Source organism: Ranitomeya variabilis, chromosome 3 (genome assembly GCF_051348905.1).
Source record: "Ranitomeya variabilis isolate aRanVar5 chromosome 3, aRanVar5.hap1, whole genome shotgun sequence".
Lineage (NCBI taxonomy): Eukaryota > Metazoa > Chordata > Amphibia > Anura > Dendrobatidae > Ranitomeya > Ranitomeya variabilis.
Genome location: NC_135234.1, coordinates 740,926,850 through 741,071,028, shown reverse-complemented (window position 1 = coordinate 741,071,028; position 144,179 = coordinate 740,926,850).

The window sequence follows — 144,179 nt, the reverse complement described above, 5'->3', positions numbered from 1 at the left end:
GCGTCGCTTAATGTGACGGTACCTTTACTCTATGCGAATGTCAAGAATGCTTATTCATCATCTACCCTGCCGCCCTTGGGGAAGTCTGATCACAATCTTATACTATTGTCACCAGTCTACCAACCTGTTGTTAGTAAACAGCCTGCTACAATTAAATCAGTTAGAATGTGGAGTCCAACAAATGAACAGGCTTTACAGGATTGCTTTCATCTTACAGACTGGGATGTGTTGCTTGGGACAATGGACGAGTATACAAATGTTAATGAAGTGTTTGGTAGAGTGACTGACTACATTAACTTCTGCATTGATATGCTGGTGCCGGCTAAAAAGATTAGGTGTTTTGCAAACAACAAGCCATGGATAACAAAGGAATTGAAGCATTTGCTCAACAGGAAAAAAAGGGCATTTAAATTAGGCGACAAAGAGGAAATTAAAATGATACAGCATGAATTGAAGCATAAAATAAAGGAGGCCCAGAAAGCCTTCAGAATTAAACTTGAAAAGAAACTGTCCCACAATAATACCAGGGAGGTCTGGTCAGGAATGAAATTACTGACTGGGCTTAAGGTAAGGTCTGAACATGGGGGAGGAAAACTGGACAAGGCTAATGAGATGAACGAGTATTTCAATAGATTTAGCAGTACATGTGTAATGCCAACTGGAAGTGGAGGGGAATTGGGTGCAAATTCTGCAACATCGATATTGGAGGAGGAGCAGACTAATTTTAGAGTATCCGAAAATGATGTGAGGAGGCAGTTTAAGTCACTTAACATTGGTAAAGCTGCTGGACCTGATGGACTCAGCTCACGTGTCCTTAAAGTGTGTGCAGACCAGCTGTGTACTGTCTTTACACTCCTATTTAATGGAAGTCTACAAACACAGAGGGTACCAGTGTTATGGAAAACTTCCTGTCTGGTGCCGGAACCCAAGACTTCTTCTCCGGCAACCCTAAATGACTATCGTCCGGTAGCCTTAACATCTCACGCTATGAAGGCCTTGGAAAGATTAGTGCTTGCCCACTTAAGACCAAGGGTCAATGCTTTTATCGATCCCCTTCAGTTTGCTTACCGACATAGATTGGGGGTGGATGATGCTATTCTTTCTCTGTTACATAGTGTACATTCATTTCTGGAGACTGACGGAACCATGGTGCGAGCGATGTTCTTTGATTTCTCGAGTGCATTTAATTCCCTGCAGCCACCTTTACTACACAAAAAGATGACTGATATGAAGGTGGAGGTGGGGATGAGAAATTGGATAACTGACTACCTATCAGATCGGCCACAGTTTGTACAGATGGGAGCAGTTGTGTCAAGCAGATTACTGAGCAGTGTAGGTGCCCCCCAGGGAACGGTGCTTGCACCCTTTCTATTCACACTGTATACATCGGACTTTCAGTATAAATCTGATCTTTGCCACCTTCAAAAATTTTCGGATGACTCCGTGGTTGTGGGATGTATTAGGGGAGATCGGGGGGATGAGGAATACAGAAGGGTGGTGTCGAATTTCGTGGATTGGTGCAATGGTAAATATCTACAACTAAATGTTAAGAAAACCAAGGAGTTGGTGGCCAACTATAGCAGGATAAAGATGGAATGCTTACCGATCACTATTGCTGGTCAGGAGGTAGAGCAGGTGGAGAGTTATAAATATTTGGGCGTCCATTTGGATAGCAAACTGGACTGGAGATGCCACTCAGAGACTGTCTACAAGAAGGGGATGAGCAGATTGTATTTCCTAAGGAAACTGAGGTCTTTTAATGTGTGTAGCAAAATGTTAGAAATGTTCTACCAATCTGTAGTGGCAAGTGCCATCTTTTTTGCAATCATATGCTGGGGTAATAGTGTGCGGGCCTCTGATGCTAATAAGCTGAATAAGATTATCAAGAAGGCAAGTTCTGCTGTGGGCTGCAATCTGGACTCTCTTGAGGAGGTAGTGGAGAGAAGAACTCTGAAAAAGTGTATGGCAATCATGAACAATAATGCACATCCACTATGTGAGCTATTCATGAGACAGAAGAGCACCTTCAGTAACCGGCTAATACTTCTGAGGTGTAAGAAGGAAAAATATAGGAAATCGTTTGTGCCAACTGCTATGGGGATGTACAACAATAACATTAGGGTTAAATCATAAAGGGGATTGTCTACTTTATTTCTTCTACTTTTCAGTTCACCCGCTGTGTATGTCCTATTCTAATGTATAATGTCCTTCTGTCAGCAAACTGTCATGTCAATTAAGTAATTCTTTTTATGATTCTTATGATGTAAGTTGTGCTGCTGTGATACCATAATTTCCCACGGGATCAATAAAGTGTATCCTATCGTATCGTATCTATCTATCTATCTATCTATCTATCTATCTATCTATCTATCTATCTATGTATCTATTATCTATCTATCTATCTATCTATCTATCTATCTATGTATCTATTATCTATCTATCTATCTATCTATCTATCTATCTATCTATCTATGTATCTATTATCTATCTATCTATCTATCTATCTATCTATCTATCTATCTATTATCTATCTATCTATCTATCTATCTATCTATCTATCTATCTATCTATCTATCTATCTATCTGTCTATCTATCTATTATCTATCCCATATCTATCTATCCATCTATCTATTATCTATCTATCTATCTATCTATCTATCTATCTATCTATCTATCTATCTATCTATCTATCTATGTATCTATTATCTATCTATCTATCTATCTATCTATCTATCTATGTATCTATTATCTATCTATCTATCTATCTATCTATCTATCTATGTATCTATTATCTATCTATCTATCTATCTATCTATCTATGTATCTATTATCTATCTATCTATCTATCTATCTATCTATCTATCTATCTATCTGTCTATCTATCTATTATCTATCCCATATCTATCTATCCATCTATCTATTATCTATCTATCTATCTATCTATCTATCTATCTATCTATCTATCTATCTATCTATCTATCTATCCATCTATCTGTGTGTAATGGAGTGTGGGTTGGACAAATGTAAAAGAGGAGGTTAGACAGAAATGACATCACAAATCTTTCTGAAGCTAGAGGAGGGAGAGGAGGGAGGGGTTGGGGTGTGTTTTGGAGTGGGTGTGCTAGGTTCGGGCTTAGTAGCAGTGCAATGCATCATGGAACTTGTAGTATTAGAGCACAATAACTCAGGAGAAAGGAAGTTGTCGATTAACCCCATGAGAGCTGAATCCAGCACTGAAAATGTGCTGCTACAGCATGATAAAAGGTAATATTGCTAAAATAAACACAGTAGATGTTTTCAGTGGCACATAATAGCAAGATTTATGAAAAAAAAAAAAAAGGTTATAGTAGTGGACAACTTCTTTAATTACAATGGTTGAGCCAAAATATCCTATGAAATACTTAGGAATTGCACCCATTTTTTACAAAGCCTTCTTATTTCAGAGGCTCAAAAGTAATTGGACAAATCAACTTTACCATTACTTAAAATGTATATTTTTAATATTTTTGCAGAAAATCCTTTGCAAGCAATGAAGTTTGGAAGCCATGGACATCACCAAATGCTGGTTACTCCTTTGTGATGCTTTGCCGGCCTTTACTGCAGCTCCCTTCAGTTGTTGCCTGTTTGTGGGTCAGCCTGCCTTTGTTTTTTTTCGTCACGTGGAATGCAGCTCGGTGGGGCTGAGATCTGGTGATTGACTCAACCATTGCAGAATATCCCAATTATTTGCATTAAAAACTCCTGGGTGCCTTTTTCTGAATGTTTTGGCTCATTCGGCTTTCAATCGGCATTTGGTTGAATCTGAGCAGAAGGTATAGCCCTGTAAACTTTAGAATTTTTTTCCGGATTCTGTCTTCAATGGCATTATCAATAAACACTAGTGATCCAGTGCTATTGGAAGCCATTCATGCCCGTGACATCACATCACCTCAACTATGTTTTACAAAGGATATAGTGCACTTTGGATAATGAGTAGAGATGAGCAAATATCTTCATCTCCCTCCTTATTCGGCAAGCTATAGCTCTTACTGAACAAGCTGCCGCGGGAACCCAGATACCTGGATCGCTCTTGCTGATCAACTGCTCAGCGCCGCAGTTGCATGTGTGGTGGCTGTGTGACAGTCACAACCCATCATGGAGAGCCTGTTTGTTGAGTTCATGAAAGACTAGTCAGACTGGTGGCATATCCCAAGTGAACACAGATTTAAGATGAAGTTACTGCAGCCGTAGCCCCGCCCTCTTCCAGACAGCCAATTATATAGATGAGTGGGTGGAGTTTCTGTAGAGTGGGCTAGGTTACAGCCTCAACACTAATTTTGCGCCCAGTGAAAACCATTCAAAGAATTTAGTCTAGTCGTTCCCAGCAAGGAGTGGGCTCTGTGTCTCTGTTGGGTTGCGAGTGACCCATCTCTATTCTGTGCAGCTATCCCCCCCATACTACATGTACTTCATGTACACATATGCTCCCCTAAGAAGAAACTAAACGCGAAACGCGCGTCGGGGTCCCTCTGCCACTCCAAAGTTATATGCCAGGTTACTCTACCTTATCTGCACCTTTTGTATTTCTATCTTACTGCTTGCCTTTCTTGCTGCTACATATATACTTCATTTAAGGGGATTTATTCAACATTTTATTTTTCTGTATTACATCTATATATTTAGCTATGTGGCACTATTTATTGTACTTTATTACTGAAAGTAGCTTGTTGTAAGGCACTATTGGAACACTTTTGCCTTATTGATCTTATGTAAACAATGCAGCTTATCTACTTTTTCGGGCTCCAATCCGGGCTTTATTACAGAAAGCAGCCCTTTAACGGCACTATCGGAACAATTTTGCCTTTTTGACGTTATGTAGACAGTGCAGCTTATTTACTCCTTCAGGGCTCAAATCTCGCTACTGGGTTTAATATGTCTCAGGCTTATTGCACTTTTTTTAGTCTGTGAAATTTTCACAGCCTTATATATACATTGATAGAATTTAATTACAAGCCTACTAAAGTAGCCTGAGTTTACTTAAGGTGATTTTCTTTTAACATTTGTTGTATTACTTATGGTGTACTCCTTATAAAAGTGGTATTTTTTTGCATTTATGTCCCTACATAAAATTTTGACTTTCTAGTATGTTTCAATAAACTATGTTATTTTATGGCATTTGCCTCCTCTTTTTTCTTGGTTTATACTTTAGATACTGCTGTGTACCTGTACCAGACTCTGTCAAAACTTCTGTCCTCAAACTAAAAAGTGATGTACTAGCTCCCAGCAGCTTTTTTACTTTTGTTTATGTAAGAATTTGTTTAATCTTTATTTAGTTTTATTTATTTCTTGTATTGGATGACTAATTTTCCAAGTTTATTCTCAAATCTCAATATTTTTAACTTACAAGGATGGCCTGAAACTTGTTAATATTGAAAGCACTGGTTAATGTTATTTTCTGTGATGTTTTTTTTCCAGGAAGTCTGATTATATATAACAGCTTTTGAAACTTACAGCATGTTCTTTCCAACCATTTTTTCCCAGAACTTCTTTTATAGTTTTATCAAGCCAAAACAGGGGTTTCAGATAACAAGATAACTCATATTTCTCAGTAATGTACCGTAATTCGTAGTTTCATAGTTTTTAAAGTTGAAGGTAGACATTGAGTTCAAACTATATCCTAACATGTTGATCCAGAGAAAGGCCAAATCTCCAGGAGGCAGCTGATACTTGCTCCATATTAGGGGAAAAATTCCTTCCTGGCTCCACATATGACAATCAGACTAGTTTCCTGGATCAAGGTCTCATCATAAAATCTAGTACCCATAACTTGAAATGTTATATTTCTCAAGAAAGGCATCCAGGCTTCTTTGTACCTTAGTAGTAAATCAAGCATTACAACAGCAAAGCGTTCCATTGTCTCACTACTCTAACATTAAAACATCACTATCTGTGATTATGGTTAAACAGATAAGGCAGCACTATGCAGGGCTGTAGCATGCAAACATAAAATATGAAAATTGAATTGCATTACTGCACTAGAAATATGAAAAATTCAGAATGCTTAGCACATAAATTGGCCAATTCATGTGTACCTAGCAGCCACGTTAAGGAGATTCTCGTTGCCAGGACCTAATGCCAATCCTTAGACAGTCTACATCTCTCTGAGAACCTAATGTGAATCCTCTCTTGGACTGAAGTCTATATCTCTGTGGAGGGGTAGAATCCTGCAATTAAAAACACCTAAGGCTAAGGGGCGGAGTGCTCAGACAGAATGCCAATACTGAACAGGTGCTTACTTAGTGTCACCAACTCTGTTATGATCTGGCGGCCTAGGAGCAGCATGGGACGTTCTCTGGAGAAGGTGGAACCTGTACTGACCGCAATCCTAATACTAACACCGCAACTAGAAGTGGCCATGGGATGTACCTATCCAGGCCTAGACACCTCGACACGGCCGGAGAACTAAATACCCCTAAAGATAGAAAAGGGAAAACTATCTTGCCTCAGAGAAAATCCCCAAAGGATAGACAGCCCCCCACAAATATTGACTGTGAGAGGAGAAGGAAATAACATACACAGACTGAAATCAGAATTTAGCAAAGGAGGCACTTCTAGCTAAATAGAAAGGATAGGACAGAGTACTATGCGGTCAGTATACAAACACTAGAAAATACCACCACAGAAAATACAAAATTTCCACATCTAACTAAAGATATGGAGGGTATATCTTCATCTCCAGAGATACCAGCTTGGCTAAACAAATCCTTATACAGACCAAGCTGGACAAGAAAAAACATGGAAATGAACTGAACAATAAGGCCCACAGCATGTGGACAGCAAAATCAAGGCCAGAACTTATCTTTGATGGAATGAACAGCTAAGCAGGAGAGACCAGTCAGGGAAGTGAATCCTCCAGGAACAATGGACAACTGGCACTGACTAAAGAGTAGAGCAAGACTAAATAGCCCAGTCAGAATTGCAAAAAGTGGAAACACCTGATAAATGCTGCGATCCAGAGACAGCAGCACTACCACTTATAACCACCGGAGGGAGCCCAAGAACAGAATTCACAACAGTACCCCCCCTTGAGGAGGGGTCACCGAACCCTCACCAGAGGCCCCAGGCCGATCCGGACGAGCCAAATGAAAGGCACGAACAAAATCCTCAGTATGAACATCGGAGGCAACAACCCAAGAATTATCCTCCTGGCCATAACCCTTCCATTTGACAAGATACTGAAGCTTCCGCCTCGAAAAACGAGAATCTAAAATCTTCTCAACCACACACTCCAACTCCCCATCAGTCAACACCGGGGCAGGAGGATCAACAGAGGGAACAACGGGCACCACATATTTCCGCAACAAAGATCTATGAAAAACATTATGGATGGAAAAAGAGGCCGGAAGGGCCAAACGAAAAGACACTGGATTGATAATCTCAGAAATCCTATAAGGGCCAATAAACCGAGGCTTAAACTTAGGGGAAGAAACCTTCATAGGAACATGACGGGAAGACAACCAAACCAAATCCCCAACCTGAAGCCGGGAACAAACACACCGATGACGGTTAGAAAAAACGCTGAGCCCCCTCCTGAGACAACACCAAATTGTCAACAACATGAGCCCAAATTTGCTGCAACCTGTCCACCACAGAGTCCACCCCAGGACAATCAGAAGGCTCAACCTGCCCTGAAGAAAAACGAGGATGAAAACCAGAGTTTCCAAAGTAGGGTGAAACCAAGGTAGCAGAACTAGCCCGATTATTAAGGGCAAACTCGGCCAATGGCAAGAAAGCCACCCAATCATCCTGATCAGCAGACACAAAGCATCTCAAATAAGTTTCCAAAGTCTGATTAGTTCGCTCAGTTTGGCCATTTGTCTGAGGATGAAATGCGGAAGAAAAAGACAAATCAATGCCCAGCCTAGCACAAAAGGACCGCCAAAACCTAGAAACAAACTGGGAACCTCTATCGGACACAATATTCTCCGGAATGCCATGCAAACGAACCACATGCTGAAAAAACAACGGAACCAAATCAGAAGAGGAAGGCAATTTAGGCAAAGGTACCAAATGAACCATCTTAGAAAACCGGTCACAAACCACCCAGATAACCGACATCCTCTGGGAAACCGGAAGATCCGAAATAAAATCTATAGAAATATGCGTCCAAGGCCTCTCAGGGACCGGCAAAGGCAAAAGCAACCCACTAGCGCAGGAACAGCAAGACTTGGCCCGCGCACAAGTCCCACAGGACTGCACAAAAGAACGCACATCCCGTGACAAAGAAGGCCACCAAAAGGACCTACCAACCAAATCTCTGGTACCAAAAATCCCAGGATGACCAGCCAACACAGAACAATGAACCTCAGAAATCACTTTACTAGTCCATCTGTCAGGAACAAACAGTTTCCCCACTGGACAGCGATCAGGTTTATCAGCCTGAAACTCCTGAAGAACCCGTCGTAAATCAGGGGAGATGGCAGAAAGAATCACCCCTTCCTTCAGAATGCCGACCGGCTCAAGGACCCCAGGAGAATCAGGCAAAAAGCTCCTAGAGAGGGCATCAGCCTTAACATTCTTAGAACCCGGAAGATACTAGACCACAAAATCAAAACGAGAGAAAAACAGGGACCATCGGGCCTGTCTAGGATTCAGCCGTTTGGCAGACTCGAGGTAAATCAGATTCTTATGATCGGTCAAGACCACAATACGGTGCTTGGCCCCCTCAAGCCAATGTCGCCACTCCTCAAATACCCACTTCATAGCCAACAACTCACGATTGCCGACATCATAATTGCGTTCCGCAGGCGAAAACTTTCGAGAAAAGAAGGCACACGGTTTCATCAAGGAACCATCAGAATTCCTCTGAGACAAAATGGCCCCTGCCCCAATCTCAGAAGCGTCAACCTCAACCTGAAAAGGAAGAGAAACATCCGGCTGACGCAACACAGGGGCAGAAGTAAATCGGCATTTAAGCTCCTGAAAGGCAGAAACAGCCGCAGAGGACCAATTCGTCACATCAGCGCCTTTCTTCGTCAAATCGGTCAGGGGTTTAACCACACTGGAGAAGTTGGCAATGAAACGGCGATAAAAATTAGCAAAGCCCAAAAATTTCTGAAGGCTCTTCACGGATGTGGGCTGGATCCAATCATGAATGGCCTGAACCTTAACCGGATCCATTTCTATAGATGAGGGAGAAAAAATGAAGCCCAAAAAAGAAATATTCTGTACTCCAAAGAGGCACTTAGACCCCTTCACAAACAAGGCATTATCACGAAGGATCTGAAATACCATCCTGACTTGTTTCACATGAGACTCCCAATCATCTGAAAAAATCAAAATATCATCCAAATATACAATCATGAATTTATCAAGATAATTCCGAAATATATCATGCATGAAGGACTGAAACACAGATGGAGCATTAGAGAGTCCAAATGGCATCACAAGGTATTCAAAATGGCCTTCGGGCGTATTAAACGCAGTTTTCCATTCGTCACCCTGCTTAATACGAAAAAGATTATATGCCCCTCGAAGGTCAATCTTAGTAAACCAACTAGCCCCCTTAATCCTAGCAACCAGATCAGAAAGCAAAGGCAAAGGGTATTGGAATTTGACCGTGATCTTATTCAAGAGGCGATAATCAATACAGGGTCTCAAGGAGCCATCCTTCTTGGCAACAAAAAAAAAACCTGCTCCCAATGGTGAAGAAGATGGCCGAATATGCCCCTTCTCCAAAGACTCCTTAACATAGCTCCGCATGGCGGTGTGTTCTGGCACAGACAGGTTGAAAAGTCGGCCCTTAGGGAACTTACAGCCTGGAATCAAGTCAATAGCACAATCACAGTCCCTATGCGGTAGAAGGGAACTGGACTTGGGCTCATTGAATACATCCTGGAAATCTGACAAAAACTCAGGAATTTCAGAAGAGGGGGAGGAGGCAATTGACATCAAAGGAACGTCACCATGAACCCCCTGACAACCCCAACTAGTCACAGACATAGATTTCCAATCTAATACCGGATTATGCACCTGTAACCATGGAAAACCCAGCACAATAGCATCATGCAAATTATGCAACACCAGAAAACAACAATCTTCCTGATGGGCTGGCGCCATGCACATGGTCAGCTGTGTTTAAAACTGAGGTTTATTTTTTGCCAACGGTGTAGCATCAATGCCCCTCAAAGGAATAGGACTCTGCAAAGGCTGCAAGGGGAAACCACAACGTCTGGCAAATTCTAAGTCCATTAAATTTAGAGCGGCTCTTGAATCCACAAATGCCATGACAGAAAATGACGACAATGAGCAGATCAGGGTCACAGATAACAGAAATTTAGGTTGTACAGTACTGATGGTAACAGAACTAGCGATTCTCTTACGTACGCTTAGGGCAATCAAAAATAACATGAGCAGAATCGCCGCAGTAAAAACACAACCTATTCTGACGTCTGAATCCTTGGCGTTCAGCTCTAGACACAATCCTATCACACTGCATAGGCTCAGGACTCCGCTCGGAAGACAATGCCATAGTGTGCACAACTCTGCGCTCGCGCAAGCGCCGATCAATCTGAATGGCCAGAGACATAGAATCACTCAGACCAGCAGGCGTGGGGAACCCCACCATAACATCTTTAATGGATTCAGAAAGACCCTTTCTGAAAATTGCTGCCAGGGCATCCTCATTCCATTTAGTCAGCACAGACCATTTTCTAAATTTCTGGCAATATGATTCTGCCGCTTCTTGACCTTGACACAGGGCCAACAAGGTTTTCTCAGCATGATCCACTGAATTTGGTTCATCATACAATAACCCAAGCGCCTGGAAAAAGGTGTCTACATTAAGCAAGGCTGGATTCCCAGATTCCAGGGCAAATGCCCAATCCTGGGGGTCACCACGCAGCAGAGATATAACAATTTTAACCTGCTGGATGGGATCACCAGAGGAACGGGGTTTCACAGCAAAAAACAGTTTACAGTTATTTTTGAAGCTCAAAAATTTAGACCTGTCCCCAAAAAACAAATCAGGAGTTGGAATTCTAGGCTCTAAATCCGGAGTCTGAACGATATAATCGGAAATACCCTGTACTCTAGCAGCAAGTTGATCCACACGAGAAGCCAATCCCTGAACATCCATACCAGCGCCAAACTCCTGAGCCACCCAGAGGTAAAGAGGGAAGGAAAAAAAAAAACACAACAGATTACAGAAAAAAAAAATGGCTCAGCACTTTCCTTCCCTTCTTCTGAGATGCGGTTAACTCATTGTTGGCCAGTTGTACTGTTATGATCTGGTGGCCTAGGAGCAGCATGGGATGTACTCTGGAGAAGGTGGAACCTGTACTGACCGCAATCCTAATACTAACAACTAGAAGTAGCCGTGGGATGTACCTATCCAGGTCTAGACACCTCGACACGGCCGGAGAACTAAATACCCCTAAAGATAGAAAGGGGAAAACTATCTTGCTTCAGAGAAAATCCCCAAAGGATAGACAGCCCCCCACAAATATTGACTGTGAGAGGAGAAGGAAATAACATACACAGACTGAAATCAGAATTTAGCAAAGGAGGCACTTCTAGCTAAATAGAAAGGATAGGACATAGTACTATGCGGTCAGTATAAAAACACTAGAAAATACCACCACAGAAAATACAAAATCTCCACATCTAACTAAAGATATGGAGGGTATATCTGCATCTCCAGAGATACCAGCTTGGCTAAACAAATCCTTATACAGACCAAGCTGGACAAGAAAAAACATGGAAATGAACTGAACAATAAGGCCCACAGCATGTGGACAGCAAAATCAAGGCCAGAACTTATCTTTGATGGAATGAACAGCTAAGCAGGAGAGACCAGGCAGGGAAGTGAATCCTCCAGGAACAATGAACAACTGGCACTGACTAAAGAGTAGAGCAAGACTAAATAGCCCAGTCAGAACTGCAAAAAGTGGAAACACCTGATAAATGCTGCGATCCAGAGACAGCAGCACTACCACTTATAACCACCGGAGGGAGCCCAAGAACAGAATTCACAACACAACTCCTATACAATCAAACAGATAAGGCAGCACTCTGTAGCGCTATAGCATGCAAACATGAAATATGAAAATTTAATTGCATTACTGCACTAGAAATATGAAAAATTGAGAAAGCTTAGCGCATAAATTGGCCAATTCATATGTACCTGGCAGCCGCATTAAGGCGATTCTCGTTGCCAGGACCTAATGACAATCCTTTCTTAGACATTCTCCATTTCTCTGGGAACCTAATGTGAATCCTTTCTTGGACTGAAGTCTATATCTCTGTGGAGGGGTAGAATCCTGCTGCAATTAAGAACATCTGAGGCCAAGGGGTGGAGTGCTCAGACAGAAGGCTACATACAGTACAGACCACAAGTTTGGACACACCTTCTCATGTAAAGATTTTTCTGTATTTTCACCACTATGAAAATTGTACATTCACACTGAAGGCATCAAAACTATGAATTAACACATGTGCAATTATATACAAAAAAGTGTCAAACAACTGAAAATATGTCTTTTAGTCTAGGTTCTTCAAAGTAGCCACCTTTTGCTTTGATGACTGCTTTGCACACTCTTGGCATTCTCTTGATGAGCTTCAAGAGATAGTCACCGGGAATGGTCTTCCAACAATCTTGAAGGAGTTCCCAGAGATGCTTAGCACTTGTTGATCCTTTTGCCTTCACTCTGCGGTCCAGCTCACCCCAAACCATCTCGATTGGGTTCAGGTCTGGTGACTGTGGAGGCCAGGTCATCTGATGTAGCACCCCATCTCTCTCCTTCTTGGTCAAATAGCCCTTACACAGCCTGGAGGTGTGTTTGGGGTCATTGTCCTGTTGAAAAATAAATGATGGTCCAACTAAATGCAAAACGGATGGAATAGCATGCCGCTGCAAGATGCTGTGGTAGCCATGTTGGTTCAGTATGCCTTCAATTTTGAATAAATCCCCAACAGTATCACCAGCAAAGCACCCCCACACCATCACACCTCCTCCTCCATGCTTCACGGTGGAAACCAGGCATGTAGAGTCCATCCGTTCACATTTTCTGCGTCGCACAAAGACATGGTGGTTGGAACCAAAGATTTCAAATTTGGACTCATCAGACCAAAGCACAGATTTCCACTGGTCTAATGTCCATTCCTTGTGTTCTTTAGCCCAAACAAGTCTCTTCTGCTTGTTGCCTGTCCTTAGCAGTGGTTTCCTAGCAGCTATTTTACCATGAAGGCCTGCTGCACAAAGTCTCCTCTTAACAGTTGTTGTAGAGATGTGTCTGCTGCTAGAACTCTGTGTGGCATTGACCTGGTCTCTAATCTGAGCTGCTGTTAACCTGCGATTTCTGAGGCTGTTGACTCCGATAAACTTATCCTCAGAAGCAGAGGTGACTCTTGGTCTTCCTTTCCTGGGGCGGTCCTCATGTGAGCCAGTTTCTTTGTAGCGCTTGATGGTTTTTGCCACTGCACTTGGGGACACTTTCAAAGTTTTCCCAATTTTTCGGACTGACTGACCTTCATTTCTTAAAGTAATGATGGCTAAGGTTGAGCGACCTTTACTTTTATAGGATCGGGTCGGGTTTCACGAAACCCGACTTTTTCAAAAGTCGGGTCGAGTGAAATCGGCCGATCCTATAAAAAAGTCGGGGTCGGGGTCGGGGTCGGCCGAAACTCGAAACCCAATGCAGTGCATTGGGTTTCCAATGGTTCCCAGGGTCTGAAGGAGCGGAAACTCTCCTTCAGGCCCTGGGATCCATATTTAAGTGTAAAATAAAGAATTAAAATAAAAAATATCGCTATACTTACCCTCTGACGGGCCCTGGTACTAACCGGGAACCTTCCTTCCTAAGAATCAGCCTTCCAGGACCTTGCGGTGACGTCGCGGTGACGTCGCGGCTTGTGATTGGTTGCGCGGCCGCCCATGTGACCGCTCGCGCGACCAATCACAAGCCGCGACGTCACCGTGACGTCACCGAAGGTCCTGGAAGGGCTGATTCTTAGGAAGGAAGGCTGCTGGAAAGAAGCAGGGCGTGTCCGAGGGTGAGTATATACCTAATAGGAATATACTCACCCTCGGCTTCGTTCCGGCAGCCTTCCTTCCTAAGAATCAGCCCTTCCAGGACCTTCGGTGACGTCACGGTGACGTCGCGGCTTGTGATTGGTCGCGCGAGCGGTCACATGGGCGGCCGCGCGACCAATCACAAGCCGCGACGTCACCGCGACGTCACCGCAAGGTCCTGGAAGGCTGATTCTAAGGAAGGAAGGTTCCCGGTTAGTACCAGGGCCCGTCAGAGGGTAAGTATAGCGATATTTTTTATATTAATTCTTTATTTTACACTTAAATCTGAATTCCGATACCAATTCCCGATATCTTAAACATATCGGGAATCGGTATCGGAATTCCGATTCCAGATTCAGAAGATCGCCGACTTCATGGCCGACCCCACACAGGGGTCGGGTCGGGTTTCATGAAACCCGACTTTGCCAAAAGTCGGCGACTTCTGAAAATTGCCGACCCGTTTCGCTCAACCCTAATGATGGCCACTCGTTTTTCTTTACTTAGCTGCTTTTTTCTTGCCATAATACAAATTCTAACAGTATATTCAGTAGAACTAGGGTTGAGCGACCTTTACTTTTATAGGATCGGGTCGGGTTTCACGAAACCCGACTTTTTCAAAAGTCGGGTCGAGTGAAATCGGCCGATCCTATAAAAAAGTCGGGGTCGGGGTCGGCCGAAACTCGAAACCCAATGCAGTGCATTGGGTGTTGTGAATTAGACTTTTTGGCTCCCTCTTGTGGTTACTAGTGATATGACTCTGGGATTTTCTTCCCTCAGTTTGCACCCAGCTGGGTCGTTAGTTCAGGGGTGTTTCTATATAAACCTCCTGGATCCTTAGTCCAGTGCCTGGCATCGTTGTAATCAGACACATTCTGTTTGCTCCTATCCGCTGGTCCTGGTTCGTGCAAAATTAAGCTAAGTCCTGCTTCTTGGTTTTTTGGTTTATTTGCTTGCTCTCATTTTTGTCCAGCTTGTACTAAATGTGATTCCTGACCTTGCTGGAAGCTCTAGGGGGCTGGTGTTCTCCCCCCGGGCCGTTAGACGGTTCGGGGGTTCTTGAATTTCCAGTGTGGATATTTTTGATAGGATTTTTTGCTGACCATATAAGTTATCTTTCTATATTCTGCTATTAGCTAGTGGGCCTCTCTTTGCTAAATACCTAGCTCATTCTTATGTTTGTCTTTTCCTCTTACCTCACCGTTATTATTTGTTGGGGGCTTGTATCCAACGTTTGGGGTCTATTCTCTGGAGGCAAGAAAGGTCTTTCTTTTCCCTTCTAGGGTTAGTTAGTTCTCCGGCTGGCGCGAGACGTCTAGGATCAACGTAGGCACGTTCCCTGGCTGCTGGTATTTGTGGTGCTAGGATTAGATATATGGTCAGCCCAGTTACCACTGCCCTATGAGCTGGTTTTTTGTGTTTGCAGACTTAGCAATTATTCCTGAGACCCTCTGCCATTGGGGTCATAACAGTATGCCAGGCCAACATTGAATGTTTAATGCATTGCAGAAGTGGGATAATAAGAAAGGAAATTCTGAGTTTTTTTTTTTTCTCCTCTCTTCCTCCCCTTTACCTTTGAGTGGCTTGTGCTTGCTGCAGACATGAATGTCCAGACCTTGATTACAAGTGTAAACCAGCTGGCAGCTCGTGTGCAGGGCATACAAGATTTTGTTACCAGTAGTCCTATGTCTGAACCTAAAATACCTATTCCGGAATTATTTTCTGGAGACCGATTTAGGTTTAGGAATTTCATGAATAATTGTAAATTGTTTCTTTCTCTGAGACCCCGTTCATCTGGAGATTCAGCTCAGCAAGTTAAAATTGTTATTTCTTTTTTACGGGGCGACCCTCAGGATTGGGCTTTCTCCCTAGCGCCAGGAGATCCGGCATTGGCAAATATTGATGCGTTTTTTCTGGCGCTCGGATTGCTTTACGAGGAACCCAATCTTGAAATTCAGGCAGAAAAAGCCTTGCTGGCTATTTCTCAGGGCCAGGATGAAGCTGAAGTGTATTGCCAAAAATTTCGGAAATGGTCCGTGCTTACTCAGTGGAATGAGTGTGCTCTGGCCGCAAATTTCAGAAATGGCCTTTCTGAAGCCATTAAGAATGTGATGGTGGGGTTCCCTGTTCCTACAAATCTGAATGATTCTATGGCGCTGGCTATTCAAATTGACCGGCGTTTGCGGGAGCGCAAAACCGCTAATCCTCTGGTGGTGTTGTCTGAACAAACACCTGATTTAATGCAATGTGATAGAATTCAGACTAGAAATGAGCGGAAAAATCATAGACGTCAGAATGGGTTATGTTTTTACTGTGGTGATTCTACACATGTTATATCAGCATGCTCTAGACGTCTAACAAGGGTTGTTAGTCCTGTCGCCATTGGTAATTTGCAACCTAAATTTATTCTGTCTGTGACTTTAATTTGCTCTTTGTCTTCTTACCCTGTTATGGCGTTTGTGGATTCAGGTGCTGCCCTGAGTCTTATGGATCTGTCATTTGCCAAGCGCTGTGGTTTTGTTCTTGAACCGTTGGTAAATCCTATTCCTCTTAGAGGTATTGATGCTACGCCATTGGCGGAAAATAAACCGCAGTTTTGGACGCAGGTAACCATGTGCATGACTCCTGAACATCGGGAGGTGATTCGTTTTCTTGTTCTGCATAAAATGCATGATTTGGTCGTTTTGGGTCTGCCATGGTTACAGACCCACAATCCAGTCTTGGATTGGAAGGCAATGTCTGTGTCAAGTTGGGGCTGTCAGGGAATTCATGGTGATTCCCCGCCGGTGTCTATTGCTTCCTCTACTCCTTCGGAAGTTCCTGAGTATTTGTCTGATTATCAGGATGTATTCAGCGAGTCCAGATCCAGTGCTCTGCCTCCTCATAGGGACTGTGACTGCGCCATAGATTTGATTCCAGGTAGTAAATTTCCTAAGGGAAGATTATTTAACCTGTCTGTACCTGAGCATGCCGCAATGCGTTCGTATATCAAAGAGTCTCTGGAGAAGGGGCATATCCGTCCTTCCTCTTCCCCTCTTGGTGCGGGATTCTTTTTTGTGGCCAAGAAGGACGGATCTTTGAGACCTTGTATTGACTATCGGCTTCTGAATAAAATCACTGTTAAATTTCAGTATCCTTTGCCTCTGTTGTCGGACTTGTTTGCCCGGATTAAAGGTGCCAAGTGGTTCACCAAGATTGATCTTCGTGGTGCGTACAACCTTGTGCGCATTAAGCAAGGAGATGAATGGAAGACTGCATTTAATACGCCCGAAGGTCATTTTGAGTACTTGGTGATGCCTTTTGGGCTCTCTAATGCTCCCTCAGTGTTTCAGTCCTTTATGCATGATATTTTCCGGAAGTATCTGGATAAATTTATGATTGTTTATCTGGATGATATTCTGGTTTTCTCTGAAGATTGGGACTCACTTGTGGAGCAGGTCAGGATGGTGTTTCAGGTTCTGCGTGAGAATGCTTTGTTTGTTAAAGGCTCAAAGTGTCTCTTTGGAGTACAGAAGGTTCCCTTTTTGGGGTTTATTTTTTCCCCTTCTGCTGTGGAGATGGACCCAGTCAAGGTCCGAGCTATTCATGAGTGGACTCAACCCACATCAGTTAAGAGTCTTCAGAAGTTCTTGGGTTTTGCTAACTTCTACCGTCGTTTTATCGCTAATTTTTCTAGCGTTGTTAAGCCTTTGACGGATATGACCAAGAAAGGTTCTGATGTTGCTAACTGGGCTTCTGAGATTGGGGCAGGGGCCGTTTTGTCACAGAGAGACCCTGGTTGCTCGGTAATGAGACCATGTGCTTTCTTCTCTAGGAAGTTTTCGCCTGCTGAGCGGAATTATGATGTTGGCAATCGGGAGTTACTGGCCATGAAGTGGGCATTTGAGGAGTGGCGTCATTGGCTCGAGGGTGCTATGCATCGTGTGGTGGTCTTGACTGATCACAAAAATTTGATGTATCTCGAGTCTGCTAAGTGCCTGAATCCTAGACAGGCCCGCTGGTCATTGTTTTTCTCCCGTTTTGACTTTGTGGTCTCGTATTTACCAGGTTCAAAGAATGTGAAGGCTGATGCTCTTTCAAGGAGCTTTGTGCCTGACTCTCCTGGAGTCACAGAACCTGTTGGTATTCTTAAAGAGGGAGTTATCTTGTCAGCCATTTCTCCTGATTTGCGACGCGTGTTGCAGAGATTTCAGGCTGGTAGACCTGACTCTTGTCCACCTGACAGACTGTTTGTTCCGGATAAGTGGACCAGCAGAGTCATTTCCGAGGTTCATTCCTCGGTGTTGGCAGGTCATCCGGGAATTTTTGGCACCAGAGATCTGGTGGCTAGGTCCTTTTGGTGGCCTTCCTTGTCACGGGATGTGCGGTCATTTGTGCAGTCCTGTGGGACTTGTGCTCGAGCTAAGCCTTGCTGTTCTCGTGCCAGCGGGTTGCTCTTGCCCTTGCCTGTCCCAAAGAGGCCTTGGACACACATTTCCATGGATTTCATTTCTGATCTTCCGGTGTCTCAGGGTATGTCTGTTATCTGGGTGGTATGTGATCGCTTCTCGAAAATGGTCCATTTGGTGCCTTTGCCTAAGCTGCCTTCCTCTTCCGATCTGGTTCCTGTGTTCCTTCAGAATGTGGTTCGTTTACACGGCATTCCTGAGAATATTGTGTCTGACAGAGGATCCCAGTTTGTTTCCAGGTTCTGGCGATCCTTTTGTGCTAGGATGGGCATTGATTTGTCGTTCTTGTCTGCCTTTCATCCTCAGACTAATGGACAAACGGAGCGAACTAATCAGACTCTGGAGGCTTATTTGAGGTGTTTTGTTTCGGCAGATCAGGATGATTGGGTGACCTTCTTGCCGTTGGCTGAGTTTGCCCTTAATAATCGGGCTAGTTCCGCTACTTTGGTTTCGCCATTTTTCTGCAACTCTGGTTTCCATCCTCGTTTTTCCTCGGGACATGTGGAGCCTTCTGACTGTCCTGGGGTAGATTCTGTGGTGGATAGGTTGCAGCAGATCTGGAATCATGTGGTGGACAACTTAAAATTGTCACAGGAGAAGGCTCAGCGTTTTGCCAACCGCCGCCGCGGTTTGGGTCCCCGACTTCGTGTTGGGGATTTGGTGTGGCTGTCTTCTCGATATGTTCCTATGAAGGTCTCCTCTCCTAAATTTAAGCCTCGCTTCATCGGTCCTTACAAGATATTGGAAATCCTTAATCCAGTGTCCTTTCGCTTGGATCTTCCGGTTTCGTTTGCCATTCACAACGTGTTCCATAGGTCTTTATTGCGACGCTACGTTGTGCCTGTGGTTCCTTCTGCTGAGCCTCCTGCTCCGGTGTTGGTTGAGGGCGAGTTGGAGTACGTGGTTGAGAAGATCTTGGATTCTCGTCTCTCCAGACGGAGGCTTCAGTATTTGGTCAAGTGGAAGGGCTATGGTCAGGAGGATAATTCCTGGGTGGTTGCCTCTGATGTGCATGCGGCCGATTTAGTTCGTGCCTTTCACGCTGCTCATCCTGATCGCCCTGGTGGTCTTGGTGAGGGTTCGGTGACCCCTCCTTAAGGGGGGGGTACTGTTGTGAATTAGACTTTTTGGCTCCCTCTTGTGGTTACTAGTGATATGACTCTGGGATTTTCTTCCCTCAGTTTGCACCCAGCTGGGTCGTTAGTTCAGGGGTGTTTCTATATAAACCTCCTGGATCCTTAGTCCAGTGCCTGGCATCGTTGTAATCAGACACATTCTGTTTGCTCCTATCCGCTGGTCCTGGTTCGTGCAAAATTAAGCTAAGTCCTGCTTCTTGGTTTTTTGGTTTATTTGCTTGCTCTCATTTTTGTCCAGCTTGTACTAAATGTGATTCCTGACCTTGCTGGAAGCTCTAGGGGGCTGGTGTTCTCCCCCCGGGCCGTTAGACGGTTCGGGGGTTCTTGAATTTCCAGTGTGGATATTTTTGATAGGATTTTTTGCTGACCATATAAGTTATCTTTCTATATTCTGCTATTAGCTAGTGGGCCTCTCTTTGCTAAATACCTAGCTCATTCTTATGTTTGTCTTTTCCTCTTACCTCACCGTTATTATTTGTTGGGGGCTTGTATCCAACTTTTGGGGTCTATTCTCTGGAGGCAAGAAAGGTCTTTCTTTTCCCTTCTAGGGTTAGTTAGTTCTCCGGCTGGCGCGAGACGTCTAGGATCAACGTAGGCACGTTCCCCGGCTGCTGGTATTTGTGGTGCTAGGATTAGATATATGGTCAGCCCAGTTACCACTGCCCTATGAGCTGGTTTTTTGTGTTTGCAGACTTAGCAATTATTCCTGAGACCCTCTGCCATTGGGGTCATAACAATTGGGTTTTCAATGGTTCCCAGGGTCTGAAGGAGCGTAAACTCTCCTTCAGGCCCTGGGATCCATATTTAAGTGTAAAATAAAGAATTAAAATAAAAAATATCGCTATACTTACACTCTGACGGGCCCTGGTACTAAGCGGGAACCTTCCTTCCTTAGAATCAGCCTTCCAAGACCTGCGGTGACGTCACGGTGACGTCGCGGCTTGTGATTGGTCGCGCGGCCCCCATGTGACCGCTCGCGCGACCAATCACAAGCCGCGACGTCACCGTGACGTCACCGAAGGCCCTGGAAGGGCTGATTCTTAGGAAGGAAGGCTGCCGGAACGAAGCCGAGGGTGAGTATATTCCTATTAGGTATATACTCACCCTCGGACACACCCTGCTTCTTTCCGACAGCCTTCCTTCCTAAGAATCAGCCCTTCCAGGGCCTTCGGTGACGTCACGGTGACGTCACGGCTTGTGATTGGTCGCGCGAGCGGTCACATGGGGGCCGCGCGACCAATCACAAGCCGCGACGTCACCGTGACGTCACCGCAGGTCTTGGAAAGCTGATTCTAAGGAAGGAAGGTTCCCGGTTAGTACCAGGGCCCGTCAGAGTGTAAGTATAGCGATATTTTTTATTTTAATTCTTTATTTTACACTTAAATCTGAATTCCGATACCAATTCCCGATATCTTAAACATATCGGGAATCGGTATCGGAATTCCGATTCCAGATTCAGAAGATCGCCGACCTCATGGCCGACCCCACACAGGGGTCGGGTCGGGTTTCATGAAACCCGACTTTGCCAAAAGTCGGCGACTTCTGAAAATTGCCGACCCGTTTCACTCAACCCTAAGTAGAACTATCAGCTGTGTATCCACCAGACTTCTGCACAACACAACTGATGGTCCCAACCCCATTTATAAGGCAAGAAATCCCGCATTTCAAAATGCGCGCGTGTCCAGCCTCCCGTGACGTCACGGCTTGTGATTGGTCGCGTCGCCCATGTGACCGCGACGCGACCAATCATAAGCCAGAACGTAATTTTAAAATCCTGAAGGACCTGAAATTACGTCACGGCTTGCTGTGATTGGTCGCGTCGCGGCCACATGGGCGGCACGCGACCAATCACAAGCCGGGACTTCACGTAAGGAAGTAAACACGCAAATTTTAAGCAAAGAACGCTCCCGGTTCCCTCGGTAAGGTGCAGGCTGCGTCAGAGAGGTGAGTATAGCAATATTTTTTATTTTAATTCTTTCTTTTACACATTAATATGGATCCCAGGGCCTGAAGGAGAGTTTCCTCCTGGGAACCATCAGGGATACCGTCCGATACTTGAGTCCCATTGACTTGTATTGGTATCGGGTATCGGTATCGGATTGGATCCGATACTTTGCCGGTATCGGCCGATACTTTCCGATACTGATACTTTCAAGTATCGGACGGTATCGCTCAACACTACTCAGGAACGCTTCAACAAATCCTAGCGATTCTGAGATTGTTTTTTCGTGACATATTGGGCTTCATGTTAGTGGTAAATTTAGGTCGATAATGTTAGAGTTTATTTGTGAAAAAATAGGAAATTTGCAAACATTTTGAAAATTTCACCACTTTAAAATTTTTATATTTTTATTCTGTTAAACCAGAGAGTTATGTGACTCAAAATAGTTAATAAATAACATTTCCCACATGTCTACTTTACATCAGCACAATTTTGGGAAAAACATTTTTTTTTCTTAGGAAGTTATAAGGGTTCAAAGTTTATCAGCAATTTCTAATTTTTCCAGCAAAATTTACAAAACCATTTTTGATAGTGATATCACATTTGAAGTCCCTTTGAGGGGCCCACATGACAAAAAACACCCAAAACTTACACCATTACAAAAACTGCAACCCTGAAGCTACTCAAAACTACATTCAAGAAGATTATTAACCCTTCAGCGGGGCGATCACCGGGGCAGGGGGCGATCACCGGGGCAGGGGGCGATCAACGAGGCAGGGGGAGATCAGGGGGGCGATCCGCTGGGCAGGAGGCGATCAGCGGGGCAGGGGGTGATCACCGGGGCAGGGGGGCAATCCGCGGGGCAGGAGGCGATCAGCGGGGCAGGGGGTGATCAGGGGGGCAGAGGGTGATCACCGGGGGCAGGAGGGGGCTGTCAGGTGCGGGGGGGCAGGAGGGGGCTGAGGAGATGCAGCAGCAGATGGAGGCGGAGCTGGCAGCAGCAGCAAGGGGGTGATCAGGGGGACAAAGGGTCATCACCGGGGCAGGGGGGAGGGAGCGGAGGTCGAGGGGGTGGAATCGGACGGCGGGAGGAGTGGAGGGCAGCAGAGGGGAGCACCTGATGGTGGCGGCAGCAGCTGCGGTGGCGGCAGTGATCGCTTTCAGTCAATGGCACGGCAGCAAGCAGGCATGTCGCTCTTCAGCTTCCAGGAATGGGATAAAGCTGAAGAGCGAGGCAAACATAGTTTACTCTGCCCCTCCACATCTGATTGGAGAGATAGCGTCACATGGACGATAGCTCCAATCAGATCTGGGGGGATGACAAAGAGGTCACCAGAAGCGATCGTAGCCACGGGGGGGGGGGGCTAAGCCACCCCCCTGGGGTCAAGTACAGGTCCTTCTGTACCTGCAAGTCAGGCGACATTTTAGTGACCCCGGTCACCCGACCCACAGGAACGCAATCCCTCCATGATGCCACATAGGCGTCACAGGTCGGATTGGCACCGACTTTCATGATGCCTACGTGGCGTCACAGGTAGGGAAGGCGGATTTTTTTTTTCATTACAGCATTTGCTGATTAGGTTAATTAATTTAATATACTGATAAATCAGACTTTTATGAATGCAGAGACTCCACATACCGTATATGTATTTTTTTATTTCTTTATTTTGAATAGGGTTTTTTCTTTATATTTTAAATTTCTTTTTTTTTTTTTTTTTTTTTTATACTTTTGTTCCCCTTTGGAGACTTGAACCTGCGAACATCCGATCATTTAGTGCCACAGTATTGCAGTGGAAAGCTTAATTCTCCCTTTCCTTTAAATTTCAGTGTATATTGTAGTTGAGCTCCAGAGAAGTATCAACATGAAAGCAACAAGGGTCTTCAGCAGGGCCCTGACTGCCATAGTAAACCTTCGGTGCATCACATGGCACCGATGGGAGCCAATAAGCGCAGTCAGAGATTAATAGTGGCATTTAAATGGTCAACAACCGTGGCAGGAGCTTCTCTCTGGCCATGTCTGTAATGGACAAATGCCAGCTATTTAATATAGCTGGTATATGCTGCATGTGGAAAGAGCTCAGTTCCTGAGCCACCTCCATATGCAATTACACCCACAATATAATACATTGCAATAGGGGGTTAAAGGCAATCTGTTATCTGATTTTTTTTTTAAATTTTTTAACCCCATGTGAGAGCAACAAAATGTAGAGAGAGAGACCTTGATTCCAGCGATGTGTCACTTACTGGGCTGCTTGATGCAGTTTTGATAAAATCCTTTTTATATCTGCCACAGATCTAGTTGTTACTCTGAATGCTGAGCTCTGTATAACCCCGCCCACACCACTGATTGGCAGCTTTCTGCCTATACAGAGAAAGCTGCCAATCAGCGGTGGGGGCGGGATTATACAGAGCTCATGAATATGGAGGACTACTTGGCAGCAGTTTTACTTGTCCTCTAGTGATAATCTCCGGCTGATAAAACTGTGATTTTATCAAAACTACAGCAAGCAGCCCAGTAAGTGACATCACTGGAATCATAGTATTTGAGTGGGAAAATTGCAGCTTTTGCTGACCGTTGGTCTGCAAAAAAAAAAATAATTTGCAGCTTCAAGTCAATGGGTCCCCAAAGTAAAAAAATAAAACAGCGCACAGATGCCATCTACGTTGCATCCATTTGCTGTCCATTTTTCACTGCCTGGCTACTTGGAGAGGGTTTTTTGTGCATACAAGAAAAATGGATGACATACTTATTATAAAGATGTGCATTCTGGCCAAAAAATGAGGAATAATGGATTTACCACACTGATAAAAAATGGTTTGGTTTTTGTGGACATAAAAAAATCACTGCCATGTCAATAAGGACTGATAATGTGATACAAAGTTTTTTTTTTTATTACAGAAAAATATTTAGAATTGAGAGTCCTCAGTGGTTGATACTTTTTAATGGCTAACTGAAAAGATGGTAACAAATTGCAAGCTTTCGAGACTACACAGGTCCCTTCATCAGGCACAGACTGATGAAGAGACCTGTGTAGTCTCGAAAGCTTGCAATTTGTTACCATCTTTTCAGTTAGCCATTTAAAAGTATCAACCACTGAGGACTCTCAATTCTAAATATTTTTTTATCTACTGGCTAACACGGTACCAAGATATATATCTTTCCTGTATTGTAATAGGCGAAAATAAAGAAAAAATGTTAAAAAGGGTGCCAGATTTCCTGACCTTTTTCCTATGTTAAAGAGGGGTTATGGATTAGATCAATAAAAATCCGATACCACTGAACACTTGTCGGCATCTCCTCCTTGAGTCATAATTAAATTAACAAGGAGACAACCAATCTACAGACCATAGGCTCTCTGCATGTTTTCTTGCTAGCATAGAGGTGCTAAAATATGCAGGGGGAGATAATTGCTCCTATGGTAGACTGGACTTTTGGCAAAGTCGGGTTTCGTGAAACCCGACCCGATCTCACTGTGGGATCGGGTCGGCGGTCGGCGATCTTCACTCCAAAGTCGGGTTTCGTTTTTTATATATATATATGTCATTGAGATATATATATATATATATATATATATATATATATATATATATATATATATATATATATATATATATATATATTTACTTCAGCGCGATATAGCACAAAGGCCGGTAATTCAATTGCCGGCTTTTCATCTCATATCCCCCTTTTTTTTGCATATTCCACACTACTAATGTTAGTAGTGTGTATGTGCAAAATTTCGCAGAAAAAATTGGCGTGGGCTCCCGTGCAATTTTCTCCGCCAGAGTGGTAAAGCCAGTGACTGAGGGCAGATATTAATAGCCTAGAGAGGGTCCATGGTTATTGGCCCCCCCTGGCTACAAACATCTGCCCCCAGCCACCCCAGAAAAGGCACATCTGGAAGATGCGTCTATTCTAGCACTTTGCCACTCTCTTCCCACTCCCATGTAGCGGTGGGATATGGGGTAATGAAGGGTTAATGTCACCTTGCTATTGTAAGGTGACATTAAGCCAGATTAATAATGGAGAGGCGTCAATTATGACACCTATCCATTATTAATCCAATTGTATGAAATGGTTAAAAAAACACACACACAATATTGCAAAGTATTTTAATGAAATAAAGACACAGGTTGTTGTAATATTTTATTACACTCTCAATCCACCTGAAGACCCTCGATCTGTAACAAATTAAAAATAATGAACCAACAATATCTCATACTGTACCTTCCGTCGATATGTCCCATGATGTAAATCCATCTGAAGGGGTTAAAATATTTTACAGGCAGGAGCTCTGCTATAATGCAGCTGTGCTCCTGCCTGTAAAACCCCGGGGAATGAAGTTAATGTAGGTCAATGACCTGTAGTTACCTTCATTCGCGGTGATGCGCCCTCTGCTGGATGTCCTCATATGACCTCGAGCGTGGGAACTTTTACCAGGCTGCAGTTCATGAGGACATCCAGCAGAGGGCGCCTCACCGCGACTGAAGGTAACTATATGTCATTGACCTACATTACCTTCATTCCCCGGGGTTTTACAGGCACGAGCACAGCTGCATTATAGCAGAGCTCCTGCCTGTAAAATATTTTAACCCCTTCAGATGGATTTACATCGTGGGACGTTACAGATCTACGGAAGGTATGTATATTGTCGGTTTATTATTTTTAATTTGTTACAGATCGAGGGTCTTCAGGTGGATTGAGAGAGCAATAAAATATTACATCAACCTGTGTGTTTATTTCATTAAAATACTTTGCAATATTGTGTGTGTTTTTTTTAACCATTTCATACAATTGGATTAATAATGGATAGGTGTCATAATTGACGCCTCTCCATTATTAATCAGGCTTAATGTCACCTTACAATAGCATGGTGACATTAACCATTCATTACCCCATATCCCACCGCTACACGGGAGTGGGAAGAGAGTGGCCAAGTGCCAGAATAGGCGCATCTTCCAGATGTGCCTTTTCTGGGGTGGCTGGGGGCAGATGTTTGTAGCCAGGGGGGGGGGGCAATAACCATGGACCCTCTCCTGGATATTAATATCTGCCCTCAGTCACTGGCTTTACCACTCTGGCGGAGAAAATTGCACGGGAGCCCACGCCAATTTTTTCCGCGATTTAACCCTTAAATTTAATAGCTACAGCGCCGAAATTTTGCACATACACACTACTAACATTAGTAGTGTGGAATATGCAAAAAAAAGGGGGATATGCCATGGTTTACTGTATGTAAACCATGTCTCATATCATGTCGGGTTTAGGCAGGAGAAATGAAAAGCTGGCAATTGAATTACCGGCTTTTGTGCTTTATCGCGCTGAAGTAAATATAAATATATGGAGATTTCCCATTGACTTGCATTGGGTTTCGTGTTTCGGCCGATCCCCCGACCCCGACTTTTCAAGAAGATCGGCCGATTTCACTCGACTCGACTTTTGAGAAAGTCGGGTTTCGTGACACCCGACTCGACCTCAAAAAAGGAAAAGTCGCTCAACCCTAGTGGTCGCTAGTCCATACCAGGGACATCACATGGCAATGGAAATACAATGTTTCCTGGCAATGGAAATACAATGTTTCCATGCTATACCTAGAATTGATACTAACACCATTCACAGATATATCTGGGATTGGGGGACGTACTCAACAAGATTTATGGTCTTGGGGAACCACAGAATTGCAACACCACCCCAAATTATGGATATATCATAATCAAGTTTAGTATGTGAAAGTATGCTTAGAAATTTGGCAATTATTTTACTATTTATTTATTTTACAATTTTACTAATAGGTTCCAGTGGGAAAATATGAATCTATTCCTTGCATACAATTAGCAATCCTCCTTTCACATGACCAGGAGGAAAGGGTGTGGATAAGACCCTTTATAACATTTCATCCAGAACGTTAAATGCCAGTAGAGATATTTTCTGTGGTAATCTCCTGTGAGAGCCTTCTTTATTTGTCCATTTTGTTTTACACTGTTTTTGCCTTTTGTGTATGTCTTTTTGTTATTTCATCTTTTTTGTAACTTTTTAAGCATTATGACGGTGCCTGGTGGCTGTACTGAAAGTGTGGCACCCAGGAAAAAATTAACTTTATTGCTTCAGGGAGCCGCCAGATCAGCTACAGTTACTGCTCACAGCACTGGGGATGGCGGCTGTATGCAAGTCCCAACCCTAATAATAATAATAATAATAATAATAATCTTTATTTATATAGCGCCAACATATTCCGCAGCGCTTTACAGTTTAACAGTTTCAAGCACAACAGTCATAGGTAACAATGTTAACAATACAGTAATAAAGCAAAATTAGACGACCCTGCTCGTGAGAGCTTACAATCTACAATGAGGTGGGGGGATACAAAGTACAGGTGTGTATTTACAATGATGTATTTACAATGATGGTCCAGCCATCTTCAGGGGGTGGGGGGTGGATGGAGATAGTGAATGGGCTACACACACACATAATCATAAAATGACTGATTAGGGAACGTGATAGGCCGCTCTGAACAAATGAGTTTTGAGCGAGCGCCTAAAACTATGCAAATTGTGGATGGTCCTAATATCTTGGGGTAGAGCATTCCAGAGGATTGGCGCAGCACGGGAGAAGTCTTGGAGTCGGGAGTGGGAGGTACGGATTAGTGCAGAGGTTAGTCGAAAGTCGTTTGCAGAGCGTAGTGGTCGGCTAGGCCGAAAGACAGAAATGAGGGAGGAGATGTAAGGGGTGCTGCACTGTGGAGAGCTTTGTGGGTGAGAACAAGTACTTTGAATTGTATCCTGTAATGAATGGGCAGCCAGTGTAATGACTGGCTGAGAGCATACACGTCCGAGTAACGATTAGCCAGATGGACGACCCTGGCTGCTGCATTAAGGATAGACTGGAGAGGGGAAAGTCGCGTGAGGGGGAGGCCAATTAATAGAGCATTGCAGTAGTCCAGACGGGAGTGGATTAGGGCGACAGTGAAAGTTTTTGTTGTCTCCATGGTGAGAAAAGGGCGGATTCTAGAGATGTTCTTTAGGTGTAAGCGGCACGAGCGGGCGAGAGATTGTATGTGGGAGGTGAAGGAGAGATCGGAGTCAAACATAACACCCAGATAGCGCGCCTGCTGCCTAGGTGTTATTATGGTGCCACCCACGGAGAGGGAAATGTCAGATTTAGGGAGGCTAGTAGAAGGCGGGAGCAGAAGAAGTTCAGTTTTGGAGAGGTTGAGTTTCAGATAAGCACTTAGTGCTTACAGCTACTGCTCTCTGAAAGCCGGCGGCTCCCAGAAGAAATAAAGTTTATTTTCTCCTGGGTGCCTCATTTTCAGTACTTTGGTTGGGCCACACTCAAGGTACCTTCACACGAAACGACTTTGTAGCGATATCGCTAGTGATCCGTGACGTTGCAGCGTCCTCGCTAGCGATATCGTTTAGTTTGACAGGCAGCAGCGATCAGGATCCTGCTGTGATGTCGCTGGTCACTGAATAAAGTCCAGAACTTTATTTGGTCGTCCGATCGCCGTGTATCGTTGTGTTTGAAAGCAAAAGCAACGATACCAGCGATGTTTTACACTGGTAACCAGGGTAAACATCGGGTTACTAAGCGCAGGGCCGCGCTTAGTAACCCGATGTTTACCCTGGTTACCAGCGTAAAAGTAAAAAAAACAAACACTACATACTCACCTGCGCGTCCCCCCAGCGTCTGCTTCCTGACACTTACTGAGCGCCGGCCCTAAAGTGAAAGTGAAAGCACAGCGGTGACGTCACCGCTGTGCTGTTAGGGCCGGAGCTCAGTCAGTATCAGGAAGCAGACGCTGGAGGACGAGCAGGTGAGTATGTACTGTTTGTTTTTTTTACTTTTACGCTGGTAACCAGGGTAAACATCGGGTTACTAAGCGCGGCCCTGCGCTTAGCAACCCGATGTTTACCCTGGTTACCAGGGGACTTCGGCATCGTTGGTCGCTGGAGAGCGGTCTGTGTGACAGCTCTCCAGCGATCAAACAGCGACGCTGCAGCGATCGGCGTCGTTGTCGCTATCGCTGCAGCGTCGCTTCGTGTGAAGGTACCTTCACTCTTCTTTGATTTGCAGCTCTGGCTTTACTGTATAGATCCAGAGAAGGGCAGATATACAGTAGATGGAAGCCAAGCAGGTGGGAAGTTACACCTAAATAATTGGCCCCATGATGCACTGCGCGTCTGTACTTGGTTTGAACTGTCATTCAGTGCTGGCGGACTCCCTTCTACTTGCAGATGAACCCTATAGCTGCAGTTTTATAGCATTATTGGTCCTGACATTTTCCTTTTTAATGGTTGTCTGATGACGAATGTTCTACCACAGTGATTGCAGTTGGGCAACTCATCAAGATCCACTGCTGGCAGCTACTGTGTAATCACCGAGCAATAACGTCCCAGATCCACTGCTGGCAGCTACTGTGTAATCACCGAGCAATAACGTCCCAGATCCACTGCTGGCAGCTACTGTGTAATCGCCAAGCAATAACGTCCAAGATCCACTGCTGGCAGCTACTGTGTAATCACCGAGCAATAACGTCCCAGATGTGCTTGATGAGAGACAAATCTGGAGATGCTGCAGGCCATGGTAGGAAGTTTAGACTACAGAGATTTCTCACAGCAACACCAGCAAAATGCGGTCTGGTCGTATTGAAAAATGGCTCCTGGGTCACTTTTGAGAAATACAGTGGAATAGGCGGCCATGAGAGGTGGTGAGTTCTCCTTCAATGGAAGTCTTCAAACAGAGGCTGGACAGACATCTGTCTGAAGTGGTTTAGTGATTCCGGCATTGGACATGATGACCCTGGAGGTCACTTCCAACATTGAATGATTCTATGAAATAGCCGTACCACTGGTTCCACGACTAAATCTATGTAACACCAAGCTGTTAGTGCACCTGGAATGAAGACTAGAGGAGTTCACCTACCATATAGTAAGTCGCCCCACAGCCTAATCCCAGGTGTAGGACCAGTGTAACCTTCCCTCGTGAAGGCCTAAATAAACTTGAGATTTTTTGAAAATATTGCTTCTGTTTTTTCGCCATTTGCAGATCAGGAACATGTCTCTCCATCCTGTGATTTCCATAGCTCCAGAACTCTTCCTTTTTGATGTTTCAGTTTCAATGTTGAGGAGTGTATAAATCATGTAAAGGGATTTTTTTTATTGCATCCATAGATAAAATGTAATCTTCGAGTCACTTGAATAACTGTAAAATATATGTATTTTCCTGATTAGCTGAGTTGTCATCAGTGCATATCTTATCTCATGCTTCAGGACGCCTCTTCTCTGCTGATGCTAAAGAATACATGTCCGGGCAATGACTATGCTCAGTATGTGTTTGTTATAGTATTGCAAAGTCTAAGGGTACTGTCACACATTGGCACTTTTGTCGCTACGACGGTACGATCCGTGACGTTCCAGCGATATCCATACGATATCACTGTGTCTGACACGCAGCAGCGATCAGGGACCCTGCTGAGAATCGTACGTCGTAGCAGATCGTTTGAAACTTTCTTTCGTCGCTGGATCTCCCGCTGTCATCGCTGGATCGTTGTGTGTGACAGCGATCCAGCGATGCGTTCGCTTGTAACCAGGGTAAACATCGGGTAACTAAGCGCAGGGCCGCGCTTAGTAACCCGATGTTTACCGTGGTTACCAGCGTAAAAGTAAAAAAAAACAAACAGTACATACTTACATTCCGGTGTCTGTCCCCCGGCGTTCTGCTTCTCTGCACTGTGAGCGCCGGCCGGCTGGAAAGCGAGCACAGCGGTGACGTCACCGCTGTGCTTTCCGGCTGGCAGACAGTGCGGAGAAGCAGAACGCCGGGGGACAGACACCGGAATGTAAGTATGTACTGTTTGTTTTTTTTACTTTTACGCTGGTAACCACGGTAAACATCGGGTTACTAAGTGCGGCCCTGCGCTTAGTAACCCGATGTTTACCCTGGTTACCCGGGGACTTCGGCATCGTTGGTCGCTGGAGAGCTGACTGTGTGACAGCTCCCCAGCGACCACACAACGACTTACCAACGATCACGGCCAGGTCGTATCGCTGGTCGTGATCGTTGATAAATCGTTTAGTGTGACAGTACCCTTAGGGTCTATTTAGCCTGGTCGTTTCCTAATTATTGTCTCAAAAGAATGTTTGTTCCCAATTATCAACCCGTGTAATCATGCCAGTGATCACCTGACAAACAAGCAAAACACTTCGAGTGGCCAGACTGTTTATCTGTGCATGTGATGCCCACATTACCACTTGTCCTTCTGCGACAGTGGCTGGTGTGGACAGACAATGCTGGAACATGGCACAGTGAGTATATTACAGTGTATTTTGATGTTTTCCTATTACATTTATGTTACAATAACAATTGATTAATGTGATGACATTTTGATATTTTTTTTTACTTTCTAGGGCATCAGACATCCCAAGATGGATCACAGGAAGTAGTGAGCATCTTTGCCTCTTTGCTCTTGCCCTTTTGCATAAGTTGGACTTTCAGTTCCCAGAAGGCAAGCCAATGTCCACAGGCACAATACCTGCTGAGAAGTGAGAGGGGAGAAAGTCCCAGCACTTATAGTGCTGGCAGAATGCTGAAGAAGAGCTGTCCAATCAAAAAGAGAGCATGGCAATTTGGATGGTGGAGCATGAGAATTGGGACAGTTCTTCAACATAGTAGAAATTTATGTGCACCTAAAGCAGTTTCTTTTTTCTTCCTGATGTAGAGGATGAGGACAGAACAGTTTTTTGGAAAAAAGACAGGGACACTTTACTGTACTTTTTAACTTTTTTACTATCACAGTGTAATGTTAAATACAATAACATTGGTAATTTACTTTGCAAGCCTGTGAAAAAAAATGCAGCCAGCACTGGTGTCTTCTGTATTATTAGATGAGACTCATCTATTCAAGGCTATGTGCATTTTTTTTCGCACGGATTCAGTGTGAAAAATAAACAGTATGAGCAAAGTAAATGAGAATCTCTTGAAATTTTCACGCACACGTTGCTTTTTTTTTTTCTTGCCGATTTGCAGCAGATTCAAATCTGCTACATGTCAATTTTTGCAGCCTTTTTGCAGACAATTTCACCCATAATAATGAGTGGGAAAAAATATACTACAAAAACGCATGTAAAAAAATGTTTATTTTATGCTGCGTTTTTCCTGCCAATATATCAGGATTTGTTCACATAGCCTAAGGGTGCATAAAAAGAAAAATCGGATCCGTACATATCATCTGTGTTGCATCTAATTTCTATGGATAAATGGCAATTCTTAACATGGGAATCTGTATTTAGTCTTGCGCATTTTTCATGCTGTTGATTTACAAAGACAGATTCCAAAGGGATGTAAAACACAGACATGCGGATGACACAGATAACAATACGGATGAAAATTATTTGGGGGGTTTTCTCAATGCAAATCGGGATTTGGATGTTTCGCCCCCAGCAGTTTGCCCCCAGCAGATTGCCCCCAGCAGTTTGCCCCTGGGTACATTTTGCCCCCGCACATTTCGCCCCCAGCAGTTCGCCCCCAGCAGTTCGCCCCTGGGTACATTTCGCCCCGCACATTTCGCCCCCAGCAGTTCGCCCCTGGGTACATTTCGCCCTCGCACATTTCGCCCCCAGCAGTTCGCCCCTGGGTACATTTCGCCCCTGCACATTTCGCCCCCAGCAGTTCGCCCCTGTTTACATTTCACCCCTGCACATTTCACTCCCGCACATTGGGCCCCCAGCAGTTCACCCCTGGGTACATTTCGCCCCCGCACATTTCGCCCCAGCAGTTCGCCCCTGGGTACATTTCGCCCCCGCACATTTCGTCCCCAGCATTTGTCCCCCAGGATGTTTGGCCCCCGCACATTTCACCCCCGCACATTTCACCCCCAGCAGTTCACCCATTTCACCCCCGGCAGTTCCCTGCACATTTCACCCTCGCACATTTTGCTCCCAGCAGTTCGCTCATTTTACCCCGGCAGTTCACCCCCGGATGTTTGTACCCTTGTGGTTCATGAATTCAAGTCCGTCATCAATGTTTCGCCCCCAGCAGTGCGCCCCCGGCAGTTCCCCACACATTTCACCCCCGCACATTTCGCCCCCAGCAGTTCGCCCCCGGCAGTTCGCCCCCGGATGTTTGTACCCTTGTGGTTCATGAATTCCTGTCCATCATCAATGTTTCGCCCCCAGCAGTTGGGCCCCAAATGTTTCTTCTACAGCATTTGGTCCCTGGATGTGTCGCCATCTGATGTTTTGCCCCTAACATTTTGACCCCAGATGTTTCACCCTCAACTTTTGGGGTCAACATGCAGGGAACAAAACATCTAGGGCTGAACATACCTGGGGGTAATATATACATGACCCCAATTGCTGGGGATTCATGTGGCTGCCTTTTTAGAAGCTCACTCAGTGTCTCTTCTAGCTGGCCTTAAAGGAGTATTATCACCCTAGAACAAAAAAACCCAACATACTTACCGGTCGCAGCTGCAGCTCCTTGGGTCACGGACTGCAGTCTAGCAGTTCCCCGTGATGTCTTCTCCTGCTTCTGGCTGTCTTTTCATCTTGCCTGGATCACTGATCCATGAAGCATGATGAATGCCGTGGCAGTGAGGCCGAATGTCTCCAGGCCGCTCACTGACATGACGTCACTCCTGCCCCATTCATCAGTAAATCCAGGGGGCAGGATGCCTCTCCTATCATCAAGGCACTGATGCGCATGCGCAGTGCCACGATGAGATCAGGCAGAAGAAGAGGACGCTGGGAAGAAGGAGAGGACTCGTGGTGGCCTGCGGATCCAGCATGGCGATCGCCAGCCTACACAGCCAGGAGAAGATCAGGCAAAGATGAGCCGAAGACCTCTAGGTAAGTACTAGGAGGGGAAGATCGGCAGCATGCTTACCGCAACATGATTGCTGAAAGCATGCTGCCTTATTTTGCTGTTTGGCATGAGAATACCCCTTTAATGCAGGCTATGTATGGAAGCAGGGGGATTGTTGACTGACTACAGGGTTAATCCCACCAACCATCTCTGAGATATTGGCTTTGCTGAACTAAGGTGTTGGTTAACCACCTTCTACAGAACCTCTATCAGGTCTTCAGAAGGGGGGTTTGGGGATTAGCCCTCACAGAACACTCTGCCAGTATACAAAAGAATGGAGCAGCAGATAAAAGTGGTATTCTCACTTCAGGAACCCTTTTTCTATTGATGCCCATTCCTCAGATTAGGCCAAGAATGTGGTCCAGTTGTATTCTGCATTGAACCAGCTGTTTATCAGCAACTTGTCAATGACAATGACAAGTGAGTGGAAGCTGCAGCCATAGCTCTCCATGATTTCAGTGAGATCCAGGGAAGATGTGACAGCACCTGGTAAAGAGCTAATCCACTGTGACATGCCTTATACAGGGGCATGCACTGCTCTGTGCAGAGAAATGCATGATCTGGACGGGACTCGGTTGTGTGCATCCGGTCTTTCAGTAACAAATGAGCCTTTGGGGACAACCATTATATTGGTGTGGCCCTTGGTGAATATGAGTTTGACACCCCTGATCTAAGACAAGTGACCATCCTTTTACTGTCATGTACTAGTGGTGTTACACTTAATGGCTTCTTTTTGTCATCCATTACATATCATACTGTATCTAGTGATGATCAAGCCCAATCTGGAAAGTTCAGGGTTTGTATCGAACATTGCCTGATCGGGTTCAACCACACCGACCCCAAACAGGCAATGTTCAGAGTTTGCTCATCAGAAAATAAAAATCACTTCTCTCCTCTTTGCTGAGGTCCTGACCTGTGTGGAGAGTCTTCTTTTATTATTTGAGAGACATCGCACACTCTAGTGGTTAATTATGCAAAATAGTGTGAGTTTAATCAACATAACTCAATATAAGTAACACATGGGAGCAATTTCTACAAACATAAGGAAAAGCGATCAAATCTAGTAACAGAATATCACTTTTCGACTCTCCCGAGTCTTAATCATACCATCGCTTGGTATGTAGATAAGAATGCCTAAATGAAGCAAATCCTTAGTTTTTTAGAAACATGGGTAGTGCTAGTTGGTGGTGAGGTAATGTAAAGCCCACGGTGGTTTGTTGCCATATGTGTGGGACCTGTGAAGTGCGTCTTGGTTAGCGGCACTCCCCCACCCTGCTGCAGCCGGAGAGTCTTCTTGACCAAGGGAATCCCTAGCTAGGAATCCTGAAAGGGATTCCCTCGGGTACTATGACATATTCACACAATGTGGAAGAGGACCCTCTGCGTCTGCCGGTACCTGAGCAAAGGGGTAAGTAGCAATATATATATTTTCATTTTACTATCTGGTCAGTGATGAGGATGTGGTGGACAGATCCTCCACTCCTCTGAGTCTCCATACCCATTGAGTTTAATGGAGATGATAGTTTGGGGGTGCTGAATCCAAACACGGATTTTCTTGTGTGTTTGGGACGGAACTGCCTGAATTGAACTGAACGGGTCTAAGATGTATAAACTGCCGGGGGCGGACTGCTGGGTGTGGACTGCTGGGGGCGAAACATTGATGACGGACGGGAATTCATGAACCACAAGGGTACAAACATCCGGGGGCGAACTGCTGGGTGCGAAACATCCAGGGGTGAAATAGGTGAACTGCTGGGGGCGAACTGCTGGGGGCAAAACATTGATGATGGACTGGAATTCATGAACCACAAGGGTACAAACATCTGGGGGCGAACTGCCGGGTTCGAAACATCCGGGGGTGAAATGGGCGAACTGCTGGGGGCAAACTGCTGGGGGCCAAACATTGATGACGGACGGGAATTCATGAACCACAAGGGTACACATCTGTGGGCGAAATGTTGGGGGCGAACTGCTGGGGGCCAAACATTGATGACGGATAGGAATTCATGAACCACAAGGGCACAAACATCCAGGGGCAAACTGCTGGGGGCGAACTGCTGGGGGCGAAACATTGATGACGGACGGGAATTCATGAACCACAAGGGTACAAACATCCGGGGCAAACTGCTGGGGGCGAACTGCTGGGGCAAAACATTGATGACTGATGGGAATTCATGAGCCACAAGGGTACAAACATCCGGGGGCAAACTGCCAGGGGTGAATTGCCTTGTGCGAAACATCCGGGGGTGAAATGGGCAAACTGCTGGGGGCGAAACGTGCGGGGTGAAATGTGCAGGAGTGAAACATCCTGGGGGCCAAATGCTGGGGACAAAATGTGCGTGGGCGAAATGTACCCAGGGGCGAACTGCTGGGGGCGAACTGCTGGAGGCGAAATGTGCGGGGGTGAAATATGTGGGGGCGAAACGTCCTGGGGGCCAAATGCTGGGGACGAAATGTGCGGAGGCGAAATGTACCAGGGGCGAACTGCTGGGGGCGAACTGCTGGGGGCGAAATGTGCGGGTGCGAAACATCCTGGGGGCCAAATGCTGGGGACAAAATGTGCGGGAGCGAAATGTACCCAGGGGTGAACTGCTGGGGGCGACCTGCTGGGGTCAAACTGCTGGGGGCGAACTGCTGGGGGCGAAACATTGATGACGGACGGGAATTCATGAACCACAAGGGTACAAACATCCGGGGCAAACTGCTGGGGGCGAACTGCTGGGGGCAAAACATTGATGACTGATGGGAATTCATGAGCCACAAGGGTACAAACATCCGGGGGCAAACTGCCAGGGGTGAATTGCCTTGTGCGAAACATCCGGGGGTGAAATGGGCAAACTGCTGGGGACAAAATGTGCGTGGGCGAAATGTACCCAGGGGCGAACTGCTGGGGGCGAACTGCTGGAGGCGAAATGTGCGGGGGTGAAATATGTGGGGGCGAAACGTCCTGGGGGCCAAATGCTGGGGACGAAATGTGCGGGGGCGAAATGTACCAGGGGCGAACTGCTGGGGGCGAAATGTGCGGGGGCGAAACATCCTGGGGGCCAAATGCTGGGGACAAAATGTGCGGGAGCGAAATGTACCCAGGGGTGAACTGCTGGGGGCGACCTGCTGGGGTCGAACTGCTGGGGACGAACTGCTGGGGGCGAAACATCCTATAACCCTCCCCATCCTGTTGCTTGTCCCTCTGTGCTTCCATGTCAGTCTCTTGTTATGGGCAGTGCTGCCAAAGTGAAAGAGCCGGGGTTGGGACTGCCGTATAGAAGCGCAGCTCCCAAGTTGGTCAGGAGCTCAATGTGGCAGCACCGCCACTGGATTGTTTCACTGTTGTGTAGAGAAAGAGAAAAAAAAAGTCTAGCAGAAGGAGTGCGGGGATGCATTAGTGAACATTACAGTTAATGGGATTCCTTCTATTTGCTTTGTTTCATCTGCACTTGCAGTGGATTTCCATAGGGGTGACCCCGCAATTAGCGGCACTCCATGTACAGTTACTGCAGCTCGGGCCCATCGTGCATGGCTCTCTAAAGCTGCTGACAGGTCAGGGGACATCATATTATATTATACGGATTGTCCGTATTCCATTGGAGAGTAAAAATGAAATCCCACAATTTATTGGGGGGAATTTTGTTTTTGGGCGTTCATTATGCAGTAAACATGACCTGGCAATATGATTCTCCAGGTAAAAAAAATTGTAGGGAAAAAAATATTGTTTGTACCGCCATCCTCTGAGATCTATAACTTGACATCATTATTATTAATTTTTTATTAATACAATTTTGTGGTAAATATGACATTTTAATAGTTTTTATTGATTTTTTTAGGGTGCAGTGCAGAGACCAAAACATGGCAATTCTGACTCTTCAATTTTTCTTCTCCTTTCTGGGTTTAACATGCGTTTTAAAAAATGTTGCATTTTGATAAATCTGACTTTTTTGGTCATGACTATCAAAAATGCTTATTTTACTATTTACTCATTTCTTTATTTTAGAGGAAGAAGTGGGGGAATCAAATGTTTATAGTTTTGAAAAAAAAATGTTTAAAATATTTTCTTTTTTTTTTTTTTTTTTTTTTTTAAAGTCTTTCCATCTGTAAGGAGTTTGTATGTTCTCTCCGTGTTTGCGTGGGTTTCCTCCGGGTTCTCCGGTTTCCACCCACATTCCAAAGACATACTGATAGGGAATTTAGATTGTCACCCTTATCAGGGATAACGATGAAAATGTGTGCAAACTGTAAAGTGCTGTGGAATATGTTAGCGCTATGTAAAAATAAAGATTATTGTTAATAAGAATACCCCCAGTACAGGGTTAGTTAGGGCCCCAGTTCCAGGGACAGTTTGAGGCCCCCTTCCTTACCGAACAATGACAGTTCAGCTCCTGGGCCAGCTTCATACTTTCTTTTGGAACCTGTGATGAACATGTACGCAGGCTTGGACTGATCCACAGGAGAATCCTCCGGAGTGGCCCACCGCCATCTTATATGAGCAGTACTTGGCACAATAGATTTGATTCACCATCAACCCAAATTATCGCTATATCATTTTGTAAATGAGGATAATGTCACATTTGCATGTAGCTGAAAAATGGGGCTCTGGAGTTGATTTTACCGGTGGGCTCTTGGCACCCCAGTCCAACCCTGCTTGTGCATCATAGATCATTACCAAAATAACAAGTTATGCCTTACCCACAGGAGATAATTTGATTTGTTTGGGTTCAGATCGCTGGGACCAGGGTCGAAACTATTAGAATTGGAGCAAATCTATTCGAATGACCTGATCCATTGGCCACATCAATAAATCTGTGGTCCCTGAGCAGGAGCGTTGAGAACGGCATCTTACCTTATCGGCATCCATGGCTTTTCTTTCAATTAGCCAGTCTAGAATGTTGTCATCATTACAGCATGATGCACATGTGACATTATGCTGGCCAATCAAAACAAAAGCTGTGGATACCATCAAATAAGAGGTGGTCCTCATGGCTCCTCTCCAGCATCCACAGAGTACTGACGTGACCTATTGACTGGGTCATGCAAATCAATTTGCACCAACGCTAGTAACAATATTCGGTGCAGGAATTACACTTACACCCAGGACCTGCATGGGTTCCGAAAAATCTCTTTTGACCATTTTAGAAGACTAATGCTATTAAAATCACTTGATAGTTGGGTGCACTCTTGAAGGTTTTGTATTGCAGCACACAAGCTTCAATTTACGCTTCTAGCTGAGACCCCAAGATCAGTGTTCTGGAACCCAAGAACGGGGCTTTGTAGCCCCATCTTGAATGGATTGGAGGTGCACATGCTCTACCTTCCCTCCATTAATTGACCTCAAGACTGCTGGAGAAAACAAAGCACTGTACTCCACTATCTCTGGACAATAAAAGGAGAAGAAGCAGAGTATGTGCACCTCCGCTCCATTCAAGATGGGGCAGCAGAGCCCCATTTTGGCTTTCTAGAGCCCAGATTTCAGGATTGATGGGGGTCCCAGTGGTCTTTTGTGAAAAGTTTTTTTTTTGTGAATAGCGCTTTAGCTGAAAGGAAACCCTGTCCTAATAAGTCTTGTACCTGAAGCAAAAATTACAGGCATAGCCGCGTACACACAGGTGTGATGCTGCTGAATCCACCGCCACCATGAAGGTGGGAGCATGTAAGGACTCATCTCAGGCTTGTAGGCTATTTGACATCTGGCATTTTAGAGTTATATAGGTGAAAAGTAATGAAAGGAGTGGCCTAAGTTATCATTTCTTATTTCCAAGGAAATGAGTCAGTCTTATGGATGTCATTAAAAATGTTTACTCAGATGCAGGCGTACTTCTTGTTAACCCCTTCACCACCTTGCGATTTTCCGCTTTCGCATTTTCTTTTTTTTGCTCCCCTTCTTCCAAAAGCCATAACGTTTTTATTATCCTGTTGATATAACCGTACGAGGGCTTATTTTTTTGCTGGACGATTTGTACCTTTGAATGATTTTACCCTATAGTGCAATGGAAAATGGGGGAAAAAAATTTAAGTGCGCTGAAATTGCAAAAAAGTGCAATTCCAGAATTATTATTTTATTTTTTTTATTTACAATGTTCACTATATGCTAAAACTGACCAAGCAGTATGATTCTCCAGGTCAGTACGAATACGCAGATACCAAACATATATAGTTTTTTTTTATTTAAGTCATGAAAAAAAAAATCCAAAGTTTGTAATAAAAAAAAAAAGGGCACCATTTTCCGAGACCCGTAAAGTCTCCACTTTTCAGACACTGGGGCTGGTTGAGTGCTTATATTTTCTGCGCGAACTGATTTTTATTGATACCATTTTCAGGTAGATATGATATTTTGGTCGCCTGTTATTGCATTTTATTGCAATGTTGCAGCAACCAAAAATATTTAATTCTGGCTTTTTTTCCCTCATTATGCCATTTACCAGTCAGATTAATTCACTTTATATTTTGATAGATCATGACCGGACATTTCTGAACGCAGCAATATCAAATATGTGTATTTTTTTATTGTTTTATTTTGAAGGGGGGATTTGGACTCTTATGTTTTTTAAAAAAAAATGGAAGCATTTTTTTTGTTTTTTACGTGCTTTAATAGTTTCCTTAGGAGACTTGAAACTGCAATCGTCATTACCTGTGCTGCACACAGCAGGGCTTCAGCAGGTGAGGCCGGCGTTCATAGGAGATTTACAATGACAGAGAAGGGGTCTTCTGCAGACAACCCATCGGTGCCCCGCGAACACATGACAGGGAACCAATGTGCGTGTCTTGTGAATCACACCTCCCTTACGCCAGTTAAATGATGTTGTCAGAGATTGGCTTATTCCATCCAAAGACCATACTAACGACCAAGGGGCACTCATTAAGGGTGGAAGAAAGGCGATTCCGGCACCTAAACAGGAAAGGGTTCTTTACAGTTAGAGCAGTCAGACCGCGGAATGCCGACCACAAGAGGTAGTAATGGCCGACACTACGACAGATTTAAAAAAAAAGGGGCACATAACATTGTGGGTTATAGTTAAATTAGTGACAAAATGTACAATTGGTGGAGAAAAGTTGAACTTGATGGACCTGGGTCTTTTTTCAACCTATGTAACAATAGTAAAAATGAATCATGATCCATGACCTTTATACATAGACTTTTTTTTAGTCATTTTTATTGTTACGTTCTGGAGTGAACATCGTGCTACCACCTATCAGCATATCCTGGAATGAGTCACAGGAAGCCATGAAATTTGGCACAACTGTTATTCTATGGACATGCTGCCCATGAGACATATATAATAGACAGTATGTACAGTGTATTGTATATCATTTATAATGTGTAGTACCGTAGAATAGCGACAAACTAAAACATGACTATACTCTTTCCCTGCTGAGAAATGGATACAATTATGTATATGCAGCGCCCCAGAGTCCTGGTCGTTGCAGTACTGTGGCTCCGCCACTATGGGGGGCCATGGTGCGTCCGATGGCACTGAAGGAGTTCATCTGATCAGGTATCACAGACACCAATACATTTCACAGCCGGGCCTCCGGGGGGAGCTAAGGGTTCTATTCATTAGGCCACTCCCCACCATAGTGGGTAAACTGGGGGTCAGGCAGGAAGTTAGATCAGAAAGCTGACTGGATTAGACGAAGAAACACTCAGTGGCAGAGGGTGTTGTGGAGGAAGAGACAGTAGGGTCTCTGTCAGGGGTGGGATCCTGACAGAGGCTTGGCATTGGAAAGAACGTAACGGGTCCGCGCCAGCTCCGGGAAGCGGCGGGATTCAAGAAAGGACTAGAAGCGAGATAGATTGTGCTGAGTGAGAAACGAGATCAAGCGATAGGAGAATTCCAGCAGGGGTCGTGCTGTAAGACCGAAGCAACACCCTACTGAGGCGCACTACCGGTGGCCGGAACGCCGAGGGAGTATTATAACATTCAGCTTCAAGCAATACTCTAAACAGCGGCAGGACAGTCAGTTTAAGGCGGGCTGTCTAACACATATCACCTATGAAGTCTTGGGAGGCAATTGCGGGAGAGGGGCGTCTCTAGGGTCCCGGAAGAACTCCAGGCCTACCCGACAAACGGGTGCCGTTCTAACCGTAACATCAGGGAGGGACGGACGATTAGAAGAACATCATTTAATCGAGTTGTGAGGGAACTTAAGAAACAGACACAACAGTTGTGGGGTACTTTCCGTAAGCACAGCAGGGGAGGACTACAACACATAGCGCTAAGAAGGAAGGCACCGATTTCCACCTGTGAAGTGAACTCTGGAGGTGTCATTGGACCGGCCGGACTTGCGCAGCCTGGTGAACCGTATTCTGGACTGAGGACCCAGAGATCTCCAGTAAAGAGGTAAAGAGACTGCAACCTGGTGTCCTCGTTATTTACCGCGACCTGCACCCCACAACTGCACCGTTACAACACCACTTATTGCACCGGACGTCCCCCACTGACAGACAGGGCCACGGACCGGGTCTAGCCACCGTGACAACCCCAGAACTGAGACTCAGAGGCCCGGCTCCGAGTACCCCTCGGCCCTGCGGCGGTGTGGGGGCGCTCCAACTTGGCGTCACGAACAGGATCTACTTAAGCCTGAAGAATCAGGTCATGTGTGCCTTGGAACTGTGATTTATCGTGCTTGGACTGTGCTTTATTACAAGGACTGTGTGTTGCCACTTGCCGCCAGAAGTTCCCGCCAAAACCGCCGCCATTACAGCGCTAAGGAGAGCGCAGGAGAAGAAGAAGGGCGTGGAAGTGGGCGTGAACAAGCTGAAGAGCGCGAAAGACAATGGCCGCCCAGTCTAAATATCTCGGCCCCTTGAGGACGTGTCCGTCAGCAGCCGAGATCCGCCTCTTGATCCTTAATGGTGGGCAGAGACAACGAAAACGAAACCGCCCACGAAGAAGAGAGCGGGAAAAGGACCAGGAAGAAGAAGCGAGCAACATGGAGGACGCCATGGCCAGCCGCCCGGAGCCGGAGCGTGGGGTCGGAGCCGAGGACTCCCCCAGCTACCCGGAGGGGCATCGCAGCCAGACCTCCACAGTTGACGCTGACCTCCTGCAGACCGGAGCGGACGAGCTGATCCACCAACCCCGGCGGATGCAGCTGAGCACTGAGGCCGGATGGAAGAAGACCATCATCGGGAGCCTCGCCAGACGTCTGTCGGCAGCCTCGTCTGGTCCGGAGCAAGAAAGAAGTTCCAGCGCTCCGAAGCCAGAAAGCAAGGCCCTGCCGGAAAGCGAGGTGCTGCAAGCAGAGATGACAACGTCGCAGCACAAGGCCCTGCAACCAGCGTTCCAGACCCCAGCGCAGACGGAGCAGACCGGCATCGGAGGGACCGCATCTGAAGCAGGTATGAAGGACGACCCTGCCCTGATGACTGACACCACTCCCGTGACTGCTGGTGCCACAGCTGCTGACTCCGTTCCAGTGACTGATCTTGCAGCAGCCGCTGCCTCTGCTGCCGCAAATGCCCCTACTCAAGCTGCGCAGACCTCCATCGCTGTGCATGACCTAACCGTACATGAGAGACGGATTAACGGCGTTTGTCCAGCACTGGGTGTAACCCTGGACCTCACTTTTCCCAGGCCGAGAAGGGTTAAGTGCCAGGTGCAGCCCTGGAAGCCGTCCAACTAAGCCTCGGAAACCTGAAACTGTAAATAGTTGACTGTTTATTTCCTTGCTGTTTTGCTGCTAAAACCCGTCCTGGGTTAACTCTTAAAGGGATCCCTTTGTTTACCCGGGATCCCTATTGCTTTTTATTTTTGCTTTCACTTTCATTTTTGCTTTTTTTGTTCCACAATGTTATAAAAACTGAGAAATCATGAACAGTGCATGATCGGAACTTCGTTGTACATAGTTTGCACCTTATTAAAGGCGCTCCCTACTGGTTTTACTTAAACAAAGACTCTTTGCGAAGATACCGCACTGGAACCTTTGCTGAGTATGGACTGGTAGTTTGAGAAGATGTGCTACCTTACAGAGACTTGGTCCTCTCTTAAAGGGGATGTTCATTTGATGCACGTAAATGGTGATATTGCTTTAAGATCGGTAGCAATAATGTCAATGAAAGAAAACGATGATAATGTTTACCTGAGAAAAGTTATATGTGTTTAACTGGTTAAATGTGAAGAAATATTGATAATGTTCTCTGAAAGAAAAAAAAGTAGAAGGAAGAAATGAGAAAGGTTAATGTTGTGAAAAGAAGATAGTTGATAATGTTGATAAGAAAAGGGGGGGGGGATAGAAGGTAAACCCTGCGTTCCCCATCGAAAGTTAGTAATGTGTTACTAAGGACAGAAAGTGAACCTGTAAGGGTTAGTGGGTGAGTCCTTATAGGAGCCAAGTAGAGCCGGCTCAGTGTTCTCGAACTGAAAGAAAAGTTATGTTCTATACTGTGTATAGTAGTTGAAAAGGCAGTAGGCCCTGGCTGAACGGGGCGGTCCTGTAACTGAAAGGAGAGGCAGTAGGTCTGGTGCCGATAGGACAGGCGGTCCTGCAGATTTAAAGAAGGAGAATGAAAAAGTTGAAATACCTTATAATGTGATTATAGGAAGGTCTTTAATGGACGAAGAGTGTATATCCTTAAGGGCAAAAGTTAAATTATTGTTCAATAATGTTTGCACTTAGTAGAATACCCGGTTGGGTAAGAAAAGTTAATTGTAGCATGTTGCTATGATATTTTACCATGTTTGTAACGTTCAAGTGTCCTTACCTCCCATAAAGGGAAGCCTGTTCAAATATGCTTATTGTTATTACACTCAACAAAAATTGTATGTCTTTTTGCTAACTTGTATTGTTGTTTTCTTCCCAGTCCCGGAGTACTGTGTTTAACCAGGGGGGAGTGCAGCGCCCCAGAGTCCTGGTCGTTGCAGTACTGTGGCTCCGCCACTATGGGGGGCCATGGTGCGTCCGATGGCACTGAAGGAGTTCATCTGATCAGGTATCACAGACACCAATACATTTCACAGCCGGGCCTCCGGGGGGAGCTAAGGGTTCTATTCATTAGGCCACTCCCCACCATAGTGGGTAAACTGGGGGTCAGGCAGGAAGTTAGATCAGAAAGCTGACTGGATTAGACGAAGCAACACTCAGTGGCAGAGGGTGTTGTGGAGGAAGAGACAGTAGGGTCTCTGTCAGGGGTGGGATCCTGACAGAGGCTTGGCATTGGAAAGAACGTAACGGGTCCGCGCCAGCTCCGGGAAGCGGCGGGATTCAAGAAAGGACTAGAAGCGAGATAGATTGTGCTGAGTGAGAAACGAGATCAAGCGATAGGAGAATTCCAGCAGGGGTCGTGCTGTAAGACCGAAGCAACACCCTACTGAGGCGCACTACCGGTGGCCGGAACGCCGAGGGAGTATTATAACATTCAGCTTCAAGCAATACTCTAAACAGCGGCAGGACAGTCAGTTTAAGGCGGGCTGTCTAACACATATCACCTATGAAGTCTTGGGAGGCAATTGCGGGAGAGGGGCGTCTCTAGGGTCCCGGAAGAACTCCAGGCCTACCCGACAAACGGGTGCCGTTCTAACCGTAACATCAGGGAGGGACGGACGATTAGAAGAACATCATTTAATCGAGTTGTGAGGGAACTTAAGAAACAGACACAACAGTTGTGGGGTACTTTCCGTAAGCACAGCAGGGGAGGACTACAACACATAGCGCTAAGAAGGAAGGCACCGATTTCCACCTGTGAAGTGAACTCTGGAGGTGTCATTGGACCGGCCGGACTTGCGCAGCCTGGTGAACCGTATTCTGGACTGAGGACCCAGAGATCTCCAGTAAAGAGGTAAAGAGACTGCAACCTGGTGTCCTCGTTATTTACCGCGACCTGCACCCCACAACTGCACCGTTACAACACCACTTATTGCACCGGACGTCCCCCACTGACAGGGCCACGGACCGGGTCTAGCCACCGTGACAACCCCAGAACTGAGACTCAGAGGCCCGGCTCCGGGTACCCCTCGGCCCTGCGGCGGTGTGGGGGCGCTCCATATACACTAAATGCAATCAATCTGATATTATGTTTGACAAGTGTGACCAACCTGTCAATCAGTTTTCCAAGCGATGCTACAGATCGCTTGGAAAACGCCAGCATTCTGCAAGCTAATTATGCTTGCAAAACGCTAGGAATATGCATGCCAATTCCGCATGCGATATACCCGCGGCAGGAGTTGCAGAATTGCCGCGGAAATTCTAAAAAGACATATCAGACAGAGATACTGAAGGTTAATGGGGAAAATGGTCAGGGTAAATCTCGTTTTGCCAGGCAGCAATACAGATGGACATGTCAAGTCCCTAGTCATCACTTTTACCTCTCCTTACCGGGCAGAGGAGTTTGGTGCCATAATTTTAGCAAAGTGGCTCCCCAGCTCAACGCCGATGTCCCTCGTAAACCTAATATACCCTATACAAATTCAAAAAGACAGTACAGATAGTAAAAGAATGGAAACAAGTACACATATGGATATCAGAATTCACATGACATAGTTGAAGACAGATGTTGTATAGCTATGCCAGTATTTTCAAATAAAGAGCATACACAGATAGAGTGTGACTGCAAAAGGGCTCTCTCACCTTGGTACAATCTCCAACGGACAGAACAAAACACCTATCCTGGGGCAGTTACTGTAAATAGAACAATGTCCATTGATAAATGCCGATTTACCAACATTTATCAGTCTTTCAAAATGATATTGCTGCAGAATACATCATTTCCCTCTGGACCAATCCTCAGGGGAAAACAAGAGATATTCTACATCTGCATATACATTATCAGTACTTAAGAAGTAGCCCTGTATATCTCAACAATTCAGAGCTATAATCCGCCTGTCCAAGTACAGACAGTGGCAGCTGATTCTCCATCAATAAGGAATAATACAAGTAGAAAAATGACAATTATCATTAGTAGACCCGACACATTTCCCCTTGTGTCATTCAAAGTTCATCAGGAGATGTCAATCTCTCTGCATGTGGCCAGAAAAGTGCAATGTGACTGCAGATTTCTGAATTCTCCCAGCACTGCTCGCTGTGTGCATTCTGCGGTATCGGCACAAGGAGCAGGTGGTTTTGTGACCAAAAGTATGTGATTTGCATACCCCCAGCCACATTCTGACTAGACTGTTTCTGGCCTCTCTCATTACACTTGTATTGAGAGATGCCACATTCGTCTAGTCGGCACGTCACCGCATGTACAGGGTGGGCAATTTATATGGATACACCTAAATAAAATGGGAATGGTTGGTGATATCAACTTCCTGTTTGTGGCACATTAGTATATGGGAGGAGAAAAACTTTTCAAGATGGGTGGTAACCATGGTGGCCATTTTGAAGTTGGCCATTTTGGATCCAATTTTATTTTTTTCAATGGGAAAAGGGTCATGTGACACATTCAATCTTAATGAGAATTTCACAAGAAAAACAATGGTGTGCTTGGTTTTAACATAACTTTATTCTTTCATGAGTTATTTACAAGTTTATGACCACTTATAAAATGTGTTCAAAGTGCTGCCCATTGTGTTGGATTGTCAATGCAACCCTCTTCTCCCACTCTTGACACACTGATAGCAACACCGCAGAAGAAATGCTAGCACAGGCTTCAAGTATCCATTGTTTCAGATGCTACACATCTCGTATCTTCACAGCATAGACAATTACCTTCAGATGACCCCAAAGATAAAAGTCTAAGGGGGTCAGATCGGGAGACCTTGGTGGCCATTCAACTGGCCCACGACAACCAATTTACTTTCCAGGAAACTGTTCATGTAGGAATGCTGGGACCTGACACCCATAATGTGGAGGTGCACCATCTTGGGTATCAGGTTCGAGCATTCCTACATGAACAGTTTCCAGGAAAGTGGATTGTTCGTCGTGGGCCAGTTGAATGGACACCAAGGTCTCTCAATTTGACCCCCTTACACTTTTATCTTTTGATCCTTCTGATGGCAAATTATGGTTCAGCAAAAAAACAGCAAGTGGCCGCCATCTTGCTTCATCTACTCAGAAGCAAATTACCAAAAATGTGCATGTTGGCAAATGCGGATTTTTGTAATATTCAGATTCACACAATTATATTTGTGTATCTCTTATATTAATTTATATACCAGGCATAAGATAACTTCCTACAAAGGGGCAACATTAGTTCTGATGGGAAATGCAAAAAGTTGATGATGATGCAGTGCATGCCCGGACAGCTCTATCCTTCGGGCATAGAACCTATAGTTGTTGCACTTTGCTTTTTTGCTCTATACTTTTCTTAACTGACTCCATAGAGTACAATAGATAAATATTGACCAATCCTGATGTAGAAATTGCTGTCCCTTTTTTTTCTAGCTTAAGTTTATGACCTTAAATTTTGTAGAAAAGTAGGTTAGTAATGTCATTTTTGGTATGCGAAGGGTTAAATAAAACCTTGGTTTCGATGAATAATGGCAATAAAATCATATAGAAAGTGCAGGGCCGATGACGGTATATAATACTGATAAGTAAAAATCATAAAAAACAATTATTGTGAAAAAAAATCTAAATGTGCTCAAGTTAGTATCCCCTTGTTACCCAAACTGAATTACTCAGATTAATTTACTGCACATTTCTTACAAAACAGGGCTTAAATAGGGTAAAATAATAAATACAATTCTGAACTGGAAAAGGATGACATTACATAGATGTATTTTGGGAACTGTCTCATGCTCTGGTGTGGGACTACATAGTGAGGATATTAGTGGATTTTGACCATAAGTTTCTGGAAGTTGCTATTGAAAGTAGACATTTCTAGTACAAGAGACATTTTTCGTGCTTTTCTCTAGTACTGTGCATCACAGTGGTTTTCAGGCTGTCAAGGCTATTACCAATACCTGTGCACATGCCCCCCTATCCACTACGAAAAGTTTTCAGAACACCTTCATCCAAGTCAGGAAGTTAATGGGGAGTGTAGCGATGCAGCTGACAGAGAAGAGGTATCTGAATTGCATTGTCCTGTAGTTGAGGGAGTGGTGAAGGGAGCTAGTCACATGTTTAACTGTGAATTATTAATATATAGAGCAGATTGCAATAAATCTGAAAACTTCTCCCATTTTAATAAATATTTACATCCAAACTCTAAAAGTTTGTTTTAGATTATGTTATAGTTATGTTTCAGGATATATGTGAGCAAATGACAATATATAAGCATATAATAACCATACTATATTCAGTGGGGGAAAACAAGTATTTAGTCAGCCACTAATTGTGCAAGTTCTCCCACTTAAAAAGATGAGAGAGGCCTGTGATTGACATCATAGGTAGACCACAACTATGAGAATCAAAATGAGAAAAAAAATCCAGAAAATCACCTTGTCTGATTTGGCAAGATTTATTTTGCAAATTGTGGTGGGAAAAAAAGAATTTGGTCACCTAGAAACATGCAAGATTTCTGGCTCTCACAGACCTGTAACTTCTTCTTTAAGAGGCTCCTCTGTCCTCCACTCATTACCTGTAATAATGGCACCTGTTTGAACTTGTTATCAATATTAAAGACACCTGTCCACAACCTCAAACAGTCACACTCCAAACTCCACTATGGAGAAGACCAAAGAGCTGTCGAAGGACACCAGAAACAAAATTGTAGCCCTGCACCAGGCTGGGAAGACTGAGTCTGCAATAGGCAAGCAGCTTGGTATGATGAAATCAACTGTGGGAGCAATAATAAGAAAATGGAAGACATATAAGACCACTGATAATCTCCCAGGATCTGGGGCTTCACGCAAGATCTCACCTTGTGGGGTCAAAATTATCACAAGAAGGGTGAGCAAAAATCCCAGAACCACACAGTGGGTGAATAACCTGCATAGAGCTGGGACCACCGTAACAAAGGCTACCATCAGTAATACACTACGCCGCCAAGGACTGAGATTTCTGCAGTGCCAGACGTGTCCCCCTGCTTAAGCCAGTATATGTCCGGGCCCATCTAAAATTTGCTAGAGAGCATTTGGATTATCCAGAAGAGAATTGGGAGAATGTCATATGGTCTTATGAAACCAAAGTAGAACTGTTTGGTAGAAACAGAATTTGTCATTTTTGGAGGAGACAAAATGCTGAGTTGCATCCAAAGAACACCATACCTACTGTGAAGCATGGGGGTGACAACATCATGTCATGCTTTGGGGCTGTTTCTCTGCAAAGGGACCAGGATGACTGGTCCATGTACATGAAAGAATGAATGGGGTCATGTATTGTGAGATTTTGAGTGCAAACCTCCTTCCATCAAGTAAGGACATTGAAGATGAAATGTGGATGGGCCTTTCGTCATGATAATGAATCCCATTCACACCTCCAGGGCAATGAAGGAGTGGCTTCGTAAGAAGCACATGAAGGTCCTGGAGTGGCCTAGCCAGTCTGCAGATCTCAGCCCCATAGAAAACCTTTGGAGGGAGTTGAAAGTCCGTGTTGCCCAGCGACAGGCCCAAACATCACTGCTCTAGAGCAGATCTGCATGGAGGCATGGGCCAACATACAACCAACAGTGTGTGCCAACCTTCTGAAGACTTACAGAAAACGTTTGACCTCTGTCATTGCCAAAAAAGGATATATAACAAAATATTGAGAAGAACTTTTGTTAACCCCTTTACCCCAAGGGTGGTTTGCACGTTAATGACCGGGCCAGTTTTTACAATTCTGACCACTGTCCTTTTATGAGGTCATAACTCTGGAACGCTTCAACGCATCCCAGTGATTCTGACATTGTTTTCTCGTGACATACCGTACTTCATGGTACTGGTAAAATTTCCTTGACATTACTTGAGTTTATTTGTGAAAAAAATGGAAATTTGGCGAAAATTTAGAAGATTTTGCAATTTTCCAACTTTGAATTTTGATGCCCTTAAATCACAGAGATATGTCACACAAAATACTTAATAAGTAACATTTCTCACATGTCTACTTTATATCAGCACAATTTTGGAATCCAATTTTTTTTTTTTAGGGAGTTATAAGGGTTAAAAGTTGACCAGCAATTTCTCATTTTTACAACACATCACATTTGAAGTCACTTTAAGGGGTCTATATGACTCTCAATGTGCTCAAAACCACATTCAAGAAGTTTATTAACCCTTTAGGTGCTTCACCGGAATTTTTGGATTTTTTTTTTTTAAATTAACATTTTAACTTTTTTTTCACAAAAAAATTACTTCTGATCCAATTTGTTTTATTTTACCAAGGGTAACAGGAGAAATTGGACCCCAAACGATGTTGTACAATTTGTCCTGAGTACGTTGATACCCCATATGTGGGGGTAAACCACTGTATGGGCGCATGGCAGAGCTCAGAAGGGAAGGAGCACCATTTGACTTTTCAATGCAAAATTGGCTGGAATTGAGATGGGACGCCATGTCTCGTTTGGAGAGCCCCTGATGTGCCTAAACAGTGGAAACCCCCCACAAGTGACACCATTTTGGAAAGTAGACCCCCTAAGGAACTTATGTAGATATGTGGTGAGCACTTTAAACCCCCAAGTGCTTCACTAAAGTTTATAACGCAGAGCCATGAAAATAAAAAATCCTTTTTTTTCCACAAAAATGATTTTTTAGCCCCCAGTTTTGTATTTTTCCAAGGGTAACAGGAGAAATTGGACCCCAAAAATTGTTGTCCAATTTGTCCTGAGTATGCTGATACCCCATATGTGGGGGTAAACCACTGTTTGGGCGCACAGCAGAGCTCGGAAGGGAAGGAGCACGTTTTACTTTTTCAACGCAGAATTGTATGGATTGAGATTGGACATCATGTTGCGTTTGCAGAGCCCCTGGTGTGCCTAAACAGTGGAAACCTCCCAATTCTAACTCCAACCCTAACCCCAACACACCCCTAAGCCTAATCCCAACCCTAACCACACCCCTAACCCCAACACACCTCTAACCCCAACACACCCCTAACCCTAACCACACCCCTAACCCGAACACACCCCTAACCCTAATACCAACCCCAACACACCCCTAACCCTAATCCCAACCCTAACCATACCCCTAACCCTGACACACCCCTAACCCAACCGTAAACGTAATCCTAACCCTAACTTTAGCTCCAACCCTAACTTTAGCCCCAACCCTAACCCTATCTTTAGCCCCAACCCTAACTTTAGCCCCAATCCTAACCTTAACCCTAATGGGAAAATGGAAATAAATACTTTTTTAATTTTATTATTTTTCCCTAACTAAGGCGGTGATAATAGGGGTTTGATTTACTATTTATAGTGGGTTTTTATAGTGGTTTTTATCACACATTAAAAGACGCTTTTTATTGCAAAAAATTATAGAGCTATAATTTTTCCAGATTTTGGTCCACAGAGTCATTTGAGGTCTTGTTTTTTGTGGGACGAGTTGACGTTTTTATTGCATCATACTAAAAAAAAAAATGGAGTACAAATCCAAAATAGTACAAAGATATATATAAATTTATTACAAAATACATCAACCAACAAAAATTACATAATATGTCAGCAGAAAGAAATGTTCAGCGAGGAAAAACAAGATGGATCAAAGCCATGTGGCCGCCTAACACTGCAAGATATCTAAAAAGTAAAGTGCCATGTACTATATAAGTAAATAGGATAAGGAGACACTCCAGGACATAGTGATTAATGTATCACGCATACTGTATAGATCCATGGAACAACCCACAATCACAAATGTCTCACCAGCCTAAGTACATGCCCAGTCCTGGGTCCCTTACCCATATCGCAGTGACAGGAGGTCCAGATAGTGCAGCCCCAACGCGCGTTTCGCGTCGGCTTCGTGCCGCCCCCTGACGAAGCCGACGCGAAACGCTCGTTGTGTGATACATTAATCACTGTGTCCTGGCTTTGGTCCATTTTGTTTTTCCTCACTGAACATGTTATTTCTTTCTGCTGACATATTATGTAATTTTTGCTGGTTGATGTATTTTGTAATAAATTTATATATATCTTTGTACTATTTTGGATTTGTACTCCATTTTTTCTGAGTATGATGTATTGCAATTTGGAGTGTCCTAGTCTTTTGATGTGGTCGCTCTATCATTAGCTCATACACGTGAGGTTGAGCATGAATAAGAGGGTTAATGTTTCCATAGTGGGATGTATTTATGACGTTTTTATTGGTATTATTTTCGGGCACGTGACATTTTTTTATCGCTTTTTATTCCGATTTTTGTTAAGCAGAATGAACAAAAACCAGCTATTCATGAATTTATTTTGGGGGGGCGTTTATACCGTTCCACGTTTGGTAAAATTGATAAAGCAGTTTTATTCTTCGGGTCAGTACGATTACAGCGATACCTCATTTATATCATTTTTTTTATGTTTTGGCGCTTTTATACGATAAAAACTATTTTATAGAAAAAATAATTATTTTTGCATCGCTTTATTCTGAGGACTATAAGTTTTTTATTTTTTCGCTGATGATGCTGTATGGCAGCTCGTTTTTTACGGGACAAGATGACGTTTTCGGCGGTGCCATGTATATTTATATCCGTCTTTTTGATTGCATGTTATTCCACTTTTTGTTTGGCAGTATGATAATAAAGCGTTGTATTTTGCCTAGTTTTTTTTTTTTACGGTGTTCACTGAAGGGGTTAACTAGTGGGACACTTTTATAGGTCGGGTCGTTACGGACGCGGCGATACTAAATATGTGTACTTTCGCACATAGTGCCGGTTGTCAGCTGTGGTAGTCAGCTGACACCCAGCCCCGATCGGCCACGCTCCCTCCGTGAGCGCGGCTGATCGCATATGACGTACTATCCCATCGGTGGTCATACGGGGCCCATACCACCTCGACGGGATAGTACGTCTAATGTGAGAAAGGGGTTAATGACCAAATACTTATTTTCCACCATAATTTGCAAAATAAATCTTGCCAAGTCAGTCAAGGTGATTTTCTGGATTTGTTTTCTCATTTTGATTCTCATAGTTGTGGTCTACCTATGATGTCAATTACAGGCCTCTCTCATCTTTTTAAGTGGGAGAACTTGCACAGTTGGTGGCTGACGGAATACTTTTTTCCCCACTGTACATGTGGGCCATTCACCATGATGCTTGAGTTTCAGCCCACAATGTTTCAACAAGTCTAACATTCTCCTCTTCTAAATAATCAAGATAAAGAAATCAAGATAAGAACAGAAACTCATAGACATTCCTTTTCATTTATATATTTCCGGACTGGGTCATGGATGTTTCATCTGAGTTCTTATGGTGAAGAATGATGAAAGATGTAAACCCTTCACCATCACCATAAGATTTTTATCATCATGTTTTATAGTTGATATCTGGGTTAATCTGAAGAACTGAAGCCTTTAGATTTCAATAAACATTTCTTCTAGTACGGTTGTAAAAAAAAAATACCTTTGCATTGTCATCCAGGGCACAATGTTTCAGAACTTCTGAACTATACTTTTGCCCTGGTTTTATTTTTTTGGGGAGAACGAAAGTTTTTTTCTGGCACCTTTCAAATAAATCCAAATTGTGGAGTCTCTTTCCAATATGTTTATGACATATTAACATTGTTCACCGTTTTACATCTAGAAATTTGTGCTATTAAAACCCACAGTTTAATATCTCTTGATAATCCAGAGAGTAGCATAATGGAACATTTTTATTTTTTTTTAACGCAAACCTGCAATACAAAAACAGACGATGACTCTAGTTATGAAAAAAACAAACAACTTTGTGGTCTCATTTATTTTTCAACATAATTTGTATAATAGTTCAGCTCAGGCCTGATGTGGAGAAACAGAGGGGGCGCTATTACTATGTGGTGGCAAAGAGGAAAGCGCTATTACTGAATTAAGTCACAGAGGAGACCAGTAGTATTTTATGGAGATACAGAGGGTCACTCTTACTATATGAAGGCAAAGGGGGGGCATTATTACTATATGGACACAGAGTGGGCACTATTACTATATGGACACAGAGTGGGCACTATTACTGTATGGAGGCACTGAGGGGGCAATATTGCTGAATTGAGGCACAGAGGAATTCCCCATTACTATATGGAGACAGAACAGGCACTAGAACTATATGGAGGCACAGAGTGGGCACTGTTACTGAATGGAGGCACAAATAAATGTGCCATTGCTATATGGAGACACAGAAGGGGCACTATTACTATATGGAGACACAGAGGGGGCACTATTACTGGATGGAGACACAGAGGGGGCACTATTACTGGATGGAGACACAGAGGGGGCACTATTACTATATGGAGACACAGAGGGGGCGCTATTACTGGATGGAGACACAGAGGGGGCACTATTACTATATGGAGACACAGAGGGGGCGCTATTACTATATGGAGACACTGAGGGGGCACTATTACTATATGGAGACACTGAGGGGGCACTATTACTATATGGAGACACAGAGGGGGCACTATTACTATATGGAGACACAGAGGGGGCACTATTACTGGATGGAGACACAGAGGGGGCACTATTACTATATGGAGACACAGAGGGGGCGCTATTACTATATGGAGACACTGAGGGGGCACTATTACTATATGGAGACACTGAGGGGGCACTATTACTATATGGAGACACTGAGGGGGCACTATTACTATATGGAGACAGAGGGGGCGCTATTACTATATGGAGACACAGAGGGGGCACTATTACTGTATGGAGACACAGAGGGGGCATTATTACTATATGGAGACACTGAGGGGGCACTATTACTCTATGGAGACACAGAGGGGGCACTATTACAATATGAAGACACTGAGGTGGCACTATTACTATATGAAGACACAGAGGGGGCACTATTACTATATGGAGACACAGAGGGGGCACTATTACTATATGAAGACACTGAGGGGGCACTATTACTATATGAAGACACTGAGGGGGCACTATTAATATAAGGAGACACTGAGGGGGCACTATTACTATATGAAGACACCGAGGGGGCACTATTACTATATGAAGACACTGAGGGGGCACTATTACTATATGGAAACACAGAGGGGGAGCTATTACTATATGAAGACACTGAGGGGGCACTATTACTATATGGAGACACTGAGGGGCACTATTACTATATGGAGACACTGAGGGGGCACTATTACTATATGGAGACACAGGGGGCACTATTACTATATGGAGACACAGAGGGGGCACTATTACTATATGGAGACACTGAGGGGGCACTATTACTATATGGAGACACAGAGGGGGCACTATTACTATATGGAGACACAGAGGGGGCACTATTACAATATGAAGACACTGAGGTGGCACTATTACTATATGAAGACACTGAGGGGGCACTATTACTATATGAAGACACTGAGGGGGCACTATTACTATATGAAGACACTGAGGGGGCACTATTACTATATGAAGACACTGAGGGGGCACTATTACTATATGGAGACACTGAGGGGCACTACAGTTATATGAAAAAGTTTGGGCACCCCTATTAATCTTAAGCTTAATGTTTTATAAAAATTGTTTTTTTTGCAACAGCTATTTCAGTTTCATATATCTAATAACTGTTGGACACAGTAATGTTTCTGCCTTGTAATGAGGTTTATTGTACCAACAGAAAATGTGCAATCTGCATTAAAACAAAATTTGACAGGTGCATAAGTATGGGCACCCTTATCATTTTCTTGTTTTAAAAACTCCTACCTACTTTTTACTGACTTACTAAAGCACTTTTTTTGGTTTTGTAACCTCATTGAGCTTTGAACTTCATAGCTAGGTGTATGCAATCATGAGAAAAGCTACTTAAAGTGGCCACTTGCAAGTTGTTCTCCTGTTTGAATCTCCTCCGAAGAGTGGCATCATGGGCTCCTCAAAACAACTGTCAAATGATCTGAAAACAAAGATTATTCAACATAGTTGTTCAGGGGAAGGATACAAAAAGCTGTCTCAGAGATTTAACCTGTCAATTTCCACTGTGAGGAACATAGTAAGGAAATGGAAGAACACAGGTACAGTTCTTGTTAAGGCCAGAAGTGGCAGGCCAAGAAAAAAATCACAAAGGCAGAGAAGAAGAATGGTGAGATCAGTCAAGGACAATCCTCAGACCACCTCCAGAGATCTGCAGCATCAACTTGCTGCAGATGGTGTCACTGTGCATCGGTCAACTATACAACGCACTGTGTTTTTTTGCCGCCATGCATAACGCCTTTTTGTATGACCAAACAACTCAATCTTGGTTTCATCAGTCCACAGGACCTTCTTCCAAAAAGAAATTGGCTTCTCCAAATGTGCTTTTGCATACCTCAGCTGTCTCTGTTTGTGGCGTGCTTGCAGAAATGGCTTCTTTCCCATCACTCTCCCATACAGCTTCTCCTTGTGCAAAGTGCGTTGTATAGGGCGACCTCCGAGTATTTATGACTGCTCTGAGATTTATTTTTCATCCTGGCAGCTGAATGATTTACAGCTATTAGCATGCTTGATTACATGTGGAAATTCCCTAGCAACCAGGCTCCCCCACATGTACTCAGGCTGGCTAGTAGCTGTAAATCATTCAGCTTCTGCGATGAAAACTAAATCTCCGAGCAGTCATAAATACTCGGAGGACACCCGAGCGTGCTCGGGAAAACCCAAGCAACGAGTACACTCGCTCATCACTAATAATGTGATCCAAATTGCGCATGCAATTGCAGCATGCTGGGTTTTTTTTCTATCCAATCGCAATCTGAACAGAGCAGGAAAGAAAACCGCCATTGATTTTTAATCAGATTGCATTCGTCCGATTTAATCACAAGTGGGAGCGATCCCTAACAGGCAGTAACTGTGTACACGATCAATTGTGCTGGTATAACAGTGCTGGACATTAGTGATGAGCGAATATACTCGTTACTCGAGATTTCCCGAGCATGCTCGGATGTCCTCCGAGTATTTTTTAGTGCTCGGAGATTTCGTTTTTATTGCCGCAGCTGAATGATTTACATCTGTTAGCCAGCATAAGTACATGTGGGGGTTGCCTGGTTGCTAGGGAATCCCCACATGTACTTATGCTGGCTAACAGATGTAAATCATTCAGCTGCGGCAATAAAAACTAAATCTTCGGAAATCTCGAGTAACGAGTATATTCTCATCATTACTGGACTTAGAACAGCAGCATCAATCCATGCAATAAGGGAAGGGTGATTGAGTTGGGTATGTAGAGAGGATTTTTTTAAGCAATAGTTCCGGTAAAGTACAATAAAATTAGAAAATATGTAAAGAATGAAGATTTCCATAGAGCGGAAGCGTGAATAATGAATATTTATTAAGTCAGTACAATATTTCAAGCCTGATGCAAAGTGTACTGTAGTTAGAGAAACTTCCAAACCAGGAAACAGGAAGTGAATGAATAGAAATCCTTGACGTTAAACTAGAATTTATCTTTAGATCTTGGCTTACAATAGCTTATAATAGGATATACTCTGGTAAACATCCATTATTCAGCTCTTACTCGACCAGGCAAATGGTTATTCTTGCTCTTTTGTATTTCCCCTCCTTTTTTCTGGATCTTATAATGTTTCCGGGACAAGTTGTCGTTATGAATGACACAATTGATTTTACCATACAATGCATGAAAACTGGAAAAGTTGAAGTGTGGTATGACGTTAAAAAAAAGCCAGTTAAAAAAAGCCAATTCCACCATTATTTTTAAACTTTTATTTTCATGGCATCATGGAAAAAAAACGACAATACAATTCTTCATGTTAGTATGATTGCACAGCTCCTTTTATATAGTTTTATATAGTTTTTTTATTTTTATAAACTATATATATAGTTTCTACTGTTGAAGCTGTGTGAAGGTTTGATTTTTTTGTGCAAGCTGATATTTTTATTGGAAATATTTTGGGGTATATACAAAGTTTTTGTCACGACTCCCGGGTAATACTGCTGTGGGGAGAGCTGCAAACAGCAGCAAGGGAGCTGAGCAAAACACCAGGTTCCTAACCAGGTACAACCAGGACCTGAACCATGTGACAGAGTGGGAGGTGGTCGGGGGCAGAGCCAGACGTCGGGGTGCAGAGAAGAGATAAACGCAAGTGAGTAGTTAAACAAGCTAAGATCGGAGTCAGGAGATCACGAGGTACCAAATGGGAGAGACAGGGGATTGTCAGAAGTGAAGCCAGAGGTCAGAAATCCAGAAGAACAAACAACAGAGTAACGCACAGAGAGCAAGGAAAACAATTGTCAACCAGGCAAACACTCCAGGAGTCAGGCACACAGACTAGAACAGAAAGTATAGCTGACAGCGAATCCTAGTCTGGAGTGAGTATAAATACTCCTCCCAGATCAAAAGGGAGGCCAGCAAAATTAACCCTGAGAGAACAGGACATTAACCATGTCCTAACCATGACAGTTTTGCTTGCCTTTACTTTATTTTAGGGTGAAGGTACTGTGACCAAAAACTACAATTCTGGTGTTTTGATTTTTTTTTTATGGTGACTACGCTATAGTTTGATTAATTTTACATTTTGCCAGATTGGATTCTTTCAGAAGCAGTGATAACAAATATGTTCAGTGCTTAGAGGTGGGAGGGACTATGGGCGTGGAGAGTAGTGAATATTAATTTCTTTTACAGTGTTAGCTGCAGCTGCCAGCTCCTGCCTCATGTGACCCTCTCCTTCACCACTGCCACTTAGTCCCACTCACCCCCTCAGCTACAGCCACACTATTAGGTCCATCCAGACTATAAGACGCACCCCTCACTTTCCTCCAAAATTTTAGAGGAAAAAAGTGTGTCTTGTAGTATGGTACAGTATTTGTACCTACTTTTTGTCTGCCTAGTGAACTTGAAGCTGTAATTATTTGATTGGTTGTGCTATATCCTGTAGTACTTTAATGTTGCAGTATAAATTAAAAATTATGAGCTTCTATCCCCAGATGACATTTACCATTTCCTGTGCCCGCTAAATAAAGCAGGGGTTAGGGATTAATTTTCCCAAGTGGCTACATGAGAGACCATGACTGTTGTGGAAGCCAAACTTATAGGCTGAAATTAATTTTGCTCAATATTAATATTAACATATCAATTATAATTTTTATATTAATTGTAAAACTTAATATTGAGCAGAATTAAGTGTGCTGACTTCTCCCTATATACAGTATGAGCCCACACATAGCCCCCTACATACAATATGAGACCCCACATAGTCTCCTCAATCAACAATCCTGTTCCAATTTTTTGTTTTTGCCCATTCTGCTAATTCAGCACACCAATCTGGGTCATCCTCATTGAGATGCTGCAGAAGCTGGATTTTGTAAGGCTGCCATTTGTGAGTAGCTAATATCTGCCGAAGGGAGATTCGACTGATGCCAGATCAGAGCGCTAAATTTGCAGAATGGGCAAAACAAAAATTGGAACAGGACCCTCAGTTTACACAGAACATTATGTTCAGTGATGAGGCAAACTTTTTTGGGTGGCCCATTTCTATCGATACACCTAAATAGCATGGGAATGGTGACAGTCTTCTTGCGTAGGGTGTTTTACATTGAAATCTGCTGCAATGACCCAGGTACTGCGTTCACCAGACATCAACACAATTTCTATCCGCTCCTCACGTGTAAACCTCTGGTGGGGTTTGAACCAAGGACTCCAGCGCTGCAAGGCTGCTGTGCTACCCACTGCACCACCTGTTGTGAAATTGGATTCTGGGCTCCCCCGGTGGCCACTTGTGGAATTGAACTTGTGTGCATCATCCCCTCTGTTCACCTGCTCCTATCAGGATGTGGGAGTCGCTATATAACCTTGCTCCTCTGTCAGTTTCATGCCGGTCAACAATGTAATCAGAAGCCTTTCTGTGCATGTTCCTGCTACTAGACAACTCCCAGCTAAGTTGGACTTTTGTCCTTGTGTATTTTTGCATTTTGTTCCTGTTCACAGCTGCTGTTTCGTTACTGTGTCTGGAAAGCTCTTGTGATCGGAAATTGCCACTCTGGTGTTATGAGTTAATGCTAGAGTCTTAAAGTAATTTCTGGATGGTGTTTTGATAGGGTTTTCTGCTGACCATGAAAGTGCCCTTTCTGTCTTCCTGCTATCTAGTAAGCGGACCTCGATTTTGCTAAACCTATTTTCATACTACGTTTGTCATTTCATCTAAAATCACCGCCAATATATGTGGGGGCCTCTGTCTGCCTTTTGGGAAAATTTCTCTAGAGGTGAGCCAGGACTGTCTTTTCCTCTGCTAGGATTAGGTAGTTCTCCGGCTGGCGCTGGGCATCTAGGAATAAAAAAACGTAGGCATGCTACCCGGCCACTTCTAGTTGTGCGGCAGGTTTAGTTCATGGTCAGTATAGTTTCCATCTTCCAAGAGCTAGTTCTCATATATGCTGGGCTATGTTCTCTCGCCATTGAGAATCATGATAGTTTGACCGGCCCAAAAAAGCGTTAAATTACTGGCTGAGAAAGGAGAGAAAAAAGAAGTCTGCTACATTTTTTTTTTTTTTTTTTTCCCCTCTAGTTCTGAGTGTGCTCTTAATTGAATCACTTGCTAGTCTGCCTATACTGCAGCCTTCCTCTCTTTCTCTCCTTCTAATCCTTGAATGGCTCTGTGTTCACCTGTTTCAAATGGATCTTCAGAGTGTAGCTACAGGTTTGAATAATCTCGCCACAAAGGTACAAAATTTGCAAGATTTTGTTGTTCATGCACCTATGTCTGAGCCTAGAATTCCTTTGCCTGAATTCTTCTCGGGGAATAGATCTCACTTTCAAAATTTTAAAAATAATTGCAAATTGTTTTTGTCCCTGAAGTCTCGCTCTGCCGGAGACCCTGCACAGCAGGTCAGGATTGTAATTTCCTTGCTCCGGGGCGACCCTCAAGACTGGGCTTTTGCATTGGCACCAGGGGATCCTGCGTTGCTCAATGTGGATGCGTTTTTTCTGGCCTTGGGGTTGCTTTATGAGGAACCTCATTTAGAGCTTCAGGCGGAAAAGGCCTTGATGTCCTTGTCTCAGGGGCAAGATGAAGCTGAAATATACTGCCAAAAATTCTGCAAATGGTCTGTGCTTACTCAGTGGAATGAGTGCGCCCTGGCGGCGATTTTCAGAGAAGGTCTCTCTGATGCCATTAAGGATGTTATGGTGGGGTTCCCTGTGCCTGCGAGTCTGAATGAGTCCATGACGATGGCTATTCAGATCGATAGGCGTCTGCGGGAGCGCAAACCTGTGCACCATTTGGCGGTGTCTACTGAGAAAACGCCAGAAAATATGCAATGTGATAGAATTCTGTCCAGAAGCGAGCGGCAGAATTTTAGACGAAAAAATGGGTTGTGCTTCTATTGTGGTGATTCAACTCATGTTATATCAGCATGCTTTAAGCGTACTAAGAAGCCTGACAAGTCTGTTTCAATTAGCACTTTACAGTCTAAGTTTATTCTATCTGTGACCCTGATTTGTTCTTTGTCATCTATTACCGCGGACGCCTATGTCGACTCTGGCGCTGCTTTGAGTCTTATGGATTGGTCCTTTGCCAAACGCTGTGGGTATGATTTGGAGCCATTGGAGGCTCCGATACCTCTGAAAGGGATTGACTCCACCCCATTGGCTAGTAATAAACCACAATACTGGACACAAGTGACTATGCGTGTTAATCCGGATCACCAGGAGGTTATTCGCTTTCTGGTGCTGTATAATCTACATGATGTTTTGGTGCTGGGATTGCCATGGCTGCAATCTCATAACCCAGTCCTCGACTGGAGAGCTATGTCTGTGTTAAGCTGGGGATGTAAAGGAACTCATGGGGACGTACCTTTGGTTTCCATTTCATCATCTATTCCCTCTGAGATTCCTGAATTCTTGTCTGACTTTCGTGACGTTTTTGAAGAACCCAAGGTTGGTTCACTACCTCCGCACCGGGAGTGCGATTGTGCCATAGACTTGATCCCGGGTAGTAAATACCCTAAGGGTCGTTTATTTAATCTGTCTGTGCCTGAACACGCTGCTATGCGAGAATATATAAAGGAGTCCTTGGAAAAGGGACATATTCGTCCTTCGTCATCTCCCTTAGGAGCCGTTTTTTTCTTTGTGTCTAAGAAAGACGGCTCTTTGAGGCCGTGTATTGATTATCGACTTTTGAATAAAATCACGGTTAAATATCAATATCCGTTACCACTGCTTACTGATTTGTTTGCTCGTATAAAGGGGGCCAAGTGGTTCTCTAAGATTGATCTCCGTGGGGCGTATAATTTGGTGCGAATCAAGCAGGGGGATGAGTGGAAAACCGCATTTAATACGCCCGAGGGCCATTTTGAGTATTTGGTGATGCCTTTTGGTCTTTCAAATGCCCCTTCAGTCTTCCAGTCCTTTATGCATGACATTTTCCGCGATTATTTGGATAAATTTATGATTGTGTATCTGGATGATATTCTGATTTTTTCGGATGACTGGGACTCTCATGTCCAGCAGGTCAGGAGGGTTTTTCAGGTTTTGCGGTCTAATTCCTTGTGTGTGAAGGGTTCTAAGTGTGTTTTTGGGGTTCAAAAGATTTCCTTCTTGGGATACATTTTTTCCCCCTCTTCCATCGAGATGGATCCTGTCAAGGTTCAGGCTATTGGTGATTGGACGCAACCCTCTTCTCTTAAGAGTCTTCAGAAGTTTTTGGGCTTTGCTAACTTTTATCGTCGATTTATTGCTGGTTTTTCTGATGTTGTGAAACCATTGACTGATTTGACTAAGAAGGGTGCTGATGTTGCTGATTGGTCCCCTGATGCTGTGGAGGCCTTTCGGGAGCTCAAGCGCCGCTTTTCTTCCGCCCCAGTGTTGCGTCAGCCTGAAGTTGCTCTTCCTTTTCAGGTGGAGGTCGACGCTTCTGAAATCGGAGCTGGGGCGGTGTTGTCGCAGAGAAGTTCCGACTGCTCCGTGATGAGACCTTGTGCTTTTTTTTCCCGTAAATTTTCGCCCGCCGAGCGGAATTATGATATTGGGAATCGGGAGCTTTTGGCCATGAAGTGGGCTTTTGAGGAGTGGCGTCACTGGCTTGAGGGGGCCAGACATCAGGTGGTGGTATTGACTGACCACAAAAATTTAATTTACCTTGAGTCTGCCAGGCGCCTGAATCCTAGACAGGCGCGCTGGTCGTTGTTTTTCTCTCGGTTTAATTTTGTGGTGTCTTACCTACCGGGTTCTAAGAATGTTAAGGCGGATGCCCTTTCTAGGAGTTTTGAGCCTGACTCCCCTGGTAATTCTGAGCCCACAGGTATCCTTAAAGATGGAGTGATATTGTCTGCCGTTTCTCCAGACCTGCGGCGGGCCTTGCAGGAGTTTCAGGCGGATAGACCTGATCGTTGCCCACCTGGTAGACTGTTTGTTCCTGATGATTGGACCAGTAGAGTCATCTCTGAGGTTCATTCTTCTGCGTTGGCAGGTCATCCTGGAATCTTTGGTACCAGGGATTTGGTGGCAAGGTCCTTCTGGTGGCCTTCCCTGTCACGAGATGTGCGAGGCTTTGTGCAGTCTTGTGACGTTTGTGCTCGGGCCAAGCCTTGTTGTTCTCGGGCTAGTGGATTGTTGTTACCCTTGCCTATCCCGAAGAGGCCTTGGACGCACATCTCGATGGATTTTATTTCGGATCTGCCTGTTTCTCAGAAGATGTCTGTCATCTGGGTGGTGTGTGACCGTTTCTCTAAGATGGTCCATCTGGTTCCCTTGCCTAAGTTGCCTTCTTCTTCCGAGTTGGTTCCTCTGTTTTTTCAAAATGTTGTTCGTTTGCATGGTATTCCGGAGAATATCGTTTCTGACAGAGGGACCCAATTCGTGTCTAGATTTTGGCGGGCATTCTGTGCTAGGATGGGCATAGATTTGTCTTTTTCGTCTGCTTTCCATCCTCAGACTAATGGCCAGACCGAGCGGACTAATCAGACCTTGGAGACATATTTGAGGTGTTTTGTGTCTGCGGATCAGGATGATTGGGTTGCTTTTTTGCCTTTGGCGGAGTTCGCCCTCAATAATCGGGCCAGCTCTGCCACCTTGGTGTCCCCGTTTTTCTGTAATTCGGGGTTTCATCCTCGATTTTCCTCCGGTCAAGTGGAATCTTCGGATTGTCCTGGAGTGGATGCTGTGGTGGAGAGGTTGCATCAGATTTGGGGGCAGGTGGTGGACAATTTGAAGTTGTCCCAGGAGAAGACTCAGCTTTTTGCCAACCGCCGTCGTCGTGTTGGTCCTCGGCTTTGTGTTGGGGACTTGGTGTGGTTGTCTTCTCGTTTTGTCCCTATGAGGGTTTCTTCTCCTAAGTTTAAGCCTCGGTTCATCGGCCCGTACAAGATATTGGAGATTCTTAACCCTGTGTCCTTCCGTTTGGACCTCCCTGCATCCTTTTCGATTCATAATGTTTTTCATCGGTCATTGTTGCGCAGGTATGAGGTACCGGCTGTGCCTTCCGTTGAGCCTCCTGCTCCGGTGTTGGTTGAGGGTGAGTTGGAGTACGTTGTGGAAAAGATCTTAGACTCTCGTGTTTCCAGACGGAAACTCCAGTATCTGGTCAAATGGAAGGGATACGGTCAGGAGGATAATTCTTGGGTCACTGCCTCTGATGTTCATGCCTCCGATCTTGTCCGTGCCTTTCATAGGGCTCATCCTGATCGCCCTGGTGGTTCTGGTGAGGGTTCGGTGCTCCCTCCTTGAGGGGGGGTACTGTTGTGAAATTGGATTCTGGGCTCCCCCGGTGGCCACTTGTGGAATTGAACTTGTGTGCATCATCCCCTCTGTTCACCTGCTCCTATCAGGATGTGGGAGTCGCTATATAACCTTGCTCCTCTGTCAGTTTCATGCCGGTCAACAATGTAATCAGAAGCCTTTCTGTGCATGTTCCTGCTACTAGACAACTCCCAGCTAAGTTGGACTTTTGTCCTTGTGTATTTTTGCATTTTGTTCCTGTTCACAGCTGCTGTTTCGTTACTGTGTCTGGAAAGCTCTTGTGATCGGAAATTGCCACTCTGGTGTTATGAGTTAATGCTAGAGTCTTAAAGTAATTTCTGGATGGTGTTTTGATAGGGTTTTCTGCTGACCATGAAAGTGCCCTTTCTGTCTTCCTGCTATCTAGTAAGCGGACCTCGATTTTGCTAAACCTATTTTCATACTACGTTTGTCATTTCATCTAAAATCACCGCCAATATATGTGGGGGCCTCTGTCTGCCTTTTGGGAAAATTTCTCTAGAGGTGAGCCAGGACTGTCTTTTCCTCTGCTAGGATTAGGTAGTTCTCCGGCTGGCGCTGGGCATCTAGGAATAAAAAAACGTAGGCATGCTACCCGGCCACTTCTAGTTGTGCGGCAGGTTTAGTTCATGGTCAGTATAGTTTCCATCTTCCAAGAGCTAGTTCTCATATATGCTGGGCTATGTTCTCTCGCCATTGAGAATCATGATAACCACCGTGCTGCCACTAAGTAAATATCCCCTTCTGCGTACATGAATAGGGGTGTGGTTGACCTTGACCCATGTCTCCCAGTTGATGGTGCAATGACTGACCGAGACACAGAAGAATATAGAACATCTTTGCTCATAGGAGACAGTCAAGCAAAAGCAGGCACAAACTTTATGGTTATTCAGCAATATGCAGGCAGTAATCTTGATAGTTATATGCCATGATTGAGGCACTGAGCTTTGCAGTTGGGATATAAAAACAATCTATACGCTTAACAGTTGCACTTGTACTTAGAGGTAGTAGACTTGGTGGTTTATTACCAAGAGGCACAAGGCTAGGCAGTTCACTGCAGAGAGACACACCTTGGCAGCTGAGATACGAGGCACACTGTAGGACTGGAGGTTACTCTTCTATTTAGAGGCACTAGGCTTGGTGGTTATTACTAAGAGGTGCAAGGAAGCTCTTGGACCAAGGGGCACTGACAGTAAATACAATTGTTTATTATGTTTTGAACTTTTTCTAGAGAGCAAATCATAACATAACAGAGAACCAGAAAGGGGGTAAAGATTTTATACTTCCTTCACGAAGGCCAGCTCTTCATTTTTCCTACTGCCACAGCTCTCCACTCACTTCGAATTGGTCTTTGGATCAGATTTCAGTCTTCTCACCTTTTGGCACAGACTAGACTTCACATGGCAGGTGGGAAGCGACACACATGTATGATGGGAATTTTCTTGATTTGTGCAAATTGAATGCAGAAAAATTCTGAATCAGAATCTAAATTATCCTGGAAATCCTTAACAAATTTGATTTAATCATCTCTGTATTTCATCCCTTTTTGACATGTGATATAATATATGAAGCTGGTTCAGAAGTGCTATAAATGTCAGGGGAGTTGACTGTAGGGGAATTAAGGATCTAGCATGTCCGATTTCGGACTGACAATTCATTTGTTGTCCTGGAAATAAGCCACTACCAGACTTGCCCCATATAGAAAATACAGGAATTCTCGGCACAGGGAGAGATGGCCAAGATGACTGCCAGTCCTGTCCTCAATAGCGAAATGTCTTAAGTTGGTCATCTTCTCTGTCATTTATAGACAGAGAAGCAAAGTGAAACTTCCGGGACGTAAATAGAAACTTAGTTTTCCTGAAATATATTAGTAAAGTCTTTGTTAATTCTTTTTTAATTATATATTTTGAGGAGGGAATTTACCTGAAAACCTGTCTAAATTAAATCAGCCCAACAATCTACGCCTTTATTTTCCATTGTTATCTAGCCAAATATTTGTGGGTAATTTATTTTGTATAATGGAGACTAAACAATAAGTAGACATTGCGTTCTCTTAATTGTTTTCTATGGCTCTCCTTTATGTAGGAAGTGGAGCTGTTCCAAAAGTACTACAGTATTACCACGGTTTAGCTGCAAATTCAGATGTTTCTTTATTTTGTATTTTTTATTATGTTGCTCCAAAGTCACTGTTCCTAATAACATGTAGAAAAGCCGCGGAGACACCATCACGTGTTTCTCAACGCAAGGAATGAATAGCCAGGTCTTTCACCGGGAAGGAACAACCACGGGAAGCATCCAATAAAGGGAAACCACCTATGCCAAAACATGGTATCCATCCACAGACAGCTGTTTCGGGGTATTTGACCCTCATCAGTGTGGAGTAGGAAACCTTACCGGTGAAAGACCTGGCTATTCATTGTTTGCGTTGAGAAACACGTGATGGTGTCTCCGCGGCTTTTCTACATGGATCTGGATCACTGCGTTGAGAAACACATGATGGTGTCTCCGCAGTGTTGGATGTTTTGATCTCCCCAAGGTCATTTATCCTTATGTTTATAGTCTTTTCACTAGGCACTGTTCCTAATAGCCAGTTTCCTACTCCACACTGATGAGGGGCAAATACCCCGAAACAGCTGTCTGTGGATGGATACCATGTTTTGCTATAGGTGGTTTTCCTTTATTGGATGCTGCCCTTCCATTGGTTGTTCCTTCCCGGTGAAAGACCTGGCTATTCATTGCTTGCGTTGAGAAACACGTGATGGTGTCTCCGCGGCTTTTCTACATGCATTTGCATATTTCCCATAAGGGATGGGGGCAGTGTTCTGGATCACTGCGTTGAGAAACACGTGATGGTGTCTCCGCGGTGTTGGATGTTTTGATCTCCCCGAAGTCATTCATCCTTATGTTTATAGACTGTTCCTAATAACGACACATATTTTTTTTAAAAGCACAGTATCTACATGAATATTATTAATATACAGACCAAGCCCAACAGAAAGTTTCTTTCTTGTACTTTTGTGTTTTTCATCTCCTTCTGCATCTCTTTGCAACCAGATTCACAGAGCTGTATTGGCAGTCCTACTCTTATCTGCTAAAGCTACATTTCCCGGCAGCACCCTGTTTCTCTTCAGTGCTGCATTTGTAATGTGGCGCAGGGCGGTAACCAGGGGTGAGGTAACTCATTGGCACACTACATTAAGTTGGGGGTCCTGACTAAGTTTGAGGACTCGTGCTGTGGGGGCGCTATGCCCTTGCAGGCCGCATGTAACCAATGACGTTGATTGGCCAGTTCCAGACGTTTGACATTTCAGAGAGGGAGACTACTAGTCAAAAATAAACTTTTTACTCAATGAAAACTTGGGGGAATATATATTAAAGATAGCTGGCAAACAAGTTTATTAACATTTACGTTACAAAACAAAGCATTTTCACACACAAATTGATTCCTCTTTTCTCACTTGTCCTATATCTCCACCTTTCCTCTTTACTTCACCACATGCCAGCTCAGTACTAAAGTCCAGTGTCCTATTCTCAACCCACGGTTCTGCGTCTTCATTCCCCTCTAGGGAACTATATTGCCTGTTTGGCCAGGACTTATCTTCTCTGTTTTTAACTCTCTAGAATTCCCGCCCAGGGCACTCTCTTTGTCTTACGTACTCTGTCCCTTCTAGGCCCTTTACCTCTGCAAGTTATAAACTCTAAGCTGTACTGCTAGGCATCCCGACCTGGGACCCCTCTCCAATCAATCATTCTGTTCTTTTGGTCAATTCTCTCTCACTTTCTGCTAGGATCTCACTATCCTCAGTCACTGTCTCCTCTTTTGTTAGGGACACACACACATCATACGGCACTGCTTACATAAGATCTTAGGTCTTCTCTCTACACACTCTGGACTCTTTCTAACCTCATGACAGGTAACTGTCTTTGTCTCTTCAGCTTGGCCCATCCCACTCTGGGCTAGTCCCAACAGTGGGTATTATCTCTGTACTGTGACATCACTGTCTGTATTATAGCTGTACTGTTACAACACTGTGTGTATTATCACTGTACTGTGACATCACTGTGGGTACTAGCCTTGTACAGTGACATCACTGTGTGTATTATCTCTGTACTGTGACATCACTTTGTGTATTATTCCTGTACTGTGACGTTGTTGTGTATTATCCCTGTACTGTGACATCACTGTGTGTATTATCCCTGTACTGTGACATCACTGTGTGTATTATCCCTGTACTGTGACATCACTGTGTGTATTATCCCTGTACTGTGACATCACTGTGTGTATTATCTGTGTACTGTGACATCATTATGTGTATTATCGGTGAACTGTGACATCACTTTTTCATTACCTGAATACTGTGTAAACATGTGCATTATCCTGGCACTGTGATATTACTGTGTGCATAGATTAGCTCTGTACTGACATACTGACATTAGAATTGGCACAGTTCATGTGCTGTAATTTAATTGAGATTTTTATTATTTTAATGTGTCATAACTGCATTTTTCTCATGAATTACAGAAAACATGTGGTGCAAAGTAAAGACCAACATAATCATGACTTTTTGGTGATTGTGGTGAACTGAGGTCTCATTCCAAGTTCTACTATGGGATCCATATTATTTGATTTTGAGGAATTAAATAGCATTTAAGTGAGAAAAAACAAATTGGGTAAAAAATAAAAACTTCAGTAGAGGTAACATTATGGCCAAAGGTTATCTAAGGGAAAGTTTTTTATGTTAACAATGGTTCCAGTAGACTTTGGGGCTTTCTGATGCTGTGAGGAAGTGCTTAAATAGAGAACAAATTCAGATCTTTGAAAATTCCAGAACCATAAACTAGGACAAAAATTTTTTAGGCCACAATTTAACCATTGTTTGTATAAAAAGGGACTTTTCATCATGTCCACATCATGAAATAGTGGCTGCAGAGCTGAATTACATGCAGTTTGTATCTTTTAATTTCTCATCTCTATCACTTAGATTATAATCTATGATAAATCCCAGAGGGAGTTACCAGAAATGTGTCACTGGTGGTGTGTACATTTTCCCCCTCCATGACATTGATGAATCATAAACAAGAGGTGTCATGCAGGTGGAAATAACAAGACTTAATTAATGTGATGCATATTATCAGTAGTATGCCCATTTGTGCACCTCATCAGAAATGCTACTCCAGTCGGGCACTAGAACAACACTTCTGGCATAGGAAAATCTGACACTTCTGCAGCATTCGATGAGGGAGTGTAACCCCACATCCTCAGTCCCACCTGGTTCCTCCCTAGTGTGATGACACAGCATTTATTCTTAATTATGCCAGACGTTGGCCTAGGGACATGAGCTATTATTCATGTGAGTCTGAACATTGACTCTTGTTGTAAATTTATTTGATGTTTGTGAATTGTTGAATAGCTGCTGTTTACCTATTATATCAGCTCCTACAGTTTATTGTGTTGCTATCTTTGGAGGACAGGACGCATGGTAATTGAACAATTGGTGTTCGCTAATATGTTGATTACCCATTGTATAAGTCCATGTAGCTTGGTGACCTGCAAAAAAGTGAAGGAAAAACTGTGCAGATTGAGTAAATACACAAGCAATGAAAGTTGACCTCATCTCACCGATCCCCTAACCTGTGGATGATGGCCTGAAGGACAGTTGTGAACTATGAAAGGGATATGCCTCTGTTCGAATGGAGATTCTACAGAACAAGAGCAAGGCACCATGACTCCAGCCAGAGGAATACAGATTTATTCACTGCCCATCACTAAGCCCATGGTGACGTTTGGAGCACCCAGGTTGAGACAATCAGATCACCTGGCCACATAGCTCAATGAACTGTCAGGTTTCTAACCTTGTAGTTACTGTTTATCTATGGGTGTCAGCCAACAGCAAAGTGCCACTGGTTGGGGTAATTGGCCCTGAAGTTCCAGCTGCCCTAATCCCGCCAGCAAAAGGATGAGACTTTGTAATTTGCACCATCTTGTGTATTTGCTTGGACTGTCATCTATTATTGTCTGCTGTTGGTTCAATAAAGTATTGCCATACTGTTTTACACTCATCTTGTGTTGTCTGTGTAGTAATCTGCCTGCGGGAAAGGAAAGTTCAGCGGAATGAGCCATGGTCCATGTGGTCTTTCTAAAGACAGCCAGGCCAATCGATGAGAGTACCCGCTGACCCCCGTGTCACCACACCTAGTTTTGCCCATTTTAACAGAATTGGTTCAAACTGGTGCATATATTTTGTTGTATTGACCCCATTGATTTCCAAAGTTCAAGAATGTGAGATGTCGGAATAATACAGGAGACAGTTATTTATTTCATCTTTTAAATCTCTCATCACAAGAAATAAGCATACGTTTTTACATGCACATGTAGCAGAGCTGTATGTGGTGTGCATGTAGCAGAACTGTGTGTGTGTCGGTGTGTGGCATGCATGTACTGTAGCAGAACTGTGTGTGTCAATATGTAAATGTAGAAGAGCTGTGTGTTTATATGTTCATATGTAGCAGAGCTGTGTGTGTCTATATGTGTATATGTAGCAGAGCTGTATGTGTATAATACACTTTGCAGAGAAACACTAACCATAGACCTATTAACTCCTTATCCTACCCTAGTGCATTAACATTAGTGATACCGACCTCTCCACTTTACACCACCAGGGAAGTTAAAAGTAATAGGAAATATTCTTTTCCTATTTTCTGCTGTATAAATCTGCGGTGCATCTTATGGTAAGGTGCAACTTTATGGTCTGAAAAATATGGTATATAAATCTGAGAAAGCTGTATTATCACTTATGCCGCACGGTGAGTGGCATAAAAAAAATAAAAGCAATTTTTGAACTGCTGTTTATTTGTTCCTTCTGCTTCCCCAAAACTGGGAGAGCACTAGGATCACATGGTACCTGTAACATGGTACCTGCTACATGGCACTTGCAAACTATTGCAGCAAAAACTGCATTCCAAAATTGTGCCACTGCCTTTCTGAGTCCTGCTTTGTGCCTGAACAGTAATGTCTGACCACATATTGGATTTTGGTAAACTCAGAAGACATTGAATTACAAATTGTGGGGGTTTTCATCTTCTTCTATTGCCCCTAGTAAAAAATGAAAAGTTTGGGTCTAAATCAACATTTTAGTGAGAACAATTTAATCTTTCATTTTCACGGCCCAATGTAATAAAATTGTTTGACTTAGCTATTTTTTCAAAATGCTTTTCACCTAATAATCTCAGAATCACTGGGATATGTAGAAGCATTACAAAGTTATTACCATATAAAGTGACACATCTGATTTTAAGGGTATGTGAACACATTCTGGATTATTCGTGGATTTTTCGCGTTTTTAGCGCGTTTTTTCGGCGCCTTTCCACTGCAAAAACACTTAAAAAACGCATACATTAAGCATCCCATCATTTGTAATGGTTTCCGAAATTTTTGTGCACATGTTGCCTTTTTTTCCGCAAAAAAAAAAACGCAAGGTGAAAAATACGCAGCATGTTCATTAATTTTGCAGATTTCCCACTATATTATTGCATTGGGAACCCCCGGAAAAAAACGCGAAAAATCTGCACAAAAAACGCGCAAAATACGCGATAAAAACGCAACAAAAACGCGTGCAGAATTCCTGCGGAAAACCTCAGGATTTTCTCAGGAAATTTCTGCATACTTTCCGGACGTGTGGACATAGCCTGAAAATGTGGTGTTAGAAACCTATCTTGACTTCATGGCCAAGCTCCACTACCTTCCCCTATGGCTTCTGTTGTGAATTCTGCTTTTGGGCTCCCTCCGGTGGTTGTAGGTGGTAATGCAGTTGTTCCTGAGTTGCAGTCCTGGTCAGGTGTATCTGCTGATTGCAGTTCTGACTGGGTTATTTAGGCGTGCAGGATTCATTAGTCCTTGCCAGTTGTCAATTGTTGTGGGGAGGTGTTGGACTTCTGCCTGGTTCCTCCTGCCTTTCTGCCAAATCAGCAAAGATAAGTGTCTGGTTTTGTTTCTTTGGCACACATGCTGTGTGCTTCATAATTCAGTGCTATTCTTTTGTGTTTTCTTGTCCAGCTTAGATTGTGTCAGTATTTTCTCAGTCTGTGTTGGATTCTCTGGGGTTGCAGATATTCACTCCACGTCTTTAGTTAGATTGTGGAAGTTTTTGTATTATCTGCTGTGGATATTTTGTGAAGGGTTTTAATACTGACCACCTAGTATTCTGTCCTATCCTTTCCTATTTAGCTAGAGTGGCCTCTTTTGCTAAATCTTGTTTTCTGCCTGCGTATGTCTTTTCTTCTCCTACTCACAGTCAATATTCGTGGGGGGCTGCCTATCCTTTGGGGGTCTGCTCTGAGGCAAGGTAGCATTCCTATTTCCATCTATAGGGGTATTTAGTCCTCCGGCTGTGTCGAGGTGTCTAGGGTTTGTTAGGCACACCCCACGGCTACTTCTAGTTGCGGTGTTAGTTCAGGATCTGCGGTCAGTACAGTCTCCACCCACTCCAGAGAAAGTTTCATGCGGCTCCAAGGTCACCGGATCATAACAGTACAACTGGCCAATAATGAGTTAAATGCATCTCAGAAGAAGGGAAGAAAGGTGTTGAGCCATTTTTTTTCTGCAGTCTGTTTTGTCTTTTTTCCCTCTTTATCTATGGGTGGCTGAGGAGTCTCGTGCTAGCATGGATGTTCAGGAATTAGCTTCTCGTGTAGACCAGCTTGCTGCTAGAGTACAGGGTATTTCTGATTATATTGTTCAGACTCCTGTTTCAGAGCCGAAGATTCCTACTCCTGATTTGTTTTTTGGTGACAGGTCCAAATTTTTGAGTTTTAAAAACAATTGTAAACTGCTTTTTGCTCTGAGACATCGATCCTCCGATGATTCCATTCAGCAGGTTAAAATCGTCATCTCCCTACTGCGTGGTGATCCACAGGATTGGGCATTTTCCCTGGAATCTGGGAATCCTGCTTTGCTTAATGTTGACTCCTTTTTTCAGGCTTTAGGATTATTATATGATGAACCGAATTCTGTGGATCAAGCGGAGAAGACCTTGTTGGCCCTGTCTCAGGGTCAAGAGGCGGCAGAATTGTATTGTCAGAAATTTAGAAAATGGTCTGTGTTGACTAAATGGAATGATGATGCTTTGGCGGCAATTTTCAGAAAGGGTCTTTCTGAATCCGTTAAAAATGTTAAAAACCTAGTTCATCTGGAGATTCAGCTCAGCAAGTTAAAATTGTTATCTCCTTTTTGCGTGGCGACCCTCAGGATTGGGCTTTCTCGTTAGCGCCAGGAGATCCGGCATTGGCGGATGTCGATGCGTTTTTTCTGGCGCTCGGATTGCTTTATGAGGAGCCTAATCTTGAAATTCAGGCAGAAAAAGCTCTACTGGCTATCTCTCAGGGCCAGGATGAAGCCGAAGTGTATTGCCAAAGATTTCGGAAATGGTCCGTGCTTACTCAATGGAATGAATGTGCTCTGGCCGCAAATTTCAGAAATGGTCTTTCTGAAGCCATTAAGAATGTGATGGTGGGTTTCACAATTCCTACAAGTCTGAATGATTCTATGGCGCTGGCTATTCAGATTGATCGGCGTTTGCGGGAGCGCAAATCCGCAAATCCTCTGGCGGTGTTGTCTGAACAGACACCTGTTTCAATGCAATGTGATAGAAACCCCGATCCAGCAATGCAATGTGATAGAATCCTGACTAGAAGCGAACGACAAAATCATAGACGACAGAATGGGCTGTGTTTTTACTGTGGTGATTCTACACATGTTATATCAGCATGCTCTAAACGCCTAACCAAGGTTGTTAGTCCTGTCTCCATTGGTAATTTGCAGCCTAAATTTATTTTGTCTGTGACTTTAATTTGTTCATTGTCTTCCTACCCTGTTATGGCGTTTGTGGATTCAGGTGCTGCCCTGAGTCTTATGGACTTGTCGTTTGCCAAGCGCTGTGGTTTTGTCCTGGAGCCTTTAAAAGTTCCTATTCCTCTCAGGGGAATTGATGCTACGCCACTGGCGGAAAATAAACCGCAGTATTGGACACAAGGGACCATGTGCATGACTCCTGAACATCGGGAGGTGATTCGTTTTCTTGTTCTGCATAAAATGAATGATTTGGTCGTGTTAGGTCTGCCATGGTTACAGACCCATAATCCTGTTTTGGATTGGAAGGCTATGTCGGTGTCGAGTTGGGGTTGTCAGGGAATTCATTGCGATTCTCCGCCGGTGTCTATTGCTACTTCTACTCCTTCAGAGGTTCCTGAGTATTTGTGTGACTATCAGGATGTATTCAGTGAGTCCAGGTCCAGTGCTCTTCCTCCTCATAGGGACTGTGACTGCGCTATAGATTTGATACCTGGCAGTAAATTTCCTAAGGGACGATTATTTAATTTGTCTGTACCCGAGCATGCCGCGATGCGTTCTTATGTCAAGGAGTCTTTGGAGAAGGGGCATATTCGTCCATCCTCTTCCCCTCTTGGTGCGGGATTCTTTTTTGTGGCCAAGAAGGACGGGTCTTTGAGACCTTGTATAGACTATCGGCTTCTGAATAAAATCACTGTTAAGTTTCAGTATCCTTTGCCACTATTGTCAGACTTGTTTGCTCGGATTAAGGGTGCCAAGTGGTTCACCAAGATAGATCTTCGTGGTGCGTACAACCTTGTGCACATTAGGCAGGGAGATGAATGGAAAACTGCATTCAATACGCCCGAAGGTCATTTTGAATACTTGGTGATGCCCTTTGGGCTCTCTAATGCTCCTTCGGTGTTTCAGTCCTTTATGCATGATATCTTCCGGAAGTATCTGGATAAATTTATGATTGTTTATCTGGATGATATTCTGGTATTCTCGGATGATTGGGATTCTCATGTGAAGCAGGTCAGGATGGTGTTTCAGGTTTTGCGTGATAAAGCTTTGTTTGTGAAGGGCTCAAAGTGTCTCTTTGGAGTGCAGAAGGTTTCCTTTTTGGGTTTTATTTTCTCCCCTTCTGCTGTGGAGATGGACCCAGTCAAGGTCCGAGCTATTCATGATTGGACTCAGCCCACGTCTGTTAAGAGTCTTCAGAAGTTCTTGGGGTTTGCTAATTTCTACCGTCGCTTTATCGCTAACTTTTCTAGCATTGTTAAGCCTTTGACGGATATGACCAAGAAAGGTTCTGATGTGACTAGTTGGGCCCCTGCAGCCGTGGAGGCCTTCCAGGAGCTGAAGCGCCGGTTTACTTCGGCGCCTGTTTTGTGCCAGCCTGATGTCTCACTTCCCTTTCAGGTTGAAGTGGATGCTTCTGAGATCGGTGCTGGGGCTGTTTTGTCGCAGAGAGGCTCTGGTTGCTCTGTGATGAGACCATGTGCTTTTTTCTCTAGGAAGTTTTCGCCTGCTGAGCGGAACTATGATGTTGGTAATCGGGAGTTGTTGGCCATGAAGTGGGCATTTGAGGAGTGGCGTCATTGGCTCGAGGGTGCTAAGCATCGTGTGGTGGTCTTGACTGATCACAAAAATCTGATGTATCTCGAGTCTGCTAAGCGCCTGAATCCTAGACAGGCTCGTTGGTCATTGTTTTTCTCTCGTTTTGACTTTGTGGTCTCGTACCTGCCTGGTTCGAAGAATGTTAAGGCTGATGCTCTTTCTAGGAGCTTTGTGCCTGACTCTCCTGGAGTCTCGGAGCCAGCTGGTATTCTTAAAGAGGGAGTAATCGTGTCAGCCATATCTCCTGATTTGCGACGTGTGTTGCAGAGATTTCAGGCTGGTAGACCTGACTCTTGTCCACCCGACAGACTGTTTGTTCCTGATAAATGGACCAGCAAAGTCATTTCCGAGGTTCATTCCTCGGTGTTGGCAGGGCATCCGTGAATTTTTGGTACCCGAGATTTGGTGGCTAGGTCCTTTTGGTGGCCTTCCTTTTCACGGGATGTGCGGTCATTTGTGCAGTCCTGTGGGACTTGTGCTCGGGCTAAGCCTTGGTGTTCTCGTGCTAGTGGGTTGCTTCTGCCCTTGCCCATCCCGAAGAGGCCTTGGACACACGTTTCCATGGATTTCATTTCTGATCTTCCGGTGTCTCAAGGAATGTCTGTCATCTGGGTGGTCCATTTGGTACCCTTGCCTAAGTTGCCTTCCTCTTCCGATCTGGTTCCTTTGTTTTTTCAGAATGTGGTTCGTTTACACGGCATTCCGGAGAATATCGTGTCCGACAGAGGATCCCAGTTTGTGTCCAGATTCTGGCGATCTTTTTGTGCTAAAATGGGCATTGATTTGTCGTTGTCATCTGCCTTCCATCCTCAGACTAATGGTCAAACGGAGCAAACTAATCAGACACTGGAGGCTTATTTGAGATGTTTTGTTTCTGCGGACCAGGATGATTGGGTGACCTTCTTGCCATTGGCGGAGTTTGCCCTTAATAATCGGGCTAGTTCCGCTACTTTGGTTTCGCCATTCTTCTGCAACTCTGGTTTTCATCCTCATTTCTCCTCGGGTCATGTTGAGTCTTCTGACTGTCCTGGGGTGGATTCCGTGGTGGATAGGTTGCAGCGGATTTGGAATCTTGTGGTGGACAACTTGAAGTTGTCACAGGAGAAGGCTCAGCGTTTTGCCAACCGCCGCCGCGGTGTGGGCCCCCGACTTCGTGTTGGGGATTTGGTTTGGTTGTCTTCTCGGTATGTCCCTCTGAAGGTTTCCTCTCCTAAGTTTAAGCCTCGCTTTATTGGTCCTTATAAAATTTTGGAAGTTCTTAACCTGGTTTCTTTTCGTTTGGATCTTCCGGTGTCGTTTGCCATTCACAACGTGTTCCATAGGTCTTTGTTGCGGCGGTACGTTGTGCCTGTGGTTCCTGCTGTTGAGCCTCCTGCTCCGGTGTTGGTTGAGGGCGAGTTGGAGTACGTGGTGGAGAAGATCTTGGATTCTCGTCTCTCTAGACGGAGGCTTCAGTATTTGGTCAAATGGAAGGGCTATGGTCAGGAGGATAATTCCTGGGTGGCCGCCTCTGATGTTCATGCGGCCGATTTGGTTCGTGCCTTCCACGCTGCTCATCCTGGTCGCCCTGGTGGTCTTGGTGAGGGTTCGGTGACCCCTCCTTAAAGGGGGGGTACTGTTGTGAACTATACTTCTTGGCTCCCTCTTGTGGTCACTAGTGATTTGGCACTTGGATTGTCTTTTACCAGGTTGGTACTCACCTGCTTCGTTAGGCCTGGGGTGTTGCTATTTAAACTTCCTGGATTCTCAGTCCAGTGCCTGGCATCGTTGTAATCAGTTCATTTCTGTTTGCTCCTGTCTTCAGGTCCTGGTTCTTTGCAAGATAAGCTAAGTCCTGCTTTCTTATTTTTGATCATTTGCATTGTTTATATTTTTGTCCAGCTTGTACAAAATGTGATTCCTGATATCGCTGGAAGCTCTAGGGGGCTGATATTCTCCCCCCACACCGTTAGTCGGTTTGGGGGTTCTTGGATATTCAGCGTGGATATTTTGCAGGGTTTTTGCTGACCATATAAGTCATCTTACTATATTCTGCTATTAGTCAGTGGGCCTCTCTTTGCTAAAATCTAGTTCATTCTTACGTTTGTCTTTTCTTCTTACCTCACCGTTATTATTTGTTGGGGGCTTGTATTACTTTGGGGTCTTTTCTCTGGAGGCAAGAGAGGTCTTATTTTCCCTTATAGGGTTAGTTAGTTCTCCGGCTGGCACGAGACGTCTAGGGTCAACGTAGGCACGTTCCCCGGCTGCTGTTAGTGTTTGTGCTAGGATCAGGTATATGGTCAGCCTAGTTACCACGTCCCTATGAGCTGGTATTTATGTTTGCAGACTTTGCTGTAATCTCTGAGATCCTTGCCATTGGGATCATAACACTTTGCAGAACCCTATTCCTTTAAGGGGGATTGATGCTACACCTTTGGCAAAAAATAAGCCTCAGTTTTGGACACAGGTGACCATGCACATGGCGCCAGCCCATCAGGAAGATTGTCGATTTCTGATGTTGCATAATTTGCATGATGTTATCGTGCTGGGTTTTCCGTGGTTGCAGCTACATAATCCTGTGTTGGATTGGAAGTCTATGTCTGTGACTAGTTGGGGTTGTCAGGGGGTTCATAATGATGTTCCTTTGATGTCAATCTCCTCTTCTTCCTCTTCTGAAATTCCAGAGTTTTTGTCTGATTTTCAGGATGTATTCGATGAGCCCAAGTCCAGTTCCCTTCCACCGCACAGGGACTGTGATTGTCCGATTGACTTGATTCCAGGTAGTAAGTTTCCTAAGGGCCGACTTTTCAACCTGTCTGTGCCTGAACATACCGCCATGCGGAGTTATGTTAACGAGTCTTTGGAGAAAGGGCATATTCGGCCATCTTCTTCACCGTTGGGAGCGGGATTTTTTTTTTGTTGCTAAGAAGGATGGCTCCTTGAGACCTTGTATTGATTATCGCCTCTTGAATAAGATCACGGTCAAGTTTCAATACCCTTTACCTTTGCTTTCTGATTTGTTTGCTAGGATTAAGGGGGCTAGTTGGTTTACTAAGATTGACCTTCGGGGGGCATATAATCTTGTTCGTATTCAACAGGGTGATGAATGGAAAACTGCATTCAATACGCCCGAAGGCCATTTTGAATACCTTGTGATGCCATTCGGGCTCACTAATGCTCCATCGGTTTTTCAATCCTTCATGCATGATATCTTCTGGACTTATATTGATAAATTCTTGATTGTATATTTGGACGATATTTTGATTTTTTCCGATGATTGGGAGTCTCATGTGGAACAGGTCAGGATGGTATTTCAGATCCTTCGTGACAATGCTTTGTTTGTGAAGGGGTCCAAGTGCCTCTTTGGGGTGCAGAAGGTTTCTTTTTTGGGCTTCATTTTTTCTCCCTCATCTATGGAGATGGATCCGGTTAAGGTTCAGGCCATTTATGATTGGATTCAACCCACATCCGTGAAGAGCTTTCAGAAATTTTTGGGTTTTGCAAATTTTTATCGCCGTTTCATTGCTAATTTCTCCAGCGTGGTTAAACCCTTGACCGATTTGACGAAGAAAGGCGCTGATGTGGCAAATTGGTCCTCTGCGGCTGTCTCTGCCTTTCAGGAGCTTAAACGCCGATTTACTTCTGCTCCGGTGTTGCACCAACCGGATGTTTCTCTTCCGTTTCAGGTTGAGATTGACGCCTCTGAGCTTGGGGCAGGGGCCGTTTTGTCTCAGAGGGATTCTGTTGGTTCCTTAATAAAACCGTGTGCCTTCTTCTCCAGCAAGTTTTCGCCTGCTGAACGCAATTATGTTGTCGGCAATCGGGAGTTGTTGGCTATGAAGTGGGCATTTGAGGAGTGGCGACATTGGCTTGAGGGAGCTAAGCACCGTATTGTGATCCTGACCGATCATAAGAATCTGATTTACCTCGAGTCTGCCAAACGGCTGAGTCCTAGACAGGCTCGATGGTCCTTGTTTTTTTCCCGTTTTGATTTTGTGGTTTCGTATCTTCCGGGTTCTAAGAATATTAAGGCTGATGCCCTTTCTATGAGTTTTTTGCCTGATTCTCCTGAGGTCCTTGTACCGGTCGGCATTCTGAAAGAAGGGGTGGTCCTTTCTGCCATTTCCCCTGATTTGCGACGGGTTCTTCAGGAATTTCAGGCTGACAGACCTGACCGCTGTCCTGTGGGGAAATTGTTTGTTCCTGACAGATGGACTAGTAGAGTGATTTCTGAGGTTCACTGTTCTGTGTTGGCGGGTCATCCTGGTATTTTTGGTACCAGAGATTTGCTTGGTAGGTCCTTTTGGCGGCCTTCCTTGTCACGTGATGTGCATTCTTTTGTGCAGTCCTGTGGGACTTGTGCGTGGGCCAAGCCTTGTTGTTCCCGTGCTAGTGGGTTACTTTTGCCATTGCCGGTCCCTGAGAGGCCCTGGACGCATATTTCTATGGATTTTATTTCTGATCTTCCGGTTTCCCAGAGGATGTCAGTTATCTGGGTTGTTTGTGACCGGTTTTCTAAGATGGTTCATTTGGTGCCTTTGCCTAAATTGCCTTCTTCTTCTGATTTGGTTCCGTTGTTTTTTCAGCATGTGGTTCGTTTGCATGGTATTCCGGAGAATATTGTGTCCGACAGAGGTTCCCAGTTTGTTTCTAGGTTTTGGCGGGCCTTTTGTGCTAAGCTGGGCATTGATTTGTCTTTTTCTTCTGCATTTCATCCTCAGACAAATGGCCAGACTGAGCGAACTAATCAGACTTTGGAGACCTATTTGAGATGCTTTGTGTCTGCTGATCAGGATGATTGGGTGGCATTTTTGCCATTGGCCGGGTTTACCCTTAATAATCGGGCTAGTTCAGCTACTTTGGTTTCGCCTTTCTTTTGTAATTTTGGTTTTCATCCTCGTTTTTCTTCTGGGCAGGTTGAGCCTTCTGACTGTCCTGTTGTGGATTCGGTGGTTGACAGGTTGCAGCAGATTTGGGCTCATGTGGTGGACAATTTGGTGTTGTCTCAGGAGGAGGCTCAACGTTTTGCTAACCGTCGTCGGTGTGTTGGTTCCCGGCTTCAGGTTGGGGATCTGGTCTGGTTGTCTTCCCGTCATGTTCCTATGAAGGTTTCTTCTCCTAAGTTTAAGCCTCGGTTTATTGGTCCTTATAGGATTTCTGGGATTATTAATCCGGTGTCTTTTCGATTGGCGCTTCCGGCCTCTTTTGCTATCCATAATGTCTTCCATAGATCTTTATTGCGGAAATATGTGGTACCCGTTGTTCCCTCTGTTGATCCTCCTGCCCCTGTGTTGGTTGATGGGGAGTTGGAGTATGTGGTTGAGAAGATTTTGGATTCTCGTTTTTCGAGGCGGAGGCTTCAGTATCTTGTCAAATGGAAGGGTTATGGCCAGGAGGATAATTCTTGGGTTTTTGCCTCTGATGTCCATGCTGCTGATTTGGTTCATGCTTTTCATCTGGCTCGTCCTGATCTGCCTGGGGGCTCTGGTGAGGGTTCGGTGACCCCTCCTCAAGGGGGGGTACTGTTGTGAATTCTGCTTTTGTGCTCCCTCCGGTGGTTGTAGGTGGTAATGCAGTTGTCCCTGAGTTGCAGTCCTGGTCAGGTGTATCTGCTGATTGCAGTTCTGACTGGGGTATTTAGGTGTGCAGGATTCATTAGTCCTTGCCAGTTGTCAATTGTTGTGGGGAGGTGTTGGACCTCTGCCTGGTTCCTCCTGCCTTTCTGCCAAATCAGCAAAGATAAGTGTCTGGTTTTGTTTCTTTGGCACACATGCTGTGTGCTTCATAATTCAGTGCTATTCTTTTGTGTTTTCTTGTCCAGCTTAGATTGTGTCAGTATTTTCTCAGTCTGTGTTGGATTCTCTGGGGTTGCAGATGTTCACTCCATGTATTTAGTTAGATTGTGGAAGTTTTTGTATTATCTGCTGTGGATATTTTGTGAAGGGTTTTAATACTGACCGCCTAGTATTCTGTCCTATCCTTTCCTATTTAGCTAGAGTGGCCTCTTTTGCTAAATCTTGTTTTCTGCCTGCGTATGTCTTTTCTTCTCCTACTCACAGTCAATATTCGTGGGGGGCTGCCTATCGTTTGGGGGTCTGCTCTGAGGCAAGGTAGTATTCCTATTTCCATCTATAGGGGTATTTAGTCCTCCGGCTGTGTCGAGGTGTCTAGGGTTTGTTAGGCACACCCCACGGCTACTTCTAGTTGCGGTGTTAGTTCAGGATCTGCGGTCAGTACAGTTTCCACCCACTCCAGAGAAAGTTTCATGCGGCTCCAAGGTCACCGGATCATAACAGGCTTCCACCCTTTGCTGTGCTCCATGTCAGGTCTTACAAGTGGCAACAACGTTCCTCAGTGACATCATCTCCCAAGGTCTTTTAAGTCCAAATTAGACACACACCTGTGACTTACTATTGAGATTGTAATGAGTTCAGTAGCCATGGAGATTGCCGCCATCCTATTCCTTCTGTTGACATCATCTCCTTAGAGTTCTTTGATTTCCATAATTTTCATCTGCTTCTGGTGAACTCATCATGTAGCATAAGCATCACAAACTGTTACTAGCGTCTGTTCACATTACTGCATCCACTGCTGGTTAATCCATTTTTTGTTGTAAGCTTCGAATCATTAACTATTATTAGAGACTGTTATGTTACAATCTGCGGTAGATTCTATAACTTGCATGTGCTTTAGTTAACTTATGATTTGCTGCAAACATCTTAACCTACCAATCAATGTCATCCAGGAAGCCACCAAGCCCGATGCCATGTAGTCAATAGTCTGAATGTATTCTTGTTCCCATAATCTAAGAAAAAGATTAGCATAGGATGGGGCACAGGCTGCTCCCATCACCATTCCTCTCTTCTGCAAGTAGTATAAATCCTTAAACTTAAAATAATTGTGGGAGAGTACATATTCCATTAGGATCATGAGTATCTCAACCATGGAATCTTCAAAACCTCGACCCAACAAATAAAACTTGACAACATTAAGACCATGCTATTGATCCACAGGAGAAACTCCTACAAGATAAGACAGAGCAAGAAGGAAGAGGAAACCTGCAAAGATATGTGTTATTTTTTGGGGAGGTGACCTCTCTCTTTTTCAAGGTGTTGTCTCCCTGATTGCAGAGTCTCAGCATGTAGGAGTTTCTCCTGTGGATCTACAGCAATATCAGTTTAAGGTGGCAGTATGCACCGAAAGTGAACTATTTTTTTGTGTATACCCTTGCCCGAACTGTATTTTTGCACTTTATTGGATAAAATATTTCTATTTGAAGAATACATTTTTCAGGTGTTTCAATTTATATGTGATTTTATAGAGTTTGAGACTACCCTGACACACCGAATTGGAGTTGCTGTGCTGGTTGCAGGTTTTTTATAAATGAGCAGCAAATTCTACAGCAGGTTGCAATGTAATGTGATCAGATTGTAATATTTTATATTTATCTGGCAGAACTCCAAAGAAAAATTGGAAAAATGCCTTTCTCATTTCAATGACAATGTATGGAACATCAAATTAACTTACCGTATTTTCCGCTTTGTAAGACGCACTTTTTTCCCCCAAATTTGGGGGGAAAATGGGGGGGGTGCATCTTACAATGCAGGTATACCTTAGGGGTGCTGCCGCTGCGGGTGTCCGATGCTTGCCGCCACACTATCCCCGGTGCTGCCGTGTGCTGCTGCTGTGCTGTGTCCCCGGTGCTGCCGTGTGCTGCTGCCGCCACGCTGTCACCGGTGCTTGCTGCCGCTCTCTGTCCCGTGCTGCGTGGGGGGCTCTGCAGTTCCATCAATGCTTTCCTGTGCGGTGGATTCTTTCCGGGAAAATAGCCGCTGGGAGGTCTTGGGAGATGAGATCTCAGCGCTGAAATCTCATCTCCCGAGATCTTGATGCCGAGATCTCCATCTGTGCCTGCGCCACCTCCCGGTAGCTATTTTCCCGGATGGAATCCACCGCACAGGAAAGCATGGATGGAACTGCGGAGTTCCCCCATGGAGCACGGGACAGAGAGCTACGGCAGCACCCGACAGCATTGGACAGAAAATGGCGTTAAGCATCGGGGACACAGCATGGCAGCATCACCCAGTAAAAGAGTGTGGCAGCAAGTATCAGGGATACAGCGCGGCAGCAGAACCCAGTAAAAGAGAATGGGAGCAAACATCGGGGACACAGCATGGTGGCAGCACCCGGCAGCAAGGGACAGAGTGCGATGGCAAGCTTCGGGGACACAGCATGGTGTAGCACCCGGCAGCATGGAGCAGAGTGCGATGGCAACACCCACCTCCTCCAGCAGCAACCCTGAGACCCCGCTTCACCACAGCCACCACACCCATAAGCAATAAGATGCATGGATTATAAGAAGCACCACCATTTTATTAAAAAAAATTTTTCCTATTTTTCTCCTCAAAATTTGGGGTGCGTCTTATAATCCGGAGCGTCTTATAAAGCGAAAAATACGATATCACATTAAACAGGTTGCCTTTGATTTTTTTAATTTGGGCATTGTGATAGACTAGGCTGGACGACTCCATAATACCATTTATCACAACAAGATTAGTATGAATGCATTTCTGCTTACCAAATCAGCTCATCCGTCGCCTGTTATCCGTGCTTTACACACTGGTCAATTCATTACAGCAAGATGAATTTGAGACCGGGATGACGATTTTGGCAATAAAGCATGGGATGTGACACAGAGATTTTTAAAGCATGGCTATAGAATGGAAAATATCCAATGCACTTATCAGGAAGCAAAACATACTGATAGACAATCTCTATTAATTTCTAAGGTCATAGAGGAATCAAATGGATTTGTTTAGTTTATCACAAGTTATCATTCCAGATGGAATTAAATGGTTAACTTCATCTCTAAATTTTGGCCTATTCGTCAAAAAGATCCTTCACCTCTTCAATTTTTACCAAGCCGAACTTCCAAAAGCAGCAAAACCTTACGTGATATATTGGTACCTAGTGATGTGTCTCCCACTTCTACATACATTTTTGGCTATTCGGGTCCCAGATGAGGCATATAGAACTGTGGTAACTGCAAACCATGCAAATACATTGCGAAAACTGACACCAACTTAAAGGGAAGGTGTACTGCAGTGCGCAGGCGCCGGGAAAGGTCAGCGGGGCCCGGTGCCTGCGCACTGCAGTACTTTGTTCTGCCCTCAACAGGGCAGATAAAGTACGCCTGCGCCAAAGCCGTGGCCGGAAGAAAAGAAGACAACGACATTGTATGAAGATGGTAGGCGCCAGACCCGGACCGCAACACCCACCGGCCTGGACCGCATCGGGACCGCCCCTGGGTGAGTATAATCTAACTTGTTTTTCTCCTCTTTCAGGTTACATCGGGGGCTTATCTACAGCATTACAGAATGCTGTAGGTAAGCCCCTGATCCCGGTGGCCTTAGCTTATAGACGAATTTTGGGGTGACAGATTCACTTTAAATTCAACATATGAATGAGAACCCTTGAGGTCTGATTTATGCTAGAATGACATGTGAATTGTATGTCCGCATTCTAGGACATATCAAAGATATCAAGGAAGCAGGAAAAATATCACAAGAAGAGCCAGGTGCCATTGCCAAATTGAAAGCTTTGGCCCATCAGTGGCTTCTTCTACATGGAGTTAGAGGACTAGATCAATTATATCCAAGGAATTGGATGGGGAATATAGCCAAGAAATTGGCTCATCTAGAATATAAATGGATCACTATGCTGAAATGCATGACCCCTAAAGGAGTAAATGAACAATGGGGTTTTACAAGCTTTCTATAAAAGAAATTCACCCTTTTGTCCTTTTTAAATACCATAATATTATTTCAGAATTTCAGTATTTACCGTAATTGGTTCTCTCCTTGTTCTTTCTTGTTGTTTTTTTCTGGGGGTGGTAATAAATATGTCATTATTCTCGGCAACATATGTCCATTACACATAATGATTGTATGGATGCACTGTATGTAGAAACTTGGCAACTCTTAATAGAGCTTCCATGGAAAGTCTTTGCTCATGCCACTCCACTTAACAGTTCCCAGAGAAACCTTATCTTTTAACACCTGTGCAGGGTCCTGTACTAAAAACAGAGTTCCCTGGGTTGCATCTTAGGAGAAGCTGATGGCCCTTGGAACAAGCTGTCAGAGGAGAGTTGATGCAGGACAAAATCAGTAGTCAGGTACAAGGTCAGAAGATAGCTGAGGTCAGAACCAGAAGGGCGGAATCAGAGGTAAATTTAACCGGCAAAATGAAAGTAAGGTCAGTCCAGAGTCAGCAACAGGAATCTAGTGTGCAGAATCAGTGCCAGGCTACAGGAGTGTAAAACATGATAAATATAACTATATATCAAGGGTGAAGAATTTCCAGCAGCACTTTCCAAATCTGATAAAATCTCTTCTCGTCATGTTAAAAACAAGGTTACAGGCAAGCTGAAAAAAATGCAAGGCATGTGCAGATATCAACTTTTATCTGAAAACTCCCAGCAGTAAGCTGGGAGGTTAAGTAGGGTGTGATGCTTCCTCATTAGTCACAGCAGGGAGCTGGTTACTCTGGCTGAGTTGCTGGACAGCACATACATCCACTCTGCCTGACTGTTTGGCACTAAAAGTCCCACCCACAACAGTAGCCCTCCTAGACAAAACCAGAGTTACTGGCTATGACGTCTCCTCCGTTATCAGCGCCTCCCAGAGTTTGAATGTGGTGCCTGATGACTGAAACTGACGTCGCTGGAGAATGTTTAAGTGGAGATGTCACAGTACCCACCCCACCCCTAAAAAGAGGGGTCTTCGGATCTTTAGAAAAGAAGTTTATTAGGGTGAAATCTCCTTATTAGTTTGTCAGCATTGTCAGTTTTATGCCTGAACTTACGATCTCTTTTCTGGATCATAACTTCAACAATACACCAGATATTACAATGAGTCTCCATCACGCTAGAATCTAAAATTTTTGCGCTAAGTTGTCTTTGATCATTGCAGAAGGAGGAGAATCTTTGATAGGTGGAACAAGCAAACAATAAACCTTGAGCTGGAACTTGTTAAATAAACTAGGTATCTTAAAGGTCAGAGGAAGTATTAATGGGAACAGGACAGGTGACCCATGCCCCCCAAACTGCCACCATTTGTTTATTTTTATGTTAATACCCTGCCTCACAAACCCTTTGTACAGTATGATTGCAGCGAAAGCCAAAAAATAAATAAAAATCAGTTTCCAATATGCTAATTAGTTTTAGGCTAGTTGACGGGGGAAGGGGGGCATTGGTTTTCCTAGAGTAGTTGTGCCACTAATCATATTACCGCATGATCATTTTACTGCTCTACTGTGGGCTTGATAACATGATTTGCAAATGTTGGCTTCACTGCGCACTGACATAAAATGAAGAAAGGTGCGCATGCGCAAAACTTGCAGGGATCCGTCAATGATGCCGCTTCTTGCAAATCATGTTTTCACGCCCACAGGGGACCAGTAAAATGGTTAGTGGATTGAATGGTCTGGAAAATCCAACACTTTTTTAACTAGCCTGAAACTAATTAGCATACTGGAAACTGATTTTTAACATTCTTTTTTTGCAATACACTGCAATCACTTACAGTATACTGTACAAATGACTTATAACGCAGGATATTAACATAAGAATAAACACATGGTGGTGGTGCAGTGGGCATGAGGACCTGTGAGGTTTCCTTTAAATGAAAGCTACAAGGTTTATGACCTGAACTATTTTATAAGGATCAATATATTTGGGCCCCAGCTCCATAGAAGGAAACTTAAGCTTGGGCCACTAGAACAACTCTTAGCAGATGAGGTGTGAAATATTGAAAATATTTCTTGAATATTTGGTCAATACGTTTACCCTGAGTGGTAGACAGAAGAAAACGGCAATTCAATATTAATCTTATAAGAGAATGTCTTCCAGATTTTTGGAAATGAACTGAGTACTCTGGTGAAAAAAAATGTTTTCTGAAATAGCATGAAGATGTACAATGGTTGATGAATAACTTACTCAAAAGACCACTCATAAAAATAATTAGGGATATTCCCGATATTGCAGTGTCACTGCACCCTTAGTTAGGGCTGTGCTGGATGAGATTCTGGTTTTGTGTTTTATAGACGGGGATCAACCATTGTCCTCTCTTTGTTCACTCACTTTCACTTATTGTGCTTAACTGTTTTCAAAATTTCCATAAAAGTGGAGAAAGTTGCTTGTGCCACTGAGAGCGGATGAGGCACCGGCCACCATTTCCAAGACAGACGTGATTCTCGCATCAATCAAACATTTATGGCAATAGTTGAATACCCCTTTAATATCCTGTGTCTATCGTTAGAGCAGCAGGATCCTGCTCCCCACAGTAGAAATCCTCTACTATAACAACTGTGCTGTTCTGTTTCTCATAGGTATCTAAACGAGTGGGGATTTCCAGGCAGAGGAAGTCTATAGTCTTTTATTTCACTATTATATTGCCTTTTATGTCTGCATAGAAATCCCCATATTAAGTATAATAAAATGAAGCTGAGTTCTCGGTAATTCACATTTCTGGAAAATTCCCGTTTTCTCCAAAGATTATCTTAGTGGTTATCACTTCCCTCCCATAATTATATTGAATGCCTCTTATCACTTCCATCAAACTAGGGAAATTTGCCGTCTGTATCTCTAACAAAATACAATCTTCCTATTATCAAGATATGTAAGATTATATAGCAGATTATGGTGATGATGTATTAAGGTGTTTTTGCCAGAATTCTGGCATAAAAGAATTTAAAAAGTTGCAAACATTTTTTTGTGCAAAAAAATATTGCGACTTGGTGTTTTCACACCAGTTCCAGTCAAGTTTGCTAAAATGGGTAGAACTGGTGAGTAACGAGGTGTTACTAAGCTCGCCCGTCTATTTCATGAAAATGTACTCCAGCCCTAACTAGAGCCTATCTATGGCCGAGGCACCCATAACTTGTGCCGAATTCACTGAAGGGAACCTGTCAGCAGGATTGTGCACAGTAACCTACAGACACTGTCAAGTCGGCGCCGTTATACTGATTACAATTATACCTGGTGATGAAATCCGTCTTGTGGTTGTTGTTTAATCTTTATTTTCAGATAATGAGATTATGGTGTTTTGGGGTAGGCTGTGGGGGTCTTTATGTGGTGCTCTGCTTACATATTAATCTGTATAGGCATATGACAGGTCACTGATCCCTCACTGACTTGCCTCCTATTTTAAATACTGCGCTTGCGCAGTTCATATTGTGGTCTTTGAAAAAAGTAATGGCGCTGTGGCGGTGCTTGCGCAGTAGCATCTATCACTTGCCGATAGATACTGCTGCACAAGAGCTGCCGCTGGTGCCATTGTTGTAGTACAAAAATATTAGCTGCAGGAAAATGGTGCATGTGCAGTAGATGCTACTGCGCAAGCGTCGCCCCCATTTTGCTGCAGACAAATTTTTCTTTTTCCTCCAACAAAAAGGCATCTGCGCCATTTTGCCGTATCTACATTTTTTTTTTATAGACCACAACATGACCTGTGCAAGCTCAGTATTTAAAATAGGAGGCAGGTCAGTGAAGGATCAGTGACCTGTTATTTAAGCCCATAAGGATGCATATGAGAATAGAGAACCAATGAAAACCCTGCTCACTCAGAGTGCAGGGATCGGGGCGATGGCCCCCTCTGCCCCCCGGTAGCTATGCTACTGTGTGAGAGCCATTATAATTATACAGAATAGGAGCTGATGTGGGGCCCATTATACAGTATAGGAGCTAACGTGGGGTCCACTTTTTGGGGCATCATAAACAATGAGGGACCCTAATACAGTGGGGGCCCCTCATACATTATGGAAACTAGTGTGGGGACCCTTATAAAGTGTGGGGCCCATTATACAGTATAGGCGCTAATGTGGGGCCCACTATACAGTATAGGAACTAATGTGGGGCCCATTATACAGTATAAACGCTAATGTGGGGCCCATTATACAGTATAGGAGGTAATGTGGGGCCCATTATACAGTATAGGAGGTAATGTGGGGCCCATTATACAGTATAGGAGGTAATGTGGGGCCCAATATATAGTACTAGATGGTGGCCCGATTCTAACGCATCGGGTATTCTAGAATATGTATGACAGAACTTGTTCAGTAAACGTAGCATGTAACAGCTGACGTAGCATATAGCACAGCCTGTGTAGCATATAGCACAGCCACGTAGCTTATAACACAGCCCACGTAGCATATAGCACAGCCACGTAGTATATAACACAGCCACATAGCATATAGCACAGCCACGTAGCATATAACACAACCACATAGAATATAGCACAGCCACATAGCATATAACAGCCCACATAGTATACAACACACTCACGTAGTATATAACACAGCCACATAGTATATAGCACAGCCACGTAGCATATAGCACAGCCACGTAGTATATAACACAGCCCACGTTGCATATAACAGCCCACGTAGTATATAGCACAGCCACGTAGTATATAACCCAGCCACGCAGTAAATAGCACAGCCACATAGCATATAACACAGCCCACGTAGCATATAGCACAGCCACGTAGTATATAACACAGCCACGAAGTATATAGCATAGCCACGTAGCATATAACACAACCACATAGAATATAGCACAATCACGTAGCATATAACAGCCCACATAGTATACAGCACAGCCACGTAGTATATAACACAGCCACGTAGTATACAGCACAGCCACGTAGCATATAGCACAGCCATGTAGCATATAGCACAGCCACGTAGTATATAACACAGCCCACGTAGCACATAACAGCCCACGTAGTATATAACACAGCCACGTAGCATACAGCACAGCCATGTAACATATAGCACATCCACGTAGCATATAACAGCCCAGGTAGTATATAGCACAGCCACGTAGCATATAGCACAGCCATGTAACATATAGCACAGCCATGTAGCGTATAACAGCCCATGTAGTATATAGCACAGCCACATAGCATATAACACAGCCCACGTAGCATATAGCACAGCCACGTAGCATATAGCACAGCCATGTAGTATCTAACAGCCCACGTAGCATATAACACAGCCCATGTAGTATATAGTACAGTCCACATAGTATATAACACAATCCACGTAGTATATAGTACAGTCGAAGTAGTATATAGTACAATCCACGTAGTATATAACACAGCCACGTAGTATATAGCACAGTCCATGTAGTATATAGCACAATCCACGTAGTATATAGTACAGTCCACATAGTATATAACACATCCCACGTAGTATATAGTACAGTCCACATAGTATATAACACAGCCCACGTAGTATATAGCACAGTCCACATAGTATATAGCACAACTCATGTAGTATATAGCACTGCACGTAGTATATAGCACAGCCACGTAGTATATAGCACAGGCACAGCCCATGTAGTGTATAGCACAGCCACGTAGTATATAGCAGCCACATAGTATATAACACAGCCACGGAGTATATAACACAGCCCATGTAGTATATAGCACAGCACACGTAGTATATAGCAGTGTGGGCACCATATCCCTGTAAAACAAATAATTTAAATAAAAAATAGTTATATACTCACGTTACGGTGGCCCCCGTATCCAGCCCAGGAGTTAGCGATGCTCTCGTCAGGTCCATTCCCAGTGATGCTTTGCGGCAATAACCCGTGATGACGTAGTGGTCTCGCGTGATCCTACGTCATCTGGGGTCATTTCACAAAGCATTACTGGGAACGGAGCTGCCGAGAGCATCGCGAGGATGGGGAAGGCTTCGGGGGCAGCGGGAAGGTAAGAATAGCACGATTTTTAATTCTTTAAATTATTTTTAACATTATATCTTTTTACTATTGATGCTGCATAGGCAGCATCAATAGTAAAGTCTGTCAGTGATTGGTTGCGGCCGGCCAGGCGCGACCAATCAGCGAAGCGTGGTTCAAATCCCGAACCAATTTGCAGCCGGACTGCGCCTGTCGCTGATTGGTCGCGGTCGGCTGGTGTGACCTATCAGCGACGCGGGATTTCCATTACAAACAGACAGATGGAAATGGACCTTAGACGATTATATATATAGATAGGAGGTAATGTGGGGCCCGTTATATAGTATAGGAGCTAATGTGGGGCCCATTATACTGTAAAGGAGCTAATATGGATCCATTATACAGTATAGGAGCTAATGTGGGTCCAACATACAATATAGGAGCTAATGTGGGGCCCATTATTCAGTATAGGAGCTAATATGGGGCCCATTATACAGAATGGGAGCTAATGTGGGGCCCATTATACGGTATAGGAGCTAATGTGGGGCCCATTATACGGTATAGGAGCTAATGTGGGGCCCATTATACAGTACAGGAGATATTGTGGGGCCCATTATACAGTATAGGAGCTAATCTTGGGCCCATTATACAGTATAGAAGCTAATGTGGGTCCATTATACAGTATTGGAGCTAATGTTGGGCCCATTATACAGTATAGGAGCTAATGTGGGTCCATTATACAGTATTGGAGCTAATGTTGGGCCCATTATACAGTATAGAAGCTAATGTGGGTCCATTATACAGTATTGGAGCTAATGTGGGGCCCGTTATACAGTAAAATAGAAGTTAAACTTACCACTTATTCAAGTAAAAAAAACTCAACAAATTCAGGCAATGTAGTATACAATACTGTTAAAGGGATCCTGTCAGCAGGATTGTGCCCAGTAACCTGCACACAGTGTCAGGCTGGCATCATTATACAGATTACAATGATACCTAGTGATGAAATCCATCTTGTGGTTGTTGCGTATTCTATATTTTCAGTTTTGTGTTCATGATATGTTCGTGCTCCAGGGCGGCCTGTGGGGGTCTTCATGTGGTGATCTGATTAGGTATTCATCAGTATGGCTTCTGACAGGTCACTGATCCCTCACTGATCTGCCACCTAGTTTACATAATGAATATTATATACGTATATATACATTTTTTTTTTTTAAATCCCCATTTGCAGGCAGGTGCCGTCAGCGGCGCCTGCACTGCTCTATGATTGCATCCATAATGTGCATTTAATTATTGTTTTTGATGGTATCCATAAATTCATTAAAAAAATCAGTTTGAAAATGGCACCTGGCATCTGTCGGATCGACGATAGCTGTAAATGCGCAGGCGCGGCTGGCGCCATTTTCAAACTGATTTTTTGGGTGTGTAAAAAGAGAGATAAAATCTCGCGATCCCAAAGTATTATTCCCCCTTTATAAATCACTTGTGAGGCCACATCTAGAATATGGGATCCAGTATTGGGCTCCACATTTTAAAACGGATATTGGGAAGTAAGTTCAAATGCGTCAACTAGATTATTACAAGGAATGGAGGCCTCTCATGTGATGAGACACTGTAAAAGTTGGGCTTGTTTAGAAAATAGACGTCTCAGAGGAGATCTCATTTATATGTATAAATACATGTGCGGTCAGTACAAAGGATTGGCACATGATTTATTCTTTCTAAAGACAATACAAACAACTCACTACAGGACAAAAAAATTATAATTGGTGTAAAAAATTTGAACTTGATGGACCTAGGTCTTTTTTCAACCTATGTAACTATATAACATGCTTTATAACCAGGATGTGAAATGTGACCTCATGTTGGCTGGGATATTTTGCTTTACAGGAAGTATCTTAATAATGATCTAATTTACTATTGGGTCTTTACGCTTTGAAGTAACCACCTCGATATGTATGAGCTGGAGTGAGAGCTGAAAGCAAAAATAAGTGTCTAAAATAGAGACCGAAAGTAAATCTAAAGGTTTTATTCCACTCTGATACATTTAGATAATGATGCTATAAATGAAAGTTTCACTATGATGACTGCATTTCTTCTAAATGACAAACATAATAATAATCATGCTGTCGCAAGGATGTCACATCCCCCTGCAAGACCTGGACTTATACAGTCACGTCGGGTAACAAATCGCAGGTCTTCTTTAGAGATGGTGTGATTTGTGTCCCATATTAAATGGATTTAATTTCTTCTGGTGCTGAAGAGGTTAACATCCCTATCTATGCTGGTCAAAAACATGCAGCTCCGCCGCGATGAAGTGCAGGCGCAGTTCCGTAACGTTCTTTCTGTTCGCTAGGCCTGTCAGGATCCCACCCCTGACAGGGACCCCCCTGAATCTTCCCCTGCAACACCCTCTGCCACAGGATGTTGCCTCGTTCCAACCCAGTCAGCTTTCTCTCTAACTTCCTATCTAACCCCCAGTTTTACCAGATTGTGAGGAGTGGCCTAATAGATAGCACCCTTTGCTCCCCCTGGTGGCTGGAGTGTGAAGTGTATTGGTTTCTGTGATACCTGGTCAGGTGAACTCCTTCAGTGCCATCAGACATACCATAGCTCCCCATAGTGGCGGAGCATCAGTACTGCAACTACCAGGACTCTGGGGCGCTGCACATTCATAGAAACGCTGTCTACAGAACCACACACTTGTTATGCTAGTTATGGATTCAGAATACTGTCTTTCTGTTTACCTCCTATTGTCTTTGCAAACAGTGGTGACCAAAAGTTTTGCATTTTTAAAATGTGATTACTTCTGTCAGGTAGTTGTGATGCTATGTTCCTGGAGATAATTTGAAAGTGCGTGAAGTTGTCATCATGCAAGACCTTAATTTTAACCAAAAGGCTTTAGAATATAGGCATGGTCATTTAATTAAAGAAAACTGACTGCCAAAAGTTTTGCATATACTATTTATTGATCACAACATAGTGATTCATTGCTTACAATGCCATAACTTAGTATTTTGTAGCATAACGCCTTGTTTTACTTTCTGCACCACACCAACGGGGCATTGAAGCTACTAGGCAATTCAAGACATCCTGACGGATCTTGTTACAATTTCATTTGCAAATCTGTAAACAATTCATGTTTATTGCTATGGACACGGGCACAAACTCTGTTTCTTTCCATTGGCTGTGTTCTTTGGCAGAAATGAAAGGTTTCTTGACTGAACTCTTGCATTCAACACTACTGCTCTTAGCCATCGCACCAGTTTGGTCACTCAATTCGATCCCATTTTCTTCGATCATTTTGTGCAAAATCTATACAGCACTTTTATGGACATCAGATACTGACTTTTTCTTAATAATGTGATCAACTTTGGAGGACGTTTATCAAGGTTTGTCAACTAGTTCCATTACCATCTTTTTCTTTCTTTATTATACGAGCCACTTGACTCAGAGCAGTTGAATTCCATAGTTACCTCATTTTGGCCTGACTTTACTCTCAGAATAATAAGCTTCCTGACATCTGGTGATTAGTGATGAGCGAGTTTACTCTTTGCTCAGGTTTTCCCGAGCACGCTCTGGTGTCCTCCAAGTATTTGTTAGTGTTCGGCGAATGAATGATTTACAGCTACTACCCAGCCTGAGTACATGTGGGGGTTTTCTGGTTGCTAGGGAATCCCCACATGTAATCAAACTGTCTAACAGTCACAAATCATCCAGCTGCTGCGAGGAAAACTAAATCTCCGAGCAGTCATAAATACTCGGAGACCACCTGAGCGTGCTGGGGAAAACCCGAGCAACGAGTACACTCGCTCATCACTACTGGTGATATATTTGACTTTGTCTTTGCTATGTTTTAATCGAAAAACAAACTAACAAAAACATTTTTTGCAAAATTCAACTACCTATGACAAAATATGCTAAACATTTGGCCCAGCAAATGTTGAAAACTAACACATAAGAGATAAAACAATGTCAGAAAAATTTTTCATCCTTTTAGTTGACCAGCATTTGCTTCCGATTTATTAAAATCACCAGGTTTTTCTGTATTTTTGATAACTAGCCAGAAAAACTGACAGCTGCAACCCTCCGCTGTCAGCTTTAGCAAGGCTGGTTATCAAGAATAGGGGTTCCCCACACCATATTTTTAATTATTTAAATAAATAATTTAAAAAAGGCATGCCCCCCCTTTTTTGACAACTAGTGAAACTAAAGCAGACAGCTGGAAGCTGGTATTCCGAGGCTGGTAAAAGGCCATAAATATTGGTCCCCCCCAGCCTAAAAATAGCAGCCCGCAGTCGCCCAGAAAAGGCACAACTATTAGATGCTCCGATTCTGGATCTTTGATATTGTTGCTATCACCGGACAATGCAAAGGTGACATCAACCCCATAAATAGGAACCCCACTTGCCACCATCACAGGGCAAGTGAGAAGAACCAGGCAAAGTGCCAGAATTAGCACATAGAATAGATGCACCTTTTCTGGGCTCCTACAGGCTGCTATTTTTAGGCTATGGGGAGCAGCCCGTAGAATACCAGCCTTAGAATAACATCCTTCAGCTGTCTGCTTTAGCTTGCCTGGTTGTCAAAAATAGGGGGACCCCGTGCCGTATTTATTTAAATAATTTAAAAAAGCAGGATGGAGACCTCCCCTATTCTTGCTAACCAGCCTTGCTGACAGCTGAGGCTCGCAGTCCCCAGCTGTCAATTTGCTTGGCTGGTTATCAAAAATACAGGTGAACCCATGCCGTTTTCTTTTAAATAATTATTTATTTATAGCACAGGTGCCGACTGATGAATACTGCCATCAGCCACCGACTGCTCTTACTGTTATTAGCAGGAGCAGGTGTAGGCTAATGGGAATAGTAGTCCCATCAGCCAATGCCAGTGACCGGAGCTAAACATTTTACCTCTGATCACAGCTGCAGGCTCAAGTAATTTGACAGCATTGGAACTGCCACTGTCTGACCGGTGGAAATGATCTTACTGCCGATCAGAAGCAGTGTTTGCCGTTCTGTTATGCACATGACAGCGTGGAAAACACTGGACATTTGGGCACCCCATTCAAGTAAATGGGGTCCGGGTTCGTGTCTGGGTACTGTTCTGGTACTCGAATCTGAACTTTCTTTTAACTGTTTGGCTGAACCAGCTGGGCCTGAGCATCCAGGGGTCCCCCCATCTTTAAAAGGGATAGCCACCTTGAATAAACATGACCCATGGGCATAACTTGGCATGCGAAGACGATTAAGCCCAGGAGGACTTGCATATGTTTTAATGTTACCTTTGAAACGCAGAAAAAAATGTAGACCAAGCTTCCTAATTTTTCTATCTTATCAGAAAAAAGCCTGAAAACCATTTCTTCCGAATCTAACTCTATGCCCAGAAAGGACAAATGGCATGAAGGACAGGCTATTTTCTCAGTGGAAAGTGGGACCCCGAAATGCTGTATTAGATGACTGAAAGGATCAATGTGAAATTGACACCCACTGGTATTCCAGGGGGGAAATTAATAAAAAAATCGTCTAGGTAATGTATGACTGCTATGGACTCAGTTTCATATCGTACCACCCATTCCAAAAAAGAGCTAAACAACTCTAAGTATTGGCATGATATTCAGAATCCTATTGGCAAGCAGGTATCATAATAGAAAAACCCATCTAAATAGCAGCCCTATAGGTGGTAACAATCTGGAAGAATCGGGAGGAGGCGGAAAGCTGACTCGATGTCTGATTTCACCAGAAGTGCCCCAGGGCCAGCTTCAAGGTCTAAAGAAACCACACTGTCGAATGACACATTAGCCACTGATGCCTCCCCTTTGGATAAATTGTCAGGCCTCCTGACCTGCCACTTGAATGGGAAAAATGGGAATCAAACGAAATGTATTCATCTCTTTTTTGGGGACAATACCAAGAGGAGATACCCTCAGGTTAGAAAAAGGAGGGATCGAGAAAGGGCCTTCTAAACGGTCCAAGTACAAGTCTTTTGCAATTTTTTCTTTTATGATGGCTGAGATCTCACCAACTGATTTTAAATCACGCGTAAAGAATGGCTTACTGGAATAAAAGAAAGGAGTGAAAAAAATGAATGTGAAACCGAGACTGATGACTTTTTGGGGTACTGGTCTAACAATGGAGACAGCTTGACCACACTCAGCGTAGTCTTTCTCTTCAATGGGACCTGCTGACAGGCTGATTGCCTAACTTGGTTTGCTGCAATGGTCTGCTGGGTGCAGACCTCTGCAGGCAGAACATTCATGCTTGTACTTATTTTCTTATTTTGTACTTCCACAAGCCATAGAACCTGCAGTGACCCCCATTAAAGACCAACACAACCCTGATCTTTGCATGGCCACTGCTCCCTGAGAGAAAGGAAGAGCAACCAGAGAAAGGAAGAGCAACAGATTGAAAGGGGGCGCCCTTTGAGACATCATAAGCTGAAGCCACACATCTGTGGCTTTAACCACCACCCAATATCTGCCTGCAATCTAAGCGCCTGTGGGACTCTACATCATTCTTGGGCCAGGCGGTAGCACCATGTGATTTATATACATTTTAAACTGAATCCATATATATAAATAAACAGGCCAGTGCAGCATTCAGAGTGCTCTTAGCCCGTAACACAACCCGGCATCGCAAAGGCTTGAATCCAATGACCCACAGTCTTGGCCATTTTAGACCACCCGTCAAAAGTTCTGTCCGTATTTGGTCTCAGCTCTTTATTGACGGTATGCTGGTCGACGGAGATCAAAGTCCAAATTTCTATGTGTTGGTTAGACCAGATTTTTTGTTTTGTCTCGTCATCCAAGTGGGCCCCCAGCAGGGTGATACCGCAGAAAAAAGCCTCCTTGTGGAGACCAGCTCTGTACACTGCTACAGGTGATTGAATGAATTGGGGCAAGGGTTTTGACAGTTCTAATTTTAACAGCAAAGGCCTAATGGCTGACTCTAATTCCCCTTCTTTACACCCGGAACCCCAAGTCCCAGTGAAATTAAACTCACTGCCTGATAGAACTCACGACGACCTTTGCAGGGAATTCAGGACCATGCAAACTTGACTTGCCCCATGGCACAGCCGACAGTGAATGGTCTTGCCTCGTATGCTGGCTTAACCTGCCCGAACTGCAGGAACTATCACACAATGACTATGGCGAACGCCAGTGAGATGATCTGGACTGGTGCAACCTTCCGGCTCTTGGATAATCTAGAAGAATGTCTGCGCCCGCGCCATCTGTGTCCAGTGGCTCTGCTGCGCCCACACCTAACAAAGCTCTGGGAACTGGACTGGCAGCCTGACCGTGAGGGAGCCCTTCTGCGGCACCTGCGTGACACCTCCCCAGGAGCGATGGTACATGGAATCTTTTCCACTTGTGAGCTGTTAAGAGGAGGCTCAGGGGCATCAAAGAAAGTTTTCAGCTTCCTCACTACCTGGGGGCTGTATGAGAGGGGAGAGGTGCTGTAACCCCTTCATTAATCTGTGCAGCAGGAGAGGTTAAAGTTTCTCAGCAAATAAAGTGCTTTCTCTGATTGCCCATTGCTGTGGGCACATCAGCACCACTCACAGTGGACAGCGCTGCAGGAAATGGTGGTGGGGAAAGGGGACATGGCTATACTATGGCGCAAAGTGGCTCTGATGGGGCCTCAGAGACTGCCTACACTGACTGACTCCTTCTCACCTTATCCACGTCACTTCTCTGGGCAGAAACAAGGGGGCTGGGACTAAGCTTCTGCGGTGGGCGGGAATGCTGTGCGGGCCGCCGGCTGCCCGACCAAACCTGCATACTCTACGCTGACTGGGAAGCAGGAGCTGGAGCCGCAAGCTTGGCCAGGAGGCGCTGTAAGTTACCCTGCCCTTCTGCCTGTATAAAATCGAAAAAAACAAGAAAGAAAACTGACTAAAAGTCCTCAGTCAGCAGGTATCGGGTAAGAGGAAGAACAGAACCAAAGTGGCCGTATATAACAGGGGGCACAAGACCACTTTAGTTTAAACAGAGGGTGAACGGGGGTGGAACTGGAAAAACAAAGAACCATACATGGCTATACAAAGATGCCGGGCGGGCAGTGGGCAATGTGCCAACCAGAAATGGGCGTTTCAGCCTCTGCAACACTGGGCCTCTCCTATAAGGCTTGTGGTCTTCAAAACTGCAATTCTTTTATCTTTTTTCTCTCCGTCTCATGTCATTCTTCTCTCTTTTTTCTTCAGCCAATATTTGACAGCTGCATTTTTTACTAAAGGAAGAAAACTTTCCCGACAATCTCATTTTTCAATTCGGGCTATTGAATCTCAGTTGGGGACATTGTGCAGGATGCTGGGTTGATCAGCAAAAGGGACTTTTTATGACTCCTGAAAGTGAAAGGACTCATTGTATCGTGTGCAGAAACCTTCTTCTGATGTATTTTGTTTCGTTTCCTCCAGTTGCAATTAATTTCAGTAAATGAAACTAAACCACCAAGAAAGTCTGCTTAATTTTCAGCCTAAAGAATTGTGGTTTAGTTCAATGACAGCAAGCAGTATATTAAAAAAAAGTAGCACTGCCACCATTTAAACTCATATTCAGACTAAATAATGCATAGCGCAGCACCAGCAGCTTATGTATTCAAAGACTTAGTATTTCATGCTGTAGGTAAAGTTTTTAGCAAATACATATGTTTTATTTTATTTTTTTTATTTAAAGACAACATAAATATTAACCCCATGACTAATCTACAAATTCCATAAGCAGAAGGCTGTTATATAAGAATAATATATTAAGAATAATATGTCTGTTTCTTAGGCTACTTTCACACTAGCGTCGTGCACTGCACATCGCTATGCGTCGTTTTGTAGAAAAAACGCATCCTGCAAAAGTGCTTGCAGGATGTGTTTTTTCTCCATAGACTTGCATTAGCGACGCAGTGCGACGCATTGCCACCCTTCGCAACCGTCGTGCGACGGTTGCGTCCTGTTGCGTCGGACCGTCGCCACCAGAAAACATTACATGTAACGTTTTTTGGTGCGTCGTGACCGTCTTTTCCGACCGCGCATGCGTGGCCGGAACTCCCTCCCCGCCTCCCCGCACATCTCAATGGGGCAGCGGATGCGTTGTAAAACTGCATCCGCTGCCACCGTTGTGCAGCGATATCAGTTTGCGTTGGTAAGTCGCAACGTAGCATTGCGACGTGCGTCGTACGACACTAGTGTGAAAGTAGCCTTACCAGAAACACTGTCATTCTAGGGTTTGTGCATGCTACTGCAACTCAGCCCTATTCACTTTGATAAGTTGCAGTGCCAGGCACAGACTCTTGGGTGAAGGTGGAGATGTTGATGGAAGAAAACAGACATGTTTTTTCCACTTCAATTATTATTATTATTATTATTATTATTATTATTATTTTATTCTAGATTTGGAATGCTCCAATATTAGCATTTAGAAAACAAGCAATTAAATGATTACAAGTTCTATTCAAAGAAAACAAGTTCAAGTCCTAGAAAAAAAAAGAAAAGAAAAAAAAAGTTGAAAGAATATTTAGAGATTAAATAAAAAGGCTTATTTTCTTTTTCTCAGTTCCAAAATTAAGAAATAAAAAATATTTCAGTTTTTAGAAGTGATGGATCCTCTGCAGTCCGTCCCTTCGCTATGTTCCTCACGTGCTCTCTTGTGCGGATTCTGAGGTCCTGGGTTGTGAGTCCAATATAAAGTTTTCCGCTAGGAAATTGTGCACTATAGATTACTCCTTTAGGCCTGTCCCACACATCCAGATAATTCCGGTACCGGAAAAATCGATACCGGAGTTATCCGTGTCCGTGTGCTCACGTGGCACATCAGTGTGGCACACGTGCGGCAGCCGTGTGCCGCCCGTGTGCCGACTGGGTACCACACGGACCGTGCAGGAGACAGCGCTAGAGATAAGCACTGTCCCCTGCATCTGGTGCTGAAGCCGGAATTCATTCCTTCTTCCCAGCAGCGTTAGCTGAAGAGAAGGAATGAAAAATCTTTTTTTTTTTTTGTGTTTGAAATAAAGTACCCTCTAACCAACCCCCTCCCACCCCCTGTGCGCCCGCGCGCTGGAAATAAAATACTCACCCGGCTCCCTCGATGCTTCCTCTCAGCGCTTACTGTAGCGCTGTCTCCTGCACGGCACACGCACGGCATCCGTGTGCGGTGCGTGTTTTACACGGACCCATTGACTTTAATGGGTCCGTGTGATACATGCGCTCCCACGAACACTGACATGTCTCCGTGTTTTTCAAACGGACACACGGTCCATGAAAACACGCTGACATGTGCAGAGACACATTGATGTTATGATCCTGGTGGTAGGATCTCAAACTGACCTGACAAATATACCCTGAGTATATAGGACAGGTTCTGGGGATGTGGAAGCTATACTGACCGCAATCCTGATCCTATCCAAACACACTAAAGGCAGCTGTGGAACGTTACCTGAAAACCTAGACGTCTCGTCACAGCCTGAGAAACTGACTACCCCTAGAAAGAAAGCAAAGACCTCACTTGCCTCAGAGAAATATACCCCAAAGTTTTAGATAGCCCCCCCACAAATAATAACGGTGAGTCAAGGGGAAAACACAAACGTAGAGATGAAACAGATTTAGCAAATGAGGCCCGCTAATACTAGATAGGCAGAAAATAGATAGGTGTCTGTGCGGTCAGTACAAAAACTATCAAAAGTAAACCACGCAGAGAATACAAAAACCCCCACACCGACTCACGATGTGAGGGGCGCACTCTGCACCCCAGAACTAACCAGCAAGCAAAAAATCACATAAAAGCAAGCTGGGCTGAACTCATAATATAATGAGAAACGTTTTCAAGGAAATAATGAGAAACTGAACAAGCAAACTTAGCTTCTCATAGCAGGAGACTGGTCACAAGGAATATTCAGGAGGACACAGGATCAGGACTGAATACACCGACAGCAGGCGACAAGTAAAGGTCCAGGTGAGTTAAATAGGCCCAGCCTAGCAGGAGATGAAACAGCTGAGCCCAGCCAAGACCAGCCATATCGCTAAAGGCCACCAGAGGGAGCCCAAGACCAAACTCACACAGTACCACTCATGACCACAGGAGGGAGCCCGAGAACGGAATTCACAACAGTACCCCCCCCTTGAGGAGGGGTCACCGAACCCTCAACAGAGCTCCCAGGCCGATCAGGACGAGCCAAATGAAAGGCACGAACCAAATCGGCCGCATGGACATCGGAGGCAACAACCCAGGAATTATCCTCCTGACCATAACCCTTCCATTTCACTAAGTACTGAAGCCTCCGTCTCGAAATACGAGAATCCAAGATCTTCTCCACCACATATTCCAACTCCCCCTCGACCAAGACCGGAGCAGGAGGATCAACAGAAGGGACCACAGGCACCACATATCTCCGCAACAATGACCTATGGAACACATTATGAATGGCAAACGATGTTGGGAGGTCCAAACGAAAAGACACAGGGTTGAGGATTTCCAAAATCTTATAAGGACCGATGAAACGAGGCTTGAACTTAGGAGAGGAAACCTTCATCGGGACATAACGAGAAGACAACCATACCAAATCCCCCACACGAAGTCGGGGACCCACACAGCGACGGCGGTTAGCAAAGCGCTGAGCCTTCTCTTGGGACAAAGTCAAATTGTCCACCACATGGTTCCAAATCTGCTGCAACCTATCCACCACAGAATCCACCCCAGGACAGTCAGAAGACTCAACCTGACCCGAGGAGAAACGAGGATGAAAACCAGAATTGCAAAAGAAAGGTGAAACCAAAGTAGCAGAACTAACCCGATTATTGAGGGCGAACTCAGCCAATGGCAAAAAGATCACCCAATCATCCTGGTCAGCAGAAACAAAACATCTCAAATAAGTTTCCAAGGTCTGATTAGTTTGATCGGTTTGACCATTCGTCTGAGGATGGAAGGCTGACGAAAAAGACAATTCAATGCCCATCTTAGCACAAAAGGATCGCCAAAATCTGGACACAAACTGGGATCCTCTGTCGGACACAATGTTCTCCGGAATACCATGTAAACGAACCACATTCTGAAAAAACAATGGCACCAAATCGGAGGAGGAAGGCAACTTAGGCAAGGGTACCAAATGGACCATTTTGGAAAAACGATCACAAACCACCCAGATGACAGACATCTTCTGAGAGACAGGAAGATCCGAAATAAAATCCATGGAAATATGCGTCCAAGGCCTCTTCGGGACAGGCAAAGGTAAAAGCAATCCACTGGCACGAGAACACGAAGGCTTGGCCCGAGCACAAATCCCACAGGACTGCACAAAGGAACGCACATCCCGCGACAAGGAAGGCCACCAAAAGGATCTCGCCACCAAATCCCTGGTACCAAAAATCCCAGGATGACCCGCCAACACCGAAGAATGAACCTCGGAAATAACTCTACTGGTCCATCTGTCTGGGACAAACAGTCTCTCCGGTGGACAACGGTCAGGTCTATTGGCCTGAAACTCCTGCAACACCCGTCGCAGATCAGGAGAGATAGCAGACAAAATCACCCCCTCTTTGAGAACACCAGTCGGTTCAGAAACTTCCGGGGAGTCAGGTACAAAACTCCTAGAAAGGGCATCAGCCTTCACGTTTTTCGAACCCGGAAGATATGAAACCACAAAATTGAAACGAGAGAAAAACAGCGACCATCGAGCCTGTCTCGGATTCAACCGTTTGGCAGACTCGAGATAAGTCAAATTCTTGTGATCCGTCAAGACCACCACATGATGCTTGGCTCCCTCAAGCCAATGTCGCCACTCCTCAAATGCCCACTTCATTGCCAACAACTCTCGATTACCAACATCATAATTCCGCTCGGCAGGCGAAAACTTTCTTGAAAAGAAAGCACATGGTCTCATCACAGAGCCATCAGAGCTTCTCTGCGACAAAACAGCCCCTGCTCCAATCTCTGAAGCATCAACCTCGACCTGAAAGGGAAGAGAGACATCGGGCTGGCGCAAGACAGGAGCCGAAGAAAACCGACGTTTCAACTCCTGAAAGGCCTCCACGGCCGCAGGAGACCAATTCGTCACATCAGAACCCTTCTTGGTCAAATCCGTCAAAGGCTTCACCACACTAGAAAAATTAGTGATGAAGCGACGGTAAAAATTAGCAAAACCCAAGAACTTCTGAAGACTCTTCACAGATGTAGGTTGAGTCCAGTCATGAATAGCCTGGACCTTGACTGGATCCATCTCGATAGTAGAAGGAGAAAAAATAAAGCCCAAAAAGGAAACCTTCTCGACTCCGAAGAGACATTTAGAGCCCTTCACAAACAAGGCATTGGCACGCAGGACCTCAAATACCATCCTGACCTGCTTCACATGAGACTCCCAATCATCAGAAAAGACCAAAATATCATCCAGGTACACAATCATAAATCTATCCAGGTACTCTCGGAAGATATCGTGCATGAAGGACTGAAACACAGAGGGGGCATTAGAAAGCCCAAAAGGCATCACCAAGTACTCAAAATGGCCTTCGGGCGTATTAAATGCTGTTTTCCATTCATCGCCCTGCTTTATGCGCACAAGATTATACGCTCCACGAAGATCTATCTTGGTGAACCAACTGGCCCCCCTAATCCGGGCAAACAGATCGGACAACAGTGGCAAGGGATACTGAAATTTGACCGTGATGTTATTTAGAAGGCGATAATCTATACAGGGTCTCAGAGAACCATCCTTCTTGGCCACAAAAAAGAACCCAGCACCCAAAGGGGACGAGGACGGGCGAATATGTCCCTTCTCCAAGGACTCCTTTATATAACTCCGCATAGCGGTATGTTCTGGTACAGACAAATTAAAAAGTCGTCCCTTAGGGAACTTACTACCAGGAATCAGATTTATGGCACAATCACAATCCCTATGAGGAGGTAGGGCACTGGATTTGGGCTCATCAAATACATCCTGGTAGTCTGACAAAAATTCAGGGACTTCAGAAGGAGTAGAAGAAGCAATTGACACCAAAGGAGCATCGCCATGAATCCCCTGGCACCCCCAACTTGACACAGACATTGCTTTCCAATCCAGAACTGGGTTATGAGCCTGCAGCCATGGCAGACCCAACACGACAACATCATGCAAATTATGTAGCACCAGAAAGCGAATTACCTCCTGATGTACAGGAGCCATGCACATGGTCAATTGAGTCCAGTACTGAGGTTTATTCTTGGCCAATGGTGTAGCATCAATTCCCTTTAGCGGAATAGGGAATTGTAAAGGCTCCAAGATAAAACCACAGCGCCTGGCAAATGACAAATCCATCAAATTCAGGGCAGCACCTGAATCCACAAAAGCCATAACTGGGTAGGATGACAGAGAGCAAATCAAAGTAACAGACAAAATGAATTTAGGTTGTACAGTACCAATGGTGACAAACTTGGCAACCCTTTTTGTGCGCTTAGAGCATGCTGAGATAACATGAGCAGAATCACCACAGTAAAAGCACAACCCATTCTGACGTCTGTGGTTTTGCCGTTCAACTCTGGTCAGAATCCTGTCACATTGCATAGGCTCAGGTTTCATCTCAGAAAATACCGCAAACGCCGATCAATCTGAATGGCCAAAGACATTGACTCATTCAGACCCGTCGGCGTGGGGAACCCCACCATAACATCCTTAAGGGCTTCAGAAAGACCCTTTCTGAAAATCGCCGCCAGGGCGCACTCATTCCACTGAGTGAGCACTGACCACTTCCTAAACTTCTGACAATAAACCTCTGCTTCATCCCGACCCTGAGAGAGAGCCAGCAAAACCTTCTCTGCTTGGTCTACCAGATTTGGTTCCTCATAAAGCACTCCAAGCGCCAGAAAAAACGCATCAACATTTAGCAGTGCCGGATCTCCTGGCGCCAAAGAGAATGCCCAATCTTGAGGGTCACCTCGCAACAAAGAAATAACAATTTTGACTTGCTGAACAGAGTCGCCAGATGAGCGAGGTCTCAGAGAAAGAAATAACTTACAATTATTCTTAAAGTTCAAAAACCTAGATCTATCTCCGGAGAACAGCTCAGGAATAGGTATTTTAGGCTCTGACATAGGACTGCGGACTACATAATCCTGAATGCCCTGTACCCTTGCAGTGAGATGATCCACACTAGAAGACAGACTCTGAATGTCCATATTAGTAGCTGCATGCAGAACCACCCAGAGATTAAGGGGAGAAGAGAGGCAAAACACAGTGCAGAGGAAAAAAAAAAAAATACCTTAAGATTTCTCTTCTCCCTCTTTAGCTGCATGAACACTTTCGGGCCTGCTGTACTGTTATGATCCTGGTGGTAGGATCTCAAACTGACCTGACAAATATACCCTGAGTATATAGGACAAGTTCTGGGGATGTGGAAGCTATACTGACCGCAATCCTGATCCTATCCAAACACACTAAAGGCAGCTGTGGAGCGTTACCTGAAAACCTAGACGTCTCATCACAGCCTGAGAAACTGACTACCCCTAGAAAGAAAGCAAAGACCTCACTTGCCTCAGAGAAATATACCCCAAAGTTTTAGATAGCCCCCCACAAATAATAACGGTGAGTCAAGGGGAAAACACAAACGTAGAGATGAAACAGATTTAGCAAATGAGGCCTGCTAATACTAGATAGGAATAAAATAGATAGGTGTCTGTGCGGTCAGTACAAAAACTATCAAAAGTAAACCACGCAGAGAATACAAGAACCCCCACACCGACTCACGATGTGAGGGGCGCACTCTGCACCCCAGAACTAACCAGCAAGCAAAAAATCACATAAAAGCAAGCTGGGCTGAACTCATAATATAATGAGAAACATTTTCAAGGAAATAATGAGAAACTGAACAAGCAAACTTAGCTTCTCATAGCAGGAGACTGGTCACAAGGAATATTCAGGAGGACACAGGATCAGGACTGAATACACCGACAGCAGGCGACAAGTAAAGGTCCAGGTGAGTTAAATAGGCCCAGCCTAGCAGGAGATGAAACAGCTGAGCCCAGCCAAGACCAGCCAAGACCAGCCATATCGCTAAAGGCCACCAGAGGGAGCCCAAGACCAAACTCACACAGTACCACTCATGACCACAGGAGGGAGCCCGAGAACGGAATTCACAACACATTGATTTTAATGTGTCTACGTGAGTCAGTGTCTCCGGTACGTGAGGAAACTGTCACCACACGTACCGGAGCCACTGACATGTGAAACCGGCCTTAGAGGAGCATGTGATAAAACGTCTGATGGAGAAGGTTCGGTCACCAGCTGCATTAGGGAAGGTTTGACTTCCACAGGGGTAGAAGCCTTCAGTGTCAAGCCAAGTGTTAGTTTTGGTCTTTGATGGTTCATAGTGGCTGGGCACAAAGATATCTATCAGATAAAAATTGCTGTGATTCATAAGTACCTTGCGCTAGAAACTTAGCACAAGGCACTTATGGATCTTCTAAAAATGTTACCCAGTTATTTTTATGTTAAAGGGAATCTGTCACCCCATTTTTGGCCTATAAGCTGCGGCCACCGCCATCAGGGACTTATTTACAGCATTCTGTAATGCTGTAGATAAGCCCCCGATGTAACCTGAAAGACAAGAAAAACAAGTTAGATTATACTCACTCAGGGGCGGTCCGGTCCGATGGGCATCGCGGTCCGGGTCCGGGGCCTCCCAACTTCATACGATGACGTCCTCTTCTTTGCTTCCCGTCGCAGCTCCTGCGCAGGCGTACTGATTTGCCCTGTTGAGGCAGCGTAAAGTACTGCAGTGCGCAGGCGCCGGGCCTCTCTGACCTTTCCCGGTGCCTGCGCACTGCAGTACTTAGCTCTGCCCTCAACAGGGCAAATCAGTACGCCTGCACAGGAGCCGTGGCAGAAGCAAGAGGGCATCATCGCATGAAGATGGGAGGCGCCGAACGCGGACCGCGACGCCCATCGGCCCGGATTGCCCCTGGGTGAGTATAATCTAACTTGTTTTCTTATCTTTCAGGTTACATCGGGGGCTTATCTATAGCATTACAGAATGCGGTAGACAAGCCCCTGATGGCGGTGGCCGCAACTTATAGGCCAAAAATGGGGTGACAGATTCCCTTTAACAGCCACTGGAAACTCGTCACTAATCCCGCCTATCGGCGCCCGTGTCACATTACTGCGGGTCACCTATGGGTTGGCATGATAATCCGGGATCTGCAGGAGACCCCTGTGGTTGCCATTGCTGCAATGCTATGAGTGCCATCAAGTGAGCATTTCTGCTACACAGAGCAGGGCTGAAGGGCTGCTCTGTGTAGGACAAGCTATTGGATGATCGCAGCTTCTAGTCTCCCATGAAGACTATTGAAGCAAGTGGAAAGTGGAAAGAAAATGTTTTTTAAAAAATTAAAAAATTAAATATAAAAGTTTAAATCACCCCCTCTTTCGTCCCATTCAAAATAAAAAAATAAAAAATACACATATTTGGAATCGCCGCATTCTGAATCACCCGATCTATCAGTGTATAAAAAGAATTAAGCCGACCGATAAACGGTGTAACTAGAGAAAAAAAAAAAAGCCAGGATAACGTTTTTTTGGTTGCCCCAACATTGTAATAAAATGCAATAACAGGCAATTAAAACAGTGTATCTACCCCAATATGGTATCAATAAAAACGTCCTCACCCAGCTACAGATCACGAAAAATGGAGACGCTACAGGTCTCGGAAAATGGCAAATTTTTTTGCAAACTTTGATTTTTTCTTTTACCACTTAAATTATAAAGAACCTATGCATGTTTGATATCTACGAACTCATATTGACCTGGAGAATCATAATGGCAGGTCAGTTTTAGCATTTCGTGAACATGGTTAAAAAAAAATTGTGGAATTGAACTTTTTTTGCAATGTCATCGAATTTTGATTTTTTTCCCGTTTTCCAGTACATTGTACGGTAAAACCAATGATGTTTTTCAAAAGTACAACTCGTCCTGCAAAAAAAACAAGCCCTCACATGACCATATTGATAGAAAAATTAAAAAAAGTTATGGCTCTGGGAAGACGGGGAGCAAAAAAATGGAAACGCAAAAACGGGAAAACCCAAGGCCCTGAAGGGGTTAATGTTGCAGATATCCTGCACCTTTAAATTAGGTTACTCATGTTGTTTTTATTGCTATTTTGACTGCAGTGTTTTTTTACAGGCCCTTTTATCACATTTTGACGTTGTGTTTTTTACCTCTTTTTGATACATCAAAGCTGCTTTGGTTTTGCTACTTCCTGTTATTTGACAGTGACACAGTCATGTGCTGATTACATGTGTTTTTTTTACCTGAGAATTTTCCGCATCTAATTCAATTAGAGAACTCAGGGTATCCAAAAGAGAAATTGACCCGCTGCGGAACCGAAACCTGCACAGCAGCTCAATTTACGCTGAGTAAAAGACAAGCACAGTGGCCAGGAGATTTCTAGAAATCCCATCCAATTTGCTGGAACTGCGTTTTTGATGCAGTAAAAATACGCAGCATTAAAAACGTCAACAACTCATCATGTGCGCACAGCCTTGAGTGCTGATTGGTGGACGTAAATGTCCTGTCAGTAGAATTTGTACCTATCAGACATTGATGGTATATACTTTTATACTTTCTATATACCATAAATGTCATGTCACAGAATGTAATAGCACTTTAATTTTTACTGCAGCCCCCGGATTGGTTCAGTATGGCAGTGTGGCCCTTGGACCAAAAAATATTTTGCACCTCTGCATTGGATGGCCATTCTGAGAAAAAAATCCCAACTATATTATTTCATTGTCTCCACTGCTCTGGACAATTTTAGAATTCTTGTCCAGTTCTATAATTTGTCTCACATAATGATTACTGCTTTGGAAAACATTTTTGAGCAGGCTGAATACATTTTACCCTGCCTGTTGTATATCACTACCTGATATAACTAATTTAACGCAAGAAGAAGTAAGCCTGCGTCTTAGCAAATTAAACATAGACAAATCCCTCGGCCCAGATGGAATTCATCCACGGATACTGAGGGAGTTGAGCTCACTAGTTGACAGACCATTACAAGATATGAACGGCAGAAATATATTGTAGATAATAATATAATAACTGACAACCAGCACGGATTCATGAAAGATAGGTCGTGTCTAACTGACAAGTTGAGTTTCTTTGAACTTCTAGAAACCCAACTTGCACTTACAAATCTGGATGTTGTCAATGCGGCTGATGTGAGGTATCTTGACTTTGCAAATGCATTTGATACAGTTCCACATAACAGCCTTAGGCCTCTTTCACACTTCCGTTTTTTACAATCAGTCACAATCCGTCAAAATGTTGAAAAGATGGATCCTGTGCAGATTGTAAAAAACGGGTGCACTGGGTCAGTTTTTTTGACGGATCCGTCGAGGCTATGTGCACACCTTGTGTATGCGTCTTCGCCGCAGTTTTTCGCTGCAAAAACGCATACACAACACAACTCAGGTTAAAAATAATAAAAAATAAATAAAAAATCGTGATATTCTTACCTTCCGGCGTCACCTGCAGCATTCCAGCAGCCTTCCTGCTCCTCGCAATGCTCCCTTTCCCAGTAATGCCTTGCGAGCAATGACCTGTGATGACGTTGTGATCTCGCGAGTCATTTCGCTATGCATTACTGGGAACAGAAGCTGCCAGCAGCATCACGAGCATAGGGAAGGCCGCCGGTAGGCTGCGGGTGACGCCAGAAGGTAAGAATATCACGATTTTTTATATTTTTTATTATGTTTAACATTATACCTTTTTACTATTGATAGTGCATAGGCAGCATCATTAGTAAAAAGAGAGCGAGAGAGAATTTCCCTGACGGGAAATTCTTCCGCGCATGCTCAGTTTCAAAAGACGGCATCCGTCGCTGGATTCCTGTTTTTGACAGTCAGCGATGGATCAAGCGATTTTCCGACGTATAGAAAAAAACGTTCCTCTGTGCATTGTCTCCGCTCGACGGACAGCAATTTTACGACGGATCCAGTGCACGACATTGCTGGATCCGTTTTTATTCACAAAGCGACGCATTGTGACGGAAAAAGAAAGACGGAATCCGTCACAATGCATCGGCGCGACGTATCGACGGATGCGTCAAAAATAGTGAAAAACGAATGCAACGCATCCAGTATTTCGAGGGATCCGCTAGATGGTTCCGTCAAAAAACTGGATATGTTGCATCTGTCTTGTCCGTTTTTACCATCCGTTTCATCCATTTTTTTGATGGATCAGTTTTCCATGCCTAAAAAAAATGGGAGTCTCCCAAATGTGATTGGCTCCTGGAAAATAGGGAAACCAATATATTGACTGGTTTTACAGCCCTTCTTTGACAGGGTTTAGAGAAAGTGGCAGAGATGGAAGGAGTGCTTGTGAAGATTTGTGACCATATGTTCGGATGTTATTTTTGAGACCAATAGGCTGGCAATAATAGTTCGGGAGAAGTAGGCAGCAGCAAGAGAAAGGACTCTTCAACAGCGACGTCGCCGGCGCCGCCTACGGATATATCCCATAAACGCCCAGCGAATGACCCGGGGCGTGTATTCAACTCTCTACATGGAGTTGTGGCAGAAACCGGAGAAATTCTTTAATTATGTTCGGATGAGACAGGAACACTTTAATGTTTTGTTGGAACTTGTTGGGGATGTCATACGAAGGCAGGACACACGGTTCAGGTGTTCCATCTTACCGGCGGAGCGGCTGATGGTGACACTGCGGTAAGCCTATTTTAATTTTTTTTTTCTATCATTGCTCATAGTTAATGCCATGTTCACGTTGTTGTTTATTGCAGCGGGTAACAGGAAAACCACATCAGCAGTTAACATGCTGCAGAAAATACTGCGCTGAAACACTGCGTTGCATTTTCTGCAGCATGTCAATTATTTTATTATTTGTGCCCATTCCACAGTGTTTAACACCTGCTCCATAATAGGAATGCACAGATGTAAAAATGCTGTTTTAAATGTGCACTAAAACAGAAAAAAACTTCCGCAGTGCCGTTTAACAAAATGTAAAAAAATATATATATATATATTAAATATATTATTATATTTGTGAAAATTGCTTTAAAAAAATTTTTGGTGTTTGCATTTTTTAATACATTTTTTTTTCACAGAATCCCTAACATCACTGCATTACCAGTTTCGCCTTGGAATCTCGACAATTTCAGGAATTGTTAAAGTGCCGCGCACTCTGGAATACTTTGCATCAGGCCGGTTTCACACGTCAGTGGCTCCGGTACGTGAAGTGTCAGTTTTCTCACGTACCGGAGACACTGACTCACGTAGACACATTAAAATCAATGTGTCTCTGCACATGTCAGCGTGTTTTCACGGACCATGTGTCCGTTTGAAAAACACGGAGACATGTCAGTGTTTGTGGGAGCGCACGGATCACACGGACCCATTAAAGTCAATGGGTCCGTGTAAAACACGTACCGCACACAGATGCTGTCCGTGTGCCGTCCGTGTGCTGTGCAGGAGACAGCGCTACAGTAAGCGCTGTCCCCAGCTTGTGGTGCTGAAGCCGCCATTCATTTCTTCTCTCCAGCAGCGTTCGCTGGAGAGAAGAAATGAAAAATCATTGTTTTTTGTTTTTTTTGCGGTTGAAATAAAGATCTTTGTCACCACCCCCCTCCCACGCCCTGTGCGCCCGACCGCTGGAAATAAAATACTCACCCGGCTAACTCGAAGCGTCCTCTCTGCGCCGCAGCTTCTCCTGTATGAGCGGTTACGTGGTGCCGCCCATTACAGTGATGAATATGCGGCTCTACCTCCCATAGGCCTTCAAGTAACGAAGGCTGCGATGATGCTCCAGCGCTGGCGGAGGTTGAAGTGGATGGGTCAGAGTTACCGGAAGGGCCAGACGAGGGGTCAGAGGGGTGGGGTCTATCGACGTAGCCCACAGTGGCGGACTCCTGAGAGATCGCTCCAGAGGGGTCCAAGGTAGAAGCAGGCTCCCGAGTGCTACAGAAGGTGCTGTGAAATAATAGAAAAAAAAACAATGAATATATTGATAGGAAAAAGCCCTGCCTGAAACAAAAAAAACGGTTAGACAGGTAAACATGGTGAATTATTCAATGGGCTGTTGAATATTAACCTTCTTCTCAACATTGTTTCCCGGAGGTAGGACAGGGCACGGCTGTATTTGTATTGCGGCCTTCGTCGTCCTCTTGAGCCACTCGGGGCCTGCATCTCCTGGTTAAACTCCCTCTTGAAGCGATCCCTGAGTGACCGCCACTGCTTCATAACCCTTTCACCTGTAAAGAGAAGAATGAAATAAAAAAATGGGTTAAGTACAACACATTTGTCCTGCTCCAGAAATTACTGAAATGTGACTACTTACGTTCTCGAGTCTGCTGCCTTGGATCAAGGTCCTCCCACTTGGCTACAAGGTTTTCGCATACTCCCTCCTAGAGCCGACGTGTGACTAACTGATCTGCATGCCTGCAGTCAGCCATATTCCACAGCGGCTCCCGCTCGCGGACCTCCTCGATGAGGCGGTCCACGTCAAGTCCGCCGTCATCACCATATGAGTCGGAAGCACACTGTGAAGACTGTGAAAAGAGCAAAAAAAAAAAAAAATTAGTACACTGAAACACAAAAGTACCAAGAGAAAAAATAAAAAAAAAACTGCTGGCTGACCGCTGCGGCGATTACAACACCGACTCTGGGAGCGGCTGGGAGGACCTTCATGGCGTTGGCCAGAATTTGCAGCAGACTAAAAAAAAGGAAAAAGAATTATGTTGGATGTAGGCATATGTTGTATATGTACAGTGATGTATGATGATCTGTTTTGTATGTGTTGGGTGCACTGTGATGTGTGAAGCAACTGTTTCGGCACAACTTACACTCCTTGCGTTTCTCCACCCATCTCGTCTCCTTCTGAGAGGTCCTCGGCTGCTTCAGCTTCCTGTGAAAACATAATTAATGCATATAGTGTTTAACACAAATTTTTACAAGAACACCAAAAACTAAAAATTTTTTAAATTACCTCACTACGCAGACGCTGTAGAGGAGGGCTCCCAGAAGAAGACATTTTTATGCTCAGTGGTCCCTGGTGTATCTGTAAGCATAAAGACAGTTGTAAGCTACTATACAAATTGAATTAGAAGCTTTGTGGTCCTTTAATACTTACATCAGGAAAGTGGCTTGCTGGCTCGGTCCCTGCTGGCTCGGTTCCTGGTGGCTGTGGTCCCTGGTGGCTGTGGTCCCTGGTGGATCTGTAAGCATAAAGACAGTTGTAAGCTACTATACAAATTGAATTAGAAGCTTTGTGGTCTTTAATACTTACATCTGGAAAGTGGCTTGCTGGCTCGGTCCCTGCTGGCTCAGTCCCTGCTGGCTCGGTCCCAGGCTGTGTAAGGGCTATTTGACCAAGAAGGGGAGTGATGGGGTGCTACGCCAGATGACCTGGCCTCCACAGTCACCAGACCTGAACCCAATCGAGATGGTTTGGGGTGAGCTGGACCGCAGAGTGAAGGCAAAAGGGCCAACAAGTGCTAAGCATCTCTGGGAACTCCTTCAAGATTGTTGGAAGACCATTCCCTGTGACTACCTCTTGAAGCTCATCAAGAGAATGCCAAGAGTGTGCAAAGCAGTCATCAAAGCAAAAGGTGGCTACTTTGAAGAACCTAGAATATAAGACATAATTTCAGTTGTTTCACACTTTTTTGTTAAGTATATAATTCCACATGTGTTAATTCATAGTTTTGATGCCTTCATTGTGAATTTACAATATTCATAGTCATGAAAATACAGAAAAATCTTTAAATGAGAAGGTGTGTCCAAACTTTTGGTCTGTACTGTATATATATATATATATATATATATATATATATATATATATATATATATATATAATCAATTTAAATGTTACATCAAATTCACATTTTTCCTTGGGGCAGCCCTGTTTAATTGCTATTTGCAGCTGTATACATGTCGCACTGTCACACCTACAGGCTCTTATTTGTGCCGCAAGTGTCACAGTGAATTATATTCTAGGTGTAGAGACATTTTAAAGAGAATGTGTCACCCCAAAATATGTGCAGTTGCCTTAGATGGAAATGTCAAATATTCCATGCATCTAGGTTAAAGTTTTCTTACTCATTTCGGAAGAATATATTTTTTTTTAAATTATCAATGACAAATCTGTAGCATGGTGCGGGCGAAGTACTCATCTCCTTTTATGCCCTGTAGTGCTACATGAAAGTGTAGGTCCAGGCAGGGTGTGTGGACTTGTCCTGTGAGGGCTTTACGCCTGTGCAGACCGCATATAGCAGGTGGCGTGGGCTTGCCAGGACCGTAGGTTCCACAGTTAAATAAGGAAGACCACCATTCAAAAATACAGTCTTTACTTAATGGTAACTTGGCAAAGGTTATATACAGGACAAGGGATAGAGGGTACAAAGTCCTATGGATGGTTCATCTACAGTACGGAGCATTCTCCTTCACATATAGTAAAGTAAAATAGTATAGTAAATTACACACGCAAGGCATTGCTCCACTCCTCCACTTGGACCTTGGTTCAAGAGTATTATTTTTTATTTAGTTTTTCTTATATATTATTTTAAGTCATTTTCCTATCCACATTTGTTTGCAGGGCAATTTTCCTGCTCTTATCCCCATTTTGCTTCCTTTTCTGCCCCCTAGCCCTTACTACGACCATTTTGCAGCCATTTTACAGCACCAAGTCAGGTCCCCATTAAATTATATGGGGTTCAGATTCAGGATCAAGTTCTGGTACACGAAGTTTGGACTAAAGTTTGTCCGAAACCCGACGAACCCGAACTTCCACGGGTCCGCTCATGCCTAACCCTAACGTCACTACCTAGGCTTCAGTCGACTATCTACATCCTACACTACCTATCCAATAACACTATCATGTCCAACATTATATTTTATACATTACACAGGAATATATTACATTTCACATGGCACACTACATCACAATACAGGTCCTTCTCAAAAAATTAGCATATAGTGTTAAATTTCATTATTTACCATAATGTAATGATTACAATTAAACTTTCATATATTATAGATTCATTATCCACCAACTGAAATTTGTCAGGTCTTTTATTGTTTTAATACTGATGATTTTGGCCTACAACTCCTGATAACCCAAAAAACCTGTCTCAATAAATTAGCATATTTCAACCGTCCAATCAAATAAAAGTGTTTTTTTAATAACAAACAAAAAAAAATCAAATAATAATGTTCAGTTATGCACTCAATACTTGGTCGGGAATCCTTTGGCAGAAATGACTGCTTCAATGCGGCGTGGCATGGAGGCAATCAGCCTGTGACACTGCTGAGATGTTATGGAGGCCCAGGATGCTTCAATAGCGGCCTTAAGCTCATCCAGAGTGTTGGGTCTTGCGTCTCTCAACTTTCTCTTCACAATATCCCACAGATTCTCTATGGGGTTCAGGTCAGGAGAGTTGGCAGGCCAATTGAGCACAGTAATACCATGGTCAGTAAACCATTTACCAGTGGTTTTGGCACTGTGAGCAGGTGCCAGGAAGCATGAAGTGCTCCAAAATCTCCTGATAGCTAGCTGCATTGACCCTGCCCTTGATGAAACACAGTGGACCAACACCAGCAGCTGACATGGCACCCCACACCATCACTGACTGGGTACTTGACACTGGACTTCAGGCATTTTGGCATTTCCTTCTCCCCAGTCTTCCTCCAGACTCTGGCACCTTGATTTCCGAATGACATGCAAAATTTGCTTTCATCAGAAAAAAGTACTTGGGACCACTTAGCAACAGTCCAGTGCTGCTTCTCTGTAGCCCAGGTCAGGCGCTTCTGCCGCTGTTTATGGTTCAAAAGTGGCTTTACCTGGGGAATGCGGCACCTGTAGCCCATTTCCTGCACACGCCTGTGCACGGTGGCTCTGGATGTTTCCACACCAGACTCAGTCCACTGCTTCCTCAGGTTCCCCAAGGTCTGGAATCGGTCCTTCTCCACAATCTTCCTCAGGGTCCGGTCACCTCTTCTCGTTGTACAGCGTTTTCTGCCACATTGTTTCCTTCCAACAGACTTACCATTGAGGTGCCTTGATACAGCACTCTGGGAACAGCCTATTTGTTGAGAAATTTCTTTCTGGGTCTTACCCTCTTGCTTGAGGGTGACAATGATGGCCTTCTTGACATCTGTCAGGTCGCTAGTCTTACCCATGATGGGGGTTTTGAGTAATGAACCAGGCAGAGAGTTTTTAAAAGCCTCAGGTATCTTTTGCATGTGTTTAGAGTTAATTAGTTGATTCAGAAGATTAGGGTAATAGGTTGTTTAGAGAACCTTTTCTTGATATGCTAATTTATTGAGACAGGTTTTTTGGGTTATCAGGAGTTGTAGGCCAAAATCATCAGTATTAAAACAATAAAAGACCTGACAAATTTCAGTTGGTGGATAATGAATCTATAATATATGAAAGTTTAATTGTAATCATTACATTATGGTAAATAATGAAATTTAACACTATATGCTAATTTTTTGAGAAGGACCTGTATATATAAAAGACGCAATGCATAAAATACACACGCAATTGGTGTTGTTAGGGGTAGGAACACGACAGTACAGTCCACCATCCTTACAAATCAATATTATTTTCTGTCCAATGGACATGCTGAAAAGTGCAGTTGCCTCCCATACTCCCTGCATTTCTCCACACTACTAGAAGCTGCTGGAACAATGTTTTGTGGATGAGTGAGACCAAAATAGATATTTTTGGTTTAAATATGAAGCGTTATGTTTGGAGAAAGAAAAACACAGTACAGCATAAAAACCTCATACCATCTGTGAAACACAGTGGTGGTATCATGATTTGGTCCTGTTTTACTACATTTGGGTCAGGTCATCATCATTGATGGAACAATGAATTCTGAATTATACCAGTATGCATATTGCCTCTTCAGAGAGGATGAGGACTAGAACTCTAGCACCACCTATTGGAAGCTGCAATTCTAACAGTCAATACTAAATCTTTAACGAACCTTGCAATATGACTTAGGATAAAAGCCTAACCAGAATCTCAATTTATAAACAGTGTTTCAGGGTGTTGCCCCTCATCAGTGCAAAGTATGAGATCTGATTTGAGTAGGTGAAAGGTTTGTTACTCTCCACAAGAAGAAATGTTACTTAAGGTACCTTCACACTGAACAACTTTCCAACGAGAATGACAAAGATCCGTGACGTTGCAGCGTCCTGGATAGCGATATCGTTGTGTTTGACACGCAGCAGCGATCTGGATCCCACTGTGATATCGTTGGTCGGAGCTAGAAGGCCAGCACCTTATTTCGTCGTTAGGTCGGTGTGTATCGTCGTGTTTGACAGCAAAAGCAACGATGCCAGCAATGTTTTACAATGGTTACCAGGGTAAATATCGGGTTACTAAGCGCAGGGCCGCGCTTAGTAACCCGATATTTACCCTGGTTACCAATGTAAAAGTACTTTGTTTTTTTTTTACTTTTACATTGGTAACCAGGGTAAATATCGCGTTACAAAGCGTGGCCCTGCACTTAGTAACCCGATGTTTACCCTGGTTACCCGGGTGCTGCAGGGGGACTTCGGCATCATTGAAGACAGTTTCAACGATGCCGAAGTCGTTCCCCTGATCGTTGGTCACTGGAGAGAGCTGTCTGTGTGACAGCTCTCCAGCGACCTAAACAGCGACGCTGCAGCGATCGGCTCGTTGTCTATATCGCTGCAGCGTCGCTGAGTGTGACGGTACCTTAAGTCCTATTGCAAGGCTCATTGAGAAGAGTCAATATTAACCTCTAGGATCGCTGCTTCTAATAGATGGCACTAAAGTTCCAGCCCTATTCATCGCTGAAGAGAAGATTTGCATATTTAATTTCTCAGAGGAGCATGCATGGCTTATAGGTCTCTTCACTCTGACATGCCAGGCCTGGCTTGTCACTCTCCACAAGGAGAAACGTTACCCTTTAGACCTGAATTATACCAGCAAATTCAAAACAAAATTGTCAGGACATACTGTATGTCCGTGTTTAGAATTTCAAGAGAACATGGGCCATGCAGCAAGACAATGACTCAAGTTGTTCTATAAAGGAATGGTTCAAGTAGAATAATGTTAAAGGGAACCTGTCACTCAACTCATGCTGCCCACACCAAGGCAGCATGAATCAGAGGCCAGCTACACAATTACAGCAAGGTATATTTTTCTCAAGCGTTTCAGGTAAAATGCAATTTGAGGAACTGACCCAGGACCATAGGAGAGACAAGATTATTCCGAGACGGCTCTAAGGGATTGACAGATCTCTCCCTAAGTACACACATTGGATAGACCTGTCAATCACCTGGAGCTGTGCTGGGAGAAGCTATCCAGGGGCAGCACTGTACTAGTCTAGTGCTATTTTCTTTCCCTACACCTGAATGGGTGAATCTCATTCGAGACTTGGAAGAGAGTAATGCATGCTTCGATTTTTTTTCTCACAGTCGGACCAAAAGAAAAATCGGACATGAGTCAGCGTGCCGTTTAACCAAAATCAGAAAACACACATCCAATTTATATGCTCAACCCTACAGCTGAGAATGAGCCCTGGATCGATGCAGTAGGAGCAGACATATGGCCAGTATACTGAGTTGTCAGATTGCAAGGTTGTATATAACACAGTCATGCCAATGAAAGGGTTAAGGTCAAACAGCGTGAATCATTCACATTTCTTGACAATTTCCATATTTTTTATAAATTCTAAAACATACCAACCTAAATTTACTATTATCGCAAAATACAATGTGTCATGAAAAAAAAAAAACAATCAAAACCATTTGGATATGTTAAGTCATTCCAAAGTTGCTGTTACGTAAAATGTCACACGTCAATGGGTCTGTGAAAGGAAGTCCAAAAGAGATCACAACATTCATAAAGGTACGGTCTCACTCAGCGACGCTGCGGCGATATAGACAACGAGCCGACCTAAACTAGATCGCTGGAGCGTCGCTGTTTAGGTCGCTGTAGAGACGTCAAACACAGCAACTCCAGAACGATGCAGGAGCGATCCAGTGACGTAACGGCGACTCACTTCTCGTTCTCGCTGGTTGTTAGCTCCATGTCAAACAGCCGGAGTGTACCGACTGGCTAGAAGGAGACGCTGCGACGCCCCCTATGCTCGTTGCTGGCGTCGTTGCTTTTGATGTCAAACATGACGATACACGCCGACCTGGCGACGAAATAAAGTTCTGGACTTCTAGCTCCGACCAGCGATGGCACAGCGGGATCCAGATCGCTGCTGCGTGTCAAACACAACGAGATCGCTATCCAGGATGCTGCAACGTCACTGATTGTTGTCGTTCTCTTTGCAAAATTGCTGAGTGTGACGGTACCTTAAGTTAAAGCTGGGATCTAAGGGGTAAGGTTTCTCCTTGTGGAGAGTGACATGCCAGGTCTAACATGCTGGCATGAAGTGACTTAAATGCCTTCTATGCTCCTGTGGCAAATTAAATATGCAAATTGTCTCTTCAGAGAAGAAGAGAACTTGAACTCTAGAGCCACCTATTGGATGTAACAATCCTACAAGTCAATATAGACCCTTTAACAAGCCTTGCAAAGAGATCTTAAGTCATGCTGCAAGGTTCGTTAAAGGGTCAAAATTGACTTGTAGGATTGAGAATTTCAATAGTTGGCTCTGGAGCCTGTCCGTGCATTGTGGTGCGAGGTCAGGCCAATTTGTATGGACATCTACATTAGCCCTCAAAGTGAAAGGTAACACGTCTGTTACAAATGAAAAAAAAAGCTGCAAAAGATGTAAACATTTACAGTGCACCGGCAGAGGGCATGTCATTCCATGAGTTGCCATGATGGCTGGGGGTCAGCTGAAGACCACTATGCCTGCCAATATGGCTCACTTGTGAACACCTGCTTCTGGTGAGACCGTGATTTTTTACTACATACAGCAGTATTGCTGCATGTAACACAAGCGATTAGCCGATCCTCTGAGGCCGGCGTCACACTCAGCGTAAGCCAATACGGTCCGTTTTTTACGGCCGTAATACGGCCGTAATACGGAGAAATGTTCCCAAAATAGTGATCCGTAGGCAGGGTGTGTCAGCGTATTTTGCGTATGTAATGTTGCGTATGTAATGCCAACCGTAATGCGTATTTTTCACGCAACCTGCCAAAATGGACATTTAACGGTTTTGGAGGCTGTAATTGATTTAAATCAGCATCAGAAACCCTATTTAAGGCCTCGACAACAGGTGCCACCCTCCCATATGGCAATTTGGTGCTTGTGCATTTGTTGGTGTATTCTCTGTTATGGACCTGGTGGTTAGGAGCACCCGGAATGACCTGATGGTTAAACTAGAAATCGGGACAAACTCTGGGGAAGTGGGAACTCTGCTGACCGTAAACCCTAATCCTATCACACTAGAAATAGCCGTGGAGCGTACCTAACTCTCCCTAGATGCCTCTTCACAGCCTAAGAGCTAACTACCCCTAAATATAGAAAATAAAGCCTTACCTTGCCTCAGAGAAATTCCCCAAAGGAAAAGGCAGCCCCCACAAATATTGACTGTGAGTTAAGAGGAAAGTCACAAACACAGGAATGAAACAGGTTTTAGCAAAGGAGGCCAGTCTTCACTAAATAGTCAGAGGATAGAAAAGGGAACTATGCGGTCAGCACAAAAAACTACAAAAAACACACAGAGTATGCAAAAAGACCTCCACACCGACTCACGGTGTGGAGGTGCAACTCTGCACCCCCAGAGCTTCCAGCTAGCAAGGAAATATCATGGTAGCAAGCTGGACTAGAACTTAGCATGTACTAAGAAATAAATTCAGAAAGCAATGAACAACAAATGAATTAGCAGGGACTTAGCTTCTGCTGGAGTAGACAGGTCATCAGAGAAGTCCAAGAGAGATCTGAACCAATACTGAGACATTGACAGCTGGCAAGAAGTAACGATCTGAGTGGAGTTAAATAGGGAAGCCAGCATATTAATAAACGAGGGCAGCTGAGCAAGCCAACCTCAAGGACCAGCAGTTCCACTCAAAGCCACCAGAGGGAGTCCAAGGACAGAACTCACCAAAGTACCATTCATGACCACAGGAGGGAGTCCGAGAATGGAATTCACAACAGTACCCCCCCCTTGAGGAGGGGTCACCGAACCCTCACCAGGGCCCCCAGGCCGATCAGCACGAGCCAAATGAAAGGCATGAACTAAATCGGCAGCATGGACATCGGAGGCAACCACCCAGGAATTATCCTCCTAACCATAGCCCTTCCACTTAACCAGGTGCTGAAGCTTCCGTCTCGAAATACGAGAATCCAACATTTTTTCCACCACATACTCCAACTCCCCCTCGACCAACACCGGAGCAGGAGGATCAACGGAAGGAACCATAGGCGCCCCATATCTCCGCAACAACGACGTATGGAACACATTATGGATGGCAAAAGAGGCTGGAAGGTCCAAACGAAATGACACAGGATTGAGAATTTCAGAAATCTTATAAGGACCAATGAAACGAGGCTTAAACTTAGAAGAAGACACCTTCATAGGGACATAACGAGAAGACAACCAAACCAAATCCCCAACACGAAGTCGGGGACCAACACAGCGACGGCGGTTAGCGAAACGTTGAGCCTTCTCCTGGGACAACGTCAAATTGTCCACTACGTGAGTCCAAATCTGCTGCAACCTGTCCACCACAGAATCCACACCAGGACAGTCAGAAGGCTCAACCTGCCCTGAAGAAAAACGAGGATGAAAACCAGAATTGCAAAAAAAAAGGCGAAACCAAAGTAGCCGAACTAGCCCGATTATTAAGGGCGAACTCAGCTAATGGCAAGAAGGTCACCCAATCATCCTGATCAGCAGAAACAAAGCATCTCAGATAGATTTCCAAAGTCTGATTGGTTCGTTCGGTTTGGCCATTTGTCTGAGGATGGAAAGCCGAAGAAAAAGACAAATCAATGCCCATCTTGGCACAAAAGGACCGCCAAAACCTGGAGACAAACTGGGAACCTCTGTCCGACACAATGTTCTCCGGAATGCCAAGCAAACGAACCACATGCTGAAAAAATAATGGGACCAAATCAGAGGAGGAAGGCAATTTAGGCAAGGGTACCAAATGGACCATCTTAGAAAAGCGATCACAAACCACCCAGATGACAGACATCCTTTGAGAGACAGGAAGATCAGAAATAAAATCCATGGAAATATGCGTCCAGGGCCTTTTCGGGACCGGCAAGGGCAAAAGCAACCCACTGGCACGAGAACAGCAGGGCTTGGCCCGAGCACAAGTCCCACATGACTGCACAAAAGAATGCACATCCCGTGACAAGGAAGGCCACCAAAAGGACCTAGCCACCAAATTTCTGGTACCAAAAATCCCAGGATGACCAGCCAACACCGAACAATGAATCTCAGAAATAACTCTACTAGTCCATCTATCAGGGACAAACAGTTTCTCCGCTGGACAACAGTCAGGTCTATCAGCCTGAAACTCCTGCAGCACCCGCCGCAAATCAGGGGAGATGGCAGACAAAATTACCCCCTCTTTGAGAATACCAACCGGCTCAGGGACTCCCGGAGAATCAGGCACAAAACTCCTAGAAAGGGCATCAGCCTTCATATTCTTAGAACCAGGCAGGTATGAGACCACAAAATCGAAACGGGAGAAAAACAGCGACCATCGAGCCTATCTAGGATTCAACCGCTTGGCAGACTCGAGATACGTCAGATTCTTGTGATCCGTCAAGACCACCACGCGGTGCTTGGCTCCCTCAAGCCAATGTCGCCACTCCTCGAATGCCCACTTCATAGCCAGCAACTCCCGATTGCCAACATCATAATTACGCTCAGCCGGCGAAAACTTTCTAGAGAAGAAAGCACATGGCTTCATCACAGAGCCATCAGAACTTCTTTGAGACAAAACAGCCCCTGCTCCAATCTCAGAAGCATCAACCTCGACCTGAAAAGGGAACGAAACATCTGGCTGACGCAACACAGGGGCCGAAGAAAAACGACGTTTCAGCTCCTGAAAAGCCTCAACGGCCGCAGAGGACCAATTCACCACATCAGCACCTTTCTTGGTCAAATCAGTCAAAGGTTTAACCACACTAGAAAAATTAGCGATGAATAGTGTTGAGCATTCCGATACCGCAAGTATCGGGTATCGGCCGATACTTGCGGTATCGGAATTCCGATACCGGGATTCCGATACTTGCCGCGTATCGGATACCGGAATCGGAAGTTCCCAGATTCAAACTGCACAAATTCAGCCAATGACAATGATTCCAAGTGTGGGCACATCCTGTTCAGCATGGAGGGCATGAAACTACTGGCATGGCTGTGATTGGCTGCTGAAATGATGTCATGATGCAGTTTAAGAGTCGCTGGCGCCATTTTGCGCTCACTCTGCTGTGAATTCAGTTAGTGACAGGACGCTGTTTGCTGACTGAGGGCCAGTTTAGAGATAGCGATTTGCTTTTTTGTGCTTTTCAAAGGCTAATTTAGCAACCGCTGTGTTCACCTACTATTCACCTTGCTTTTGCTTTGTAGCGCTGTTTTCACAGCGATCTGCAAGGTCTGTGTGTGTGTGTGTGAGTGCAGCCCACTCTCTAGTCTGAGTGCAGCCACATAGGCCATCCATAGCTGGTTGTATTCAGTTCAGGGAGGGTGGTTCATTGCCTCATACTTTTTTTTTTTTTTTTTTTTTTTTCCAAGTAGTGTAGTCTGCTGCTAATTTTTTCCAAAAAATCCTATTAGTGTCTTTCCACCCGTCTCCAGCTAATTTGTGGAAAAACACTACATAGGATAATGTAGAGGAGGGTTTTTGGGCCTTGCAGCGCCGTTTACGGCTGTCTGCACGGTCTCCGTGTGACTGCAGCTCGCCCTGTAGTCTGTGAGCAGCCATAGCCTGGTTGTCTCCAGCTCAGGGTTCTTCACTGCGTCATACCGTAAAATCAATTTTCCTTTTCTTTTAAGTAGTGCAGGCTGCTGCACATTTTTTCAAAAAAATCCTATTAGTGTCTTTCCACCCGTCTCCAGCTAATTTGTGGAAAAACACTACATAGGATAACGTAGAGGAGGGTTTTTGGGCCTTGCAGCGCCGTTTACGGCTGTCTGCACGGTCTCCGTGTGACTGCAGCTCGCCCTGTAGTCTGTGAGCAGCCATAGCCTGGTTGTCTCCAGCTCAGGGTTCTTCACTGCGTCATACCGTAAAATCAATTTTCCTTTTCTTTTAAGTAGTGCAGGCTGCTGCACATTTTTTCAAAAAAATCCTATTAGTGTCTTTCCACCCGTCTCCAGCTAATTTGTGGAAAAACACTACATAGGATAACGTAGAGGAGGGTTTTTGGGCCTTGCAGCGCCGTTTACGGCTGTCTGCACGGTCTCCGTGTGACTGCAGCTCTCTCTGTTGTCAGTTCAGCCCCCCCCAAAAAAATAAATAATAAAGTTCACCAAACACACCAGTGACACCACTTTACATTTGTGTAGGCCACATTAGCTCATATTAAAGTCTAGTCCACACTTTAGAAAATTAGTGTTTCTTATACCTGTTAGGAGTTGTTCAGGAATAAGCACACAAAGCCGTTAGTACTTTTCTGCTTATCTTTATCAGTCAACCAAGATGAAGAAGGCAGTGAGTAAGGCAGTGGGCGTGGGCGTGGGCGCGGAGCAGGGAGGGGACGTGGGGATTCTGTGCCTGCTGCGGGCACCGGTGACTCATCAGCACCCACTTTCACCAGGGAACAGTCATTTATGCGCAGCTTTGTCGCAGAGCGCCGTACACCGCTGCTGCGTGAAGACCAAATTGAAGCCGCTGTCGGATGGATGGCAGCTAATGCATCAACTTCAATTAGTGCCACATCCTCTCAGACACAGAGCACTGGAGAGCAGCCATCTGTCTCTTCACCACCTGCCAAATTGTCCAGGCAGACAGAGAGCCCAGGACAGGAGCCGTCTCTACTTCTGTTCTCTGAATCTCTTGGCTTGGAAACAGGGGGCCAGCCAAGCAGCATTGGAGAAATGGAAGAAGAGGCAGGGTGCAGTGATGCCCAACAGCTTTTTCTCTCTGAGTCTGAAGAGGCGGGTGGGCCAGTGCCTCCGGTCACCACATCGCAGGCCGCATCCGCTGATGATGACACTCAGGTGCCACTTACTGGTGCGTGCTCTGCTGCTGAGACTACCCAGGAGGAGCAGTTGGGGGCAGAGGGTAGTGTAGATGATGAGGTCCTTGACCCATCTTGGCGTGAGGGACAGGAAGGTGGTGGGAGCAGCGCTGAGGAAGAGATTCCCCGTACGGCCCAAAGAGGGAGAGGGAGGGGGAAGACTGCGGATCCTGCAGCCTCCGCTTTGGCACCCGTTAGGAGCATGTCTCTTCCAAAAGCCAAAAAGGGCGCTCCCAAGACTTGCAGTGCCTGGGCCTTTTTTGACACAGTTGCAGATGACATTTGCTATGTCAAATGCAAGGTGTGTCATCACAAAGTCAAAAGAGGTCGAAATGTCAGCAGCCTCAATACCTCCAACATGTGGAAACATGTGCGCAACAGGCACGCGGCGTTGTTAGAAAAACACACTGAAGAGCTAGGCCAACCAACAGCGGCAGCTACCACCTCTTCAGCTCGTGTTGCCTCTTCCTCCAGCTCACACGCAGCTGGTTCGGCTTCCTCCCAGGATCGCCATGGAAGAACCTCTGGCCCTGTTGTCCAGAGACCCGCTGTAATTCCACCCGCAGCACCACTTTCCCAGTCATCCACACACTCCCAGCCCAGTGTACAGCCATCGGTAGTACAGGCATGGGAGAAAAGGCGGCCTTTCTCGGCAAACCACCCACGAGCACAGGCTCTGACTGCAGGCATTGCCAAACTTCTGTCACTGGAAATGCTGTCATTCAGGCTGGTGGAGACTGACAGCTTCCGTGACTTGATGTCATTGGCAGTCCCACAGTACAATGTGCCCAGCCGCTTTTATTTCAGCAGGCAAGCCGTCCCTGCCCTGCACAAGCATGTGGAGGGACACATAAAACACGCGCTACTGAACGCCGTCAGTAGCAAGGTCCACCTCACCACCGATGCGTGGACCAGTCAACATGGACAGGGGCGATACCTTTCCCTCACTGCCCATTGGGTTAATGTCGTTGAGCCGGGTACAGACCGCGCGAGTGGCGCAGGACGTGTCCTGCCCACTCCAAGGATTGCAGGAATCCATTCTGTACGCATTGACTCCTCCTCTTACACCAGTTCCTCAGAATCATCGCTGCAGGAGCCGTCACAGTCCACCTCCACGTGAACCCGTGATGAACGTTTACCTGTTACGACCGACATGAGCACAGCCGTGGCCAAACGTCAACAGGCCGTCTTGAAATTAATTTCTTTGGGGAATCGAAGCCACACAGCGCAGGAGCTCTGGAATGCCATCAAGCAGGAGAGCGATGTGTGGTTTGTGCCAGGGAATCTCCAGCCAGGCATGGTAGTGTGTGATAATGGCCGAAATCTGGTGGCAGCTCTGAGCCTCGGCAACCTCACTCACATCCCTTGTCTGGCACATGTGCTCAATTTGGTCGTGCAGAGTTTTTTGAGGGACTATCCGGATCTTGATGCACTGCTGCACAAGGTCCGCCTAGAGTGTGCTCACTTGCGGCGTTCCAGCACGGCAAAAGCGCGCATTGCGGCTCTGCAGCGCCGACACCGCCTGCCGAAACATCGCATCATATGTGACCTACCTACCAGGTGGAATTCCACGTTACATATGTTGGAGCGGTTGTGTGAGCAGCAGCAAGCTGTAATGGAGTACCAGCTGCATCAGGCGCAAAGAAGTCGCACTCAGCGCCGTTCAGACTTCACAACCACAGAGTGGGCCACTATGAATGACGTCTGCCAGGTTTTGCGTCCCTTCGATTATTCCACGCGGATGGCGAGTGCAGATGATGCACTAGTCAGCATGACTGTCCCCCTTATCTGCCTGCTTGAAAAATCCCTGCAAGCGCTAAGGGATGATGTTGTGGAAGAGGTGGAGGATGAGGATTCCACATTTCCATCATCTTCTGGACAGTCAGCAGCACGTGGTTCCTCACAAACGCGTAGGCAGGGGACAGTTTGTGAGGAGGATGAGGAGGAGTCAATGGAGGAGGAAGACATCCATCCAGAGGAGGGAGTTACACAATTGTCCAGTACTCAGTGTGTACAGCGAGGGTGGGGTGATGATGAGCGGGCAGAGATCACGCCTCCAGCAGGGGACAGCGTTTCTTGGGCAGTTGGCAGTCTGCAGCACATGGTGGATTACATGCTGCAGTGCCTGAGAAACGACCGTCGCATCGCCCACATTCTCAACATGTCTGAATATTGGGTGTTCACCCTCCTCGATCCTCGCTACCGGGACAACGTAGAAAGCCTCATCACACCGTTGAACCGGGAGCGAAAAATGCGGGAGTACCAAGACACACTGGTGAATTCCATCATCTTCTCCATTCCAAGTGAGAGAAGTGCTGCTAGTGCATTACAAAGCAGCTCAGTGCGTCCAGGCAGTGGTGGAGGCTCTGCACAAAGAGGGAGCAGAAGCAGTGCCTCTGCCCAAGGCAAGAGCAGTATGGCCCAACTGTGGCACACTTTTCTGTGCCCACCACAAAAGTCAACACCATCACAGACAGCTCCAATCAGCAGGAGGCAACGGTTCCGTCAGATGGTGACAGACTACATGTCTTGCCCTCTTGCTGTACTCCCAGACGGCTCTTCCCCTTTCAAGTTTTGGGTCTCAAAGCTGGATACATGGCCAGAGCTAAGCCAGTATGCATTGGAGGTGCTGGCTTGCCCTGCGGCTAGTGTATTATCGGAACGCGTCTTTAGTGCTGCAGGTGGTGTACTAACTGACCGTCGCATGCGACTATCCTCCGATAACGTTGACCGGCTTACTTTCCTGAAAATGAACAAGGCCTGGATCTCGCAGGAATTTGCCACTCCTCTTCCTGATTAAATAATTAGGTGACTGTCTACGTTATCCAGGTCTCCTGTTGTGTTCATCTTTCTACCACCTGAACTTAAATTCCTGGGCTCCAACACCTACAGTTGAGGCTCAGAAGTGCCGTCTGCACAGTCAAAACATACGACCCAGTGTTATTGGGTTTCAGTAACGTCAGCTGATCCCCAGCTGTGTAGCCGGCAATGTGTCCTGCGACCGCCACGCTGACCCAACAACTGAAATGTAAGGGAACCTGCCCCCCCCCCAAGGCGTTTGTTACTGAAAGAGCCACCTTGTGCAGCAGTAATGCTGCACAAGGAAAAGGTAGCTATTTTTGTTTAGCTCCTTGCAAACGCAGAACTTAACACTTATAAAAGTGTCCACTGATACCGTAAAACCGTCCCGGAGGTGGGACTTTCCTTCGTAATATGACGCAGCACAGCTGTCATTCCTACCCCATTGGCGCCGTGCCCCGGCTCCTCAGCGTTGTTTAAATCTGTCCCGGAGCCTGCGCTGTTATGTTATCCCTTGGCCAGGCACACTTAGCGCTGCCCATCTTCTGACATCAATTGGTGTCAGGCTGGCTGCGCCTGTGCGCCGAGAGCCCGCCTCGCATTGTCTTCTGATTTCATCCCACTGGGGGCCTGAGATCCATGGACATGCGCAGTGCATATCTGAACCTCCGCCTCTCACTCATCTCCCTACGCCTTCTTCAGACTGTGCGCCGTCAGCTGATCCCTAATAGCATGCCACGGCCGTGACGCCGCACAGTCTGAAGAAGCCGTAGGGAGGGGAGTGAGAGACGAGGATATGCACTGCGCATGGCCACGGATCCCAGGCCCGCGGTGGGATTACATTAGACGACACTGCGAGGCGGGATCTCGGCCAGCGCGGCCGCACAGGCGCAGCCAGCTTGACACCAAATGATGTCAGAAGATGGGCAGCGCAAAGTGTGCCTGGCCAAGGGATAACATAACAGCGCAGGCTCCGGGACAGATTCAAGCAACGCTGAGGAGCCGGGGCACGGCGCCAAGGGGGTAGGAATGACAGCTGTGCTGCGTCACATCACAAAGGAAAGTCCCACCTCCGGGACGGTCTCACGGTTTCAGGGGACACATTTTATAAGTGTTTAGTTCTGTGTTTGCAAGGAGCATAATGAAAAGAGCCACCTTTTCCTTTTGCATCTTTTGTGCTGCACAAGCTGGCTCTTTCAGCTACAAACGCCTTGGGGGGGGTTAAAGGTTCCCTTTCTCCAATCAGGCTTCGGCCTACATTGTGTTCCTCTGCTTCTCCTGCTGTCCCTGGGCTCCAACACCGCTAGTTGTTGCCTGGTAGTGCTGTACGCACAGTCCCAACAGTCGCTCCTCTGTTATTGGAGTTCAGTAACGTCAGCTGTTCCCCTGCTGTTTGTGTGGCAATCCCTCCTATCTCCTCCACCTCCTCCTCCTCCTGTCCCTGGGCTCCAACACCGCTAGTTGTTGCCTGGTAGTGCTGTACGCACAGTCCCAACAGTCCCTCCTCTGTTATTGGGGTTCAGTAACGTCAGCTGTTCCCCTGCTGTGTGTGTGGCAATCCCTCCTATCTCATCATCCACCTCCTCCTCCTCCTGTCCCTGGGCTCCAACACCGCTAGTTGTTGCCTGGTAGTGCTGTACGCACAGTCCCAACAGTCCCTCCTCTGTTATTGGGGTTCAGTAACGTCAGCTGTTCCCCTGCTGTGTGTGTGGCAATCCCTCCTATCTCTTCCACCTCCTCCTGTCCCTGGGCTCCAACACCGCTAGTTGTTGCCTGGTAGTGCTGTACGCACAGTCCCAACAGTCCCTCCTCTGTTATTGGGGTTCAGTAACGTCAGCTGTTCCCCTGCTGTGTGTGTGGCAATCCCTCCTATCTCCTCCACCTCCTCCTCCTCCTGTCCCTGGGCTCCAACACCGCTAGTTGTTGCCTGGTAGTGCTGTACGCACAGTCCCAACAGTCCCTCCTCTGTTATTGGGGTTAAGTAACGTCAGCTGTTCCCCTGCTGTGTGTGTGGCAATCCCTCCTATCTCTTCCACCTCCTCCTCCTCCTGTCCCTGGGCTCCAACACCGCTAGTTGTTGCCTGGTAGTGCTGTACGCACAGTCCCAACAGTCCCTCCTCTGTTATTGGGGTTCAGTAACGTCAGCTGTTCCCCTGCTGTGTGTGTGGCAATCCCTCCTATCTCTTCCACCTCCTCCTCCTCCTGTCCCTGGGCTCCAACACCGCTAGTTGTTGCCTGGTAGTGCTGTACGCACAGTCCCAACAGTCCCTCCTCTGTTATTGGGGTTCAGTAACGTCAGCTGTTCCCCTGCTGTGTGTGTGGCAATCCCTCCTATCTCCTCCACCTCCTCCTCCTCCTGTCCCTGGGCTCCAACACCGCTAGTTGTTGCCTGGTAGTGCTGTACGCACAGTCCCAACAGTCCCTCCTCTGTTATTGGGGTTCAGTAACGTCAGCTGTTCCCCTGCTGTGTGTGTGGCAATCCCTCCTATCTCCTCCACCTCCTCCTCCTCCTGTCCCTGGGCTCCAACACCGCTAGTTGCTGTCCAGAAGTGCTGTACGCACAGAGCCAAACACCTCGCCAATGTGTTAGTGGGGTTCAGCACCGCCAGCTGTTCCCCTGCTGTGTATACGGCAACGTGTACTGCGACCGCCACGCAGGCACAACAAGTTAAATTTAAGGGAACCTGTCCCCCCCCCCCAGGCGTTTGTTACTGAAGGAGCCACCTTGTGCAGCAGTAATGATGCAAAGGGAAAAAGTGCCTCTTTTCGTGGTGCTCCTTGCACATGCTGAACCTAACACTTATGAAATGTGTCCCCTCCTACCGTCATACCGTCCGGTAGGTGGAACTTTCCTTTGTGATGTGACGCAGCACAGCCGTCATCCTTACCCCCTTGGCGCCGTGCGCCGCCTCCTCAGCGTTGTTTGAATCAGTCCCGGAGCCTGCGCTGTTAGGTTAGCCCTTGGCCATGCACACATTTTGCGCTGCCCGTCTTCTGACATCATTTGGTGTCAGGCTGGCTGCGCCTGTGCGGCCGTGCTGGCAGAGAGCCCGCCTCGTAGTGTCTTCTGATTTAATCCCACTAGGGGCCTGAGATCCATGGACATGCGCAGTGCATATCTGAACCTCCACCTCTCACTCATCTCCCTACGGCTTCTTCAGACTGTGCGGTGTCAGCTGATCCCTAATAGCATACCACGGCCGTGACACCGCACAGTCTGAAGAAGCCGTAGGGAGGGGAGTGAGAGGTGAGGATATGCACTGCGCATGGCCACGGATCCCAGGCCCGCGGTGGGATTACATTAGACGACACTGCGAGGCGGGATCTTGGCCAGCGCAGCCGCACAGGCGCAGCCAGTCTGACACCAAATGATGTCAGAAGACGGGCAGCGCAAAATGTGTGCATGGCCAAGGGCTAACCTAACAGAGCAGGCTCCGGGACTGATTCAAACAACGCTGAGGAGGCGGCGCACGGCGCCAAGGGGGTAAGAATGACGGCTGTGCTGCGTCACATCACAAAGGAAAGTTCCACCTACCGGACGGTATCACGGTAGGAGGGGACACTTTTCATAAGTGTTAGGTTCAGCATGTGCAAGGACCATAATTAAAAGAGCTAAGTTTACCTTTTCCAGCATTAGTGCTGTACACGATGGCTCTTTCAGCTACAAACGCCTGGGGGGTGGGGGGGTTAAAGGTTCCCTTTCAACTTGCTCCAGTGCAGGCTTCGGCCTACACTCTGCTCCCTCTCCTCCTCCTGCTGACCCTGGGCTCTAACACCGCCAGTTGGGGCCCAGATGTGCTAGCTGCAAAGAGAAAAACACCAGCCAATGTGTCAGTGGGGTTCAGCACCGCCAGCTGTTCCCCTGCTGTGCAGCCAGCAACGTGTCCTGCAACAGCCACGCAGACACAAGAACTGAAATTGAAGGAAACCTGTCCCCCCTCCCCCAGGTGTTTCTACGTTGTGCAGCCACCTTGTACGACAGTAATGCTGCATGTGTGCAAGGTGGCTCAGAAACTTATTCTCCTTGCCCATGTTGAACTGAACACGTCTAAAATGAGTCCTCTGCGACCATTAAAACGTCCCTCAGGTGTGATTTTCCTTTGTATTGACACGCAACAAGCTCCTTGGTAGCGCTGCCCGTCTTCTGGCATCATTGTTTGGCTGCCTGCGCCTCTGCGGCCGCCTTGCCCCACACAACGCCCCTCGGTGTCTTATTTATTTGTACTGCGAGGGTGTGATTGATGGGCATGAACGGTGCATTTCTTCGCCTGTCCCTCATCTCCTTCCGCCTTCTTCAGACTGTGCGGCTTCATGGCCGTGGCATGCGATAAGGGATCAGCTGACGCCGCATAGTCTGAAGCGGGTGTAAGAACCCAAGCGAGAGGCGAACATATGTAATGCGCCAGGCCATGAATCCCAGCCCCGCAGTGTTTTAACAATGTTAAGACACTGCGGGGCTGGGATTCATAGTCATCGCATTTCGCAACGGCCGACATTACATGATGTCAGAGGATGGGCAGCACTAACAGTGCAAGGCGAAGGGATAACACGACAGCGCAGACTCCTGTGCAACAAATAACGATGCTCAGGAGGCCGCGCCAAGCACGAAGGTGGCATTTTTGCCAGCTGTACTGCGTCTCTTTACGAAGGGAACTCACGCCTCAAAATCAGTTTGACTGTGTAAGGGCCTAAATGTTATACGTGTTCCTTTCAGCGTGTGCAAGGAGAAAAATTAAAAGAGCAACCTTTGACTTGTGCAGCACTACTGCTGCATAAGGCGTGGCTCTTCTAGTTTGTAACACTTGAGGGGGGGTTAAAGGTTACCTTTAAAATTGGTTCAATTAGGCTTCGGCCTACACTCTGCTCCCCCTGCAGAGCCTGGGCTCTAACACCACCAGTTGGTGCCCGGTACTGCTAGCTGCACAGAGAAAAACACCAGCCAAAGTGTCAGTGGGGTTCAGCAACGCCAGCTGTTCCCCTGCTGTGTAGCCGGCAACGTGTCCTGCGACCGCCACGCAGACACAACAGACCCAAAGCTGCCGCCAGTGCAGGCTTCGGCCTACACTCCCCTCCCCCTGCTCCTCCTCCTGCTCCTCCTCCTGCTGACCCTGGGCTCTAACACCGCCAGTTGGGGCCCAGATGTGCTAGCTGCACAGAGAAAAACACCAGCCAATGTGTCAGTGGGGTCCAGCACCGCCAGCTGTTCCCCTGCTGTGTAGCCGGCAACGTGTCCTGCGACAGCCACGCAGACACAAGAACTGAAATTGAAGGGAACCTGTCCCCCCTCCCCCAGGTGTTTCTATGTTTTACAGCCACCTTGTACAGCAGTAATGCTGCATGTGTGCAAGGTGGCTCGGAAACTTATTCTCCTTGCCCATGGGGAACTGAACACGTCTAAAATGAGTCCTCTGAGACCATTAAAACGTCCCTCAGGTGTGATTTTCCTTTGTATTGACACGAAACAAGCTCCTTGGTAGCGCTGCCCGTCTTCTGGCATCATTGTTTGGCTGGCTGCGCCTCTGCCGCCGCCTTGCCCCACACAACGCCCCTCGGTGTCTTATTTATTTTGACTGCGAGGGTGTGATTGACGGGCATGAACGGTGCATTTCTTCGCCTATCCCTCATCTCCTTCCACCTTCTTCGGACTGTGCGGCTTCATGGCCGTGGCATGCGATAAGGGATCAGCTGACGCCGCATAGTCTGAAGCAGGTGTAAGAACCCAAGCGAGAGACGAACATATGTACTGCGCCAGGCCATGAATCCCAGCCCCGCAGTGTTTTAACAATGTTAAGACACTGCGGGGCTGGGATTCATGGTCATCGCGAACCGCACCGGCCGACATCAAATGTTGTCAGAGGACGGGCAGCGCTAACAGCGCAAGGCCAAGGGATAACACGACAGCGCAGACTCCTGTGCAACAAATAACGATGCTCAGGAGGCCGCGCCAAGCACCAAGGTGGCATTTTTGCCAGCTGTACTGCGTCTCTTTACGAAGGGAACTCACGCCTCAAAATCAGTTTGACTGTGTAAGGGCCTAAATGTTATACGTGTTCCTTTCAGCGTGTGCAAGGAGAAAAATTAAAAGAGCAACCTTTGACTTGTGCAGCACTACTGCTGCATAAGGCGTGGCTCTTCTAGTTTGTAACACCTGAGGGGGGGTTAAAGGTTACCTTTAAAATTGGTTCAATTAGGCTTCGGCCTACACTCTGCTCCCCCTGCAGAACCTGGGCTCTAACACCACCAGTTGGTGCCCGGTACTGCTAGCTGCACAGAGAAAAACACCAGCCAAAGTGTCAGTGGGGTTCACAATGCCAGCTGTTCCCCTGCTGTGTAGCCGGCAACGTGTCCTGCGACCGCCACGCAGACACAACAGACCCAAAGCTGCCGCCAGTGCAGGCTTCGGCCTACACTCCCCTCCCCCTGCTCCTCCTCCTGCTCCTCCTCCTGCTGACCCTGGGCTCTAACACCGCCAGTTGGGGCCCAGATGTGCTAGCTGCACAGAGAAAAACACCAGCCAATGTGTCAGTGGGGTCCAGCACCGCCAGCTGTTCCCCTGCTGTGTAGCCGGCAACGTGTCCTGCGACAGCCACGCAGACACAAGAACTGAAATTGAAGGGAACCTGTCCCCCCTCCCCCAGGTGTTTCTATGTTTTACAGCCACCTTGTACAGCAGTAATGCTGCATGTGTGCAAGGTGGCTCGGAAACTTATTCTCCTTGCCCATGGGGAACTGAACACGTCTAAAATGAGTCCTCTGAGACCATTAAAACGTCCCTCAGGTGTGATTTTCCTTTGTATTGACACGCAACAAGCTCCTTGGTAGCGCTGCCCGTCTTCTGGCATCATTGTTTGGCTGGCTGCGCCTCTGCCGCCGCCTTGCCCCACACAACGCCCCTCGGTGTCTTATTTATTTTGACTGCGAGGGTGTGATTGACGGGCATGAACGGTGCATTTCATCGCCTATCCCTCATCTCCTTCCACCTTCTTCGGACTGTGTGGCTTCATGGCCGTGGCATGCGATAAGGGATCAGCTGACGCCGCATAGTCTGAAGCAGGTGTAAGAACCCAAGCGAGAGACGAACATATGTACTGCGCCAGGCCATGAATCCCAGCCCCGCAGTGTTTTAACAATGTTAAGACACTGCGGGGCTGGGATTCATGGTCATCGCGAACTGCACCGGCCGACATCAAATGTTGTCAGAGGACGGGCAGCGCTAACAGCGCAAGGCCAAGGGATAACACGACAACGCAGACTCCTGTGCAACAAATAACGAAGCTCAGGAGGCCGCGCAAAGCACCAAGGTGGCATTTTTGTCAGCTGTGCTGCGTCTCATTACGAAGGGAACTCACGCCTCCAACACAGTTTGACTGTATAAAGGGCTAAATGTTATATGTGTTTCATTCAGCGTGTGCAAGGAGAAAAATTAAAAGAGCAACCTTTGACTTGTGCAGCACTACTGCTGCATAAGCTGTGGCTCTTCTAGTTTGTAACCCCTGAGGGGGGGTTAAAGGTTACCTTTGAAATCGGTTCAATTAGGCTTCGGCCTACACTCTGCTCCACCTGCAGAGCCCGGGCTCCAACACCGCTAGTTGCTGTCCGGAAGTGCTGGCTGCACAGAGCCAAACACCTCGCCAATGTGTCAGTGGGGTTCAGCACCGCCAGCTGTTCCCCTTCTGTGTAGCCGGCAACGTGTCCTGCGACCGCCACACAGACACAACAGACCCAAAGCTGCCGCCAGTGCAGGCTTCGGCCTACACTCCCCTCCCCCTGCTCCTCCTCCTGCTCCTCCTCCTGCTGACCCTGGGCTCTAACACCGCCAGTTGGGACCCAGATGTGCTAGCTGCACAGAGAAAAACACCAGCCAATGTGTCAGTGGGGTCCAGCACCGCCAGCTGTTCCCCTGCTGTGTAGCCGGCAACGTGTCCTGCGACAGCCACGCAGACACAAGAACTGAAATTGAAGGGAACCTGTCCCCCCTCCCCCAGGTGTTTCTATGTTTTACAGCCACCTTGTACAGCAGTAATGCTGCATGTGTGCAAGGTGGCTCGGAAACTTATTCTCCTTGCCCATGGGGAACTGAACACGTCTAAAATTAGTCCTCTGAGACCATTAAAACGTCCCTCATTTGTGATTTTCCTTTGTATTGACACGCAACAAGCTCCTTGGTAGCGCTGCCCGTCTTCTGGCATCATTGTTTGGCTGGCTGCGCCTCTGCCGCCGCCTTGCCCCACACAACGCCCCTCGGTGTCTTATTTATTTTGACTGCGAGGGTGTGATTGACGGGCATGAACGGTGCATTTCTTCGCCTATCCCTCATCTCCTTCCACCTTCTTCGGACTGTGTGGCTTCATGGCCGTGGCATGCGATAAGGGATCAGCTGACGCCGCATAGTCTGAAGCAGGTGTAAGAACCCAAGCGAGAGACGAACATATGTACTGCGCCAGGCCATGAATCCCAGCCCCGCAGTGTTTTAACAATGTTAAGACACTGCGGGGCTGGGATTCATGGTCATCGCGAACCGCACCGGCCGACATCAAATGTTGTCAGAGGACGGGCAGCGCTAACAGCGCAAGGCCAAGGGATAACACGACAGCGCAGACTCCTGTGCAACAAATAACGATGCTCAGGAGGCCGCGCCAAGCACCAAGGTGGCATTTTTGCCAGCTGTACTGCGTCTCTTTACGAAGGGAACTCACGCCTCAAAATCAGTTTGACTGTGTAAGGGCCTAAATGTTATACGTGTTCCTTTCAGCGTGTGCAAAGAGAAAAATTAAAAGAGCAACCTTTGACTTGTGCAGCACTACTGCTGCATAAGGCGTGGCTCTTCTAGTTTGTAACACCTGAGGGGGGGTTAAAGGTTACCTTTAAAATTGGTTCAATTAGGCTTCGGCCTACACTCTGCTCCCCCTGCAGAACCTGGGCTCTAACACCACCAGTTGGTGCCCGGTACTGCTAGCTGCACAGAGAAAAACACCAGCCAAAGTGTCAGTGGGGTTCAGCAACGCCAGCTGTTCCCCTGCTGTGTAGCCGGCAACGTGTCCTGCGACCGCCACGCAGACACAACAGACCCAAAGCTGCCACCAGTGCAGGCTTCGGCCTACACTCCCCTCCCCCTGCTCCTCCTCCTGCTCCTCCTCCTGCTGACCCTGGGCTCTAACACCGCCAGTTGGGGCCCAGATGTGCTAGCTGCACAGAGAAAAACACCAGCCAATGTGTCAGTGGGGTCCAGCACCGCCAGCTGTTCCCCTGCTGTGTAGCCGGCAACGTGTCCTGCGACAGCCACGCAGACACAAGAACTGAAATTGAAGGGAACCTGTCCCCCCTCCCCCAGGTGTTTCTATGTTTTACAGCCACCTTGTACAGCAGTAATGCTGCATGTGTGCAAGGTGGCTCGGAAACTTATTCTCCTTGCCCATGGGGAACTGAACACGTCTAAAATTAGTCCTCTGAGACCATTAAAACGTCCCTCAGGTGTGATTTTCCTTTGTATTGACACGCAACAAGCTCCTTGGTAGCGCTGCCCGTCTTCTGGCATCATTGTTTGGCTGGCTGCGCCTCTGCCGCCGCCTTGCCCCACACAACGCCCCTCGGTGTCTTATTTATTTTGACTGCGAGGGTGTGATTGACGGGCATGAACGGTGCATTTCTTCGCCTATCCCTCATCTCCTTCCACCTTCTTCGGACTGTGTGGCTTCATGGCCGTGGCATGCGATAAGGGATCAGCTGACGCCGCATAGTCTGAAGCAGGTGTAAGAACCCAAGCGAGAGACGAACATATGTACTGCGCCAGGCCATGAATCCCAGCCCCGCAGTGTTTTAACAATGTTAAGACACTGCGGGGCTGGGATTCATGGTCATCGCGAACCGCACCGGCCGACATCAAATGTTGTCAGAGGACGGGCAGCGCTAACAGCGCAAGGCCAAGGGATAACACGACAACGCAGACTCCTGTGCAACAAATAACGAAGCTCAGGAGGCCGCGCAAAGCACCAAGGTGGCATTTTTGTCAGCTGTGCTGCGTCTCATTACGAAGGGAACTCACGCCTCCAACACAGTTTGACTGTATAAAGGGCTAAATGTTATATGTGTTTCATTCAGCGTGTGCAAGGAGAAAAATTAAAAGAGCAACCTTTGACTTGTGCAGCACTACTGCTGCATAAGCTGTGGCTCTTCTAGTTTGTAACCCCTGAGGGGGGGTTAAAGGTTACCTTTGAAATCGGTTCAATTAGGCTTCGGCCTACACTCTGCTCCACCTGCAGAGCACGGGCTCCAACACCGCTAGTTGCTGTCCGGAAGTGCTGGCTGCACAGAGCCAAACACCTCGCCAATGTGTCAGTGGGGTTCAGCACCGCCAGCTGTTCCCCTGCTGTGTAGCCGGCAACGTGTCCTGCGACCGCCACGCAGACACAACAGACCCAAAGCTGCCGCCAGTGCAGGCTTCGGCCTACACTCCCCTCCCCCTGCTCCTCCTCCTGCTCCTCCTCCTGCTGACCCTGGGCTCTAACACCGCCAGTTGGGACCCAGATGTGCTAGCTGCACAGAGAAAAACACCAGCCAATGTGTCAGTGGGGTCCAGCACCGCCAGCTGTTCCCCTGCTGTGTAGCCGGCAACGTGTCCTGCGACAGCCACGCAGACACAAGAACTGAAATTGAAGGGAACCTGTCCCCCCTCCCCCAGGTGTTTCTATGTTTTACAGCCACCTTGTACAGCAGTAATGCTGCATGTGTGCAAGGTGGCTCGGAAACTTATTCTCCTTGCCCATGGGGAACTGAACACGTCTAAAATGAGTCCTCTGAGACCATTAAAACGTCCCTCAGGTGTGATTTTCCTTTGTATTGACACGCAACAAGCTCCTTGGTAGCGCTGCCCGTCTTCTGGCATCATTGTTTGGCTGGCTGCGCCTCTGCCGCCGCCTTGCCCCACACAACGCCCCTCGGTGTCTTATTTATTTTGACTGCGAGGGTGTGATTGACGGGCATGATTGGTGCATTTCTTCGCCTATCCCTCATCTCCTTCCGCCTTCTTCGGACTGTGCGGCTTCATGGCCGTGGCATGCGATAAGGGATCAGCTGACGCCGCATAGTCTGAAGCAGGTGTAAGAACCCAAGCGAGAGGCGAACATATGTACTGCGCCAGGCCATGAATCCCAGCCCCGCAGTGTTTTAACAATGTTAAGACACTGCGGGGCTGGGATTCATGGTCATCGCGAACCGCACCGGCCGACATCAAATGTTGTCAGAGGACGGGCAGCGCTAACAGCGCAAGGCCAAGGGATAACACGACAGCGCAGACTCCTGTGCAACAAATAACGAAGCTCAGGAGGCCGCGCAAAGCACCAAGGTGGCATTTTTGTCAGCTGTGCTGCATCTCGGTACGAAGGGAACTCACGCCTCCAACACAGTTTGACTGTATAAAGGGCTAAATGTTATACGTGTTTCATTCAGCGTGTGCAAGGAGAAAAATTAAAAGAGCAACCTTTGACTTGTGCAGCACTACTGCTGCATAAGCTGTGGCTCTTCTAGTTTGTAACCCCTGAGGGGGGGGTTAAAGGTTACCTTTGAAATCGGTTCAATTAGGCTTCGGCCTACACTCTGCTCCACCTGCAGAGCCCGGGCTCCAACAACGCTAGTTGCTGTCCGGAAGTGCTGGCTGCACAGAGCCAAACACCTCGCCAATGTGTCAGTGGGGTTCAGCACTGCCAGCTGTTCCCCTGCTGTGTAGCCGGCAACGTGTCCTGCGACCGCCACGCAGACACAACAGACCCAAAGCTGCCGCCAGTGCAGGCTTCGGCCTACACTCCCCTCCCCCTGCTCCTCCTCCTGCTCCTCCTCCTGCTGACCCTGGGCTCTAACACCGCCAGTTGGGGCCCAGATGTGCTAGCTGCACAGAGAAAAACACCAGCCAATGTGTCAGTGGGGTCCAGCACCGCCAGCTGTTCCCCTGCTGTGTAGCCAGCAACGTGTCCTGCGACAGCCACGCAGACACAAGAACTGAAATTGAAGGGAACCTGTCCCCCCTCCCCCAGGTGTTTCTATGTTTTACAGCCACCTTGTACAGCAGTAATGCTGCATGTGTGCAAGGTGGCTCGGAAACTTATTCTCCTTGCCCATGGGGAACTGAACACGTCTAAAATGAGTCCTCTGAGACCATTAAAACGTCCCTCAGGTGTGATTTTCCTTTGTATTGACACGCAACAAGCTCCTTGGTAGCGCTGCCCGTCTTCTGGCATCATTGTTTGGCTGGCTGCGCCTCTGCCGCCGCCTTGCCCCACACAACGCCCCTCGGTGTCTTATTTATTTTGACTGCGAGGGTGTGATTGACGGGCATGAACGGTGCATTTCTTCGCCTATCCCTCATCTCCTTCCGCCTTCTTCGGACTGTGCGGCTTCATGGTCGTGGCATGCGATAAGGGATCAGCTGACGCCGCATAGTCTGAAGCAGGTGTAAGAACCCAAGCGAGAGGCGAACATATGTACTGCGCCAGGCCATGAATCCCAGCCCTGCAGTGTTTTAACAATGTTAAGACACTGCGGGGCTGGGATTCATGGTCATCGCGAACCGCACCGGCCGACATCAAATGTTGTCAGAGGACGGGCAGTGCTAACAGCGCAAGGCCAAGGGATAACACGACAGCGCAGACTCCTGTGCAACAAATAACGAAGCTCAGGAGGCCGCGCAAAGCACCAAGGTGGCATTTTTGTCAGCTGTGCTGCGTCTCATTACGAAGGGAACTCACGCCTCCAACACAGTTTGACTGTATAAAGGGCTAAATGTTATACGTGTTTCATTCAGCGTGTGCAAGGAGAAAAATTAAAAGAGCAACCTTTGACTTGTGCAGCACTACTGCTGCATAAGCTGTGGCTCTTCTAGTTTGTAACCCCTGAGGGGGGGTTAAAGGTTACCTTTGAAATCGGTTCAATTAGGCTTCGGCCTACACTCTGCTCCACCTGCAGAGCCCAGGCTCCAACACCGCTAGTTGCTGTCCGGAAGTGCTAGCTGCACAGAGCCAAACACCTCGCCAATGTGTCAGTGGGGTTCAGCACCGCCAGCTGTTCCCCTGCTGTGTAGCCGGCAACGTGTCCTGCGACCGCCACGCAGACACAA